The following is a 144,179-nucleotide window of genomic DNA, read 5'->3' on the forward strand; positions in this document are numbered from 1 at the left end:
AAATGTTTGTATTTATACAAACCAGTTCAACCACAGTCTTAAATATGCAACAATATTTCAAATGCCTGACAAAAGATTTGTTTTGAGACATTTAAATCTGTTTTAACGTTTTACCAACCGTGCCCTTACATTGTTTCACTCCCACATACATGTTGATATATCGCTGAATAAGATCATAAAAAAGCTAGTCTTGATATTATCTTGATTTACGATAAGGGTTATACAGGTTTACGCAATAACTCTTTAGTTGTGAGGTATGTTTTATATAGTTCGATAGCTTTCGTTATCGGGGATATGACTTAAACAAGTTGAAGACGACAATAATAATTGATAATATTTTTTTTTTCTCCAAAAGAACAACACACTCAATGGTGGGACAATTACAAAAATAGTATAATCTTGTAGATTATAATTATTGTTAATTCAATCACAGATTTATAAAATTACCATTTAACAATTCAAAGAATAGAATGTTTTTCTTTATTCTCTAGACAAAACGTTTTATACAATTGAATTAAACAACATGAAGTTAGACGATAAACAAGTGAGATTTTGCTTTCAAACTTTTTCGTTTTTATTTTTTTCCAGATTGTTATTTAGTAAGTTACTTCAACGTATGCATTTTTCTGCAATTTTGAAATAAAATTATCATCTATATATATTACTTTAGAGCAGACCCATTATGTTTTTGTCAGTCCTCAAAAACGTTTTATTTTTACTTTTATAGTATACTTAGTTCTAGTTATTTGTATGTAAGTCAACAAACATACTATGTTTACTTTGTTTTACATTTCGCTACCTTTACGACGCGTTTTTTGAGTTACCTTCTTTAATTATTTGACACCTAACATGCTCTAAACCCATTATCAAAATACTTGTTTGACATTTTTATAGATAATGTAAAAACGATATAGATATACTGGGCTAAATGTGCCTTAAAATAAGAAAGAATATTATTTGTATGCACAAAAACTGATAATCTATTGCGCTCGTGGATAGCACATTTTGAAAAATGCATGTTGCTACTCCACATTGTAAATATATACAGTGTGTTATCAATCTTTATTGAACGACCGTATTAGAGAAATATTATGCTTTAAACGATAGTTTGAAGTGTGTTGTTCCTAATTTCAGCTTAATATAAGTTGATGACTAATTAAGCATTTTCTTCATTTATTCATGCATACGTACATTTGGCAAGGCTCGTTACCGCTCCAGGGGCGGTTACCTTCGGATAACGGATATTCCGGTCCGAACCGCAGCATCTTTATTTTCTTGCATAACATACTTTTATTTTCGTTAGTTTTACCCGTGCTGGAGACAGTGTCTGGCACGAGGGTATCAGATGAGGCTCGAGATCTAAGGTGACTTCGTTTTGGAGTAATTCAGAATGAAACTGCGTTCTTTAATCACGGCATTTCGCTGATATGAAGATAGTTGATAATTTATAAGCTATTGTAAGAAAATTCTTATGGAAGAAATGGCATAAATAACATACCATTGAAAATTTAGTTACTAAAATTTAGTAATTCATTTAGACTATTCAAGGGAAATATCCTTCATTTATGTGTTTTGGATAGGAATATCCGTCCCGAGGGTACTCACCGATCGGAATACCAGCAGGTGAGGTGGTTTTGGACCCTAATGTTGGTTTACGATTTTAACACCTGAGGTCAGCCTATATAATCTTAACTGTTGGTGTGCCGTAAAACCAAACAAGAAACAAAAAAAAAATAAAGAAATAAAAAATATGTAATAAACCAAACAAGAAACCAAACATAAATAAAGAAATACAAAAATATAAAATAAAAAAGATAAAAACAACAACCAAAAACAATTACATTTAAAGGAGTTGGGTGTGAAACTATGATAATTATTTAAGTACTTTTTCATCTGTCGTTTATTTAGTACGTTAGGTATCAAGCGATACGAATTTTATACTGTAAATGTTCATGGAGTCATTTGCATCATAATAATTATAAGCATCGAAACATTTCGCTTTATGCATAAAAAATTACCTCTTCATAAAACTCTTGAAATTACTTACTCAAATTGACGTTAATTTGAAAATGAATTGATAAGATTTTTTAATATGTGCCATACGCATTGATTTATAAACATAAAGTGCATGCGTTGATTTAGGGTGTACACTTCAGTTTTATTACGATCAAGAGTATGCATTGTGCGACATTGCGCCTCTAACTTACATATATCATCATATTTTAAACAAATAAACTTATCTGTTTTTCATTCCGATCTCTTATATTCGCTTGCTGGTATGGAGTAAGCGGCATGATAAGTCTCTATGGAAGAAATACAAATACGTTCCTGACAACAAACTCCAACCTGAAGAAAGGGGAGAATGGCCTCAGAGAAAGCAGAAGTAAGAATAATAACTATTTTATATTTTATTATTAGAACTTACATTATAATTTTGCTTTAAACAACAGCTTTATTGTAGCATTTATGTTTAAATTTGTAATAATATAATACTTAGCTTGATAGCAGTAAAAAAATATACCAATGCAATATGTGGAGATAAAAAACTGCCGACACTTTTACAGTCAATACTTCGCTTTTCAGTAACCTTCATATTTGCAATTTACTCTCAGAAAATAATGTACATATTGTGATGGTAAAAGTTCATTAAGGAAATTTAGAAGTCTAATTGCAAAAACAAATGATTTATTTAAAAATTAAAAAAAAATATGGGAGCTTTCATTTAAAAATTATAGACATGTTTTAACTTAGGATTTTAGAAAAACGAACTATGTAACTATTTAAAGTAGCATGTCTCTTTATTCTAATGTTCATGCAAATTTTAAAATGTATATGAACGTTAGATATTGTGAAGCAGCAAAACAAAATAATTTATGCATTGCAAACAGCACTAAAAATCCACATAAATCACCAAGAGGGGTCAAAATGTGCAAAATAGCTTGTACTGTCTTTGTAGAAATATAGTGATAAATACTACAAAATAAGTCGAAAATAGCACATAACATATATATTGATGTTTGAATATTGAATCAATTTCTTAAACTGAAGTAAATCGTTCTCAAGTTTTTTTTTCTTGTAATAGTTTGGCTTATCTGGACACAATGCAGCGTTAAATGTTTATAAGTTACAATAAAAAGTGATTTCGATAGCTTGTAAATTATACGTATTGAGAACAGATCGATTGGGGTCTTGAAAATCTGATAAAATCAATTGACATTTTGAATTGTTAGAGGCCATGTTTGTTTAGAATAACAGCATTTAAAGAATAAATTTAAAACGGGATATATCCCGTACTTATAACATGTATAATAAACAGTACTCAGGTTGAAAGTACCGTATTACTCGTTATCTCGAGTGAGCCGTTTTGATCCGTTTTAATATAATTACATGTGATAATACCCGTTTTAAAGAATTAGCAAATTTAAAATGCATTCAACAGGTGTACTATATATATTTTACAAGATTACAGATTACTTAATGTTATCAGGCAATAAGGTTGATCGACCATTCCACATACATGTGTCGAACAGGTTAGTCCTCTTAAAGAAACAAGAAAATATGTTGGAAAATGGACAGTGCAGACAGCCTAAAATATAAAATGGATCCCAATTAAAACGACCAAATCCGGAAAAATTAAAAATGTTCATATAAGCTCACGTCTATATCTCAAGCAGAAATTAGCATTTATCATTTAATGATAAAATTATGAATTTAGAAACATCCGCAAATGTGTTCATACGGAGGTTTCTTCAATGTGACACATAACTGTCATTCCACGAAAAGCGGCGTACGGTTCCCGAGTAAACAACTGCGTGTGACAAGAGCAATAATCTAAATATATGTAATTTTATTTAAAATATTATAATAGTTTACCTGTAAGGATTGCTGGAACCACCCAATAGATAAAAGAGGAATCGAAAGTAACTCAATTACAACGACAATGACCTGCTATGGAATGAAAGGATCGAACATCTTTGAAATAGCAAATGAAATTTTTTTTTAGCAAGAACATGTATTGTTTGGTTGAACCGTACTTAAGCTGTTTGCAAATGCGCCATATGGACAGTTATATTGTCCAACTGAAACCATTAAGATCAAACAAAGAACGATAAAAGAATTATGTTGAATTAACAAGATTTTAAACAGCACTTCGATCCTGCTTCCACCCTTAATTTTACTTCCTAGAATAGATAGAAACTGAAATATGCATAGTCTTTGTGGTATTTTTTTTTGTAACGTCATATATTACAAATATTTTAAATCAACGGTGTAATCAATTACTGAACATGTCTTCAACAGATAAGAAATCAAATAAAATACAAGCGTTTTACTGAGAGGTTGTCAAAAACATCTCAAGATAAAAATGCCCTACAGGCGGCATTAAGATTTTAAACAGTTTCTTAATTTACATGCTGGGATAAAACGAAATAAGTATGTCATCTAGATATATAACGGCACAACCAAACATTTTACCCATTTGTTCTTTCTTGTCAGAAAAAAATAATAAAATTGTTTTGCACACAAAACAAAATATATTTTTTAAAGGCGTTCTAAAGTTTAGGAAACTATTGTTCTAATATAATGCAATTGTACACAAAACGCCAAAAAGTTTTGCTTGTTAAATTAAGAACAGTTAAGGATAAAGGACCCTAATGGTAAGTTTTTCATAACCTTTCTGACCTAGATAGTATTAGATATTTATTTTTCAAATAATTATAAGAAAATTTCACCATTATACGAATTTTTATTATTATTATTTAGGGTCACACCCTCTCTTTGAATTTTTGCTAAAATTTCAATTACCCTTGCATATTAAGAAGAATTATTTTTGCATATTAAGCATGTTTTTATGTAGAAATTATCTGTGTCTTTGTTTTCATTTGGGACCTATTCATTGTAAAAAAGTGACTGTAAGTAACAAATATTCATTGCTTTTTACATTTTTGTTTCATCTTAAATACATTCGTGCGCGTAAAATAAATTCCCCTTTCACAGGCTCAAACTTGACAGATATTTTCTAAAAACTAAAACCAGTGTCCGTATGTAAAAAATCTAATTTATCTTAAATCAAAAATATAGGAATTAATAGCTAGTCACCCAAGTAAAGCCAGTAAGGTGGACCAATCGCAAAATGCCTTCAAACCAAACACAAAAAACAAAAACATAAAAAAACATAATCATACAATATTGGACGCAATTGTTTATTTGATATAATTACAGTTATATTTTTTTATTTTACAGAAGAGGACAAAGGTGGAAGATAAGCCTGCTGATGTGTAAGATAAGATTTGAGAAAAAAAATAATATCATAAATTATTTATGAGTCTAAAATTTAGAGTATCCTGAAAAAATACATACTTATGTACGTGTCTTTTAATAAAATTTGCATTTGGCAAATTCGTTGGAACGAAAAAAAAATTATCACGCAGAAAATTTGTATTTGTTATATATCATTTGAATTACAAATGGTCTAGCTGTCTGTAATTCATAACGTCAATTCCGTCAATCATTATGTAATCCTTCGATATAAAAAAGTAAACGAGTCAGTTGTATGACATGATATTCCTAGCTATCTATCGAATTATGATAACAAATTTTTTCTTCATTAATATATTATGGATAAGAGAAATATTTACCCTGGCCCTGTTTTTACTCTGAGGATATTTCAATACATGATTACCAAGACAAAAGCCGTTCACAGAATGTAGCTATTTTAAGTTTCAATTAACTGATATTTTATACCTCTGTAAAGTAAAATGGAGTATGGCATGTTTGATTTTGTTCACATAATAACTTTAGGAGAAAGACAGTGTGGGACAGATTTAAAGAAACAGAGGGAGACAAATTACCACCCGATGACCATGTCTTCTGGAATAAAGTTTACCTTGTAACCAAACTTTTTTTCTCTGGCTTTCTCTTCATGGTAATGCTGTGTTCTGCAGTTGTGTCAAAAGGAGTTTTACTTATTTTGACATGGAATATATTCATACCTGCAGGAGAAACATCATCTGCTTTGAAGACGTTTGATAAACTTTTCCTCTACAACATTACAGGTAAATTGCGTATTTTGTTACATTCTAATTTACCCTTAAACGAAACATACAGAAGACAATTTCTAAATTGTTATCAAATTTGAAATCCACTAAGCAATTTTAATGAAATGTAAATACATCTTGTGTAGATATGTATAGACTATTAAAGTGTAAACATATACTAATGTGTTCAAAGCATACTTATATGCATACAAGTCAGATTGAATGTATTACTAAGTGAAGAGTACTATAAAATAACTTAAACGGGCACAAATTGTTATCTTTCTTGCATTCTAAAATGTAATTTGATTTAACGAACATGTGATTTTTGTTTTAGTCAACCAAACCACTACTGGCAATGACACTGTGACCAATATATATTACATTTGGGCGTTGTTTGTTATGGTTGTTACACCAAATGTTTTCACAGTACTATTCTGCGTATGGAGAATAATATTTAGAAAATCAGGAACTCTTCGTTTTAAGACACTTATTTTGGTAGGAAAACCCTTTTGTGTATTTCTTACATATTCCGGTCAACATATGTCTACTAATTGTTCATTGAATCGTATTTTTGTTAAAAGCAGCCAATGATAAACATGTTTTTAATATAATGTTTTGACAGAAAACAAATGACCGTGAGTATTCAATAAAACCATGACAACTCATAAACGTTCCCCTGTTTAGTTGCAAAACGCGTGCATTATTATAACAGTTACATGATAGAAATGAATGTTAAACTTCATAAAATACAAAGGAAAACATTATTTCAAGAACTTTTTGTCTACAAATACGATTAGCTATAATTGCAAAAAAGCTTAACATACTGATGGTCTTCACAAACTTGGAAACTATACTTAAAGAGAGCTTTCTGTCATATTATGTTTGCTTTCTTTACGAATATAAAAGAATATACAGTCAAATTATAAAATAAATCCTATCAACTGTTCATACTTTATGATTTCTTTGAAATTGTAGGCAGCATGTATTGTCATTTATTGCATATACTTATTCAAGGCTCTTATACCAGCCACACTCCACTCATTTGGGCTCAGCTTCCTCGTGTTTTACGTGCTTCCCTCTCTTGACCCAATTTCTGGATTATGGTACAGTTGTAGCGTGTCGGTTGTACCATCAATTGTAAATTTTGCCTTCGGAGACAAGAATGTGCGCATGCAAAAAGGTGTGATTAATTGGATTAATGTATTAAATAACCATATAAAATAAACACCCTTAAATTTATAAATAGCACACAATGACTTGTATTCACAGATAGGCATGTCCTGCGTTTATAAACATCAATCAAATATTTCGCATCAAACTGCGTCAACACAGACAGTTAACTTTTTCTTAGTTAAAGATATTAATTGCTAATGCAATCACATTTTCGTCTTAAAGTCTAACATACGCTTGAATTCATTACCTTTTCAATTTATTATTACATGACTGAAAACAATTAAAGTGGAACTGAATTTTGAGGGTTTTTTGCAGATTCGAACAAAAAAGTGTCAAGTTGTGCCTGGTCTTTTATTGTTAGAATAATGGCGCTTGTGTTAAGCGTTGTGTCTTTGGCATTTTGGGGAGTTTATATATCATCAGCATCAACTCCAGTAGTCCAAGTGGCTCAAATTGTGCTATCTGTCTTATCGCCAATTTTGGTGTCAGTAAGTTGGATGGAAAACTTTCTACCAAGCGTAAGTATAAATCATTTAGTGTCCAAACTGGGAAAGTTTATAACATACTAGATCAGCTTGTTAAGAAGGGTACTACACACACACATACACAAAATCAAGAAAACAAAACAACGGCCAACTACTTTCTGAAGACATTTATTTCATTACCTGGTTTTACAATCAAATAAAACTTTCTGTAGCTTTGTTCGTCTCTAAGGAATTATGTCGATTTATTTATCATTTATCCAAGCCTTAATAAAAAAATCGTAATTAAAACTCCGAAGGAATAGCTAGATGCTAAACAACTTGTTAATGAAAATATTTTTTATATAATCAATTTAGTGAATGAAAAAGAAAATAAAGCAAGAATGAAAGTAAGAGATCTCTCTTTTTGTATAAAATTCTGTTGAACATACATCATATATAATATCCACTAAAATGAGTTAAATAATAGCAGATTTAAGTAAAGCAGGTCTATACTAACGTTGCACATTTAAGTCTAAACCTTAAAATCAAATACTTGATCCCATTTTTCAAATTTAATAAGTTCCTCTAAAATTTCTTAAACAATTAGATTACGTAACTTTCTGGGATTTCTGTTTCAGTTGCAGAAAGAACAAGGAATAGGAAACGGTCATATAAAAATTCACGTGAAACAGGTTAAGAATGCAAACAACAACAATGAAGTTAAGGAAAATAACCAAAACAACGAAGAAAATGATGACAGTGAAAAACAGATCTTATACCCGAACTGGATTTATGAGTACAAGCACTCACTATTTCGCAGTAGCTTAAAAATGCATGCAGTCGTCAATACATGGAAAATATGTATTACCTTTGTGATGGTTATTGCAATACACGGGACGCCATGTGACAACTGCTTGGACGCCTTATTTGGTAATTTAAACCAATCTGCAAAACAAATGTCTGCAATTATAGACGATAACTGGTTGCTGAACAGGGACCTCTGCAAAACTGCTACACCATTTATTGTCGCAGTTGTTGGAATATCAGCTAGCCTCTTTTGTCAAAGGTACTTGTTATAATTTATGTATATCGAATAGGTACATTTTTACGACAGTTGTAGAAAAAGTACGTATTGATTGAATTGATTACTAATCTTAACTTATTTCAAGTTTTATTTAATATTAAATTATCAGTTTGTTTGTTGTCATTGTTGTTTTGTACTAGATGATATACTAAATGCGTATGGAATATATACTGAAGAAATTGATTGTTATTTTCAAAAACATATTTATCTTGTTGATATTTTTCAGACTAAGTGTCGCAGCAATAAAAGTTCTTGTTCATATACAAGGGTTCTCAGTTCCTATTTGTCTAGTGACACCTGTTACATTTGGGTTGATATTGGCAGTATCTTCTCAGGTTTGCCAAATGTTTATGTCTCCGCTTATCAAGGTTTTTGCTATAGATTTGACCTTGTCCGTCTTTCCGTCCGTCAAATGTCTAACTGCTACGCTGCAACGCTGGCTTGCGGACATGTACAAAAAATAAACAGTGGAATACCGGGCATCTTTGTCCTTTGGACACGTTTCTACTTTTACATATCATTCAAGTTAGAAAACATTTTGATTTGACACTTTATATATATGTGTCATGGCGGTTAATCTGTTATTCTCTGAACGTGTGTGATAAAGGTGAAAACCGTTATCTAAATTTATGTAATTATTTTTTAGAAAAAATGTTAAAGTTGAGTAGTCTAGAATATTTGATTTCCTGCAAAGCAAGATTTTTTTTTAGAATGACAAATATTTAACTTTAAGATGACCAACAGTAAACTATCCGTTTAAACTAGTTTTTCATATTTCATATTAACATTTATCTTTATTATCTAGCTGCATTATTTTTCCTTTCCTTTTTGACATGTTTTATATTTATTGTCACGCATTTATTTTACTATTCGTTTCAATATAGTTGAATGATGGAGACCACATATGTCAACTTCCATTTCCCTGGTTTGAAGGGAGCAAGTCAATCAGCAATCTCGCATATATGATAATTGCTTCACTAACAGGATACGTGGGTCTCATACTTACAGCGGGACATATATGGACAATGGAAACGGAAAGGATGAGTAAAGAAAACATGTATGTATCTTATGTTTCTTGTCTGTGTGATGGTGAATGAGAGGTAGTATTGACTAAAATCGGTCCATTGATAAAATATTTGCATTTATCAGTACTATTATTATAGACACTACCGAAATATAGGTAATTTTCAAACAAGTGAGTGTTTACAGAATCATTATTATTCATATTCCTCTGAAATATATCTCATTAAATCTTTCTTCCAATATTGACATCATCAAATCTAAAATGTTTCAAACAAATATATGAAGTGTTTAATAAATGCTGCTTGTCATTAATTGTTCACACAGTTCAAATCGAAGTGCTTTGATATGTTTTGTGATTTCAGGATATTTTATGCACCTTCCTATTGCGGAGCACTTTTGGAGCAGTCGTTAATGCTAAACAAATGCAAGGAGAACAACGTTAGTCTGTTCATAATGTTGTGTTTGTCTTTATTATCATTATAATTATCATTTTATCTTTTTATTAATAGTGTCCTTATTTACGGTGTCTGTATGTATATCAAGGTTTACAAAATATCAAAACGCCATATAAATAAAAATGTATTATTTCCCATTTTTACAGAGATAACGGTTTTTTTTAAGAATATCGTTCTAATAATAACATAATGTTACTTTGAGTTAAGCTCTACATATACTTTCACATACAAGAGTTTAATGAAACAAAATCATAATCATCATAATAATATGATAAGTTTAAACAGAAACATTTAGGTTCTTCTAGCATGGTAAAACCTTGCAAATAATAAAGTTTCAGACAACACCTGTTTCCAAGTCAAACGATACGACTGAAAATATCTCCCAATCACTCCCTGGAGAAAAGACCGACCTAGGTGATAATGGGACAGACGACAATAAAAAAGGTAGCAAGGATAATACAAATAAACTACTAGAAGGTTTTCCAATGATATATTTTTGTGCTACTATGTGGCATGAGACGGAAGTTGAGATGATACAGTTATTCAAGTCCCTGTACAGGTAAAATTTTATTACACTTAATAAATCATATTTTTTAATATTGTTGCACTAGCAAAATAACTATTGTCTTGTCTCATTGATGGCAAATTCAGTCATGTACTTTTACTTTACTACTTTTTAAGATTGTCGTTTTAGAAAAATACCTATTGTTTTGTTTCATAAATGACAAATTCAGTCATGTACTGATATCATTATTTAATTCAGTCGTTTATTTGTATCAATATTATTATAACACAAGAAGCTGTTAATTACAGCATGAAAGAACATCAGAAAATCAGAAAACATAATTAATATATAAAAGAAAATGCCTCGGCATTTCTTTTTGCCGAGAGTTCCTTAAGTCAATTTGTTAGTTCAATCATTTTCTTAAAAGCTATAGTTCAAAGCATAGTTAGATTGAAGATAACGATCCTCAGATATTAAAATAGCCAATGGCATTTCTCTTGAAAATATATTTGTATTCACGATTGAAAAGTTAACTTTTCAAAAATAGAATTAATTACATTCAACCAAGGAGCTATAGAAATAAACACAATCATTTTAAGATGTATTTAGTTTTTATCTGTTCATTGATCTTTAACACTAGGATAGTCATAATGTTACTTTTAATGTGTAAGTGTTTAACTGAGAATTAATTAATGTTGTTTTTTTTAACCAAAGGATGGACATTCATCAATGTGCTCAGAGAATTCGCAAGGAGGAAAGACAGAGTAATCCGGATTACTACAATTTTGAAGGTAGATATTAATATAAAATGACACACAGCAAAGCAATACATTCGCATAATGTGGAACAAGTGTCATGATATCGGCTCACTCATCTACTAGTTCTGTTTATATCAAGAATCTGTATTGTTTCCTTATTTGAATTGCCATTTAAAGTCCTAGTATATGATGAACAATGCAAAATATGCAAAATTAGTGTCCTCCATCCATTTTCTCTATAGTGGAAACGCATAATATATAGATATAACAATAATGACACATTTATATTTTGTTTACCCTTGCATGACAGCCGTATTTTAATATTACAGTACATATTTTCTTCGATGACGCATTTGTTGAAGGGAAGCATATGATGGCAAACCGATACGTGCATACGTTTATTAAAGCTTTGTACAATACTGCAAAGTAAGTTCTTTACAAATTATTTAAAATATCCGCTTTGCAGGGTTATGCCTTTTCCAGTCGAAAGCCGTATAAAATCTGTTTGAGTTCCTGTAAAATTCACAGGGAAAAACTTAATATAAGAATAATTTGCATCGTCATTTTGAATTACAAACTGAAATCTGGGAATCTCATTGGCCATTCTAAAATAAGATAAGATGATAAAATTATAAGGGTAGTTTACAAATGTTAAAGGTAGTTCTTGCCATCATCAAATGAAATGTAAAGGAAAATTATAGAATAAACTTTTCGCAAAAAAATAATCAGGCGGATGATTTATAACATAGGCAAGTTAACTTGTTTAACTTCGCTGAGTATCTTTTTCAAGATACTTCTTGTTACATATTTGGTAAACACTATCCGCTAATTATCTAGTACTTCCTATCAAAGATCGCTCATTCAATATAATGTGAGCTGGAGGAAATTTATTATAATTATTGTAGTTTTTCACAATCTCAGAAAAATGTATAATTTCATAAAAATATGATGCGTGTAAGATTTGAGTACCTTAACTTGGTTGCTCTGTTTAAAGTGACATTATACCCATCCAAGGTTCTATTATAGTGAATGAACAGACTCTATTCAGTTTACATTTTGCCTGATTCCGTACAAATGTATTATGTGTATGCATGAACGATAAATAATTCACATGGTCCAATGAAATTTCTTCAAACATTAATGTTAACCACAGTTACTCACCGTTATATCTGTCAACCTTTTGGAATATTTAGTCAATCCAGACAACTTCGGCAACTTATGAGCATGATGTCACTTTAGACCAGCCTAATTTCACGAAAACAATTTAGCTGTCTTGCGATTTATATTTACAAAATATTCATTATTCAGTGATACGTATCCAGATCTGATCTTACCTATCAATCATCCTCGACGGAGAATTACACCGTACGGTGGTCGTCTCATATGGACCTTACCTGGTGAAAACCGTCTAATTGCTCATCTGAAGGATAAGTACAAAATAAGAAGAAAGAAGCGATGGAGCCAGGTTTTTTTTTTAATTTTTTGTCAGCAAAATATCGTACTCACGGTGCATATCCATATCGGTACCCTCTTTGCCCTCAGCACATAAATAAAACATTCTAGTGTTCCGTGGTATACATGTTTTCTAAGTGTCATCCCTCCTTTCCTTATTACAATGAAATTTTAGTGGATTGTTATCCATCGCTGGTTTGTTTTTAGCAGAGAATGACCTGTGCATGTGCAAATAGGGTACCGTTTCAGCAGATTTCGCAAAGAGGGTACCGATATGGATATGCACCGTGGTACTCACATTGATTCTTTTAACATGAAGAACTTGATTACATTCTATTTCTAAGTATTTAGAAATAAAACATTATTGATTTTTTATGTAAAAAACGTGGACGGCTTGTCAGGTTGTTAAAATTACAATTTAATAATAAGATATAAAATGTATAATGATATATGATTATAGACTTATGCAAGAGGGTTCCATAGATTTTTATTTTCTGTCATAAACAAATTTATCCAAACCGTACAAGTTCCGTTTTTAAACATTATTTTTACTGTTCTCTGTCCCCCAATCTGATTAAAATCAGCTCATACAGCTCGTAAAAGGCATTACACATTAGGATATTATAATCACCAATAGGTTGTCATCTTCTGGTGATTTTTCAAAAATGCCAATCATCGGCGAGCTTTCACAATTTTAAAAGCAATGTGTTTTCTAAGTTTAACCGCTGGAAAGTCAATACCGAGTTTGTAATTTAACGATTTAAAGATAACAAACACGGCTTTTTTCCCTTATACCCTGCAGCTAAACTGTCAAAACAATATTGTGCATTGAAAAAAATCATTTGAAGTTTACTTCTTTCAAATAACTTGTTTTTCTAAATAAAACACCAATTTGTTATACTTCCACCTTCAACTATATTTTGATACTTCTTCTTAGCCTGTCTGTAAAAACCGGTTTGATTGCATGGCTGAAAATAGCTTTCTAAGGAAATCGGAATCATAATAAAGGCGAAAACATATACGTTAATATGATCTTCATATAAGAAATAAGTAGATCTGAAATTTAGTTCACACCTTTTTAACTTCTTATTTTCTTCGTTCAGATAGAAGAGTTTTCTGCTATTTCAGGTGATGTATATGTACTATTTCCTTTCACATAAACTTAGTACTGTTGAAGAAGACAAGAATAAACAATTGGAGATAGCGAAGAACATTTACATACTCGCTCTGGACGGTGACGTAGACTTCAGACCGGATGCTGTCAAACTGTTGATTGATAGAATGAGGAGGAATGAACAAACAGGCGCTGCTTGTGGAAGGATACATCCAATAGGAGAAGGTATGTTAAATTGTTAAAAGTAAATGAACCGCGTCACGACAAAACCAACATTGTGCGTTTGCGACCAGCATGGATTCAGATCAGCCTGCGCATCCGCGCAGTCTGATCAGAATCCATGCTGTTCGCTATCAGTTTCGCTACTTGTAATGGGGCTTGTAAGTGAACAACATGGATCCTGATCAGACTGCGCGGATGTGCAGGCTGGTCTGGATCAATGCTGGTCGCAAACGCATTACGTTGCTTTTGTCGTGATGCAGCTCAAATGTTTGATAATATTTTTTCTTATATTAAAAAACATTGCTATCACTAACTATCGCTTTTTATTTATGTGAAATAAGTTTAAAAAGTAAATGCAACTGTATTATTAGAAATTCTCAAATGTGTATTTTAGCATTACATCTTATGATTTTTATATTTCGTTTATTTCGTTTATTTTTTATTTGCTTTGGTATTTGCATTTATTTGTCTTGCAAAATCGCGAAAAATGGCGTATAAATTGCTCTAGAACGTCATCTTTTAAATCGTATTTTTTTCTGCAATTACCAAATTTAGTTTAGTTTTTAAAGCTATATGCCTCAAGATGGCGAACTTCAATGATTTTGTTTAAAGAAAAATATGATATGATTTTTCGAAACGTAAAATCGTAAAATAATTAAAGGTTCAAGTAACATGTGATCTGTGATCAATGAATGATTTGCATTATTTATCATCATATTTCCACTGTGTTAGTCACGCAGTAAGACCTATATTTTGCATTTTGTGACATGTTTTGGTCATGTCCGTGGATTGTTAGTATAAGTACACTTAATAATAGTTTACGTTCAAGTACGATTTCAATAGTGTCATACGAAAAATCATGAAACTGCAGGCTGCTGTTTTAACTTGACTCGGAACTAACTTTGTAGGGCCAATGGTATGGTATCAGAAGTTTGAGTATGCAATTAGTCACTGGCTGGTGAAAGCTACAGAACACGTGACTGGTTGCGTGCTTTGCAGCCCGGGTTGCTTTAGCTTATTCAGAGGGTCAGCATTGATGGAGGACAACGTAATGAAAAGATATACCACCATGCCAACCGAAGCTCGCCATCATATACAATATGATCAAGGTAAACGTTGATGTAAACATAATCACCATAACATATATTTACTACCTCAGCAGTAAATTTTATGACTGTATTCTTTCAAATCGCTTGATGTTAAATATAGTTTTAAGCATGGATTGTTTGACATCATTTACAAGACTCGAATAAATTTGAAACCATTTTTCGTTGTGTCAATATTTTCAAATTTACACAAATCCTTTCACCATTGATATCATTTAAAGTAATAAATAAACTATCTAATTGTTTAACATTCAACAAATATATAGTATAACAAATAAAGTATCAATCGGGTGATGCAATTTTCCATGTTATGCATCTAATTCAAAAATCAAAATGACAACGTTGTATTGGTCTTTTTGCATAGGCGAAGACAGATGGTTATGTACACTTCTGCTGAAGCAAGGCAAAAAGGTCGACTATTGTGCTGGGTCAGATGCTTTCACGTTTGCACCTGAGGGTATTTTGTTTATTTATTCTAAATGTCTACATTGATGATATTTTAGATTATGTGAGATCCGTTTTTTGCGTCTTATAATTTAATCTACACATCGTCCACTTAACCTAACCCGTTCTCAAATTAATAAACATAAAGCCATCCGTAAGTTTATATATTTATGTTTACGCTATAAAAATGTCTAATGTGCATTGCACAAATATTTTATATTATAAAATGAGCATTGATTAAACTTGAAGCTTGTTCAAACAAAAGCAACTAAAATATGATCAAACAGTTGAAGTAAATACATTTATTTCATCTATAGGTTTCAAAGAATTTTACAACCAGCGGCGACGTTGGACACCTTCTACGATGGCAAACATTTTAGATTTGCTGTCGGACTGGAGAGTAATAACGAGAAACAACGACAACGTCTCTATACCGTACATTTGTCTGCAGTTGTCCTGGTTTGTGTCGTCCATATTGACCCCTGGCGTTCTCCTGTTGATGATAATCGGGGCGACGAATCTTGCCTATCCTCAGTTATCATTACATGCGGCCTTGCTGATAAACTTACTACCCGTTGTTCTGTTTGTAATTGTTTGCTTCTTTGCCAAAACTGAACACCAGGTACCGTCCTAGTTTACGCTACTTAATTCTCAAATCAATTCATATTATATATGTATATGATTACCTGAGCTAATAATGTGACTTCTCCAATAACCTATACACGGAAAAATATTCGATTGAAACTTGGTAACTGATATATTATAATTGTTTATGATTTAAATATTAATCCAGTATACGATTGAAAAGGAAATCTACCATATCGTATGAGAAGTAAAACACGTCATAGTTTAAGGATATACATTTTATTTCTATCATTTAAGGATTTTTTCTTGTGGGAAAAACTTAGTTTGTTTAATTCGAATTAACAATTATTTAGCTTTTTAAGATTTTTTTTAAATTAGGACATAAATAGAAAAATTCATGTTTACTTCAGCCATCATACTACGTCACTTATATGGCAAATAATCAGAAATATATTGTATTACACAATGTGATATTTATGTCTACTTTATTCTCAAGCTTTGAACATTGACATACACTTTTTCAGCTCAATGTAGCAGCCGCACTGTCCATTATTTACTCACTTGTTATGATGATAGTTCTCGTTGGTTTGATAAGAGAGGCTGTAGAAAGTGGATTTTGTTCAGTCATAACCTGGTTTCTTCTGATTGTGGCCGGTATATTTGTACTGTCAGGATTAACACACCCAAAGGTTGTTATTCCATTTTCTTTCTGTCTTGCAACTAGTTCATTTTAATGTTATATGTTGAAAACATTTCGTTTGAGTTTTTGTCTTTCCCGTTTGGAATAACAGTATTTTTTTAAAGATACTTTTTGTATTCATGAATAATTTGTTAACTTATAGAATACATTTATATTTCAAAAACAAAACTGGAATAAAACAAAGTATTAATCATAAAGAATTTTCACCATGCATTTAACCTTTTTATACCCCCGGAACGAAGTTTGGGGGTATAAAGGAGTCACTCGGTGGTTGGTCGGTCCAGCGGTCCGTTGCATTTTTCTTGTCCGGAGCATAATTTGAAGACTAATGGTTGGCATTCAATACAACTTCATACAATGGTTAAGCACATTAAAACTGCATGCCTCCAGATGAGTCAAAATATTTCAATAAAATTAAACTTGAGAAAAATGTACTAAGATGTTATGAAAAGTAAAAAGTTTCAAGATTCAAGTAAAATTTTACATGTTATGTGCGATTAATGACTGATTTTTCAGTATTTACAACCACATTTCTTCTGCGTTACTAACGCAGTAAGGGCAATTTATGCATATTTTGACCACTTTTTTAAATTTACATGGTTTGAAAGTGCCATTGATAATGTGTAAATTGCTGTCTTTTGTTTACTTCACAAAACTACACATTCAAATACATTTTCAAAATTTTCATGAAAATTAGCATAAATCTGGTGGCGTGCTGCTTCAAGAGGAAGTGAAGTGCACAATAACCTTAACTCAATCTTCACTAATTACAGAGTTATTGTCCCTTCCCTTGTCTGGAGCATAACTTAAACACTACTGGTTGAAATTAAAAACATCTTCATACAATGGTCAAGCACAAAAAGTGGAAGTGTAGTGCACAAGAACCATAACTCTATCTAAAGTAATTACATAGTTATTGCCTTTTATTACTTTTCCATGGATTGCTTTTGTTCGGACCATAACTTGAAGACTAATGGCTCGAATTCAATACAACTTCATACAATGATCAAGCACATTAAGAGAAAATGCAGTTCACAAGAATCATAACTCCAACTTGACTAATTACTGAGTAATTTCCCTTTGATAGTTTTCCTTTTTTCGGAGCATAACTTAAAAAGTACTAGTTGGAAACCAAAACAACTTCATACACTGGTCAAAAACAATAAGGGGAAGTGCAGTGCATTAGAAAAATAACCCTGTTCAGAGAAGTTATAGAGTTATTGCCTTTTTTTACTTTTCCAATGCTTTTTCCTTGTCCAGAGCATAACTTGAAAACTACTAGTTTGAATTCAATACAATTACATACAATGGTCAAGTATATTGAGAGAAAGCGCAGAGCACAGAATGCATAACTCTTTGTTTAATCTTGGCAAGAGTTTTTGCCCTTTGTCACGCTTTTTTGTCCAGTGAAAAACTTGAGATGAAGTGCAGTGCACAAGAACCATAACTCTATTAGGACTAATTACAGTTATTCCCCTTTGTTACTTTTGCCCATTGCATAACTTGAAAAATAGAAGTTGGAATTCAATACAACTTCATACAATGGTCAAGCGCAATGAGAGAAAGTGCAGTGTACAATCAATAACCATAACTCTATCTTCAGTATTTGTAGAGTTATTCCCCTTTGTTCATTTTCCTTGTTCGGTGCATAACTTAAAATAGAAACAGAGAAAAACAGAATCCCTAAAGAAAGCGCAACATGGCAAAATTGTTAAATGTTGCAGACTTGCTTTGATTGAGCCTGTTCGTTGACGGTACTGTAAAGTGCAAACTACCGTCCACGCCACTAGCACCGGCTTAAGCAGAATTTAACATTTAAACACAAAATTGGTTACAAAATGCGCAGATAAAACTTATATTTAGAATTCAATGCAACTTCATACAATGGTCAAGCGCAATGAGACGAAGTGCAGTGCCCAAGAAGCGTAACTCTTTCTTGACTTATTACAGAGTAATTCAATAAAACTTCACCAATGGTCAACCACATTGAAAGGAAATGCAACATACTCGAACAAGAACCACAACTGTCTTTAATTGTCCACAACCTTAATTCTGTTTCAATCCTTTTGCAAGATTTTCTGTTTCTAGTAACTTCATCATTTCCGAAGCAGTCTTGCGGGGGTTTGAATCACATTTAGTGATAGTTTTAGTAATCATTGAAAAATTAACGTGCTATTTCAGGAAACAAAGTGTCTCATCCATGGATTTTTATTTTTTATTGCCATTCCTTCCATGTCAATGCTTTTAATGTTGTATTCGGTAATAAATCTGAACAACGTTTCCTGGGGAACTCGAGAGGCTCCTAAAGCAAAGCAAGGTAATGAAATTGAAACTATAAATAAATAGATATATGCAAATACAGGTTCACCGAAATGTATCCCTTGACAGAAATTAAAGGTACTTTAACGAGTGTATATTTATTTGTTTGCTTGTTTGGTTTGGTTTTATGGCGCAGAAACAGGAGAAATGATTTTGGGTGTAACACACGTAAAGCTACACAAAGCGTCAAAAGCCACGTAAGAAGCTAAGAGATGCATAAACGACAGTCATTAGAACCTACTAAGTCGCATCTTACAATCGCGCTGGGATAAACGGTGGCTATAATCCTGATACATAAACCTTAAAGCAACCCCTCAGCCACAATGGGATATGTGTATGTTGTCGAGCAATAGCTTAATTTTACTGCTACGGTAGTAGCATTAACTGTTTAATTGTTTACTGAAATACATTTAAAGTTTATGAAGTGTTATTTGAAACATAATCAATACTATATTTTATGTTTACTTTTAGTCATATTCCATAATACTAAAACTTTAATTTGTTTTTAAAAGGTGATGGGAAAGAAGATAGCAATAGTGTGAGGGACGTTCAAAGTTTGGTGGATAGAATGTAATCTCATAATATTTCACTTATTTCGCTGGTCACAGCTTTAAACCATTGTTTTGACACAAGATCCTTTTTGATATTTTGGCCCCAACAAACGAAGTTTTAGGGGGTATACTGGAGTCAGCTGGTGGTCGGTTGGGCGGTCGATCGGTCCGTTACAGATTTCTTGTCCGGGACATTACTCTATAGCTATAAGAGAACTTTGCAAGTAGATAAATCACATTAGGTAAAAGTGCAATGGAAAAAACCCACACTCTGTTTGCCTAAGTTTGAAGTTATTGCCTTTTGTTTTATTACACTTTGAACTTTGACCGGGACATAACTCTAACACGACAAGGTGTATTAACAAGAAACTCTGTAGGTGGATAGAACTCTTTTAATAGAAGTGCAGTGCAAAAGATCAATACCTCTGCCTTGCCTTTCTTGAAGTGATTACCTTTAGTTAATTTTTCACTTTGAACTTTGTCCGGGACATAACTTCTGAAACAGAATGGGAAATTAACAAGCCACTTTGTAGGTATATAGATCTCATTAAGTAGACGTGCAGTACAGAAAAAACATAACTCCGCCTTACTTGATTTTGGAGTTATTGCCATTTGTTTATTTTTAAACTTGGAACTTTGTCCGAGGCATACCTTGAAAGCTGTAAAAGGTATCAACTTAAACTGTGTATGTATATTATCTCACTAAATAGAAGTGCAGTGAATAAGAATAGAAGTATGGAGATTTTGCCCTTTGCTCATATTTAGACTTTGAACATTGTTCTGATCATATCTTGAGAACTATAAAAGGTATCAACTTGAAACTTTGTAGGTATATATATCTCACTGAGTAGAAGTGCAGTGCAGGAGAACCATTATAAAGTCATTGCCCTTTGTTTATTTTTATACTTTGAACTTTGTACGAGACATAACTTGAAAACTATAAAAGGTATCATGTTAAACTTTGTAGGTATATAATCTCACTGAGTAGAAGTGCAGTGAATATGATCCGTAACCTTTCTTATCACTTATTTTTGAGTTATTTCCCTTTGTTTTGTTTTTTTATACTTTGAACTTTGTCCAGGACATAACTTGAGAACTATGAAAGGTATCAACGTAAAACTTTGTAGGTAGATAGATCTCACTAAGAAGAAGTGCTGAAATCTCAGGGAGAAATGACGTTTTGCCCTTTCAAGAAGTCATGAAAACTTCAAATCCAAACTATAGTTAATCTTATTGATGTAGGACAAGTAGTTCAAAAACATTTGAAAGAATTCTATAAACTACTGCATTTTCCCTGTGAGCAAAATTATCAAATAAAAAGCACATTTTCCGCCAAGCGGGTGTCGGGCTATTCGGCACTTGTGACCATTTCCAGTTTAAGTATCACATATATGTTATAGTCAGAGTCGCCAGAGTCATATAACATTAAATGGTTTAATATCAGCCACAAAAGGGAAATTGATATGAACAAAATAGGGAACTGGTAAATTTAGAAGCATATATATTATTGACAAAGAAATTTTACCATCATAAGTGTACACTATTTTCACGTTGCTAACACACTTTGAAAATCTGTATTGTCTAAATTCTCAAAATGAAAATTATACGTGATTGTTGTACGAGCTAATTGTCATTTATATCGTAGTTTAAGCTGCAGTTGCTGTCAACCGCAAAAGTTGCAAAGGAATAATAAAGTAGCTGTCGAGTTAAAGAGCGAACTGAACAAGTTAGAGGCTGGAACACTACATACAGATGACAGCCAATCCAAAGATATTGGAGAAAGACATTCTGGTACAGCCAAAAGTTAACATTATATTTCACTGTAAAGTATTTTATGTTTAAACATATTTTGAAAGGGGCTATTTAAGAAAATTAAGATGCTTCCTGCGAGGCTGATTATAAATAATATCTTCCCCCCTCAAATGTTTTGCTTAGATTTTTCCTGACAGAAATTTTCAGATCTGAAGTCATTAAGTGATAACGTGTTTCATGTTTTTAATTATAAGTTTGTATATTATTAATTATTATACATGCATAGAATTCCGATAATAAAGTACTTGAAAAAAATCGAAAGTTACATCAAGAAATGTTTCGCTGCATACAATCAGTTCAATAATCTTTTATTAATATCATCTGAAAATAATGTTTATTCAGATACAGTTCCGTCTGCTACGGTACCAGCTAAACCATATTCTAAATATCTGAATTTTGTTCCTGAATCGTCAAAGAAAATCAAGTATCTTGCATTAGACGAGGAGGACTTTTGGAAGTGGCTTATTGAAAAATATCTGTATTCTGGTGAAAAACCTGATGGCAGTGCTGAAGAAGAGGAAACACGTTTGAAAGAACAGGAAAAGGTTAAAGAAGAATTAAAGGAATTAAGGTTAAAAGATCTACATTCAAACATTTGGTCAGCATAGCAATATATTTCATAAGCTCTCACAACTTTCGTAATGTTTAACTATAAGGCATCTTTTCATTTTACAACTATTTCTATGTTAAATCAACAAATACACATTTGTCACTGTTTATTTCATTGCAACAGCTTGGCAAAATGACAAACTACAAACTACTGTGTTCCAATCTAATTTATGAATCATTTTCATTACAGTGTCAAATAAAACGATTTTTATTCTTAGGAACAAAGCAAGTTTAGCCTACCTCCTTATCAATGCACTGTTCATCACCGTTATATATTTTCTTCAACAATCAAACGTGGACACAGGGGGCGGGTTATCGGTGCATATTGAATGTGGGAACGGGGATGAGTTGGTGCTTGAACCGATAAGTTTGGCATTCACTGCTGTCGCTGGGATTCTCTTAGTAAACCTTTTATCATTTATTTACTGAAACATACGTATATCGCGTCCTTCGTGATAAATTTTACTTTAATATTAAAATTGGATAATACCAACCACAGAAGATACACAATCAACCCAGCACGTTTGCTATTTAAGCGTTATGTTACATGAAAGGTTTAATATAATACTTAAACGACATATTTCATCTTCCTATAAATAATGAAACAAGTTGAAACTTTTAAATAAACCCATAAACAGCAGAGCAACAAAAGCTTTCATTTTAATAGCTATGTTTAAAAGTTCAGCCATTGGCTACTATATATAAATGTTTGTTTCAGGCAATTCAGTTTGTGTGTATGTTGATACATAGGTCAAAAACGTTTTTGCAAATCAATTCGATACAGAATAAAGAGATGTGGATGTTTGCCCAATTTTTTTAAAAAATACAAAAAGACGTAATTTAAATGTAAGTTTTCGGGGAGTTTATTTTTTATATTTGCCTTACGTAAGGAACAAAATAGAAATAAAAGTGATAATGTTTTAAATTTTTACAATTAAAAAATAATATGGATATTGTAAGCAAAGTGCCTATGTGAAATTTTTTTAATTTTTTAATAGTGACACAATCTAAATGTTTTATTCGTTAATGTGTGTTCATTCCTTTGATCATTTAATAATTTTTAAAATTTGCTAAAATCAACAATTGTTCTGTCTTTCTATAATCGTAAACAGCCTCATTGTTTCCACAATCACGCTCAGTACGAGACATGTTGTTTTTCTCTTGTTTTCTTTTTTGTTCTTTTACGCAATCATCTTCGTTTTTTATCTTTCTTTTACAAGGAAAATTTAAAGAAAGAAGACAAAAGAACAAAACAAAAGAAAAAACCAAAAGTTTTTTCTAAAACATTATAGCGGAAGTAAGAAAATTAATTAACGTACGTCACTTAGTGCCAAAAAAACCCCTCGGACGGTGGTTAGAAGTAAAAAAACCAATTAAAATTAATCTTTCCCTCAAACAAATTTTAATTGTGAAGGCTTTTATTTTGTGAAAGATATGATATTTTGTTTTTTAATTCTTGCTATAAAGACCTCCCACGATAACAGGTAACAGATATCCCAAGTACCCCCTGATATTGTGTCTATTTTAATGATTGAAATTCCAGAACAATTAGGGCTAAAATGTAAAACAATAGTAAGATGAAGAAAGCCCAACGTATCGGCTTGTTTGAGTCTCTTTAATACGTTATTATCATGTTTATTAGTAAATGTTTTAATTCACTATTTCAGAAAGAAAATAGAGGATGATGATAATATGAGCCAGGCACAAAAACAAAAGTTGTTACAAAATAATAGGTAAAAAAGCATCTGTGATATGCGCAAAATTTTACCTTTAGATTAAAACATAAACCCCATTATTAACAAAGAATGATTACATTGATAAAAAATAAATAGAAAAAAATTTGGGAAGAAAAACACCGGCATTAAATAAATGTAAATTTTGTTGCTGACAAGGTTTCTTATTTTTATTTTTTCCCTTCAAAGTTTTCCCCGGGTAATTTAAATTTAAAAAACTTTTTTTTCTTTTTTTAAAACCAAAAAAAAATTCCCGGGATTTTTTTTGAAAAAAATTGAAATGTTTTTTTTAAAAAAGAAAAGCAAAAAGGGGAAAAATTTTTTAAAATTTTAAATTTTGGTTTCCCCTTTCCATTTTTTGGTAATTACTTTTTTAAGGGTTTTTTAAACAAAAAAAAATTTTAAAAAACCAATTTTGTTTTTTTTTTCTTTTTCAATTTTTTTTGGGGAAAAAAAAAGAAAAATTTTTAGTTTTTTTGGGAATTTTTTTTTTTTTTGCTGTCTATTTAATCTTTTTTTACATTTTTATAAATTTAAGTTTAAAACCTTCCTTTTTTCTATCCTCCCATATTTTTAAACGATTAAAAAGGTCTTTTGGGCGGCAAAAATGGAGTGTGAAAACACGGATGGTGGACCCATTTAATGGCCAGCACTTACATTATTGGAGGGCAAAAAAGAAACAAAGAAAAATAAAAATAACTAAGAAATGTGCTCAAAGTTGGCACCCCAAGTTTCTAAAAGACCCACGATGAACAAGTATAACAATACAAGTTATAGATTGTAAGAAATTTAAAAATTTAGATTTTTTGGGATTTTTTTTATTAATCAAATTGTCTAAGTGGTATATTCCAAAAAAGCAATCAGGATATATTTTAAGATAATTTAGTAGGGTTTTAATTGACAAAACAATGATGAATGAAAAATTTAATCCTTTTAATTTCGTTCATGTTTCTTTTAAAAATTTTTGTTTTTTTTGCTGTCTTTTGCAAATTTTTAAAAACAACAAAAATCAGAAAATTGGTTTAAGTTTAAAAAATTCGTCCCAGAAGTTTGATTTAAAATCAATGTAGCATTTATATGCAAACTGTAAATTGTGTATGGGCCTTTTAATTAATACTTAGATCTATATTTAAAAATGAGTCGCGGGTTTACAAAAAAGGCCCCTGAAAAAACACTTAAACGTTCTTATTCATTTTATGTATATTTCCATCATGCCTTTTGTTTTAATTTGTTATTGTTGTGTAATAAAAATTTAAATACCTTTATTAATTTTGGATACAAAAATACTGCCTTTTAAGATTAATTCAGTATATAGTGATTTGCTTTGTATTTACATCATTTTCGAACTCTGTATGCGAATCATATTTGAATGTTGAACATTTTTTATTTGACAATGTGTGTCCTTTAAATTTTAAGTACATATATATGTAATGTGTGATGAATACAGTGCAAATGAAAGACGGAATCAATACTTTGTGAATGTATGAATTGTGCGTGCTTATTTTACTAGTATTTACATTAATTTTGTAGTTCTTTACAAATTTAAATAATTTCTTGTTTGTTATGTTAAAAGTTTTTCTTAAAATGTCGTTCAAACCCTTTTTCCGTTTAAAAGGTTTAAAACGAAACAGGTAGCATCTAAGTTTGTACAAAAAAAGTTTTGCTCCAGAACAATGTGTGCTTAAAAAGGGAAAAGTATCATTTATAAAAGCCTTTTTATTAAAAGAAAACTTTTTAAAAAAATATTTTTTCTTTTAATTTATGCAAGAACAAATTATTGGCAGAAAATATCTAACAGACGACATATTTCATTTAAAAAGGGTTTATTATTATTTCGTTTTATTTTCGTATGCCTAACATATGCATTGACGTAAGATATGACAAGTGTCAACGACGAAAGCATTAATGAATTGACAAAATACAACACAATTGTGGTACATCTATATTCTGTGAGCTTTTTATCCCTCATGTACAGACTCATTCAAGCCAATTCTGAAAGTTTCATGTAATTTTGTGGTGATTATTTCTTCCGAAGAGTCACCCTTTCCTCAGATTTTGATATTTCACAACAGCAAGTGTCAAGTGAGTTGTAAAATGTTGCCTCTTATTTCACTTCATTGTTTATTTTTCTGTTTTTCGGTATCTTTGATTCCGGCTCTTTAAAGTGTTGTAAATTGAGTACCGCATAAGCCGGTGTTAGGGGTGTTAGGGTTTTCGCACCTTTTATTATCCCTCATGTACTCAATGAAATGAGTTTGCAATGTTTGTGTATTTTGTATGATAAATACTTCCGAGGGATCACAAATTTCGCCAAATTTTTATCATTGCGTTGTTTATCGTTCACATTATCATTATAATCATACAGATTTATTATCTCCTACTCTACATCTAGACCACTACCCTTCAAAATATTGAAACAAGCACACAGATAATATAACTTATCTATGGCACAGATCTTCTCTTGGTGTATTGGAAATACTTTTACTAACGCTTTTCCTGTATTAAAATTATAAAATCTTTTGCACATGTTATGTCTAATTCTTTAACTATTATAGATTGGTCAACAGCTCGCCTTACTGCTGCCCCAATACCATCTGCATGTCCCTTGCCATGTACAGCTTCTAAAAAGTTCTAAAAATGTTGACATTTTAAAGCCATATTTTTGAATTTTTCTTGTTCAAAGATAAAATTTCTGTTTGTTCCTATATTGGTTTGTAGGCCCGTTACTAAAAAAATTGATGTGTTTGTACTTTTTGCCGATAGTTACATATTTCAACACTGATTCAAGGTGTGCCTATATTGCTTAAGGATCATGTCTAAGGCTATCAGCTTCCGTGCAAAATGGTATTATGTCATCGTTAGTGTAAAAAACACCTGTGTGGTGTGAAATAAAGTTTCGGGACCCACTGAAATGCATTGCTTGTATTTCGTGGGCATAATTACCCGCGTAGTTTTCAGAAAAATCAATATGTGCTATTAACTCGTCATGTGTAAGGTTTCTTCGTCAAAATTTATAGTGCTTTGTACTGGTTTCTGATATTAAGAATGTGCCTACAGGCCCTTTGCATTTCGTCGTTTATTTCCTTTGCAAGAATTAGTCTGGTACCTTGTTCTTGTTGTTTTACAATTTTTGTTACAATGTTTGAGTTTTCATTTTCATTTATTAGTTCTTACTTTGTCTTCCCTTTATGCCTGGTGGTTTGCTTATATAGATCTGTTTCCTTGGTCCAGGCTAAAGGTATTTTACTATATTTACATTAACTGCAATCTCTGTACATGTAATTTATGCTTGTATTATCACATACAATCGTTTTTATTAAAACATTTACGTATTTTGTCTGCACTAAACTATCATTGCATGCAGCGTGTAACTTTAAGTTTGAATTATCTTGGATTTTACACATACAAGTTTTACTATTCTTTTCTCGGGGTTTGATTACCCAGAATGGCCTGCGCTTGCAGATCAAACTGTATGACATTGAATTATTTTCAAATAGACACGTGCTATGTTTTCAGGTCGTCAGCTTAAAATCGGATCAGTTTCTTTGTAATTCGTGAAACATCATCTCTTTCAAAATACTCGTGTAAAAATTTCTTTTCATTTTAAGATTATTTATGTTAGGCTTACGAAGTGGCTTTTTTTTCAAGATGTCTACGAGATATTGTTAATGTTGTATTTGCAAATGTAGTCAGACCATATTGCTTTAATATCATTTTCCTTGTAACATACTCTGCTATCAATCATTTTTCTTTAGTTGTCTTAGCCATTTTGTATCGTTGTCTTATATTGATTATCATTGTATTGTACAGCAGGAAGACCTTCACAGAAAATTTATTGTTTTATTTATCAGTTCTTTGTACCGGGTCATACTTATTAATGCCATGTACCTAATGTTTAAGACGGTTTTTAAATTATCGTTTCTTGTATTTTTCTGTAAGCCGTTCCTGAAACTTGAGCTTTATTTGTAGCATTTTGTTTTTACGTTAACATTTAGCTTTGTCGTTTTTTTCTCTTTCGTGCATTTCGTTTTTACGTGCTGTTTGACCTGTTATTGTCCAGATATACAGCTCCTTGGTCATTTTCATGTAATCCGTCTCTGTCTGTAATGTTTAGAGTTTTACATCCAGCGCTTCCGTGTGAGCCTTTTTCTCACGAGATGACATATCCTCTATCGTCTTTAACTTTCTCTCTTCTCGACGTCTTTTGTTACGCTCTCACTCTGTCTCTCTCTCTCTCTCTCCCTCTCCCTCTCTCTCTCTCTCTCTCTCTCTCTCTCTCTCCCTCTCTCTCCCCGCTCTCTCTCTCTCTCTCTCTCTCTCTCTCTCTTTGTTTGTATCTGGCATGGGCATCTGGGTCCGCTCGCTGGCTTTCGCGCGAACGCGCCATGCGCAGTTTTGCTGTGAGTCCCATTGATGCAGTTGTTTTTATTTGTAATTGTATTAAGTCTTTAGTGTCTGTAATACAATCAGCTAAGTCGTAAACACGTTTCCACAGTAAATATTAAAGTATTTAATGCCTATTTATATATATTACTTAATACGATGCAACTTACACATTTATATCTGATTATCATAACCGTTACGACAAATATCACTACCGTTACATTCTACTATCACAATATCTGCAACGGTAGTGATTGTAACGATAGAGAGTTTAAACAAAATATTCCCCGTTGGAGAGCCTCTCTTTATCAGAATGTTAACTGTTATATTAGCTTCGACTTTAATTCGGTATATTAAAACAACAGTAACAAAAACATTGTTATCTAACTAAAGCAACAATCTTAAACATACATAACGGTAATGATTTAAGTAAAAAGCATGTTTTATAGGCATATATTTACCTTTATTTTTTTCATGTAAGTCGTCCGCCATGCTTGTGGCATCTTCTCTGCACTTGAAATACTCGCGCCAATAAACGTGTTTACGTCATCAAATGAACAGTAGTCAAAAGGGAAGTTACTTTGAGGTAGTTCTTTTGATTATTGTTACGGTAAGACAAGTATATTTTCTTGAAAGGGACATATTTCTTGAACACTTTTTGCAATGTTAGTGTACACAGTATATATCATGTTAATCTCATAATATTCATAAAATATTTTATATAACATCAGCAATTTAACTATATTTCACGTTGACATTGTATATACATAATAATACAATCATTTTGTTATTTATGCACTTCTATATCAGGACATTTTTTTCCTTATAAAATAGTATGAAAGTTTACAATATTGTCAAATTCTTGAAATGAAAATATTTAAATACATGTATAATATTATCCTTCACTAGAATTAGGATTACAAATATACCTTTAAGAATTTATATATTATATATTTTTCAAATTAAATATTTGACATCAAGTGTACGTTTATTGTGTTGTTGTTTATTTTGTTTGCTTGTAATTTTTAGGGGAAGGGTATGGGACATGAGTAGAGGCATTGCCAAATGTCCATTTGTTGTTATTGTATTTTTTCTTCTAATTCTTATTTTCTAAAAATGGTAAAACCAAATTAAACCATAACATTTTTTAGAGTTTATCTATCTAATACAATTCTGTTGTGAACCTCTGTCAGTTGTCAAACAACATATCGTACATAGTATATAATAATAATAATAATAATAATGATAATAAAAAAATAATAATAATAGAATCTAATTATAATATAAATAATAATAATAATGATAATAATAATAATAAAATGATGATATAATGCTGTTTATAACGATTGACTGTAAAGTAATGTTTTTCTTTATGTTTTGTTAAATTAGCTTTACAGGTTGAACTCTTGACATCATCTGTATGTCCTCTTTTGAAATGAATGACAAAAAGCATTATGACAAAGCTCTGGTATTCCCGTATACCCCGAGAAATACAATGGGTACCCTCGAGTAATTTCGTATTCCCTCAAAAACATAACTCCGTCTGTACCGTTAAGCATAATTGTCAGCCTCAGGTATTTCGGTATGTCCCTATGAGCAATATGGTAAACCTCTTGTTTATGCCTGCCTTCAATTGCATGATATAAAGAAGATTTTATTAACCGGTTTTCCCTACCAGAATCGGTACGGTGCCAAGTTCCGGCGTTCTCGCAGACACAATAGTAACAATCGTATAGAAGCAGGCAGTAAGATGTTAGTAGATAAATTCAGTATGGGTCAACTTCAATATGTATGATGATTTGTAAAATATAAGACACATGAGAGAAACATGAGATAAATGTTGAAGTAATCAGAGCAAAATTTCTGCGGACGGAGCATCAAAATATCTGCGAATGGAGCAAGATATCTGCGGAATGAGTAAAATATCTTCTGTGTAAACGTTTCTTTTTTCATCTAGAATAATTAATAATGTGTATTGCATTATTTATATACAGTTAAGTCCTTTATCTATCACGTAAATGGCTTTTTTGATTCCTTTTGTTTGGTGTGAAAAAGGTTTTCAGAGACCTCTTCATGTAAAAAAAAAACTCTCAAATATTCTTATTAGTTATAGCCACAAAACATTATCTTTGTTTATGTATGCAACTTCTTATCAACATTGAATTAAGATTGTCTATCCATTGCAAAATTCAACGGGTCTGTCTGAAGCTTTCCTGATACAGTTGATTTTTTTATTATAAGAAAGCATAAGTTTTGTTTTGGCAACAGTGATCACTTGTTTTCATCCTTCTTGGACATCATTTCCTCAAACACTTCGTCGACTCTGTTACTTCCCATTCCGTGTTCCCATGCGATCTTCCTCAGTCAAAATTTAAATGTTACCATCGTTGGAGTTATCTGTAGATACAAGAATATGCTTTTGTTAATATTCATGAGTTTTTACTCTGAATAAATAAAACTATTTGTTTTGTGAAATTTAGTGGTATTTTCTGTTGATAAAAGGTTTTGTTCTGTGAAATAGAGAAAAAGCTGAATACCCAAAGAACGCATAAAACGACATAATAAAAAATATTGCAGTAAGCTTATCGGGATGGCGTTAACTATTAAATAAACGCCTTATTTCAATGCCTGTATTTTCCAACTCTAATTTCAAATGTACAAAAACATGACAAAAGTTAAGTCAACGTCACGTCGCGGTAAAATGCTTTGTACTGTAATTGTGCCAAAAGTCTATTAGACGTCTTACAGTAACATGCCTAATATCTAACAAGACTGTTCATGGACGGAAATTGAAAGTGAAAGTTACCGTCAATGCCATCTCGCACCGGCGTATGCAGAACTCTACATTCGGACACGAAAATAGTGACATTTTGTGTTTACAAATATATATATTAAGATAAAATGTTCTTGAAATTTATTAGTCATTTGTTCATGTTCATTATGCATATTTTCGTTATAATTTCGGTGAAATCTCATAATCAGATGACATTCTAAGGCTGTCATTGTGAAGCATGGATTTTTTTATAAATGTGTTACAAATGTGTAACAAAACAAACGATTAAAAATTTCGAAAGGTGTGGCGAAATACATCGAATGTTTTCCGCATTAAGTTTATTCCACTCTGTTTAATTAACCTTGAATGCAGCTAAGTTTTGTATATGCATTTCAAAATATGATCCTTTGAGTTCTCCTCGTTCTTCATTTCCTTATCTTTAAAATGCCTTTTCGAGTTTTGAATTGTTTACTTAAACTTGAAGGCTTTAGTTCTTTGATTAAATTAAAAGTTATTGACTTTTCTCACGTTGTGAATTAAGGAAATATACTCATGTATCAAAATAAGGAAGTGATTTTATTGGCCTTGGAAGATACCCAATAATTGACTGCAACAAGACTTGAGATAATTACAAAATTAGAAAAAAATATATTAATTGAAAAAAAACTGTTTACATTACGGTTTTTCCATAGTAACGAATGTTGCATTTCGCACATGCGCATTCTGCGTAGGGCAAAAGCGCAGTAATTATGTATACAATTTATCATATCTTAAAGCTTTAATAGACGCGATCTCAAGTTATGCACCCAGAAAACAGTAATTTTGAGATGACTTTAAGAATAAAGTACTTAAAACGTGAATTGTATCTTTAACAGATATACGAAACTATAAGCGACTAATATTTCAATGAAACAGCGCATGTACAAAAGTAATATTTTTAAGATATTATAAGACGACTTTTCCATCAGAAATTTAAATTGAAACAGCATGGTGTTTAAGATAACATTTTATTACCCTTGTATTACATAATATTACACAATTTGTATTTTACACTTCCATCGGCAAGGCGGTAAGTGTCAAACAGATAAAGTAGTTATTTCCAGCTAGTTTACAAATCATTCAACCGGTACGTTTTAGTACCATGACATAGTTAATCATGTAAAATAATGAAAATCGTAATTAAAATAACTTTTACATGTACCAAACTCATCAATGTTTATTGATTTTTTGAAGTGACAAATAGTGTGACGTGCATTTACACGTGTTAGGAGAAATCGGATGATAAAAAGTGTTATATTTCACTACCCATCTTAATTTTTCAATACATTTTTTTTTGAAAAAAAAGATGTAAATATATTTATGTGACTTCAATTTTGAGTCACAAAGCTATAATGGCATCTTTTATATTTTTGTAAAAAGCTATTTCATATAGTTTTTATACTTTTTACTTTAAACTAATTCGGAATTGTCTATGAACTTCTATTATATTTCTATGTAGGGCAATTCTATTTGCGCCCTTCGCAGATTGAGCATGCGCGAGAAAAAACTACTTCCGATCGATTTTTTATAGCAACGGACCGCGTTGTAAAAGGTCAATAAGACGCAACAATCATAAAATCATTTCCAAGAACCTAGACTGACTTTAGAAACCAATTGTAACTAATTGTATGTATATTTTGTTTGTGTATTTCATTGGTTGGTTCTAACGCTAATTATATTATGATCCATCTTACCGGACAACTTACCAATAGCTACCAATTTCTCAGCCAAGGGACCGACTATTGAACCGGCTTTCCTGATTGAATAACTTTTAATAGCTTATCTGGCTACTACTTATGACACATGCTTTCAGAGTCAGCGGTTATTTAGGTCAATGTCTGAGATCGATCCTCACTTTTTAGCAGAAAACATCCATTTATGCCTTACTTCGCGGTTGCTCTATTCAAAGTAAAGGCAAAAATAGGAAACAAAACAAACTTATAAAGCAATTTCTCGCTTGCTTAATGGCCAGGACAAAACTGAAATGAAAACGCTCGAGAACCAGTAAAAAAGAAAAAGAAACAACTTTCTTATGGATATCCATGGCTGTCTTATAGTGTTCTTTTTCAATTAATTTAACCATGTTGATAATATAATTATAAGTTCACCTCGACAATATGTGAATTGAAAACACCTTCTTATTAAACCGGAAACCATTATATAAATCCAAAGTACAATATATGAAACCATGCCGCCATTGTATGAAACCAAGGTAGCTATATATAAGTTGATTTTATCAATATAATAATTATTATGATATAAATTCTTCAATATATGGTACCAAAGTAGCCGATTATAGAACCAAATATCCTTATTTGAATCCGAATTATGAACGCATCAATCATCACGTCAATCATCACGTCAATCATCACATCATTCATTACATCAATCATCACATCATTCATCACACCAATCATCACATCAATCCTCACACCATGCATCACATCAATCATCACATCATTCATCACATCAATCGTCACATCATTCATTAAATCATTCATCACATCAATCACCACATCAATCATTACATCATTCATCACATCATTCATCACATCAATCATCACATCATCTATCACATCAAATCATTCATTACATCAACCATTAATCACATCAATAATCGCATCATTCATTACATAAATCATCACATTAACCATCACATCAATCATCACATCAATCATCACATCATTCATCACACCATTCATCACATCAATCATAACATCAATCATCACATCATTCATTACATCAATCATCACATCAATCATTACATCATTCATCACATCATTTATTTCATCGTTCATTACATTCATCATTATATCAATCATCACAACATTCATTACACCATTTATTACATCGTTCATTACTTTAATCATCACATCATTCATATTATCGTAGATCACATCATTCATCACATTATTCGTCACTTCATCTATCTCATCAGTCATCACATCAATCATCACATCAATCATCACATCAATCATCACATCATGCAGTGCATCATTTATCACACCATTCAACACATGATCCATCACATCATTTCTCATATCATTCATCACATCAATCATCACATCATTCATCACATCAATCATCACATCAATCATCACATCATTTATCACATCAATCATCACATCAATCATCACATCATTCATCACATCATGCATTGCATAATTCATCACACCATTCAACACATGATCCATCACATCATTTCTCACATCAATCATCACATCTTTCATCACATCATCCATTACATCATTCATCTATAATGTTTTAACAATGTGCCTACTCTTGTTTAACAATATTAAACTGTCCCTTATACCACTATAAGATAAGTTTAAACTTTGTAGTTTCCTTATTAGGATCTATCTTGTTGCATCTATTATTATAAATAACTAATTACAGATAAAGGTAATGAACGACAAAAGTATACTGTGTTGCCTGTTGGGAAATCATAATTACGAAATACGCAGTGAGCGAACCGGAAAATTCGTCCTCATGTTTATTCGATCCATAAAATCGATACATGTTTAACTGTAAAAATTGGAGACTAGATTTCTTTTGTGTGTGAAAAATGGACGAAGCAGACGAAAGACAACCGCTTATATCAAAAGATGCGAGTCTTGCGATTAATAAGGCGTCATACACTCAATCAGGCAGTGAAAAGGGGTAAGTAGGCAATATTTTTTTATTCTCATTCCTGTGTTATTCATTTTTTGGAAAAATTATTATCGTTTTGGTTTTCTATGTGTTTTATTTGCTTAATGATTTTTTGTTTCTTATTTTTAAATACATGACGGAAAATTGAATAGTCGATAAAGAAATTTGTTTTTTTTTCTTTTTTAATAATGCAGTAGAGCAAATTAAACTATGGGCGTACTATAAGTGTGTAACAAAATCTAATTAGCAAGTACAGTAATAGATAAACGTTTATATTGTTGTTAGTAAAGCATCTTAAAGTGTATCAAGTAACTAATGATGTAAATCTTAAATAAAGAAGACCGCTACATATAAACAAAAAATGTATAAATGAATGAATGAACTGATACGGCCTCAATCTAGACCACAACGATATTCGAAATCCGGGTTTTAGTATTGTCATTAAAACTAAGGGACAAGCTGTTAAACTTAACCTGCAATTTCGTGAAAATAATATCACAATGCACATGCTTTTTACATAAAGTTATTAAATACAAATATAACAACACATTTGTTTACGTGATTTTTACGAATCAAAATAAAACTAATTAACACAACATGAAATTAACTGCTAATAATAACAGCTCCTTCCATAGGCAAAAATAAAAAGCATTCCATAATAGACGACGCCGCTCACCGGCGTCGCCAACAATAGCATAGGCATTAACATATATAGGGACAATTATTAAATTTCTTATCTTTAAATGCATGTTTATACAGCTCTTAAAACTACATATTGACTTATAGATTGTAAATACGTATAATGAACGTACTGTGTATATCCTTAGGAGGGTATTTAAACATCGGTATTAGTCATATAGCAAACTTATTCGATACGTGATGACGATGACCTAGAGAGCGTAACTTTACGCTACTTTTTAACCTTTGTGTATTGACAATGAAATCATTCCGTGATGTACCTGTAATTTCTATTTATAGCATTGACAAGTATGTACGCATATGATTCATACATGATATAGTACTGTACATAGTTATATATAGGTTAATTAATGATATACTAACATAATCTGTTATACTACTAAGTGCATTATATAGTTTAAGTCGATTATAAAGGCAGATTTATATTTGAGATATTTTTTTATAAATGCATAGTTTGAATGAAATAGTGCGTGTCGTACTTGAACGGTTTGCCGATCTGCAGTATACAGTTTGGTAAATTCATTAAAAATTATATTCATTGCATGTAACTAACTTTTATATCTTATCAATATGTACGAAAACGCTACGCATTTTATAATGATATGCATTCCACATTAGAAAGACGAAAAGTAAACATGTTACTTATAAAAAAAAACATGTTAAACATAAAACAAGCTCTGATAATGTGCAATTGATTTTTAATTCATGTCGTTTGGATCGAATATAGTTTTAATCGAAGTTAAAAACTGCATATCATGTATATTTATTTGTGTATTACGAGCGAAGCTAGTCTATTGCATAAAAGTGCATGTGAAGCATGTTTTTTTTGTGTTATTTTTTTAACAGAAAAAAAATAGCAGCTCATTTATTGAGAAATTTTCTGCCCCCTCGCCCCTCCCCCTGCCCCTCCTAGTTTGATAAAGTGTTCTCTTCTAAATAATGGAGACAGTGTATGCATAGAATGGAAAATACAGTTTTATATCAGTTAAAAGTTTATATTTGAATGACAATTTATAATTAAAAAAACAACAATAACAACAACAACATTGCATTATATAATACCTAATGTATAGCTTGAATAAATAAATGAATGAATGAATGAATGAATGAATGAAAAAAATGAACGAATGAATGAATGAAGAAAGAAAGGAAGAAAAACAAACGAACGAAAGGAAGGAAAGAATGAACGAAAAAAGGCAGACGCAAGCCACACTTATCATAAAATTCACATTTTAAGATGTTTTACAGCAAGTTGATAATTTGGTTATTATATGCATGCATTATATATTTAGAAGTTTTTGACACGCTCCATTTACTCACCATCAAGTTTATCTTGTTTCAAAAGTATCAAAGTTTAACTTAGTCGATACATTATCATTTGTTATATATATGATATAATAATTGTGATGAAATATCAATTTACATTTCGCCAGTCATGAGTTTACTTCACAAGGATTTGAAAATTGACTAAACAATAAACAATAAGCTTTCAATAGTATTCATTCAGCTTTCATGGTTCATTTCTTTTAAGTAAACAGTGAGAGATATTTACTTAAAAGACATATTTTCTTTCACAGATACTAGCATTTTATGTAAACATTCAAAACGTTGTTGAGGATAACACTTAGACAAAAAGCAAATTTTATTATATTGAAGTTTTATTTTGATGATAGACGTATAATATATTGACTATCTGTTATAACAACTATAAATTGCGTGAAGGGAATTCAAATTTTAACCATGGAAGAGGTGGACGAAAAGCAACCACTTTTATCTAACGATTCTAGTTTAACTATAAACAAGCTTTCCTATACAGAGGATGGAGGTCTAAAAACGTAAGTTATCTTTTAACAAACATTTTGATTCGTTTAATCGTATCTCTTCGGGCCTTTCCGTCAACGTTCGTATAAAAACCGTAGACACAATACATGGACCGTAAATGTTATTTCGATTTAAACCTACGCTAGAAACAAAAAACTTATGACTTCTCTTTGTGGTTTATAATTTTTTGGATGTCATTACTAAAATCATTATGTTCTAACTTATTTTGTGTCTGAATTATGTTGATGTTTACTAGATTATCTCCCTTGTTTAACTGTTTCCAACTATATGCCCAACCACTACAATATCCGCGCATACGCGTCAAAATAATGCTCAGTGCTGTGTAATTAAATCAGAAAAAAGACTTTCAACATGTTCAATAATACAAATATAATGAATAAAATTGTATGTAAAAGTGTATGAAGTTTCAACCGGTAGTTTTGGAGATACAAACTTGCACGCAAGTAAACAAAAGTATGACGCCGACCTTTGGGTGAGCACAATTATAGCGCTCTAATCTTCTGGAAACAAAAAACAAAAACAAAAACACATTGTCAGAGATTTTGAACATAAATATACATGTTGTATAATATTTGGTAGTACTAAGAGTCATATATACAGTTTACATAAATACAAATGTAATAAACAAAGATCAGCTCGAAAAGTATAAACAAGCAAAGAAAAAAATATATTAAAATATGTACAAAAATTCATATATATATATTTATCCTCAACGAAAGAAATCAAAACAAATGCAAATAAACCGAGGTCTTTTCTTTTATCAGAAAAGAAGGTTTAAAGCTACATAAATGTATGACATAAGTATCACGTTTACAGTTAACTCTGTATCGATCTTTACGAGACATATTAACGGCACCAAATTTGAACTTGGTTTATTTTAATAGTGTATGCGGAAGAAATATATGCAATTCATTTAAGTAGTTTAACGTAATAAAGAATTTCAATATTTAGGAAAGAAAATGAAACATTAGATAAGGTCTTAATCTGGAATTTGTATTTGACTCTAATCAGGATCTTATGAGGAGACGAAGTCTGATCAAATCAAGTAGAATCCAAGATAGTCAAACACAATTATAGTAGAAATACAAGTAAAGTAGAAATACAAGTATAATAGAATCTATGAGAGTCAAATATAAGTATAATAGAATCAATGATATTCAATATACAAGTAAAGTAGAAATACAAGTATAGTAGAATCTATGAGAGTCAAATACAAGTATAGTAGAATCTATGAGAGTCAAATACAAGTATAGTAGAATCTATGAGAGTCAAATACAAGTATAGTAGAATCTATGAGAGTCAAATATAAGTATATTAACCTATAGCTCTTCAGCGCTTCTTATGTAAAATTCTTCCAAGTATAATTCCCAATAACCGTAAATTATACCATACCCAGACTATGGTATAATTTTCAGTTTTGAAGATCGAAGGAGTAAGTGTTTCTGGGCGGAGCTATAGGTTAAAACAGATACACCATTGGTGCGTTGACGATTTCTGGGTTTGCGTAAATTATACCATAATCACGTGACCTTTCTTATGCAACCTCACTCGACTTCGTCTCGTGAGGTTAAGGCATAAGAAAGGTCACGTGATTATGGTATAATTTACGCAAACCCAGAAATCGTCAACGCAGCAATGGTATATCTATTACATAGAATCTATGAGAGTCAAATATAAGTATAATAGAATCAATGATATTCAATATACAAGTATAGTAGAAATACAAGTAAGTAGAACCAATGAGAATCAAAAAATAAGTACAGTGGAATCCATGAGAGTCAAGCACAAGTATAGTAGAAATACAAGTAAAGTAGAATCAATGAGAGTCAAAAGCAAGTATAGTACGGTATTAGATGTAGATTCTCTTGTTATAACTTCTTTCTAATAAATTGTTATTATCTTGTCGGATTTTATTCCATATTTACATATTTACATATTCCGCACTATGGTGATTGATATAACCCCTGCATCGATTGCACTAAGTGTAATACAGTTGTTTTCTGCCGGGTCATATTTATTCAGGCGAAACATGCATTAAATATAGACATATATTAATGTACATTTGTATATATAAACAGTTCTATAAATCAACATGAAAGAATGTATTTTACGAGTAGTCGTCGTTATGCAGTGAATGATAATTATTTGTTTAATGATCACATTAGAAAATGTATTAATTTGTAACCTTTATAGAGTATGCGAATAAGACTTTGTACATGTACATTTCAAAATCGACCGTGTACGGCTTTTCGTGTCATGTATATATGATATTAAAGGTACTCCACTGAGGTCCAAAAGCCTTATAACATAAAATTTGAACGTAGAACATAAATCACTTGGAGTACTTTAAACAAGATAATTAAGAAATATACTCGGTAATGAATTGAAAGTCTTATCTGTGTGCTATTCTTTCCCCGATTATCTAAAAGCGTTGCAACGCTTTTCAATATTTAGTCAGATGAAACAATTAGAATAATTTTTCTCGTAAAAACGGAAATGAACGAATGATCTGAAATTTTGCATACAACCTATTTGTCTACACTTACATCAAGTCGAACATAAATCTCGAAAATATATTTCCAGTTTTGTCAAATCAAAAAACCTCAATAGGGTCCCTTTAATCTGTTATCAGCCATGATAATTTTATCATACCGTTAGTTGTTAGTTGTTTTTATACTGACAGTTGAATGAAAATTGACCATAAATTACTGACAGATAAAGATAATGAGGTTAACGTGATACAAGTATACATGTACAGATACATTAACAGTCTACGCGAGTACTACGAAAGGGATTCATTAAAGAACAAAAAAAAATAAAAAAAAAAAAAAAAAAATAAAAAGAAAAAAAAGAAATAAAATATATAAGTAAATAAATAAAAAAAGGTAATTATAGAAAAAAACAAAAAATCAAAACAACTACAAAAATAAATAAATAGATAAATAAATAAATAAATAAATAATCTAAAAAACAACAATTGTCTTGTCCAAATAAACATTTTATAGTTTCCGTTACATTTCTTCGAACAAATGAATAAGTGAGTGGTCATTTAACAATGTTTAACGGATTTTTTTTATATATAATTTATGTATTAACATTAAGAATAATACACATTTGTTACATTAGTTTGATTCGATGAATAGACAAATCATTAGGTAAATGATCTGTGTGCAAGAATTCATCTGAAAGTCGACCAAAAAAACAAAACAAAAAAAACCACAAAGAATGTACATGTACACTCTTTGTTTACTTGTTGAGAAGTAATTGGCTTGGTTATTATATGTTCAATTTACGTACATGACTGAGGTTTAGCTTTTTTAGCAATCGTACGAATAAAATATATTTTTAAAGGTGGCCTACATCAATGATTTGTTAATAAATTGAGCGCTTTTTTGTCCGAAAATTGTAATTCTTGAAATATAAGTCAATATTTACAAGTTTTACTGTAAAAGACTCCTTATTATGTAAAGCTTTCTTTGAAGTTTTACTGTATTTAGGACTTACTCCGATAGTATTATGTCTATACATTTGTATCTTTTTATCTATTCACGTAATCAATACAAGTACACTTGTATGTGCTCATTATTGAACCTGTACGCTGATATCACATGTCTGTTAAACTTTTAAACACCAAATAAGGTTGTATCATAGTTTGGGTACCTTTTTGTTGAAAAAGTGTCAGAGTTAAATCGTATACATATACATGCACAGTGCGGTAACTGGAGTGCGGGTATCAGTTACCCGCACTCCAGATAATGCCCGTGGATTGGTTCATTTTTGCCGGGGTTTACATATTGTGACGGCAGAGAAAGGGAAAGGGGCAGAGCTATCATATTCAAATGCTCGTTCATTGGTTCATTTTTTCTGGGGTTTCATATTATGACAACAGGGAACGTGCTGTCATGTTTGACTATGATACAAAAGAGAAAGAACACCAAAACACTCGGCAATCTGATTTATACTCGGGGGCTACGCCCCCTCGTACAAATCAGATAGCCTCGTGTTTCGGTGCTCTTTCTATTACTAATAAATTATGTTTGGTTGTACATTTAATTAAAGCGTACGCTAGTACGATATTTCGTTAAAAATATCCAGCAAATCTTCTTCTTATCACGTATTGTATTCTTGAGGCATATCAAAACAAAGAAGAAAATATTAAAAACAATATGAATGAATGAATGAATGAATTAATGAATTAATGAAATAATTTAATGGTTGATTAATTAATTAAGTTAATTAAAAGAATAAATAAATAAATAAATTTAATAAATAAATAAATAAAAAAATAAATTATAGTTATAAAAAAGTAAAAGAAAAGAATAAAAAATTAAGAAAAATAGATAAATAAAGATTAATATAATAGAAATAAATAAATAAATAAATAAATAAATAAATAAATAAATAAATAAATAAATAAATAAAACAAACAGTATGAATAAAATAGATAAATAAATACATTATTATATATAATTAATTCATTAATTCATAATTTATTAATTAATTAATCAATTAATTCATTCATTAAGAAAATAGGAAGAAAAGGCACATGTTTCAGTTATTGATCATATCCTGTATATAAAAATTAAACTATTTAAATTAAAAAAGTGGACAATAGTACAACTAATGAATAGACGACGACGATGATGATGATTCTGATTATATCATAATAAGCATTGTTTATCCATATTGTTAATATCATTATCAACATCATATTTATATGTTTCATCATCATCATCATTTTCATCATCATCATCACCATCATCATCATCATCATCATCATCATCATCATCATCATCATCATCATCATCATCATCATTATTATTATTATTATTATTTTTATTATTATTATTATTATTTTTAGTATTATTATTATTATTATTATTATTATTATTATTATTGTAACTGTCGCCAGACAAATACAAAACACATTTACAATACAAGGATATTTGTAAAAATTAAGTTCCGTGTTATGATAAGATAAAAAAATTAATAATCACCCCATTAAGTTTACTCGTATATTCAATATAGAAAATCTTGCGTTTAAAGAGAACCTCCCTTTTTTCTCTTTTTTATGTGATTATTATTATTATTTGTTTTTAATTGGAGAAGCAATTCTGTATTGTTTCAAACTAAGTATTTCATTAATTTTGTCTTGGAAAACATTATCATATCACAGTTAATCATTCTTCAAAACCACGTCCCGAGAGCAGTGACGTCAGTTTCTAAACATAGAAGCCTGGAATGGAGTCGTCCGTTTTACTAATTTGCATTAAAAGAGCGAACCGGTAGATAAGATGTATCGAGGTGGGGGTATCAGGGACGGCGCAAGTCACTTTCGTTGTGATTGATTATGAAATCCTTGCGAAAGTGAAGGCAACTAGTACTGGTAAACTGTTTGGCATCCTGCCCAGGAACGATGCGGTGGTTGAACTGTGCTCTAGTGAATTCAATGTGGCTTACAGCCGTGATCCGGAGTGTCAAACTAAAAACACAAAAACAAGTTATTATATATAAAGAGTTACATTTTAGTTATTAGAAATCCATTACAGCGTTCCGTTTTAGATTTCATTTCAGAAATTATGCGAATTTATCGTTTAGTAAATTGAGTAATTTATAATTTGTATAATAATATCTAACACGACTGTTCTGAATATGAAGAAAAGAAGATAATTACGCGACCAGGTCATAAAAGTTGGCCATGTATCGTGTCTGTCAAAATTACAGGAGCATATAAAATGATATAGGTCACCCTTTAAGATGAAAACATGAACACTAGTTGAACCATGAACAATTTAAGATAAATCGTACACAATGATTGCAGTTTTTTTTTAAATCACACTAGAGTTGTCGTTTTTGAACTATCCTGAACAACAGTGATATGAAGAAATAGGGTCATGACCCTATTAGATCTTCAACATAGGATCCCTGGCTTAAAATGCAGACGTGTTAACCACACCACTCTCAGTCACAGCTAAATTTGTTTCATAACCCCAAACCAACCCCAAACCAACCCTACACACTTCTCCACTTTGTCTTCTTACTTTTAAAAGGCACTCATTCTCTTGCACAAGGTTAAAATTGGTGACAAAATTCGTCCAACCTTAATTCTGATAATGGCTCTAACCGGCTTCTTATCAGCACCCTTTAAGGTTTGTTTACATTTATCAGTATGCTTGTATCAAATGTGAACTGTGTCTTAACATTCCTTAAAGTGGTTGTAAATTGTAGGCCAATTGTGCATTGAAATAGAAATCAGTTGAAACAGTAGGAACTTATTACACGAGAATTTTGAAAACAAAGTTGTAAAGTTAAATAAGACAACTGGTTGCTTATTACGAGTATAATCGTGTGTCAATTTTGGGCACAGTTTTTTTTTCATTTGTCAAAGAAGGAAATCATGTGATAATTTATAACTTTTAAGTGATATGGTGCTATATATTGGCTATCATTCTTGACTAGTTTTCATTATAAACGCTGGTTGTTAGAAAGACTAAATTTGTTGCTGGACTTGAACGTTATTGCTGTACTCCGAGACGCAATTCATCTTAGTTCACACTTAAAAACAATAAATATTTACTATTAATATTAAGAATTAATATTAAATTTGAAAAAAATCACATATCCAGAATTAGCTGACGTCATTTTATTGTGAAAGCATGTCGTCGGAAAAGGAAACCAAAGATAAAAGTAACGGAAAGGCTAATATGGAAACAAAAGAAAATGGGTTTGCTTTACTTTATCACTTAATTTATCTTACAAATGCATCGCATTATTTTTCAGCTCCTTTAAAGGTTATCGTGTGACATAGATGCTATATGTATTTATGAAGTATTTGAGACTACGCATGCTCATAGACATGCGCATGCTTTAAATTGTTTACATACTCTACAGCTTATAGCGTCCGTGCCTTCCAACAAAGTCAAAGGAAATTCATAATGCGTTTAAACGTAACTATGACATTAACTGTTTATTTATTTAGTTATTTATCAATTCGGAGACTACAGCTGCTGGTTTTAAAGCGACACGCCTTCAAATGATTTTTTTGTAGTAAAAAAAAATAATAAATATTCCCAATTAAGGTGAAACTGTTAAAATTTTATGCAAATTCTGACAAATGTATACTGCATCTGTATTTTCACCGTCACACTATTGTCTTGTTACTAACGGTGTCAGGGAAGTATTTAATTTTTTTTATACGCATGCGATTTGTTGTTGAAAGTGTCATACGCTAGATTATATAACATTCCTCTTTACACCTGATAACATTGTTACTCATTCTGAACATATAAATTTAAAATTTAACAACTTGTCGGGAGACATGCTGTTTTAAAATTCATTAAATACTGCAGGTGCACCGTCGATATGGTCACGCATTTGTTTTTTTTAATTTTTTTTTATTGATATCTCTTATAAGCTAAGTTGACTGACTGTCAATGTAGCAGTTTGAACAGACAACTAGTTATCATTCATTTTGATATAATTTTCCCTGTGCATGTTTTTTTGGTCTAGATACAAAGAATACATATTTGTTACATAAAAAAATATCATAAATTTGTTCTAAATGTGTTCCAAAACGTTTGCTTGCATAATAGTTGGTTAATGCACAATGTCCCATGCGTTAACATCTACAGAAACGCGGGGACGCATTTAAAGTCCGAGTGCTCAAAGCTAAGGATTTCTACAAATGTTAATATTAAAGTGACATTATGCCCATCCATGGGTAGATATAGAGTGAACAGGTGAAAGTCAAAATAAATTAACATTTTCTCATAATTTCTTTCAATTTTATAATTTACTTCACATAAACGATGAATATCTTACTAGGCTTTCACTCATTATGTGTGTAATATATCTCCGTCGAAATATATTATGATTAAGCTTTCATTTTATGAAAAAGAGTGGCAGATTTTATAACTTAAGGTAGATTATTTTAACCCCTAAACTTTCAAATATCATCTGTTGGCAATCACCATATAACGAACCCAGAGATTATTGAGAGAGAGATAAATAATACAATAAAGTCAAATTTTGGAAATAATGAAAATAAGACATGAGCCATAATGTACTTTTAAAAATTGCGGCGAAGCAATAGAAGCTTTAGGCATAAATTATGTCTGTGTCTCAAGTACACTTTAAATTAAAGAAAAAATTATGATATCAGTGATAATTCTTAATTCTGACTCACTTTTTAAGGTCATACAAGTTGCCTCAATTCTCACCTAAAATTGGAAAAAATAACAACCTTAATTTTGAGCACATAGCTCATCCTTAAATAAATGTCAAACTGGCTCCAATTTAGTTAGTTTTAGACTGTGTATTAACTCTCAAGTGTTTCATAACTTCAACAACTAAGTTTCACTATAGAACTTATGTTTAAGGAGTAAATACTGCGGGTTCATTTTTAGAATGACCGAATTGACAGTTTATTACTGTGTGATTCGAATCTAGGAGCCGATAAAACTAGGTCCACATAGTAACTTCGCCTCGGTATGCTGCATGATTCTCTAGCGATACGCTATGTACAAGTATGCTCTCTGAGGGCATTGATTTATTAATTAATATAAAGATAGGCAGTGTTTAAGGTTCTAAATAGTAACAAAATTGCTTAGATGAAGCTTCTTTTATAATCAAATATGAAAACGTTGTTATACCGATCTATACATAGTAGCGAGATCGTGTCGTGTACTCGCATGAACTCGAGTTACAATTAAATAGCAGTCCAGCCGTGAGTAGTTCATTTTAAAATCAATATAGGTTTTACTGGATCTATTAAATCGAATAATAAACTCATGAGAGCCACTTTTCCTCATACTACGCTCACACATTGTTATTGGTATTGGCCCAGTAAATTGACGGCTCTCGCAGAAAAATTTGGATATTAATAAGTCGAATGACAAAGTGTCAAGGTCAACACATATACAATTGTATATAAAACGTTTATTCCACATAACGCATATAAATGCCATCGCAGAACCCATGAGGCCACCTATAATTCGCCATTCAACTTTCCAAGGTGTCATGTGAGTTTTAAGTAAGTAGGCTGATAATGCTGGTGTCTTGCTTTGAATTTAGAGAGAAGGGACCAGAAAGACAAGGTCGCGATTTATTCCAATTGGTTTAGAGATACTTTTCAATATACACGACACAGTAATGACTATACAATTCTATAGAAGCTGTGCAACTATTTAGGGGAAAAAAGATAAAGATTTATCTTGCCTTGGTTTCATCATCATAAAAACACCAGACTATTACATAATCCCTTTTCTTTTGTATTATAACATGGTGATGACTATAGGTGATTATATATTATGACGATGATGTCATGTGGATATTGAGTATAATAATGAATGATTGATATGATTATATGAAATAATAATAAGATAATAAAATAACAATAATGAATTAATAGTAATTATAATAATAAGCGTCTGAAATAATATATAATTATTGAAAAATGTATGAAAAAGATTTACTCCAAAATGAATAGGAGTGGTACGGATTGTAATATATTTTTAGAGACACAGAGCTAATCCAAGCACTTTTCAGAAGATTTGAGTGGGAGAAAGAAGGGGCCGAAAGAATTGACTATTAAGAATATATTAATAATGATAACCAAATAATAATAATATTAATAAATAAGATGGGATAACAGATAATAACTAGAAATATGAATAACCATAATAATAATAATTTATTATTATTATATATTTTTATTAATAATAAATAATATATAATAAGGTAAAGTTAATGATTAGATGAATAAATAAGATAATAGTATTAATCATATATAGTATCAAATAATAATAATAATAAAAATCAAGTAATAAAATATATTATACAGATGGTTTTTATAATAATTGAAATATTTGACTAATTGAATGCGTATAATGCGAGATATCTGGTAAATTGGTAAGTATAATACATAACCAGCCATTTCATTTCCATTTATGACTAATTTGACGCGCAATAGAGTTCTTTAAGGAATAGAAAATGTTATGAAAACAAATTATCCAAATGAATAAGCATTTGAATCGATTGGGTATATTTTTCAGAAAACAAACAAAGATGAGGAGAAAGAAAGATCGATAAGACAAGAACAGGGTCTCTGCTCGGATTTCATTATTATATAAAAGCCGTCGTCTGCATGTAACCAGAGTGGCGAACGCCGTCTGAGATGTATAAATTTGGGAAAGTTATGCGAGAGAGTTAAGATTCAGAAGTAGTTGTTTAGCTTAACAGCCTTAACGTGTCTATAATAAAGTCCAGCGTCTTTAGTATTTAATTGTACTGTCTATAGGATCAGATAGTTTGCTCACACTACTATTACGTGTATATGAGTGTGTTGATGACCTTATTTATACGTGACAATAATTCGTAGAATGTACGGCCAATTGGAATGATCCGAGAGTTCAATGTTCAAGGCGCAGCACACCGCGTATATTGATCAACTACAACAGCAGTGGTTACGTAACACGTATCTCAAAGACCAAAGTGACAGTAATGATCAACTTTATGCGATAAATAACTACTTTTTTTTTTTAGAGAGAGAACTAGAATTATTTATTAGTTAAAATCTAAAAGGATGTATAGCAAGGTTTACGTTAAAGTATGGACCGCTTCGTATTAGGGGCGGCATTTAATCGCATCGCTTGACTTGAACATGTGGAACTTAGATAAATATGTAAAATAATGCCCTCTGAGGTCAGTGACGAGGTATCTACGTGAATTAATAGATAAGAAGATTAATAAATTTTATTAACAAATGTGTTGCATTTCATACGCGTCAAACAACCTGTTATACAGTATTGGCAATCGCGCGTGGAAAATAATTTTATTTTAAATGTGATTATGTTAAACAATAGCTAAAACATTAACATATCTTGTATCAATAATAATAATTTCATGATTATATTACTAGTAATGCAATAACAGTATAGAAACATCACTGTTTGCGAGTTCGGATGCGGGGAATTATATAAATTATTTTAATGCACAATTTTACTTATTATTTTTAGTTTAGAAACAGGGACGATTGTTTTGGAATAATTTCTTTACTGTTCATCAGGGAAAGGTATGGCCCGAGGTATTGGTCCCACTACCCGATACGAGCAATGCCCACGAGTGATGGCAAAGTATTGTGGATGCTTCTTCCGGTGATTGACCAGAAATTTCATGCATCAATGGTAATTTCCCTTCAATTAATTAGAGAGCCGGGTCCTGACAAAACCAAACCAACATGGGCAATTGGAACTAGCATGGGAATACCGCAGACCAGCTGCGGCATATAAGAGAAGCGCGCAGTACTGATCAGGTATTGCAGTAGCTACTTTTACGCTTAAAAGTACTCGTATAACAAGTAAAGAAACTGATAGGAATCCTAGACATGGGATACAGAGGACTGGCGAGACAGGTGCAAGGAACATGGGTAATGGATCTCATGCTTGTCGAAACAATTTATGTGTTGGTTGTTATGTCATGACACGGCTCATTTAATTAATTTATCCTAAATAACCCGATAGTCTCAAACCCATCTCTTCGCTAGAACACCGTTGGCCATAACCGCACCGCTTATTCGATACGAGCGATAAACTAATATTTGAATTTTGTTAAATATATAGCGAGCTTAGTACAATTTAGTCTGAGAGCAATTTGTGATGTTACTAAAAGTAAAATGTTCGAAGTACACTCAATATATACAAAAAAAGTAAACCAAAGTCAAATAAACAAAGAGACAAAACGATTAAAAAACTATTATTTCATGTCACAGGGTAGTTAAACTAAATATTTGACCATCTTAACTATCATTTGATTCTCTGTTTCTTGGCAATTAAGTAAGTGGGCGTGCCCGGGAGATGGATTGGAAGAACTTGACGTCGATCGATTATCTAAGGTAAGAGTGACCGTATACGGATGTTAAACCCTGTTCCAGGCGGCAAGATCGTTGTTTCTGAGCAGAAACTTTAGCATTCATTGCATAGTAATGATGTGAGTTGGTTACCAGGAGCGGATTCGAGATGTAGAGTCATTGCTATATAAGCTATAGCTTCCAACACAATACGAAATATAAATATAATTTGTATAAACCAGTACAACTTACTGAAGGATCTAGTATTGTTGTAATGGATGCAAATATTACTTGTATTTACGTTTATTGCTGCTTATCTGGACATTATTAAGTTTAAATACCAAAAAGGGTCAGCAGTCATTTTTTTTCTTGTATTTTTTATTCAAGTCCGAGAGTAACTTACTACATTCTAAATCTTCATTAACCGGAATTAATTACAAAGAAAACCAATTGACCATTTTTATGATTAAAAGTACGCGTCATTTTCTGAAGATTTAATGTGCCATAGATTAGGTTTCGATAAATTATATATTAGAAGTAACAACCAATTGCCGATAAAAACGTGGCTGAGAATTTGTATGGATAAAATCGAGACATTGGAATATCAACTGTAGGGATCCAAGGTATTGCTACAGTATGTAATATTTTTTTATCATTTTTTTTACAAGCAAACGGGAGTTGCTGCAATAAATAATTTGATATAAAGGTATCTTGAGACAGGTAATTTGATAGTAATAAACGGTTTCTTTGAATAATAACATGTCGCGCAACGGCTTAGGGTATGCACAATCGCTGTAATAGGAGGTAGTCTTATATAATAAATCTTAACATATAACATGTCAAAATTATTCCTTATATTAAAAACTTTACATCTATTTCTAGAAGGAAATTAATAAAATGAACACAGGTATTCAGCCTTAACTTTTTAAGGAATATAAGGTTAATAACAATCGAAATGAACTTTGATGAGTGATGAATGTATCTTCACGGGCCGAACTTCTTAAATGTAATGGACATTGATTTTTTTATCTGTATTGACGGTAAGATATCATTTGAGCCGCGTCCCGACAAAACCACATAAAAAATAGGGGGTTTTTTTTGGGAGGCGCAGCAGCAACCCGAAAAACCCAAGCCCAATGGGATCGCGGCAGAAAATGTACCCACCACGGAAATTAGACGCTGATCATCCAATGGCAGTAGAATGCAGGTCCATCATGTTTACACGCTATCAAAGTATTCTTTAACTTATGTGTAAAGGGTTCTGTTCAATGTGGCAACAATCGGAAGGAAAAGATGCAGACTGTCGCGACGGATGGTTCAGAGAGCTGGTCTGGATTCCATGCTGGTTGACGTAAAATCACACTAATATATGGTTTGAGAGTGATCGTTAACGCGGCTCAATTTTATTTACATTGTAACTATTTCATGACTTTTTCATAGTTATTAGGATAGAGAACATGTCAGCACTTAGCTTACCACACAGAAATAAATTACGAGGGAAGTTTTATAGCAACAAAAGGGGATGGCAGAATGCGAAAATACTCGTCGCTGTATTGACGGTATAATATCGGAGCAGCAAGTCTTCGTAGCATCTTACATACAAGATATAGGGACGACTGTATACACACAAACCATGTTTACTCCCACCCACCCGGTCACATTTGCATCAAATTATTTTTTAGTGGTGAACTCAGATAATAAAAAAGTACACAAGCACGAGGTCGAATACGCTTGGATATTTGCGTATAAATATATGTGACTGGAAACATAGAAGTCCGTCTCAGAACGTGATTCTCAAGCTGGATAACTTCGGGTCACATGAAATAACAGGCTCGAAGTCCTGATACAATTCGAACCTACAACTAGGGGAAGAGTGATAATCTCTAATAATAAAAATACTAATCTATATGATTATAGAACTTGAAAATTGATATATACTTACCCTATAGTCCATAATGGAGAGACGGTACATGTCAGATAGCAGATTATGAACTGTCTTATTTTTTACATGTTTAAAATGACAAGTGATTATTTTTCTTATTCTTAAAATGAATAATAATACAAATAAGAAAGGACTTAACAGTGTTTTCAGCGTAAGTCTTAAAACAAAATATCCATACTAATGCAGGTAAAGCACTACATTAAAGGTGAGGCTATTATGAAAGTGCAGGTTCACCCGGAATACGTAAGCAGTTTTTTTCGCGCCATCTTGCGGGCAGAAATTGCTTGGTTGATTGTAATCAAAGTGGGGAAGTAACATATAAAGAATATGCTAGATTAGAAAGATCGGAAGATTTTTTGATGTATTAAGAAAATTTTTTTTTTGTTGTGGAAATTGTAAAAGAGATAATAAGGCATTTAACTGAAAGAATTGTGGGAAATCTGGAATAGAAAAGAATAGGACTTCATAATAGGAGGTAAATAGATCTGGTTATTTTAAAAATCGTCTAATTGTTAATATGAAGAACCCCTGAGACCTTTAGCGGACACACGTCAAACGATACGTAGCGGAGATAAATAGTTCATAACTCAAATGAATATTAATATTTAACGCTATTAGATATAGTATGTGAGAGGTTATGTATAATAATCGTACACAACAGACACCATAATTATATATTATAAATTAACTTCTCTTTTTCAATCATTGTAACTGAGAGGCATAATATATAATATCGTCTGTTTTTAAACCTCGCGATTGAAATAGAGGGATTATTAAAATATCGGCGGTCAAGATACATATGCACTATCATAGTTAAACATTTTGAAATGTATAATGTTATCATTAAAACGGAAGCGAAAATTTGACTGCAATGCAACATTTGTTATTTTTCCAGTGACCTTGAGAGAGTCCGGGAAGGTCTTGCCGACAAGTTTAGCTATGCTATTTCATAGTATATAATATACAGAGCACAGTATTTCTTCAGGTTTTTGCATGGATTTGTATTAGGTTAGAAAAGCTGAATACGTAAAGATTAAGGTCGATATAATCTATAATTGCTTGCAATAGGGAGCTGCATATAAGTCAAAAGGTAAATTTCAATAACTTCTTCATACAGAGAACTTCCCGTCGAAATATTTGGATAATAATAAGAAATGAATGAAAGAAGGCGTTATACAATTTCCGAGATGTGGTAAATATAGACCATGTTCTTCCCTGATTAAGTAGGAGCAGAAGTAGACCAAAGAAGGACACAAGCTAAAGAGAGTGAATTTTATAGAATCTGGTTCCTAATCGGCTAAAATGAATTTATAATGAACTTATTGTAAATCACAATGAGGGTTTTTTCATGCTGACCTTTATACCACACTTTTTCGTATTCGGTGAGAGTTCCAGATAAATATATATATTCCATTCAAAATCAATATCCTAGCTAAAGCCAAAGAACATACGTATCAGTTATTTGCTAAAATGCGTTCTTTGGTTTAATGGACTAACCGCGTGGTACGGTTTCATTGCGCATGCTAAACCATAAATGATGACGTCATTGTTTTTCGCTGATAGCCACTATTTATTAGGAAGAACAAGAGAAATACGCTCAAGGGGGAGAGCGGTGAGCAGATAGTGAGTTGTAGTATCAGGATATAAAGAACGCTTGAGTAGGAGTTCATTCGCAAGCAAGTGGTGTATAATCAAGATTTAAACGGTAATATTACGTCATCAAAGATTGACAAAGTACGTAGTGAAGTTAGAAGTATTTATATTAAAGTGACTTCAACATGAATTTTTTAAATACAGCAATATTTGATGAAGAGGTCTGTACATAACATATATCACGTGTGCGAGTTTCTAGGTCATTCACATAATCCGTTTTTTTTCAGAATTATCAATTTTATTTAACAAAAAAAAAATACTTCAAATAAAAAGCGTTTAAATGCTTTTAATATCTCAAATTAGGCTAAGAATCGCATTGTGTTTAATTCTAAGTATATTTTATATTACATTCATGAAATTTTCCTTTCTAATTTATAATTCATTCTTAAGAATAAATATGCGAGACATAGCTTAAATAAATAAGTACGAATCTTAAATATATCTGATTGTTTTTGCGAATTATTTCCCCTTGTAATTGCGTTGAGGATACTCTTCCCTTGTAAGTGCCGTAGTTGGTCTTGTAAGATTTTATGATTTCAGGTTTCTGGATCTTATCGGTGTTTCTTTAACTGTATACTAATAAATGATTTCAAAAATAATGATCTTCAAAAAAGATGCTTAAACGTATTACCTACGAACTATTATACAAATGGTATGTACAAATATTTCATGTTTATGTTGTTTATTATTGTTCGTACATTTTCAGATATGAGGAGAAACTTGAATATTGTAAAAATCTGGGTATCAAGAAATCTTACATTACAGGAACTGGGCTGGGATTTACAATGCTCGTCATGTTCTCAGCATACGCCCTAGCTTTCTGGTAAGTACAATATCGGGACCAAAAACCCAGGTTTGTAACGATTCGCCACGAATACGAATAGTATTTCGGCGTTGAGAGAGAGAGCACAGAATGTTTAGAGCTCGTGCAGCTTTTATTTTCTGTCGAAAAATCAATTATACTGGTTTTTCAATCTATGTATTCAGTCACACATTTTATTTGAAATGGCCAACAGGTCTTCTTTAATAACAGCGTCCCGAGACTATTTATAATACGTTAGTTTGGTTCGTATCTAAATACATGTATACAAGCTTTACTAGTTTAGATATGGAGAGTGGACCGATATATTAGAGGTATCGATATATTAGAGGTATCGATATATTTTCCTATTGTTTTATGTATTTTGTGGTGGGCAAAAGTCATTTGAGTGAGCGAGGATTATATAAATGGACCCCGTCATGAAAGACGAAGTAATGTTTTTGCGACCGAGCTGGATCCAGACCAGCCTGCGCATGCCCGCAGTCGATCAGATCCATGCTGTTCGCTATCGTTTCTCTACTTGTAATAGCTTTGTAAGCGAACAGCATGATCCTATCAGACTGCGCGATGCGCAGCGTCTGGATCCCACGCTGGCCAACACATTAGAGAGAGTAATTGTCTGGCCATCGGTCACAAACCATGTGTAATAATATAGAAAAGCTGAGGCCCTTGAATAAATGATGACTTATCACCAGTGAATAATATATTCATCACAAATGTGATTCTCATGTGATTCTCATGCGTGTCATATTAAGACTATGGTTTACAAACTCTCTAATGCGTACTGTAATATATTTCATACATGTAGCCTTGTTCCAATTTTTAATATTTTGAATGTTATTTAAAATCAGTTAGGACCCAAGAGATTTCATGAAATAACTATTTAACACGACGATCGCGTACATGTAAGAGGGGCGTTTTGGAATAAAATTATACAATTGAAATGAGTCAAAATTAATAAATGGAAACACAAAATATTATCTTGGGTAACAGATAACAATGATTGCTGTTATTTTTAGGTATAGGGCATCGAGAACATATAGATTAATACCGAGGTGGAAATATGGACAAGAGGGACAGTTTTTAACGGTAAAAATAAATATAAGATAAAAATGAATTAAACTAATAAATAATGAGGAATGAATAAAATTGTAAATAAATGACAACACATTAGGATCGACTTTCTGTTATTGTATGAACAGGATGACATACACCTTTAAAGACAATTAAATTAAAGGTTTTTCATAATGCGTAGAAAGGAGTCAACAGAATGATTCAGCTACAGGACTTAAGGAAAAATATTATTAGTCTTTCATATAATTACATCTCAGGTAAACTATTGAATAAGAATATTGTTAATAATAGTAAGAAACTTATATTTGCGATAAAAATGTAAGTCTGAGAGTAATATGTGCATCGAAACTTACGTATATATATTGAATAGTATATTGTTATAGGTATAAATGTGGGACTATAACTTGTATTACTTAAATCTTTAAAAAATTCCTCCAGAATGTGAAGGTAATTGCGCATAAAGCAATGATAACTATCGTATTAGGAGATATGATTAGCTATTTGATTGTTATAGGTTCATCTATAACAAAGAGAGTAGAGTAGGAGGCAATCTCCCAAGTCACTATACTACAAGGATTTCCAATGTGTATTGGGGGCAAACGTAACATGATTTATATCCCATATACAATAACGATAATTAAAGAGGAAACACGCATTGGTTTAATCATAAATAAATGGAGATGGCACTGTGAATTTTATTATGCTAATATCAGATGTTCTGTAAACTGTCAATCACGTTCACTAATAAAACGAAGGGTCAGGTAGCATTGGAACAGAAGGGTCTGATGTAGGAATATGATTAAGAATCAGAGAATCTAAAATAAAACTAGCACAGATATAGGTGGGAGCACTAAGGACAACATCACACTGGACCTGACGCGTTACAGATAACGCCGCATCATGCGGCTGAGATCTTATGCATAGATTATTGAAAAGCGGACTATTTACTTTTATAGTACCAAGATTATTGAGCCACTTTGAGATCAACCCCTTTTTAATTTCTGATGGCTAGTTAGCTCGCTAAACAATAAGATATGATCAAATATTCTTTGCATATTGTTAAGCGGTTTTATTCTTATGTGGGTTATAAGTTCATTAATCACAACATACCTACAATAATTGTGTATTGTAATTATAACATTCAACAACTATTTTTCAGGTGTTTTTCTGTGTGCTGATAGGCACGTTTTCCATTGGAAATATAACTCCCCATTTAACAGCAATTGCAGGGGCGAAAGGAGCCGCCGCCGTACTTATAGATATAATTGATAACGTAAATACATCTTTTCTTGAATACTCTTTTTTTTAGTGTTCATCATTACATATGATAAGTAAACCATATGTATTATTCCTCTCACCGAATCTGAATAATTCTTTTCTGGATTTGGGGATGGAGTCAGGTAGGTGAGGGTAGACGGGGGCGGGGTTGGTGGCGGTAATTGGGAAATACTCCTTCTTATACAATGCAGTTAGTTTTTATGACCTTTAATGGCCATATTATCATCAAGAACTGGTACGTGATAAATTTAAGAACTGTCATGGAATTCATTAGCAGGGAATGTACATAGTTAACTGTAAATTATTGTTCTCTATTGTGGTAGCCAGATACCTTTGCTTGTTTGTTAGCGCTAAGTGGCTGTGACTCTTCGTATCTAGTATAAACTAATGAACTCATTGTGTTTCATACATTGTCGATTAACTTTGATTCTCTGAAATATTGAAATTATAATAAAATTTGAAAAAAGTTCTTAAATTACGGACTGTCATATGTGATCAGTAATTGAGTAGTATTTCATCTTTTAAATCTTTATTCTCTTGATATGATAAACACGATTCTTACTCTATTTTATCCTTTTTTACGATTTTTTGACAGTGTTCATTTAAAACAAGTGTTTTCAAAAAAGCGAAAAACTCATAGAAAATTAAAAAAGTTCTCTTTTTTTAAAATATCTTTAAAGACTTTATTTTTAAATTTTAAAGGGTCCGGAAAAAAAAATTTCCCAAACTCACGGACGGGAGGTTGCAGGAAATCAGGAAAAATAGAATTTAAAGAGTGATTTTACCCCACCGACCCGAAAAAATGTCCCCGGGGGGGAAAGTATTTTAATTAAAATACAGTAACAAAAGTTCTAAAGTCCCCTTGCAATGTTCCTGTTCTGTTTTGGGGATAGGGATAAAAAGTGTGGCTCTAACATTTACAAAGCAATTTGTTTTTTTTAGATATCAATAACTTTGAAACTGGTAGTTTCACCAATTTGAAATATCTTCTTTAAAGTATTATTGTCTGTATAAAACATTGACATTTAGTTACTAAACATAATATTAATTATTATGGTTGGCTGAGACAGAATAAGAATGGTATATGTTCTTGTATGTTTTGTTGCGCCATCATGGTTTGATAGTTATATACATTTTTGATAGGTTATATGGCCCAATATAAACGGTTGTTTGAACGTATTACACGAGCCGTTAGGCGATGTTTATATTTTGCTAATAATTGTTTATATATGGCCCATATCTTGTCAGGAATATTAACAACGAATTTATTATACTGCAAACTTTGATTTTTAAAGAAAGAAAGGTGAGATTTCTTTACGGTAATTCAATGAAAAGCGACGTTACAAACGTTCGATATTATAAAGATTATATATAAACGTCACAATAATCCAGTTAAAAGCGACGTAACGAACGCTTAATATTATAACGATTATTTATAATATCGAACGTTTGTAAGTCTCTTTTGATTGGATAATAGTGACGTTTATATAGTTTTATATACACGATAATCCAATGAAAAACGACGTTACAAACATTCAGTGTATAAACGTCACAATTATCCAATGAAAAACGACGTTACAAACGTACAATTTTATAAAGATTATAATAATTTATATAAACGTCGCGATTATCCAATTAAAGCGACGTTACAAACATTCAGTATGGTAAATATCGATGAATGTATTTCAGGTTCTGAAAAGTTTTAACATGAATGTAAGATCTGGTGAGACGGTTGCTTTAGTTGGTCCAAGCGGTTGTGGCAAGTCAACAGCTGTGAATCTTGTACAACGATTTTATGATCCTGACAGAGGGAGTGTAAGTTGATATATATTTGTATCAGCACAATTTATATCGTATTTAAGTGCTTCCGTCAGTCAACTGTATTCCTATCCCTATCTAGAACTATAGGAAATAGCTAAGTCAAATAACTGGTCAAAATCCTTGTAAAGGCAATGCCCATTAGGGAGTTTTAGACCTGCCATTTACCGCTGTGGGTTCAAATCCCGACAGGGATATTTAATTCTTTCCTGTGAGGAAGCTATCGCAGCTAGCTAAATAGAACGTCGGATGGTTACTACTTTCAGCTGAATTTGAACATGCACGTATGTGGAACCTGAAAGTCATCCTCAAACAGTAAACCCTGGAAAGTCGCCATATGACCTAATATCTGTGGTTATATGCGACATATCAACGCCAAAGAAAATCAATGGCAGTAAAATCTCTTGTGAAAATCAGAATTCAGTATTCATTTTTTTTTTTTTTTTTTTTTTTTTTTTTTTTTTGTTAGTCTACCATTGAACAGTGTCGTAAGAATGTATATCTGTGAAAGAAAATTATTTCAAAATGACTAACATGACATGACAATCCTGTTCAAAATGAAACAGTTATTATCTGAATTATAAGTCTAAAATATATATGAATCAAAATCGCAGTTTATTATTGATACCGTGATTTTTTAAGGTTTCAATTGATGGTCGGGACATTCGCGGATTGAACTTGAAAAGTCTACGTAACAAAATCGGCGTTGTCTCTCAGGAGCCTATCCTGTTTGGCATATCAATTAAAGAGAACATACTGCTAGGACAACCCAATGCCAGATACGAGGAAGTTGTACGGGCGGCGAAAGAGTCCAACTGTCATGATTTCATAATGGCATTACCTCAGGTATGTATTTACAATTTATATTTATATAACTTGTATCAATATTGTTTTGTTAATGACTATTTCTTCAAGCGGTCTTTAGCTAATGTAAATTGGGCAAAGCATGCTAATTAGCAGGGGCGCGGGGCGAATAGCCGAGATTTAGTTACTAAAACGGCGGGGGCGCTGAGCGAAAACACGCTAATAAGCGGGGGCGCGGAGTGAAAAGGCGAGCTTTTGTAGAACAATTTGGCGGGGGCGCGAACAACAACACACTAATTAGCGACCTATAACAATAAATAGTTTGCTTCCCGACCCGCCCTACTACAACTCAATCTCGACTTGTCGTCCTGATTATTTGCTATTTTTCGACTTTTTGCTCGGTGGGGTCACGGGGTGAAAATACAAAATGGCACAAATCGAAACAAACGTCACTTTCATGTTAAAAAAACTCCCGGGACGCTGTATAACAGTGATAAAATATGATTATTGAAATACTCAGATTTAAAATACAGGAAAAACGACAACAACAAGTGAAGGCCACTTAAAGATTACAAAAGTTTCGTTATGCTTTTTTTAGATTTAATTGCGCAAAAATCAAATGTGATATTTAATTTAGCAGTTTTGTTCTTCTGAATTCCATTTCCATTTCAAATTAGATTTCAAGTTATGTAATAGAACAACAAATGCTTTACCATTATACATGTACAATGTATCTACACATTATTGATGGTTCATCTCTTAGATTACGAAAAAAACAACAACATTTTCTGCCTTCGTTTTTAAAGGGCTATGACACTTTGGTCGGAGAAAGAGGTGCCCAACTATCAGGCGGCCAGAAACAGAGAGTTGCAATTGCTAGAGCGCTCATCAGAGACCCGAAGATATTACTTCTGGATGAGGCGACATCAGCACTATGAACACAAGGTAATCGACCAAAGCGAAATGAGTCGTGCAGATGATTAGAATAAGGTATAGTCTCTATACATTACAAATATGATTCCTTGGCCCGCAACGGATGGGACTTTTTCAGTCCTTTACCAGTGTAAAATAGAATATAGGCGCCGCCTTTTATCTCTCAAATTTTAGGTTAATTTCAAGCAATAAAAAATGCCGTGTGTTGCTTTGCGTAAACCAGGTCAACTTTATAGTGACTATGTTATATTGTATCATAGTTTGTGAACCGTTCCGTTGAAAATGTGTCGATTGGCTCATTTTCTTTCTTGGGTTTACTTACTGTGACGGCAGAGAAAGGGATAACAATACAAATATCATATTCAGATGCTCGTTCATTTAATTTTTTTCTGTGGTCAACAGGGAACGTGTTTTTACTTTTGCTACATAAGAGAAAAAATATCAAAAGACTCGGAAATCTGATTTATTCTCGCGGCTACACCCCTCTAGTACAAATCAGATTGCCTTGTGCTTCAATGCTCTTTATATTATTGATAATGTATCAATTCGTGATAAAAATCATAGATCATGTTCAAGTCAAGTTCATTTGAAAATACATGTATTATTACTTGTTGTTGAAAAAATCAAAAACCCATCTCCAACAACAACAACAACAACAACAACAACAACAACAACAACAAAACGAACACACACACACACACACAAACAAAACCAACAGAAACATCCATGCTTGAGATATACACATATATATTATATTCTTAAAAATGTATTTGAGATAGCCTGTGATGAAAAATAAATAATTCATTTTGAACCATAATGTAATATTCACAACATTTATCTAACATCACAAGGCGAGACAAGGACGCACAACAATTGTGATCGCACATCGTTTATCAACAATACAAAATGCTGACGTCATTAACGTTGTACAAGATGGCGTCATTGTTGAGTCAGGAAAACACTCGGATCTCATGCAAAAACATGGTGTTTATCATCAGTTGGTAACAGTTCAGATGCTGATTGAAGAAGATGAAGATGTGAATGAAGATGATATCGCCGGTAAGTTTTTTTTTTTAATGTAACGGTAAATTTTACGTCACGTTTCTTGACACCAAGAAAGCGTTCTATACTTGTTTACAGTTTTACAATAAAGATTACATTTATAATGTATTCGTATTCATTTTAATTTGATTGTGTTGGAAACTATATATTACTATACTGCTTATTGTTACACTCTCAAATATGTTCCTGGAACCATTCAGTACCAAGCAATGAGTGTATAATGTGTTGCTCACGGAAACATTGGCTTGCCTATCACTTTGTTTAAACTCACGAGCCCGGCAATCTTTAGATTTCTAGTTGTTTGTTATACAAGGTTTCAGTGTCTATTCTAGGATTCGAAAAACGGGGGGGGGGGGGGATTTTTATCCAAAAGTGAGAATTTATTACATTTGTTGATCTTTTTCCTTCTTTGTCTATGTAACATTTCCCCCCTGCCTCTGAAAAAATAGGGGGGAATTCTTAAAAATATGGGTGAATCCCCCCATCCCCCCTCCTAGAATAGACACTGTAGTTTTCTATTTACTACTTTAAATTTTAGTGATATGCGATGTATGATTTTAATTGTACAATGTTTTTAAAAATAATTTTAGAAGGTGAAGACATGGTACCAAATGGTAGCCCAAGAAAAAGGACCATTTCAGAGAATAAGCAGCTTAAAAAGTCCACATCAAGACAGATTTCTAAGCAGATCTCAAAACCCGGTGCTATCGATGAGGAAAAGGACAAAGAAGAAGAGGTAGATGCCTCAAACTCTTTAGTTTGATTTGGCCAGTGTAGTGTGTAGAGGGTTCAAGATTGTAGTTGAATTTACCATCGTAAACAATCAAGAAGTTTAATAAAAAATATCTTTCGTAATGCTAAGATTTAACGTGTTGGTGTGTCTTTGAAGTTGCTTTTTTTAGATTAAATTATAACTTTAAGTAGTACGAGAGATATTCTTCTAATCATGGTTTGTTTTTGTTACCTTTAGTTACAAAAAAAATTACCCCAACCCATTTACTTTCTATTATGTTTATGCAATTAATTATGAATAATTAATGATGAAGTATTTTGACTTTCTTACAATACATGTACGTCCGTATCTTTACATTTTGCTATGATCTTTATCACAAACTGGTTTAAATTCAGCGCATTCATCGTCATATGATAAACAAATAACATGTTCTACAATACTATAAAAATGGCTGTTATTTCTAAACAGAGGAAAACATAATACTCATAATACTCATTCATAAGGCTTGATGAGCCTTTAGATTATTGTATCATTTTATACACAGGTTGAGACTGCACCAGGAGCTAAATTCTGCCCAATGTTACAAGAAAACAAGCCGGAATTGCCGTTTATACTGATCGGATGTATGGCAGCCGCTGTAAATGGTTGTACTATGCCGGCTTTTGCTATATTCTTTAGTGAAATGATCAAAGTATGTATTCTTCCAATTTCATTTCATTATAAAATAATGATTATTTGATACATTTGCTTTATTTGTTATAAAATTATTCATGTGATTGTTGTTAGAAATTGATCGTGCTATGTTAAGGTTTTAAAGGCTGAACAATTAGAGATGCATATAGGTACCTGCATTTAATAACCACGGCTACTTTTTAAACAAACATTTTACATTTTACTATCGGCAATCCTATAAAGATGAATCCTACCATGGAATCAGTGCACATCCGACCTAAGAATAAGTGCATATCCGACTTTAGAATCAGTGCATATGCGACCTTAGAATCAGTACACATCCGATCTCAGAATCAGTGCATCCGCCCTTAGAATCAGTGCACGTACGACCTCAGAATCAGTGCACATCTGACCTTAGAATCAGTGCACATCCGACATCAGAATCAGTGCATACGCGACCTAAGGATAAGTGCACATCCGACCTTAATATCAGTGCATACGCGACTATAGAATCAGTGCATATATGCGACTTTTGAATCAGTGCATACGCGACTTAAGAATAAGTGCATATCGATCCAAAAATCAGTATATATCACATAAGAATTGCCCATGTGACCTCAGAATCAGTGTACATCCAACCTTAGAATCAGTACATACGCGACTTTAGAATCAGTGCATATGCGACTTTTGAATCAGTGCATACGCGACCTAAGAATAAGTGCACATCCAACGGCAGAATCAATGCCAATATGACCTCAGAATCAGTGCACACCCCACCTAAGAATCAATGTATACGCGACCTAAGAATAAGTGCACATCCGATCAAAAAATCAGTATAATTATATGACATAAAAATTGTACCGTATACGACCTCCTAATTGGTGTATAATCTTTAACAAAATTGGGTGTAAACGGCCTGAAATATAGATGTATATAACTTCACATAAGTGTTTATGATCTCAGAATATGTGTGATGACCTAAAACAATATTTTTGTAGGCGTACACATTGAATTGTATAGGTTTGAAAGACATGTTGCAGTGACGTCGTTTATGCACTGTGATGTTGAACATTATTTAAAGTTTAAGCGATTCAGAAATACTTTATCTATTTCAGGTATTTATGAACAACTACTCGGACAGTTTGTTGTGGAGCATGATGTTTCTTGCTCTTGGTGGTGTTCAGTTTATAACTAATTTCCTACAGGTATTCATTGTATTATACGTCATAACAACCATTTGACAAAACACACGGTTATAAATCTTTTCCTTGGATAATACAAAATTTATTCTTGTTTGATTGTGTAGGAAGTTATAAGCTTATAGACACACTTTCGGATACGTTCCTGGAACCAACCAGTACTTAGTTATGAGTGTAAAGTTTCGATCTCATGGGAACGAGGACTTGCCCTTGACGGATTTTATCCCATTTGGCTAGCGATCGTAAAATTAATCTGAACATGTATTAAACCCATCGTCACATCGCTGTGTTTCAAGAAGCCATCCAGTTAGCTCAATAGGAACATTGTTGGTCCTTAAACTGTGTGCCCCAGGTTCAATTCCCGGACGATGCAGTTCACCTTCATTTTGATTGATCATGTAATCTTTCTAGCATCACTCGCACTGTAACTCTGCTCTGGCATGTAAATAAATTGTAATATCCTTGCGAAAAAGAAGGCAGCTAGCACTGGCAAACTGCTTGACAGCAGTTCAGGAACAACACGTTGTTCTAACGAATTCAAAGTAGTTTACTGCCGTGATCCTGAGGGTAAATAAGCAACAACGACATTCTTTCAAAGTAGATATGTGTGTGTTCACCACGTACTTTTACTATTGTCTTTTTTTCTATCCCAATTGCAAATAATCTTTGTATGAAATAAATATAAATATATGGATGATTTACGAGTAATTTATAAACTTAATCTTATGTTTCAGTCGGTTTGTTTTGGTCATTCCGGAGAAAGATTAACATTTCGTTTACGTTTGAAGACTTTCCGTGCATTTATGAGACAGGATATGTCGTATTTTGATGACCCTAAACATTCCACAGGAGCCCTGACCACAAGATTGGCTACAGATGCGTCACAAGTTAAAAATGTAAGTGCGAGAATCATACTAAGGGAGACAAATAAGTATTGTATTAATTGAACTGTAAGAGCAGTAGTTTCCCTTTTTGTCAAATTAAAGCCATATTTACTCGAATGCAGCAACCAAGAATTAAGCAATTAACTTTGCGATGTGTCTTTTGCGTATTTTCCTTAATATAGTAAGATTCTCAAGCGAGAAGATAACTTGCAAGAATTTAAACGTAAAATATCGTTATAGTTCCCTTGCGAGACTTTACTTTGATAAGAACAAACTTCAAAATGTAAAGTTAATTACGGTGTCCTGTTCAGGTGTAATTAAATGTCGCCTGTTGGCATGCATCACGTAGACCTTTTCACCTTATCTATTTAATTATAACGGCTACATAAAAAAGTTTTAAAAAAACTCGCTGGTAAACAGGCGACATTTTAATTTGCTCTAAAAGGACGTGTAAATAAACTTTTATTTAAATTCTTTCCTCTCGCAACAATTGTTTTATCATTTGCTTTCTTTTTTCCTCGTTTTTTGAACTATTTATTTTGTAATGCTAGGCAACAGGTATCCGTATAGCAACAATGATACAGTCTCTGTTTGGTCTTGTCGCTGCATTGGTTATAGCTTTTATCTATGGATGGAAACTTGCATTCGTGGTCCTTGCTGGCGTTCCTTTAATGGCTTTGGCAGGTAAGAAATACACTGCAATGCTATTTTATTATAAAATCATTTCTAAGTGACTATTACTAAATTTGAGGCCAAAATTGTGAAACAAAAAGCAAGCATAAATACATTTATTTTTGTATAATAAATCGGATGACGACTGTCGTATCAAAGATATATGTGATTTCTCAAATCAAATTTGTTTCTGTTACCATATATTATTGATCTTGGGATTGATGCGATACAATTGTAACTCTTTACTTTTTAAAAAAGGAGATGCAACCCTATTGCATCAAACTCACTTGGTGATGCTTTTATTACAGGTGCTTTACAGTTAAGATTTGTAATGGGAAACCACAAAAAAGATAACGTTGATCTTGAAGCAGCAGGGAAGGTAGGGTTTTGTGTTGCAATATTATCGTGTTTTTTTTTCATTTATGATATCATTGAAACATTAATCAATATATTTGATATGTATTTCTCTTGAAAAAAAACGGTTTTAATTATCTATGTAATGTATGTACTGATTTTATGTAATTAATTAATTATGTAATTAATTGATAAATAATACACCTTAGTTTTATCACTTGTATTCCATATGTCCTATAGGACATAAGAATTGCCTTTAAACTACTAGTATTATTTTTAAAAGTGTTACACAAGTGTTGTCAATTATCAACGAAAAACAAATTAAATTAATGAAAAATGATTGTACATATTTTTTCTAAGTAACAAACTTAAGGCAGATAAAAATGACAAGGTTAATCAAGCGTCAGGGGATAAAAAAATTAAGGACCTGGTGTTAAAACTGACAATTTAATTATAATTGTAGACAGCAAGTGAGGCCATAGAAAATATAAGGACTGTGCAGTCTTTGACAAGAGAACCGGATTTCTTCCATAAATATGCTACTTCTTTGAATAAGCCATACAGGTAAGGAAAAATACTAAATTTATTTTCTGTAACATGTACTATTGTAATTGTTTTTTTTTATAAACATGTTCATTCTTATCAAGAGTAAAAGTCATTTTATATTTATTTGTTATACAAATTGTTTTATTTCATAAGATTAATACTCTTTTTATCAGAAATGCATAATTGCTCAAGAAAGTTTATTGAAGACTTTTATCAATCGGTAATAAAAATATTAGGTTTAAAACCCCCCAAAAATCTAATCCAGTTATGTTTGTAAGCAAGAGCAAGGTGTTATATACGGTACGAGCGTTTTTCATTATTTTGTAACAGTACATGTATTGAAGCAAGTGTTTTTTTTTCAGGACCAATATCAAAGCGGCGCAGCTTACTGGATTAACTCTTGGTTTTTCACAAGGCATTGTGTTCATGATATATGCCGGAGCATTCCGATTTGGTGCTTACATGGTGACAACAGGGGACATGACTCCTGACAATGTGTTTAAGTAAGACTGGTAGTTTTATGTTTGCTTGAAAGTTTTTTGAATGTTGATAGTGACTGGCAGGGATCAAAGCTTCCCCTAATTACATTAATGATTACATTAATAATTTCATTAATAATTACACTAATACACATAGGTGTTAGACTATGCTATTTGTTTATAAACATGCTGAAAAACATCCTATAAGGTTAAATGAAACTTTCTTTTGGGAATTTGAATTCAAAAATATGTATGACAGTTGGCTTAAATACCTTTTTTAAAAAAAACAAAGAAATAAATGTACATAAATGCATACATACATACATACATACATACATACATACATATGTACGTTCCAAACAATCATAGACAGAAAAACAAACATATAAAGAAACATGTATAAACATACAGACAAGCTAAACAAACTCACACACAAACCATTATGCTGATTCATTGCAGTGTTTGCCAAGATGCAAATGATAAATGAATATGTCTTACAGAAAATTCAACAACTGATAAAATACCAAGATATTCCAATATTTTCTAAATTAAAATGTAACAAATGGTTCATGTTAAACAACTTTTTTCAGAGTGTTCTTTGCCATTTCTATGACTGGTATTGTGATTGGACAAAGTAGCTCTTTTCTGCCAGATTACAGTAAAGCGGCCACTGCAGGTGGTCTCATATTTAAAACTTTAGATACTATTCCACTCATCGATGTTTTCTCAAAACGAGGGCAATACTTAGTGAGTATACTTTCTTTTTATGCATTTACACAATTTTTTTAGATTATTTGATTTAAGCATTACACCGAATGAGTAAGTTGTAACATTTTCCCATTCTATAGCAATTGCGGTCACTTCATTGCCAATATTATGAAGGTATCAACATGAAACGTGAAGCATTTATGATGACAAAGAACATTTGTTAGAGAAGGGCCATTCACTTAAAAGCAATATTTTCAGGAATTATTACCTTTTTGAAATAAGAATGTTTGTCAAATAATCCTCAAAAGTAGACAGATTTCAATAATCCAAATTTGGATGAATGTTTCATCATAACAAGGTGCATTTGTAAGACAATAGCATATTTTATTTTTTGACTTGTTATTTTTGTTAAAGTTGCATATTATGAAAAAATGTCATCAACATGAAACTCGGAAACTTGATTATCATGATAAAAACATCTTATGATAAGAGCCATTATCCCTGACGCATTACTTTTAGCTTGTGGATATTTATAAAAATTTGCTTTTCACAATTGAGCGTAAATATTGGTGCACTTGTTATTACATGTATAAATGTCAGTCTAATACACTTGTTATTATAAAGATAAAAGTTCATTTTATTTTCAGTTCAGTACACTTGTTGTTATTCATTTCAGTCTAACATATCTGGACGTGTACAAATAAGAAACGTAACCTTTAATTATCCAATGCGACCAGACGTGCCAGTGTTAAAAGGTATTAATATAGACGTAGAACCAGGGCAAACTGTGCACTAGTAGGTCCGAGTGGATGTGGCAAATCCACGGTTGTGTCTCTTCTACAACGATTTTATGATCCGCAAGATGGGAGCATAGTGAGTAATTTACATTGACGTTTTCTGACAAATAAAAAATATCTCCCTCATGTGAACGTTTTCTTAAGTTTACAAGTTGTTGTAGGCGTAGAATTTGCTGGGTCTTTATCGAAATTATTATTCCTCAATATATCATTCAATTCTAATACCCATACATCTGTAAAACGTTCCCATCGAATCTCACATTCATAGATTCATAGAGATTATTTGCTCGTGTGATATAACTCACATCTTTACATGCCTACAATAATTTATTAAGTTTAATTCCATGGGCTTGCTTATTATATCTTCAGTTAGTATTTAAATAGACAAACAACAGCTCTTTTTGTGTATAATGGTTTTAATAAATTCGTTTGCAGGTATTTCTTGTTGTTCTATTGCTTTGATTCGTGTTAAAGTAACACTTGAAAAAGCTTTTGGGGGATGCATAGTGGATACTGCAATCACTTGAACTGGCACTCATATTTACCAGAGAAAGGCTCGTTGTGCCTCGTAGGCATTTGTCATAACAGTTGTCTTGATTTAAAAAGTATTTACCAATCATGATTGTCTCATAACAATTGAACTATGAAGTTGTTGTTGTTTTGTTCCAGAGTGTTGATGGCATAGATATAAAAGATATCAATCTCATTAGATTGAGACATCTTATCAGCGTTGTAAGTCGGGAAAGCCAGTTTTAAATTTTGATTGTAGTTTTAAACGAAAATTATTACTTTAAGGGTTTTGACATTTAAAAAAAAGGGGAGGTTTGGGCCCCCAATCCCCACAGCACTTTTCAGAAAACATAAAATGACTTTTATTTTTAATTTACCTTTTCGGTACGATATTATTTTTTTTTAAAATTTTAAAACAGCTTAAAATTGTTCAGTTAAAATACTTCACCCGAAATTGAAAAAAATGTAAAATTGACAAAAAAATACACAATTTTTATAAATTTTAAATTTAAAAAGTTGAAAAATGAATAAAAATCCCAAAATTTAAAAAAAAAAAAAAAAAAAAAAAAAACCCCCCTTTCCCTAAGAAAATTTTTCAATGTTAAACAAAAAGGAAAAAAAAATTTTTTAATAAGTTTGTTTTAAAATTTTTTTAAAAAATTTTTTTAAAAAATAGTTTTAACAAACCCCGAGAAAGAAAAATTGATAAAATTTTTAATTTAAAATTTTTGAAAAATTTGTTTTAAAACCACAAAAATTCTTTTTAAATTAAAAAACATTTTGGACTTCTGTTCTGGTTATTTTTTAACAATTTGAAAAATTTTATAGAAAAAAAATTTTAAATAAATTTTAATTTTTTAAACCATAAAAAAAAAGGAAAGTTGTAAAACAAAAACAGGATGGGTTAAGACTTAAGAAAAATTTTTGAAAAAACTTCTTTAAAATGAGAACCATTTTTAAATTGAAAATTTTTGAAATTTAAAAAACCAAAAATTTGAAAATTTTTTGGCAACATGCTATTGAAATAAATTTGCCATTTGCATAAAAAAAATTGGGTTGCTTTTTACTTCTTTTTTAAAAATTTTAAAGGAAACCCAACATTTTCCCAAAAAACAAATTTTCTTAAAAACCAAAAATTTTATTTCTTTTCCCCTTTTTTGGGACTGTCATAGAGATATAGAGATAAAGTAGAGATTGTGTTTGCCTTTTTTAAGAAATTTCTGTTTTTCATTTCTGAAACATAATGTGCCTTTTATAATTTGTTTAGACTGAAAGATTGTTGCATATGAATGAATTATTGTACTTCATGAATGAAAATTTAAGGACTGATGTATATAATGTAAATGTCTATGATGACGTTATGTATTGTGAAATAAAAATGATAACTTGTATAAAAGGTACGTTATTTATTTATTTTAGGTTGTACAAGCGGCGTTGGACAATGCCACAAGAAGGGGGTGAGAACGTGTTTTAGTAGTAATTGCCCATTAGGACTATCAAACTATACAAAAATGCGGATGTTTATATATGTTATAGACGCTGGTAAAAGTTGTCGAGTCCGGCAACCATCAACATTTATTGAACAAAAAAGGATGTGTTACGCCCACATTGGTGTCAGGGCAACAGTTGTCAAAATAATGTTAACTGCAAGACTTTTATTTTTAGGATAGATTTTACTAAGTAAATATAAAATGATAATGATTTATACGTATTGTTTGCATAACATACTATCAGAGGTTTGTAACGAACACAAAAACAATGTACCATTATAATTTCTCTGGATTTGTGAGAGACATTTATTGTTTGATATCTATAGTCAAAGCATTATATGTGTTTCAGGAAAAAAAATATATTCATATTTGTAAATGCTTTCATTTTTTTTAAAGTGTTTTTTTCTTTTGAAAATTTTGATTATTGTAAAAATTGTTTATATGCTGTTGTTTTAAAAAAAATTTAAAAAATAAATGAAATTTGGACAAAAAGTTTCGTTTTGAAATGTGTTTGTTTGAGTTTACATTATTTAATTTCCCAAATATTTGGGCCCCCCCTTACGGGGGATAAAAAGGGAACTTAAAATTTTACCAAAAAAAGGTGAGATATTAACTTTAAAACCCCCTGTTTGCAAAATTTTAAAAAACTTTACATAACGGTAATCAAGTTATGGCCACTTTTTGTGTAGTGGCAACATATAGGGATCAGTTCTCCGTCGTCTGTATGTCTTACTGTCCGTCCGGCTGTCAGTCCGTCACAAAACTTGTCCGAACTACTCCTCAGAAACTACTGTTGCAATTGTTTCCAAACTTTACAGGAATTATCAAGTTTTGTACATATCGTCGGCATTTTCCGATTCTGATCAATAATTTTTGTCTGAGTTATGGCCCTTTAATCATTTTTATTTTCAAAGTTTGTCCGGACTACTTTTCTTATACCACTGTAGCAATTTCAAACGAGATTTAACAGGATTATTAGCTCAAGAACTTGGCATAAATTTCAAGGCTTTTTCCCGCTTCAATGACTTTTGGCAGAGTTATGGCCTTTGAATAAAAAGGTGTTTTTGGGTGTTGTCAGCTGCCACAGAAATCTTGGTGCCAACTACTTCTTTGTAAACTACTTGGTGCCATTTCATCCAAACTTCATAGAATTATAAGAAAAAATAAAATTATAAGTACAAAGTCCAGTTTTGTACATATTCATCGACTTTTCTTGTTCAATAATTTTCGTTATAAAGTAATCGTTCTTTCAATTGGTTTAATTTATCAAAGTTTGTCTCTAAACGATACCCTCTTAAATACTAATGCAATTTCATTGGAACTTTATAGGATTGATTGGTTAGGTTACGTACATGCGCATAGTACCACGGTTTAGTCTACTAGAATGAATTTTGGGGGCCCTTCAATAAAAAGATGTTTTTTTTATTGAATCTCCTGCAAACAGAAAGCTGGCCACATGGGGATTTGGGTTTTCATGGGGGCGGGTTAAAAAAAAACACCGAAGGTCCTGTCTGAAAAATTTTGAAACCCAAAAAATTTTTTTTATTGAAAAAAGGCCGGGAAACAAAAGGGTTTTAGCCCCTAAGCTGCCCGGAAATTAGGGGGGTTTTTAATTGAAAAGGCCAAAAAGAAAATTTTAAATCATTTGTAGGTTGCCCCCAAAAATTTAAAAATTTTCCCGGGGGCCCTTTTTTTTCCGGCCTTTTTTTAGGGAATTTTCTTGTAACCCCAGGAAAAAAAAGCCCTTTCCCCGTTTGGGTAGAAAAAAATTGGGAAGCAAAATTTGATCCATGGAAGCATTGTCAAAAAAAAAATTTTAAATTTTAAATTTGCAAGGAAAAATTGGTTTGATAAAAATAAAGTTTTTAAACCAAGGGATTTTTTAATTTTTAAAAAAAATTGTTTTTTTTAAAAACCCTTTGCCTTTTTAAATTTTCATAAATTTCCTTTATTTTATTTTATTTAAAAAATCAAGCGTGGGTTTTGTTTTTCCATTAATTTGGGAAAGGGGGGTTTAATTGGGTTTCGGGCCCAAAACCCCGTACCCCTTTTAAAATCCCCGGAAAAGTAGAAAAAAAAAAATTTGGGAAACCACAGAAAAATTTTTCCCTTTTGGGAAATAAGGTTTAAACCCCCTTTTTCAGGGCCCTTTTTTTTTATTTTACTTTTTTAAAACATTCTAAATTACCCCAATTAAGGGGTTGGGGACAAACTTTTCCTTTGGGTTAATTTCAAAATTATAAATTTTTGCGTTTTGGGTTTTGATTTTTTCCCCTTTTCCATCAATGGTTTTTCCCGCCCGTGCCCGGTTTAAAGGGTTTTTTAAAATTTATTTGTATGCTTTATTTTAAAGTGAACGTGTCTTTTAAAATTTTTTAATGGGGTTGTAAATTTTCTAAATTTTTGCATGAAATTACCCAAAACCGAATTTTTTTTTAAAAAGGGTTTTAAAAAAAGTGGAAGATCTAAATAAGACGACTGGTTGTTTTCATAATAAAGATGTTGTTGTCAATTTTTTTTCACATTTTTGCCCAAAAAAAAATTTTTTTGATTCATTTATAATTTTAAATGATGTGAGGAAAAAAATTGGGGGGGGTAAATATTTACAAAATGGTTTTAAAAAAAAATTTTCAAAATTTATAATTTAAATAGTTTTATTAAAAGCGCGTTGTTTGAAGGGGAAACTTAATTTTTGGATTGAACGTTATTTTGTGTTCCCCTGAAAAAAAAATTTTAAAAAATTTTTTACACCCAAAAGCCAAAACAACATTAAAATTAAAAGGGGAAAAATTAAACCAAAAATTAAACGACTCTTCTTTTTGGAAAAAACATGTGTGGGGGAAAAAAAACCAAAAGGGTTTAAAAAAAACGGAACGTTTGAAATGGAAACAAAAGAAAATGGGTTTGTTTTTACTTTATTATTTGATTTATCTTGCAGTTACATCACAGTGTTATATGTATGATTTGATATAACACATGCGTATAGACAAACGCGTGTATTTAGTCGTTATTGCACTTTACAGCTTAAAGCGTCGGGGTTTTTCAACAAAGTCTAAAGAAAAAGATAGTCAGTAACTGTTACCGTTGATATATATTTATTTCTTTAAAAACTTAAAAGGTTTCCATAATGGGTCAAACAAGGTAACAGTGTTGTTTCATAGCGACACTCCTTCAAATGAATCTTTTGTAGTTTAAAGGGAAAAAAATCCCAATTTATTAAAGCTAAAATTTTGCTTAATTACGACTTCTGAACATCTACTTTTAATTTTAAAATACTTGTAATTTGTTGCTGCCTAGGTTAAAAAACTAATTTTGTACTTTTGACAACATTTTTACTCTTCTGAACATCTTTTTAATTTAAAAAAAACAATAACTACGTATCTGGAGGCATGCTGCTTTAAAATACATGCAATGCTGCAGAAGCAGCGTCGGTTAGGTCATTCATTTTTTTTATTGATATCCTTTATAAGGTAAGGTGATTGACTGTGTAATAAGCAGCTTTAATAGAAAACTAGTTATCATTTTATCTGCTTTTATTTTCTTTATGCAGTTTATTCTGATCTAGACAGAAAATTATAAATATATGTTTCATAACAAATATGTTGTAAATGTGTTTGCTTGCATAATAATTGGTTGATGCATATTTTCCATGCATTAACATCTGCATACACACCGAGAATTGTAAGCGTTGAAAGTGAACACGTCGTACAATTGCTCTGTAACTCAAGTTACACCTAAATACTGTCAGTCTATACTTTTTATATTAAAACCGGTTTCCAACCAATAACTCGACATACCATGATCTTGGCCAGATCATCAGTATTTATTAACAAGTCAATGGGTCAAATATCAAAGTCACATTCACCTTGTATGTAAAAACGGTTGCTAACAACAAGGGCTTTTGTAAAAAAAAAGACGTTTAAAAAAATAAAAAAACAAATTCTGGGGAAAAAATATCCAGTCTTATTTATGTTTACAAACCCCCAGGGGGTCCCTTTAATTTTGTATTCCCATTACTTTATTAAAGGGACAGTAGGTACATATTTTGTCAAATTTAAAATTTCTTTACAATTTAAGTTAATTTTTTCTGTTTCTCCATTCAAAAAAGTTTGTAAAAAATTTTCCCCCTTCGATCGTTTTTGATAGATCTTCAATGAAACGCGTCAGTTTTATGACATAAGTAACAAGTATTACCCGGATTATATTTTTTGCCTGAATCTACATGTATATTTTTATTTTTAATTTTTTAATATTTTTTATCCTTTTTTAGAGGAACACATTTTTTTTGGAAAAATTTTACAAACATATAAATCATTTATCCGGAAAAATTTAATTTAAAAATTTAAAAATTTTAAAAATAAAAATTTAAAATTTTTTAAAAAAAAAATAAAACAGCCAAAAAAAAACAAACCAAAACCGTTTTTTTTAAAAATTTTTCACGCCCCCCCAAGGTCATAAAATTTTAAATTAAAAGAACCCCAAAAAAAAACAATTTTTCCCCCATTATGTTAACAAAGGACCTCCTTAATTTGTTCTTTTTTGAATTTCAAATTATAATTTTCCCCCCGAGGTTTTTCCCCTAAGAAAAAAGGAAAAACACATGCTAAACTGTTTTGGAAGATACTTTAAAAGGGCCTTCCCAATTATCGAAAATAATGAAAAATTAAAATGAAAGGTTGTGAGTTTTATATACAAATGTTAATTATGTAGTAAACCGTGGAGCAAATTATCATTTAGCTCATTTGTTAATAGCAAAAAAAAAAATCCCAAAAAAAACCCCCAAAAAAACAAACAAAAAAAACAAAAAAACAAAAAAAAAACAAAAAAAAAAAAAAAACTAACAAACCACACAAACAAGCAAAAAAACAAAAACTTTTCATTGAACTTACATTCAAAATAAAATTAATACTTTGGCATACATGTAAGTACAAATATTCGTGTTTTTTCACGACAGATAGAACATTTTATGAAAATCTACCAAATATATAATTTTAACTTTCGACTATCTTTCCAGCAGTAACATTAAAATATGTTTTCAGAGATACAAACACAGCAGAGGAGAAGAAGGATGATAGAAAGACAGCGTCTCTTAGAAAACTGGTAATTTATATTAAAAAGCGTTTCTCTGAACTAGAGTAGCGTCGTCTAAAATTTAAAAAATGAAAAGTAGCATAGTATATTAGCATTTACCTTGAACAGCCTTTTCTTTCTTTAAAGTAAACCATCTTAGTCTTTATCGAGTAAGTTACCAAGTCATCAAACAAAAGTTTCTTTTATGCTATATAATCATACATTATTATTTGTTAGTTTATAATATTATTATTAATTTATTTTTCATTATACAGATCCTTCGATAGTGGAGGTTTTGGGGACATTTAACTCCTTGAATTTGGCTACTGACTTCAAAATGTAATGTCATGCCATTATCTTTGGCCGTACATAGCAGAAAATATGAATACAGATGCTATAAATATGTGATTGTCTGGCATTCATTACGTCAGTACAATACAGTATGCACTCCACTCAATATCTACATTTTTAGAAATAATAGTCTTAACAAAAATCACATATTTCAGATCAACAATGATTATTACAATTACATTATACATATTTCATACGTAATATACTTATTTAGTTCAGAACAGCCGATCGTTTGGACATTTTCCTCATGTTTATGGGAGGTTTGGCAGCTGTTGTCCACGGTGCAGGCTGGTCAATATTGATTCTATTCTTCGGTGATATAACCGATCTATTTATAACAGGTACGGTACATTTTCTCATTTTTTTTCTGTTTTATTACAATTTTCCTGAATACAAAGTTCACGGCGTGTATCACGTCTAACATTTTATGATTTGCGTGGGCAAATGACAGTATTGTTTTTTTTTATTCATAACTATGAAATTAGTCCATTATTTTGTTTGGACAAAGAGTTGAACCCTCTTATTAGTTAGTAACACGACAATTGGAAAAAACAGATACAAAAAATATTACAAACCTTAATGGCAGAATATAAAACCCGTTCTCTTCTTTTGTATTGTATTTCTGGCCTTCGCATTTAGATAACGTTAAGTTGCCCTGTAAATGAACGGTATTGTGTGTTGTAACTATAAACAAATAATAAAGTTGCATGTTTCAAAACAGTTTTCTCTCACCGCTTAGGGTTTGAATCCTGCAGAGGGCATTCGATTATTTTACGGAACGTCTGTATATCTACTCAGGTGCCTGAAAACCAAGCTATAAACTTCTTGAATAACTGTCATTCGCTTATCCCATAACTTTACAAGTTTGATTTTGTAAACAGCACGTCTTTAAGAATGTAAGCCATTTACAAGATATAACGGATATTGATTTTTGCCGAAGAAAAATAAACGTATAGACTCATGTTTTTTAGATATTTTCTTTTAGGCGTTATATTTATGCTCAGAGGGGCTTGCAATTGGTATTAGTCTCGTAAAATCATACATATCGGTTTTCATTTAACATAAATGGTCTCTGTTAAGATTAATTATTTTTGTTTCATTGAAACATAAGTTTTTCGAATAACCCATGTTTTACTATTTAAATTTGTTTTGGGCTCACAGTTAAATTGATTCAAACGCACTTCATGCCTATCCTTTGAAGATCAGTCGGAACATAACTTTAAAAACACTACGTTAAATGTTGTATATGCGTTATATTAGTGTGTTGTTATTTCAAACGCATCACAAACTAAAGCGTTTTCAGGATTTTTACTGGAGAAATTGCGGATAGGTACGCTCTTGATATGAGGGAAACTTTTGATTAAAATGTTAATAACGTTCATGTAAAATTGCAATTGAGAATTACCATTTCTGTTCACCTCCCATTCACCATTTATTGTGCATAGTATGCAACTTTACATTCATAAATATCGGGTAAACATTTTGCAATTCCTGCATCTTTGTTTCATAATAAATAATATGTTTATACAAGGACGGTATTTCAATATAGAATATAAAAAAATGGTCAAAGACAGAAAAGGCCGGGTTGCATTTGTATACCAAATATCATGTTGCTGTGATGTTACGAAAAAATATACCACTGACCATTAATGTCGAAAATTTAACTAAGTCGTTAAACAGGATGTGGATGAGCAACATACCTGAAATCGAATCCCACGGTATGGGATTACGTGTCAATGCTATATTCCAAATATCAAGAGATTGCAATAAGAAGTTTCTGAGAAAACTGTTACGAAAATTTCCTACCATTGACCATTAATGTCGAAAAATTAACTAAGTTAACAGGTAGTGGGTGAGCAACAGCCCTGAAATCGAATCTCACCGTTATGGGATTACGTGTCAATGCTTTATGCAAACTATCAAAATGCTGTGATAAGTAGTTGCTGCGAAAATTTCCTTACATTGGACCATTTTGAACAATTAACTAAATGGATAAACAGGAAGTTGAAGAGCGACAGACCTGAAATCAAATCCCAATGTATGGGACTACGTGTCAATGCTTTATGCCAAATATCAAGAGGCTGTGAGAAGTAGTTACTTAGAAAACTTACAAAAATTTCCTATCATTGGCCATTTATGTCGAAAATTTAACTTAGTCGATAAGCAGGAAATTGATGAGCGACGGACCTGTAATCAAATCCCACTATATGGGACCATGTGTCAATGCGGTATGCCAAATATCAAGAGGCTGTTAGAAGTAATCACTTAGAAAACTGTTACGAAATTTTTCCACCATTGGCCATTAATGTCGAAAATTTAACTATGTCGATAAACAGGAAGTGGATGAGCGACAGAGTCTGACCTAAAAGTGAATCCCACAGAATGGGACCACGTGTCAATACTGTATGCCAAATATAAAGAGGTATTGATAAGTAGTTGCTGAGAAAACTGTTACGAAAAGACTTTCACCGCCCGCCCGCCGCTCACTATGCACCATACTATAACTCGGGTCTGCATTAGTGCAACCGAACCAAAAATGACATTTAATAATAAAACTACTTAATGGACCGAGAACTAATACATTAACACCGTATATAAACTGGAAACCATAAGGGTATTTTAAGTTTAAACATTGTTACTTTTTCAAAAATAAATAAATGAATAAATAAAGATAAATAAATATATAAACAACCTAAACATAGACATAAAAAGCAACAACAGCCATCTGCGACAACCGCCTCCTCCATCTCCAAGCCCTCATAAAGGGGGGAAAGGAACAGAAAAATGAGCAACAAACAAATAAAAAAGCAAAAAAATATGTAATGTCATTTCACGGTTGTCTTTCCTATTTTTCTGCTGTTCTTTTCTCTTGTATTTTTTTTCTAATTTTTTTTTTTACAATAATTATTTTGTTCCCTTGTTTGGTTTTTAGTGTTATGTATGCAACATATCACATGTATATAATTTATCTCTGAAAAGTTGGTATTTCCAATATTATAATTGTTCTATTTTTAGAACATGTATGTACAAGAAGTTTCCTAACTGTTGTAGAAAATTGTAGATTATGATTCATGCATTATATTTAGATAGAAATTTCCAGATTATTCTTTATTATTGAAGATGCTAGATTATGATTACTGTAGAATATAACAGACGTATCAAGAATGATCTTAGCTAGTATATATTAGGGGATATTTTTCATTTTCTTTTCCTTTTAAGTCATCAGTTACCTTTTAAGCCATCAGTTACCTTTTAAGTCATTAATACACTTGTAGTATTATTCAACTTGGATATTAATTAATTTAGTGGCAGATTTATTGGAGCTTGGATTTTTAAAATAGATTAAATTATTCTTATGGATTTTATTGTGGGAATTTATTCTGTGTTCTTGGATTTAACTTGGATTTAACTGTGCTGTTCAAAAAGGGATCATTCCAGGATCAGACTAGACATTTGAGATTTATATTTTTATTTGGACTTTAGGTATTTGTTAACATAAATTTTTCTTTAATTTTTCTTTAATAGTTTTTCTGTAATAAATTTGTTATTGTTACTGTTTGTTGCTGGCTTTTCTTTCTCGTTACGCCTGGTCGTCACATTAGTGAACACTTCAGTTGCGGCCTTGAACTCAACTGAGGGACGTTATGATGAGTTTAATACACAGATGACCAAATACTCGTTGTATTACGTATATATCGGAGTAGCAGTCTTCGTAGCGTCTTACATACAGGTAAGGGCATTTCGCAAACGTTCCCCATCACCATTCCAAAAATATAATAATAATAATAATAATAAAAAAATCTTGCAAAACTTATATTAAAAACGCAATATATCGTGTCCTTCTTAGCACATGCCCTCCATTATTGTTTGAAATAGCCTAATGAATTACAATTAAAATGAAAACAACATTCAAATTCTAAAATTTAAAACCTTTTTATTGTGTGTCTATCTGTGGTTATACAAGAAATAGATAAAAGGTATCTATTTCTCTGGCACTACGTTTTTTACACACAGCATGGAGGCCATGTTTTTATTAAGGTCCGATAAACTGCTTTTCTTAGATTTAAGTTTTTGCAAGTTTTTTGTATAATATTTTTATGCTGCAAAAAAAGCAAAAAAAAAAAAAAAAAACCAAAAACATTTGTCTGCACTAAAACAGACATTTAACTAAATTTTTCCATTCATGAAATGTGCAAAAAGTGTGTAAAACTGCAAAATATTTTACTTGGTCTTTAGTAAATTAGCACACTCAAGGAAATATACTTATTGTTAACTTTTTTTTTCTTTTTTTATAATAATCCCAAAAACATAGACATAGTCGTGTTCTTCACTTTACATTGTGAACTTTGTTGCTAAATGAATTTTGGCCTACTGTCACTAACGACCAACTTTGTGACAACAAACATGGCTGTCAAAGCACCTTAATCTTAAAATTCTATGCCAGGTATGCTCATGGACAGTGACTTGTGAAAGGCAAGTTCATCGGATACAAAAGCAGTTTTTTCGCGCCATTTTGCGACAAGAAATTGCTTGGTTTGATGCACATCAAAGCGGGGAACTTACAACAAGATTGGCTTGGTAGGGACATTTCATTGTTGAGAATAAATTCATCTTAAGTTTGTTCTTGGGTGTAATATTAGAACGGCATCACTAATACATACCTTTATCATAACAATTTGTTCATCTTTACTGACATATTTTACACTAATATGTCTTTATTCATCTGACAATAGGATCCATTTATAAATTACATAAACACTTTCATACTTCCCGAAGGGTAAGCATAAAGTCGTCGCTTAGTCCGTCTGTCCGTCTGTCCGCCCGTTTGTCCGGGCATAACTCGGAAACAACAAGAGGTATCAACATGAAACTTTGCAATTGAGTAGATGAGCAGTGCATAAAAGGCATAACTCTGCCTAGCCTAATTATAGGGTTATTGCCCTTTGTTCATTTTTACACTTTGAACTTTGTACTCGACATTGCATTAAAACTAGGAGAGCTATCAACAAGACACTTTAAGGTTAATACAGCTCATTAAAATAGAAGTACAGTGCAAAAGAATCATAACTCTGCCCCGTGTGATTTTGAAGTTATTGTTCTTTGTTCATTTTTACACTTTGAACATTGTCCGCAACAGATCATCTACCTTGCCTTATTTTGGAGTAAAAGTCCTTTGTTTATTCTTTCACTTTAAAGGTTGTCTAAGAAATAGCTCTGAATCCATAAGTAGTATAAAAAAATAACTTTGTATGCAGATAGATCTCATAAAATAAAAATGCTGTGCAATTGAACATAACTCTGCCTTGCCTAATTTTAGTGTTACTGCTCTTTGTGCATTATGCAATTTGAACATTGTCCAGGACTCTGAAAGTATATAATATATTAAAAAAGACACATTGTACGTAGATAGTTCTCATCGGGTAGACGTGTAGTGCAAAAGAACCATAACTATGCCTTGTTTATCTTTGGAGTTATTGCCCTTTGTTCATTTTTACACTTTGAACTTTGTCTGGAACATAGCTCTGACACTATAATAGATATGAACAAGAAACTTTATAGGTGAATCTCATTGGGTAGATTAGCAGTAAAAAACTGTACCTTTGCCTTGCCTTACTTTGGAGTTATTGCCCTTTGATCATTTTTTGCACTTTTGTCTGGGACATTACTATGAAATTACAAGAGTATCAACGAGAAAATATAATGGTAGATAATCTCATTAAGTAAAAATGCAGTGGAAAGAACAGTAACTATTCTAGGTTTGGAATTATTGCACTTTGAACTTTGTCAGGGACATAACTCTAAAACCAATATAATTATATATTTATGTATACTTTTCTGTGTCCAAACATTATTTGGGGAGCATTAACGGTTCAACCGGCTCTTGAATATTAATGTGATAACTAAATGAAGTGAAAGTGCGACTGCATTTTTATACATATTTACTCAATTTCTTCCAGTGACCTTGACAGGGTTCGGGAAGGTCTTGCCGACAAGTTTAGCTATGCAATTCAGTTTACAGCCCAGTTTTCCTTTTGCTTTGCTATTGGGTTTTGGAAAGGCTGGAAACTGTCGTTTGTAATAATGTCATTATCACCCTTACTTGCAATAGGGGCAGCATTCAAGTCAAAGGTAAATTCAATCACATCTTCTCGACCCTTTCCATCAAACTTCGGATAATAATTGATAATAGCCGAGATTTTTCAATTGGGGTAAACTAAATCTACTGTTATGTCCCCTTACAATCGTAAAGTAGGCAGGGAACCATCGTAGGACACCAACTTTAAATTATGCCAGAATCAGGCTTGAATGAATCTCTAATAAACACAATGTAAATCAAGTAAATATAATGCTAATTCATAAAAAAACTAGTTCGTAACCATTAGGGAGTTACTGATAAGGTAACTTAAATAATATACCCTGCCTTCAGCCCAAATATGCAGTACATTTATTTGGTAAAATTCGGACTTGTTTAATGGAATCCGCGATAGGTTTCATTGCGCTTGCCTAAACCATAATATTGATAATGCCATTGTTTCTTCAGCTGATAGCTAACTTCTCTAAGCGAGAACAAGAGACTTATGCTCAAGGGGGCGGTGTAGCAGAAGAAGTTTTGTCTTGTATAAAGACTGTAGCGTCCTTCAATGGCCAGAACCAAGATTTAAAACGGTAATTAATGCACTATTATAACACAACGTAGTTCGATATTTTTCGTTAAAAGGACACCACAGAAGGTATAATATTTATATCATTTGATGGTGGTCTTTACTAATTACAATGAATGATTTTTTTTTCCAGAATAATCATTTTTATTTGGCAAAATATCCTAGAAATGATAAGCGTTTAAATGCTTTTAACTCAAATAAGATTAAGAATCGCATTTGCATGTTTAACTGGACTTCAGTCAAGTTTCTTAACCGTTATACATTGAAAACAGATGTTAAAATGTTATGCCTACTCATTATTATACAAATAGTATTATAAAAATAACACATGTCTTTTAGGGTAATACTGCATAAAGTGAGCGACACGTGCTATTTGTTTTAAATTATTAAAGCGAACCAACATTTTAATATAGTGAAAGATTGTAAATATAGCAGACCAGCCAAGGGAGAGAAATAGAGCTTCTTAAGTCTATATACATTACTCGCCCATGGGATTTGTTGAATTCAAGAATGATTGATCGAAATTACACACATCACGTCACATAAGGCTATATAATAAAATGTTAACGCGAGTCATAATAAATACAAATATTTCATGCTTAAATTGTTTATAATGTATGGTTGCTGATATTTGTCATTCGTGTTTTTGCCCTGTGACCTCGTCTAGCGAAAAGTCGAGCATTAACAAGTTTAAAAGGCGGAGGCGCGGAGCGAAAACACGCTTTTAACAAGGCCGGGGGCGAAGTTTAATAAGTTAAACTTCGATCCGCGGAGACGCGGAGCGAGATTTAAGAAATAAAACGGTGGGGCGCAGCGCGAAAACACGCTAATTAGCGGGGGGCGCTGCGCTAAGTTTCATAAAACTTAGCCCCGCGACCCCGCTAATAAGCGTGTTTTCGTCCCGTCTCCAAATGAAAAGGAGAATTTACAATTTGAAATTGCGGGGCGGAGCGAAAATGCTAATAAGCGAGGGAGCGGGTTGAAGATTATTAAACAAAACGTCGCCCCGATGGGGCTCGGAGCGAGATTTTAGAAATAAAACGCTAATAAGCGGCGGGGGCGAACTTTTATTCATTAAACTCCGCACCGCACCCTCATTAATAAGCGTTTTTTTCGCCCAGCGACCCAACAAAGCGAAATGTCAAGAATAAACCAATTAAAATGGCGGGGGCACGGAGCAAAAACACGCTTATAAGCGGTGGGATTTATTTGCGTGTTTTCGCTCCGCGTCCCCGCCGTTTATTTCAGAAATGAGATTTATTTATCAAACTACGCCCCGCACCCCAGCTTATAAGCTTGTTTTCAGTCAGGGTCCCCGCCATTTTATCTTGGTAATTCTCGACTTCTGGCGTTGCGGGAGTCGCGGGCAAAAACTCGAATGGCATTAATCAGCATCTATAATTATGATTCGTACGTTTTCAGATATGAGGAGAAACTTGAGTATTGTAAAAATCTGGGTATCAAGAAATCTTATATCACAGGAACTGGTCAGGGATTCCCAATGCTCGTCATGTTCTCAGCATACGCCCTTGCTTTCTGGTATGTACACTATCGGGGCCAAAAACCTAGGTCTGTAGCGATTCGCCGCGATAACGATTTGCCACAAAGTATTACACGTTGTCGTATATTTTAAGCAGCCTCCATGTTTTATATTCTGTCGGAAATCAACTATGTGTTGTTTCAATCTAAGTATTTCAGTAATTTTATTTTGGAAATGTGCCTCATATCACCGTTAAGTTTTCTTCAATACAGCGTCCAGAGAACTATTTACAATACGTCAGTGACTTTCATACCTAAATGTACAAGATCGGGCTTTACCAGTAAAAATATAGGGAGCGAACTTACATATAAGATGTATCGAGAGACTTCCGTTTTATGTACTTTATCATCGGTAAATTTTATTTTCAACCTTAAGTCTCTTGATTTGACAATTATATGAAACGACTTATCTAGAAACGAAAAGCTGAAGGTCGCTTTAATAAATAATGACTTATCAGAAGTGAATATTTTTCATCACAAATGAGACTCTCATGAGTGCCTCAATACAAATTTACACTATGGTTAACAACTCTGTAATGCGTTTTGTAAAATATTGCATATCTGGAGCATGGTTCCAAATTTTAAATATGTTGAATATTAAAATCAGTTAGGACTCAAGAACTTTAATAAATATTAAAAAGTTCAAGTACATTAATTTTGATAATTTGAAAAAAATATGAGCTATAATTATAACTATGATTGCTGTTAATTTTTCAGGTATGGCACCGAGCAAGTGAAGTCCGGCGATATGACAGGCGGGACGGTTATAACGGTAAGAAATGAATGAATGAATGAATAAATAAATAAATAAATAAATAAATAAATAAATAAATAAATAGCAAATGATAAACCTCTAAATAGGAGTTTAATTATTATATGTATGGGAGGTATTGAACAAGAAGGGTTTGATTCAATTTGATTACAATCCGCTCCAAATTTACGCTACGCGTAAGGATCTGACGAACTCCTTCTTGTAACCTTCAAAGCAGCCAATCATTGACGACCTTTTTATTTTTGAAAGCGAGCGATTGGAATTGAGCCCTCGTAACTCTGGAGTTGTGTACAATAGTAATAATAATATTCTTTTAAAATATTGTTACAGCAGTTTAATTATATTGTTGGTTATAAATTCATTATGACATAATAACAGCACACTTATATGTATCGTTATATCAGTCAACATCTTTTTTTCAGGTGTTTTTCTGTGTGCTGATAGGCACGTTTTCCATTGGCAATATAACTCCTCATCTAACAGCAATCGTTGGGGCGAAAGGTGCCGCCGCCGTGCTTATAGATATAATTGACAACGTAAATATACCTTTTTCTAAATTAGCTCCCTTGTTATAAGTTTTCTATATGGTTATAAAGTTATATATATCAAGCCTAGTCCTCTCATGTAATCTGAATGTTCTTTTCGGGGTGGGAAAGAAGAAGTCAAGTGTTTGTGGTTGATATTCTAACACAATGCAGTTATGTGGTATAGGTATAATATAAATATGTTTGAAAATTGTTTAAGAGGCATAATTTTATACAGAGATAAAAAATCAACTGTGGTAAAAGCTTTAAATTTAAAAACAATTTTAATTTTTTTTTCCTGAAAATAACATGATTTATTTTATTTTTCCCTTTTATAAGTTTTCACCCAAACAACAAACTGGGTTTCCTATTTAAGCGAAATATCATAGGAAATTAAACAATGTTTCTCTTTATATAAGTTAAATGTGTTGTAAAAAAAACTTTCTCTTCTTTGTAATATTTTGAACATAAGGATCCGGAAATTGACGCAAGCTCACGTGACGGGGAAGACCTGCAGGACATACACGGAAATATAGAATTTAAAGATGTCGACTTTACCTACCCGACCAGAAAAGATGTTTCGGTAAAATTTATTTTAACTATAAATACAGTAAAAAGTAGTTCTAAAATACAATGTTCAAGCTGCCTAATCGATTACAATTTATGTGCTCCATAACATTTTAAGAACAGTTTTTTTTTTAAATGAAGGACTAATAATTTTGAAAGCAGTAATTTCAATAGAGTCCATGACACTAACATTAAATACAAAAGTACTAAATTAAATAATTATAAAGCAAGCCAAACATAGATAAAACGAAATCAAAAATTTTCAATATGTATTTAAAACATCGTGTTATGAATAAACTGCCAAGAACGGCATTCATGCAATTTACAGCTTATTGTGACATAACATTATTTCTTTCTATAAGTTAACCCATTTGTGTTAAATATATTCTTTACTGTGTTATTGCATGTATAAGAAATTGACAATAAATTACTGAACATAAGAATTCTTAAAACTGAGACAAAATAAGAATATTTTTATTTTAGAGGTTTTTTTTGTTGCACAATCGCAGTTTATCATATGTAGATATAGATATTTTTGACAAGCTATATAGCCCAATATAAACGGCTGTTCGAGGATACGTGGATTGATCAAAAAGTTATTGGCCTGGTGTAGTTCCGGTAGTCAGAGAACCCAAATTATGGTCTTACTTTTCAATATTATCGCCTTCTACATCAATGAACTTTGCTCACCTCTGCTCCAACTTGTTTAACCCTTCAAAAGAGAATTTTCTATTTTGGTCTCAAAGAACTCATGGACAGCTTCCATGACACCTTCATTGGTTCCAAAACGTCTACCATGAAGCTTGGTTTTCAGTGTCGGAAACAGGTAGTAGTCAAACGGGGGCAAGTCTGGTGAACTGGAGAATAAGGGGGGGGGGTGTAGTGGTGCGGAAGCCGCAGCAAGTTGAAGCAGCCATCGCAACTAGGGATTGGTGAGCTTGCGCATTGTCATGCAGGAGCACAACGCCTTGAAGCAGTTTGCCCCTCCTTTTACGCGCAGACGTCTCAATTCGCCTGCAAAGTACGTACCGTGTATGGTACGGCCTAGCTCAAGATAGTCAATCATGTTTATCCACTGACATTTCCCAAAACAATTAAGCCATCATTTTCCTTGCTGATGGTACCTTCTTGAATTTCTTTGGAGGGGTGAACCAGGGTGCTTCCACTGCATGCTCTGTTGTTGTTTTAATTATTGATCGAATAGATAAACCCATGTTTCATCCTCAGTTACGATTCGGTAGATTTAATCGGATTATCCTCGTAGCTAGACAAACTGTATCTTGAAATGTCAAGCTTGGTCCGTTTCTGGTCGTCAGTCAACTGTCTTGGGACCCATCTATCGGCAACATTTGACATGCCATAGACATCAGTAAGAATTGCCTGAACTGAACAAAGCTTATACCAACTTCCAAAGCAATCTCGCCCTCTGCCTCACATGACCAGATCGTGCACATCTTCGGCAGTTTCATCGATTGTGGCCTCTTTTAGCGCCCAGGCCGCTCATTATCTCCAATGCTCTCCCTGCCCCTCTTAAATTCAGCAGCCCATTCTGTCAAAGTGTTATAGGAAGGGGACTCCATTCCTAGTGTATCCATGAAGTCTTCATTGCTTTCCTTGGGGACATCCCTTTCTTACAGAGGTACTTAATGACGGCTCTGATTTTAACTTTTGCCATATGGTCTAAATGACACACACCTCTACTGATCAAATTGTGTTTTATGTAACTTTATCGGTATAAAACGCGTGTAACTCGGTCAGTTATCTTTAATATTATATCGGTATCGACATATCGTATGTAAAGGTCAGTGTAGTGGCTAGAAGTATATCGGCCGAGAACTTTTTGATCATACGAAAACCTAATCCTTAAGGCAAACTTCTTTTATTAGAAGAAACATATGAAATCCCCTCATAGTCAACTGCAGCCGTGTATATTATTTGTTATAACGATTTTGACAGGTGATATGGCCCTATTTTAACGGCAACCTTGTTTATGTAACCAGCCTTTAGGCAAGGCTTATATTTTACAAATAACCGTTTATATACGGTTATAAAAAGAGTGAAGAATCTATCTTTAAAACTAATTTATAATACTTTAAACTTTGTTTTTAAAGAAAAAGTGAGATTTCGTAATAAATTTTACAGCAGCCGTGAATATTAAACGTTTAAATACTGCACATTTGTAACGCTTTGTTTGGATAGATTATCGCGACTTTTATATATTTTTATATAAACGTCACAATTATCCAATGAAAAACAACGATACAAGCATGCGGTATTATAAATACCGAGGTAATATATTTCAGGTCCTGAAAAGTTTTAACATGAATGTAAGATCTGGTGAGACAGTTGCTTTAGTTGGACCAAGCGGTTGTGGCAAGTCAACAGCTGTTAATCTTGTACAACGATTCTATGATCCTGACAAAGGGAGTGTAAGTTTAAACATTTTTGTATAATCACATGTTATATCGTATTTTAGTATTTGCCTCACTCAAATGTATCCAAACCCTAACCCAAATCTACGTTAAATAACTAGGAATTGCACTTTAACTGATAAATTACCTGGCAAAGGCAATGCCCATTAGGAAGTATTAGGCTTCCCTTCATGCTTCGGGTTCGAATCCCGACACTGACATTGGATAGAAGATACCCAGCTACTTAAGGGAACGTCGGTGGCTCTACTCAGGAGCTAATTAGTGCCTAAAATAATGTACGGAAATGCTTCAATCAGAAAACCTGGAAAATTGCCAAATGACCTAATCTGTATTGTTGCGACGTAAAACTAAAAAAGGCAGTAAAACCTACGGTAAATAATTAGAGTTTACATTAAGGTTACTTGCACTCTGTGAAAGAAATTTGTTTGAACAGTGATTAACATATCATAACAATCATGTTCAAAATGAAACAATCATGATTTGATTTGCATATATAGCTTAGACATGAATCAAAATGGCAGTTTATTATTTATACCGTTTAAGGTTTCAATTGATGGTCGGGACATCCGAGGATTGAACTTAAAAAGTCTACGTAACAAAATTGGCGTTGTCTCCCAGGAGCCTATCCTGTTTGGCATATCAATTAAAGAGAACATACTGCTAGGGCAACCCAATGCCAGATACGAGGAAGTTGAGCGGGCGGCGAAAGAGTCCAACTGTCATGATTTCATAATGGCGTTACCTCAAGTATGTTTTTACAATCTATATTTATATAACTTGTATCAAAGTTGTATTGTCAATAAATGTTTTTACTGATTTTTAATGCGTTTTCATTATAAATTCTAATTTTGATAGCTTTTGAACATTCATTTTGATTCGTACAGGCAAGTACCCGAAGGGTTTCTTTTATCAAAACAGAAGTTTTGCCATCATGTATTTTTCTTCGTTTTAAGGGCTATGACACTTTGGTCGGAGAAAGAGGTGCCCAGCTTTCAGGAGGCCAGAAGCAGAGAGTTGCAATTGCTAGAGCGCTCATCAGAGACCCGAGAATTTTACTTCTAGACGAAGCGACATCAGCACTTGACACACAAAGCGAAAGAGTCGTGCAAGATGCATTAGATAAGGTATCGCCGTGTATTTTTGTGCCATTATGACCTAAATTGAATTGATGCACCCTTAAACCAAAAATAGCAAACAGTCGTGTACAATTCAAAATAAAATTCATCAGCTCCAATGGACCTTTCCTTGTTAATGTATGACCCGACTTTCCTATTAAATTTTATATAAATGAACCTTTCAAGTTTTAAGCGCGAATATATAAGCCTCGCCTTTCCATCTAAGGTCAATGGACGTTTCCGGTTTAAAAGCCGTAAACATTAAGCCCCGCCTTTTCTATTCATCTTTAAATTAGGTAAATAATCCTTTTTAGTTTTTAACAGCAAATAATTAATCCCCGACTTTTTCATTCAATGTAAGGTCAAGACCGTTTTCGGTTTGAAGCAGTAAGAAGTAAGCCCCGCCTTTTCTATTTAATGTTAGGTCAATAGACTTTTCCAGTTTCAAGCAGCGAAAAATGTGCCCCCTAGTTTCTTGCTGCAATGTTAAGTATATTGCTCAGAAAATTTTCACAAATAAAATCTCGTGTTCTATTGCGTAAAGCAGATCAAATAGAGGATATGTAGCAATTAGATAGCCATTGGGTTAATCCTGAGCATTGATCGAATGTTTCACTACCGTTCACTTTCTTACGTTTAAAGTAACGGTAGTGACTAAGGGAGCATAGCAGCTTGGGACATCTAAATTCTTATAAATCTATTAGTGAAATAATATATAATAATTAGTTAATGAATTATGTAAGGTCCTTTGTGAATATTTATAACATTTATTTACCACCGCAAGGCGAGACAAGGACGCACAACCATTGTGATTGCACATCGATTATCAACAATACAAAATGCTGACGTCATTAACGTTGTACAAGATGGCGTCATTGTTGAGTCAGGAAAACATTCGGATCTCATGCAAAAACATGGTGTTTATCATCAGTTGGTGACGGTACAGATGCTGATTGAAGAAGATGAAGATATGAACGAAGATGATAACGCCTGTAAGTTTTTCATCGATACGTTAAATATGACGTCTTACGACATATGGAAACCTTTTAATAGTTTTACAATTGTACAAAAGAGATAACATTTTGTTAGTATATACAAATCTATTTTAGTTTGATGGTGTTGGAAGGTATAAATTTATGGTTACACTCTTGAACACATTCATGGAACCAAATGGCATTTATCAATTAATGTAAAGTTTCTTGCTCCCGGGAACAACGGCTTGCCCCTGAGGGGGTAGCCCCTGACGGGGTTGGAACCCTAGAGGCCACGCGTTAACAACTGCTATTTTTAATTACTTTCTATTTATCATTTGTATTATATATATTTTTTTCTATTTGCTACTTCCAACAAAAAAAAACATTGTTAGTGGTATGTAATCTATTATTTTACTGAACAGTGTTTTAAACATGGGTTTTAGATGGTGTAGACTTGGTACTAAATGGTATCCCAAGAAAGATGACCATATCAGAGAATAAGCAGCTTAAAAAGTCTACATCAAGACAGATTTCTAAGCTGATTTCAAAGCCCAGTGCAACCGATGATGAAAAGGACATAGAAGAAGAGGTAGGTGCCTTAATCAATTACAACTTTATTGTCTGCTTTGGTCAGTGATACATGTAGAAGGATGTAGTTGATAGTTTGATTAACAATTGCCGTCCTTATATAGATTGAAATGAAACGGATCTTTCAAAACGTTAAGTTTTAACATGTCGGTATGCCTTTGAAGTTGATATTTTGATTACAGTTTACCTTTAAGTATTACAATAGACATTCATCTTAATATAAAAAGTTTAAGTTTACTTTAGTTCCAAGAACCTATCATGTTATAAATTTATTTAGGGTAACTAATATTAAGCTTTGCAGCGTTGGTCTGGCTTTGGTAGACAGTGGAGTAATAAAAATTCTTAATGCTATGTGACCTCAATGATTTATTTTTCATTTTCTTCCAAGATACAATTATAGTGTTGTTCAACATTAACCTTTCCGAACCAAATTTTCATTCAATTGACTCCTCAAAGTTATTGTACACTTATTACTTATGTTTTTCATTTTTGTTTTTGTAAATATATAAAGATATATTTAGCCCCACAACTGTTTTTATTTTTCAAGATTGTCCTGTTGGCTTTTAAGCTTTTAATGACTTTTTGTGTTTATTTTATGTTGGCATTTAGTAATTTTAGTATTTTGTATGAAAGACTAAATACTATATTGTTAATATTTCACTGTCAGTACTAATTTGGCCAAGACTTGAGCTAAGCATCTTTCATGTTCTGTATCGATTTTTATTCCGTTAATGCCAAACTATAAACAAATGGTTGTCATTTCTAAAGAGAGAAAATAATATTCATTTCTTAGTATTGATGAGCCTTTATATCATTGAATCATTTAATTCACAGGTTGAGACTGCCCCAGGAGCTAAATTCTGTCCTATGCTACAAGAAAATAAACCAGAATTACCGTTTATTTTGATTGGATGTATGGCAGCCGCTGTCAATGGATGTACTATGCCGGCATTTGCTATATTCTTTAGTGAAATTATCAAAGTAAGTGTTCCTCCTTCCATCACAATATACATAATGATTCTTTGATACATTTGCTTATTATATATATTATTATTTATTTTGATTCAATTCAATAATTGATGTGCTATTTTAAGATTTAAAGGCTGAACAATTAGAAGCGCATATAAGATCTTGAATTTGATAACGACCTGTGCTTGCTTTTTATTCAAAGTGGCTACTTTTTAAACAAACATTTTACATTTTGATGTAGGCCATTCTATAATGACGCATCCGACCTGGGAATCAGTGCAAACGCGACCTGATAATCAGTGCATATGCGACATCATAATCAGTTCAAATGTGACCTAAGAGTCAGTGCATATGCGCCATGAGAATCAGTACATATACGACCTTAGAGTTTGTTGTGATTATTGCTTCCGAAGGATCACTTTGTTTTCAGATTTTTATTCTTCACAACAGCAGTGTAAAGCGCCATTTGGCAGCCGTAAAGAGTTGCCCCGTACTTCACTTCAGTGTTGTTATGTTTTTCTGGTCCTTCAGGATCATTGATTCCAGCACTATTAAGTGTTAAGAATTAAGTATCGCTCAAGCCGGTGCTTTGGGGCGTGAGGGAAGTTGCATATACGGCCTCAGAAACAGAGCATAGGCGACGTTAAAATCAGTGCATACTCGACCTTAGAATCAGGGCATACCCGAATAAGAATCAATGCATACGCAACCTTAGAATCAGTCCATACGCGACCTAGAATCAGTGCATACCCAACCTTAGAATCAGTGCGTACGCGACCTTAGAATCAGTGTATATGCAACCTTTGAATCAGTGCGTACATGGCCTAAGAATCAGTGCATACACAACCTTAGAATCAGTGCATACTCAACCTTAGAATCAGTGCCTACGCGACCTTAGAATCAGTGCATACCCGACCTTGGAATCAGTGCATACGGGAGCTTAGAATCAGTGCATACATGGCCGTAGAATCAGTGCTTACCCGACCTTGGAATAAGAACATAGGTCACTTTAAAATTAGTGCATACCCGACCTTAGACTCAGTGCATACGGGACCTTAGAATCAGTGCATTCGGGACCATAGAATAAGTGCAAACCCGACCATATAATCAGTGCATACCCGACCTCATAATCAGTGCATACCCGACTATTGAATCAGTGCATAACGGGACTTTATAATCATTGCATATCCGACCTTCAAATCAGTGCATACGCGACATAAGAATCAGTGTATACGCGATCACAGAATCAGAGCATATCCGACCTTATAATCAGTGCATATTTGATCCAAGAATAAGTACATATTCGATATCAGAATCAGTGCATATGTTTTCAAAATCAGTATATATATGACATAAGAATTATTCCGTATAAGACCTCTTAATTCGTGTATAATCTTTAAAACAATGAGTGTAAACGGCCTTAAATATAGATGTATATAACTTCGCATAAGTGTTTATGATCTCAGAATGTGTGTATTTGACATAAAAATAGATTTTTTTGTCGCAAGGAATAAAATAATGACATAATCATTTTATCATAATTGACACATGTGATGCTTTACATTTCCAAGTCTTGTTCCTGTTTTCACAAGAACTGTACACATATAAATGTATTGTCTCCAGATGAAAGGTACAATGCTCAGAGTAGCGCGTGCTTGAAACCGCAAACAGGGTGCACATTGAATTGTATATACTTGAAAGACAATGTGCAGTTACTTCGTGTATCTACTGTGACACTAAACATTATTCAAGGTTTAAGTTATTCAGAAAGACTTCATCTATTTCCTATTTCAGGTATTTATGAACAACTACTCGGACAGTTTTTTGTGGAGCATGATGTTCCTAGCACTTGGTGGAGTTCAGTTTATAGTTAATTTCCTACAGGTTTGTACTGTATTATATGTCATATCAACCTTTTAAACGTTTAAAACTCTTCGCCTTGGGTAATACATAATTTATTTAAGTTCGATTGTGTAGGACGCAATATATGGTATTTGTGGTTTCTCACCGCCGCCCTGTCTAGCGAAAAGTCGATAATGAACACGTTAAAATGGTGGTGGTGCAGAGCAAAAACACGCTAATAAGCGGGTGCGTGACGAATTTTGATAAATAGAACATCGCCCCGCACCCCCGCTACTAAGCGTGTTTTCGTTCCGCGACCCCGCCAAGCTAAAAGTTAAGAACTAACAAGTTAAAATGGCGGGGACGTGGATATAAAATATACTATGAGGGCATTGAGCGAGACGTAATACATAAAACTTCAGCCCCGCTTATTAGCGTTTTTTTTCTCCACGCCCCTGCTATTTTATTTCCGGCCCCAGCGGGCGAATTTTTTTAATTATTTTTGCCCAGCGCCTTCGCTTATAAGCGTACATCGTTCTGCGTCCCCGCCATTTTAATTTGTTAATTCTCGACTTTTGGCTTGGCGGGGTCGCAGGGCGAAAACACGAATCACACAAATCAGCCACCATAGCTATAGACTTATAGAAACGCTTTCAAATCAGTCCTCGATAAAACAAGTATTAAGCAATGAGTGTAAAGTTTCGTGGTAACGGAAACAACAAAATGACCCTGATGTGGTTTGAACCCATGCAGCTAGCGATTATTAGAATACTGTCATTGTATCCAAATAGCTAAAATCAGACATTCTATAAATACGTGGAAAGGTATAAAATCAATCATCAAACTGTTTTTAAGTAGCCGTCAATTAACTCAATGGGCGTTTGACTTAAAATTTTATGGCCCGGGTTCCATCACCGGATGATGCAGGCCTCTTTCGTTGGGATATATCAAGTAATCTTTTGCATCGTCATTCGCTGTGTACCTCTGCTCTGGCATGAACAGACGTTATCGGTTTCTTGCTGAATAACAGGTTACTGGTACTGGTAAACTGCTTGACAACCTGCCCAGGAACAACGCTTTGTCTGAAATGTGCTCTGGTAAAGTCAATGTGGCTTACTGTTGTGAGTCGGAGGGTAAACTACCAACACCACTATTTAAAAGTAGACGGATATGTGTTTGTTTGCAACGTACAGAACTTGTACCTTTCTTTCATTTCTCTACCAATTTAAAATAAACTAAGTATGTAATAGAATATTACATCGATTCTTTTGATGATTTACGAGCGAATTATTAAATTCATTTATGTTTCAGTCGGTTTGTTTCGGTCACTCCGGAGAAAGATTAACATTTCGTCTACGTTTGAAGACTTTCCGTGCATTTATGAGACAGGATATGTCGTATTTTGATGACCCTAAACATTCCACAGGAGCTTTGACTACAAGATTGGCAACAGATGCATCACAAGTTAAAAATGTAAGTGCCAGAATCATACTAAGGAAGACAACTGGGTATTGTATAAATTGAACTGTAAGAGCGGTAGTTTCCCTTTTTGTCAAATTAAAGCCATATTTCCTCGAATGAGGCAACCCAAAATTAAGTTATTAACTTTGCGATGTGTCTTATGAGTATTTGCCTTAATATAGTAAGATTCTCAAGCGAGGAAATAACTTAAATGTCGTTATAGTTCCCTTGCGAGACTTTGCTTTGATTAAAACTTCAAAATGTAAATTGAATTACGTTGTCCTGTTCAGGTGAAATTAAATGTCGCCTGTTAGCATGGATCATGTCGACATTGTTACCTTATCTATTCAATAAAAACGGCTACACAAAAAAAGTTTGTAAAAAACTCGCTTGTAAACAGGAGACATTCTTATTTGCTCTAAAAGGACATGGAAGTTAACTTTTTTTTAATATTCTTTTCTCTCAATTGTTTTATTATTTGTTTTCCTTTTTTCCTCGATTTTGAACTATTTACTTTCTGTTGCTAGGCAACAGGTATCCGTATAGCAACAATGATACAGTCTCTGTTTGGTCTTGTCGCTGCATTGGTTATAGCTTTTATCTATGGATGGAAACTTGCATTTGTGGTCCTTGCTGGCGTTCCGTTAATGGCTTTGGCAGGTAAGAAATACATTGCAATGTTATTTCATTATAAAATCATTTCTAAGTGACTATTACTAACTTTCAGGCCTAAATTGTGAAACAAAAAGCAAGCATAAATACATTCTTTTTTGAATAATACATTCGATATCGACTGTTGTATCAAAGATCTATGTGATTCCTCAAATCATATTTTTTTCTTTTACCATATATTATAGATCTTGGGATTGGTGCGATACAATTGTAACTCTTGACTTTTTAAGAAGGAGATGCAACCGTATCGCATCAAACTCACTTGGTGATGCTTTTATTACAGGTGCTTTACAGTATAGATTTGTAATGGGAAACCACAAGAAAGATAACGTTGATCTTGAAGCAGCAGGGGAGGTAGGGTTTTGTGTTAAGATATTAACGTTTTTTTGTTATTATTTATGATATCATTGAAAGATTAATCAATATATCTTATATGTATTTCTTTTGAAAAAAAAAACGTTTTAATTATCTATGTAATACATGTACTGATTTTATGCAATTAATTAATTATATAATTAATTAATAAATAATACACTTTACTTTTATCAAATGCATTCCATATGTCCTATAGGACATTGACGTAAGAATGGCCTTGAAACAATTATTTTCAAAAGTTTAAAATTATCAACGAAAAAACATTAAATTCATGAAAATGATGGTACATATTTTTTCTTAGTAAGGAACTTAAGGCAGACAAAAATGACAAGGTTAATCAAGCTTCAGCGGATAAAATAATGAAGGACCTGGTGTTAAAACTGACAATTTAATTATAATTGTAGACAGCAAGTGAGGCCATAGAAAATATAAGGACTGTGCAGTCATTGACAAGAGAACCGGATTTCTTCCAGAAATATGCTACTTCTTTGAATAAGCCATACAGGTAAGGACAAAATACTAAATTTATTTTCTTTAGCATAGAAAATTGTACTTGTTTTTTATAAACATGTTCATTCTTATCAATAATAAAAGTCATTTTATATTTATATGGAATATACATTTTGTTATACAAATTGTTTTATTTTATACGATTAATACTCTTTCAATGATCAGAAATACAAAATTGCTCAACAAAGTTTATTGAAGACTTTTATCAATCGGCTATAACAATATTGTTTTTAAAACCCCCAAAAAATCTAATTCATTTATGTTTGTAAGCAAGAGCAATGTGTTATATACGGTACAAGCTTTTTTCATTATTTTGTAACAGTACATGTATATTGAAGCAAGTGTTTTTTTTCAGGACCAATATCAAAGCGGCGCAGCTTACTGGATTAACTCTTGGTTTTTCACAAGGCATTGTGTTCATGATATATGCCGGAGCATTCCGATTTGGTGCTTACATGGTGACAACAGGGGACATGACTCCTGACAATGTGTTTAAGTAAGACTGATAGTTTTATGATTGCTTGAAAGTTTTTTAATGTTGATAGTGACTGGCAGGGATCAAAGCTTCCCCTAATTACATTAATAATTACATTAATAAATACACTAATACACATAGGTGTTAGACTATACTAATTGTTTATAAACATGCTGAAAACCACCCTATAAGGTTAAATGAAACTTCCTTTGGGGAATTTGAATTCAAAAATATGTATGACAGTTGGCTTAAATACTTTTTTTAAAATAAAACAAAGAAATAAATGTACATAAATACATACATACATACGTACGTACGTACGTACATACATACATTCCAAACAATCATAGACAGAAAAACAAACATATAAAGAAACATGTATAAACATACAGACAAGCTAAACAAATTCACACACAAACCATTATGCTGATTTGATGCAGTGTTTGCCAAGATGCAAATGATAACTGAATATGTCTTACAGAAAATTCAACAACTGATAAAATACCAAGATATTCCAATATTTTCTAAATTAAAATGTAACAAATGGTTCATGTTAAACAACTTTTTTCAGAGTGTTCTTTGCCATTTCTATGACTGGTATTGTGATTGGACAAAGTAGCTCTTTTCTGCCAGATTACAGTAAAGCGGCCACTGCAGGTGGTCTCATATTTAAAACTTTAGATACTATTCCACTCATCGATGTTTTCTCAAAACGAGGCCAATACTTAGTGAGTATACTTTCTTTTTATGCATTTACACAATTTTTTTAGATTATTTGATTTAAGCATTACACCGAATGAGTAAGTTGTAACATTTTCCCATTCTATAGCAATTGCGGTCACTTCATTGCCAATATTATGAAGGTATCAACATGAAACGTGAAGCATTTATGATGACAAAGAACATTTGTTAGACAAGGGCCATTCACTTAAAAGCAATATTTTCAGGAATTATGCCCCTTTTGAAATAAGAATGTTTGTCAAATAATCCTCCAAAGTAGACTGATTTCAATAATCTAAATTTGGATGAATTTTTCATCATGACAATGTGCATTTGTAAGACAATGGACAACAATTTGACAGAAAACCGTTATATAGCGTATTTTATTTTTTGACTTGTTATTTTGGTTAAAGTTGTTTATTATGAGAAAAATATCATCAACCTGAAACTCGGAACTTTGATTATCATGATAAAAACATCTTAAGATAAGAGCCATTATCCTTGAAGCATTACTTTAAGCTTGTGGATATTTAAACATTTGCTTTTCACAATTGAGCGTAAATATTGGTGCACTTGTTATTACATGTATAAAGATTATATTTTCAGTCTAATACACTTTTTTGTTATAAAGATAAAAGTTCATTTCATTTTCAGTCCAATACACTTGCTGTTATAAAGATAGAAAATCAATTCATTTTCAGTCTAACATATCTGGACGTGTACAAATAAGAAACGTAACCTTTAATTACCCAATGCGACCAGACGTGCCAGTGTTAAAAGGTATTAATATAGACGTAGAACCAGGGCAAACTGTGGCACTAGTAGGTCCGAGTGGATGTGGCAAATCCACGGTTGTGTCTCTTCTACAACGATTTTATGATCCGCAAGATGGGAGCATAGTGAGTAATTAACATTGACGTTTTCTGACAAATAAAAAGTATCTCCCTCATGTGAACGTTTTCTTAAGTTTACAAGTTGTTGTAGGCGTAGAATTTGCTGGGTCTTTATCGAAATTATTATTCCTCAATATATCATTCAATTCTAATACCCATACATCTGTAAAACGTTCCCATCGAATCTCACATTCATAGATATTATTTCCTCGTGTGATATAACTCACATCTTTACATGCCTTTGTCATAGGGTACCAAGTACTACATTAGAATTGTTTTATTCCAGGTATGAAATACATATAATGTGTTAAGTTAATTTCCATGGGCTTGCTTATTCTATCTTCAGTTAATATTTAAATAGACAAACAACAGCTGTTTTTGTGTATAATGGTCTAAATAATGTCGTTTACAGGTATTTCTTGTGACTGATAAAATGTTTTATATTGCTTTGATCTTTATATATTGATATAAAGCTTTGTGGAATGATAGTGGATACTGCAATCTCTTGAACTGGCATATATCCGATCGGCTGCGCCTCGTAGTAATATAACAATAGCTGGGTTGAAAATGTCATAATTATATTATACATATAATATCACTGTGAAAGTCGTTCTTGGCTTTTCCTTTTGCGGACGTTTTCAAGAACTCCTTTGAGCACTCATGCAGGATCGAGAAGGCATCCGTGGAAGGCCGACGCATTTTGCAAGCTAACTGTAAGAATACAATTCTACAGACGGAATTCGAACCAACCATGTTATGGGTTACTTGATGTCAATTCAGTGACATGGACCTTTAAAATTAGGTGTTTTCAATGTTGTTATTCAATATGAAATTGAAAACGAATTTCACCAAACATGTGTGTCATCATAAAACAATCGAACTATGAAGTTGTTGTTGTTTTGTTCCAGAGTATTGATGGTATAAACATAAAAGATATCAATCTCATTAGATTGAGACATCTTATCAGCGTGGTAAGTCAGGAGCCAGTCTTATTTGATTGTAGTATTAAAGACAATATTACATACGGTCTTGACAGTTCAATAGGTATGGATGAAGTCATCGCATCAGCACGTGCAGCAAACATACATGACTTTATATCTAATTTACCATCGGTACGTATATTATCTTTTTTAAAATTTGACAGCTTATAATTGTTCAGTTAAAATACTTCACTCGGAATATGCCGAAATGTATAATTGTACAAATGAAATATACAAGTTTTATAGAGTTTTAGATATTTAGTTGATTATGCAATGATAATTCCAAATTTAAAAAACGAAACACACGAAAAAACTTCACCTTGGGAAAAATCACATGTTGACAAAACGGCCAAAAATAATTAAAGTAATTAACGTTTGTCATTATTTGATCGTTTACATATACATCTAGTAATGTTTGCTATAGTTTTTATACAAAACAGGTTTAAATCATAGTGTTTACATTAAAGTTTGTTAAAATATTACAAAAAGGCGCTTTGTTCAACCTTACTATGACTTAAAAAAACGACAAGCGGTCGCAATAATAGAGCAAGGCCAGTTTCTCGTTTGTGCAGTTTTTCAAAGCTCTATCCTGTTGACAGACTAACGTAAATTTATACGATGATATTTCTTACAATTGATAATGACCATTTTCAAATTTGGTAGCTAGACAATTCTATTTAGAGTTTTAACATCATGGTATCCCTTGACTTATTAATTAACAGTTTCAAAATTGGAAGTTTGACAAATCCGTTAAGAGTTAAGATTAAGTTCAGGGCTGAAGATATTATAAGGAGATGTTTGACTGAGAAAGGTAGTCTAGTACTGGTGTAAATCTCCAGGAACGTTGGTTAGGAAATTACCCGCCTATAGGACTGAAATACTGTTGGAAAAAGGCGTAAAATGAAACAAACAAACATACAAAGAAACAAACAAAGTTTGACTGAGTTGAAACATTTTCTAATGATCTGAACACAAAATGAACAAAATAATTTATCAGCTGATTCAAATTAAATATTTCTTTATAGTTCTAACTTCAACCCCGAGAAGCAAATTAATAGGATGATAATATATATTTAAACATTTTATGGAAGAAACTGTGTTTCCTTGATGCCATCTGTATAATTCTTGACCTTAAATGGGTTATCATATAACAGTTTTGTGTACGGTCTTCTCGAAATATATTTTATCAAATTTAATAAAAAAGTTTTTCAGAAACATTAAACATTGATATATTTACTAGTTTGAGGCAAACAAAATGATTTGGAATTTATTGTTGGTAAATAATCGTTATCAAAATGATACGTTAGATCTTACGCTAACGATTTTGAATAGGACACAAATTACCAAAATGTAACATTTAAGTTACCATTCTGATGAATATTTTATTATTTTATTGTAAAAACTCAAAAACTCTTTTTGAAAACACTTTAAAGCATTTGCCACATTACATGTTCTGCTTGTATACTATTAGACACATTTGACTATATGTGAAAATATGTTGAATATACAATTCAGGGGTATGACACAGTAGTAGGAGAGAAAGGCACACAGTTGTCAGGAGGACAAAAACAACGAGTAGCAATTGCAAGAGCTTTAGTGAGAAATCCGAAAATACTTCTTCTGGATGAGGCCACCAGTGCATTAGATACTGAAAGTGAACAGGTTTGTTAAGTAAAAAGATTCGTTTTTATAAAATAAAAAGATGTCCAAATTATAGACATATGCATAGAAATGTATGATTGTTCTACATCAATATAAATATCAAGTTAATTTGGTTACTTTTGTAAATAATGTAAATAAAAAAAAGAAAATGTGGATACTGACGTTATGTACTGTGAGATAAATGATGAGCTGTATCAAAATTGCGTCATTTCTTTATTTTAGGTTGTACAAGCGGCGTTGGACAATGCACAAGAAGGGAGAACGTGTATAGTAATTGCCCATAGACTATCGACTATACAAAATGCGGATGTTATATATGTTATAGACGCTGGTAAAGTTGTCGAGTCCGGCAACCATCAACATTTATTGAACAAAAAAGGAGTGTACGCCACATTGGTGTCAGGGCAACAGTTGTCAAAATAATGTGAACTATAAGGTTTTTATTTTTAGGATTTATTTAGTAAATACCATGATCTCTACGTATTTTTTTGCATTACAAACTATCAGAGGTTCGTTACGAACACAAAAAACAATGTATCATGGTAATTTCTCCGGATTTGTGAGAGAAATTTATTGTTTCATATTAATAGTTATATCATTATATGTGTTTCAGGAAAACAACATTCTTTTATATTTATAATTGCTTTCATTTTTTTTCTCCTTCAGAAATTATTATCTTTTTGTTTTAGACACTATTTAATTGCTGGATTAAGTTTTTTTAATTTAAAGTGTTTTTTTGTTGATATTTTGAAATATTGTGAAAATGGTTTATATGTCTGTGTGTCTTATAGGATTAAAACATTATGAAAATTTGTCATTGAAGAGTTATATATTTATCATATCATTACACATATAGAGCTTTGTTTATTAGAGTGACATTTTCTATATTAAAAAGCCTTGTGAAATAACCATTAATTCCAACTACAAGTCCTAAATTATCCGGATTAAATAAATCCATGTAACCACCGCAATTGAATTAACTGTTTATTAAACACAATAATTTAGTATTTTGTTGTTTGAAAGTGCAAGTGAGACACAGGCAAAATTTTCATTTCTTAGTTTTGACTTTTTCATCCCTAATTCTGTTAATGCCCTCAAAATGAATATATTAGACAGTCAAAGAACTCTGGAAACGTTTAAGAACATGTCAAATGAATGACTTTGACTTGTTTCAATTATACAATATCCACAGTATCTGTTAATGTAACTTCAAGGATTTGTTCAAGTCACCTGGCTTGTTAAAACTATGCGGTGATTCTATTGGCGTCTAAATTTTGTTCAACATATATAGATATATTTATGCTTCAAATCCAAAATACAACAATGTATATAGAATTTAAACAGAAATTCATGCTGAAACATTTAGAAATGTCATTTTAGCCCGAGTTGAGTACAAAAGACCATTTTAATATTTTTGTCATTATTTTGCCTGAATATCCCTTTAAACAGAACAAAAGAAAATTGCTTGAAATGTTCAGAATAAGTGCCTAAAAGGTTGTCGAGTATATTTGTATTTATTGAAGACATATGAAAAGTCCGACCAGCCTGCGCAAACTATGTCTGACATTACTGTATAATATTGTGAAAAACTTACGTTAATTTAATGTTTGACATCCCTGTCATTTTATAATGAACACTTCCAGATGTGGATATTTGACAAGTCCATGTAATGAATTGAAAAAAAAAAACACCCTAAATGCATGTTTTTTATGCTCCCGGAAGGGTGAGCACATAGCCGCCGCTTTGTCCGTCTATCTGTCCGTCAGTCCGCTTTTCTCGTCCGGGACATAACTTTGAGACAACAAGAGGTATCAACATGAAACTTTGTAGGTAGATAGATCTCATTGAGATGCTGTGCAGTGCACAATAACCATAACTCTGCCTTGTTGAATTTTTGAATTATTGCCCTTTGTTTATTCTTACACTTTGCACATTGTCCGGGACATAACTCTTTAACTATAAGAGGTATCAACATGAAACTTTATAGGTAGATAGAGATTATTAGGTAGGTGTACAGTGCAAAAGAACTGTAACTCTGCCTTGCTTAACTTTTGAATTATTGTCCTTTGTTTATTTTACACTTTGAACATTGTCCGTGACATAACTCTTAAACTATAAGAGTTATCAACATGAAACTTTGCAGATAGATAGATCTCATTGAGTAGGTTTGCAGTGCATAAGAACCGTAACTCTGGCCTGCCTTTTTTTGAATTATTGCCAATTACTCATTTTTACACTTTGAACTTTGTTTGGGACATAACTCTCAAAGTATAAGACGTATCAACATGAAACTTTGTAGGTAGATAGAGATTATTAGGTAGGTGTACAGTGCAAGAGAACTGTAACTCTGCCTTGCTTAACTTTTGAATTATTGTCTTTTGTTTATTTTACACTATGAACATTGTCCGGGTTATAACTCTTAAACTATAAGAGTTATCAACATAAAACTTTGCAGATAGATAGATCTCATTGAGTAGGTTTGCAGTGCATGAGAATCGTAACTCTGGCCTGCCTAATTTTTAATTATTGCCCATTACTTATGTTTACACTTTGAAATTTGTTTGGGACATAACTCTTAAAGTATAAGCGATATCAACATGAAACGTTGTAGGTAGATAAATCCCATTGAGTAGAAGTGCATTGTTAAAGAACCATAACTTTGTCTTGCCTTATTTAAGAGTTATTGTCCTTTGCTCATTTTGACACTTTGAATTTTGTTCGGGACATAATTCTAAAATTATATGAGATATCAACATAAAATTTTGTAGGTAGATAGGTCTCAGTAAGTAAAAGTGCAATGTTAAAGAATCATAACTCTGTCTTGCTTTATTTTGAAGTTATTGCCCTTTGTTTTTTTTTTACTTTTTGACTTTTGTCCGTGACATAACTCTAAAACTATTAGAGATATCAACATGAAATTTTGTAGGTAGATAGATCGCATTGGATAAAACTGCAATGCTTAAGAACCTTAACTCAGCTTTATCTTATTTTGGAGTTATTGCCTTTTGTTCATTTTTACACTTTGAATAAGAGATATCAACACGAAACTTTGTAGATAGATATATCTCATTGAATAAAAGTGCAGTGCAAAAATCCATAACTCTGCCTTGCCTGATTTTGAAGTGTTTTCCCTTTGTTCATTGCTTTATACTTTTTTGTGTCCAAAACCTTTTCGAGCAGCATCACTTTGTTCAACAGGTTCTTGTTTCAAATGAATGTGAATTGAAACCTCTGAGAAACTGATAGTGTATAAGAGAAAACAACTGACTTTTATGTTAATTACACGGGAATTTGAGATCTTCCTTCACCAGTAATGTTTTCCTATTATTGTTACAGTGCCTAACCCCAAACACAAATAAACAATATTGGAATACATCTCACTTTGGTTATTTATATATAAGAGTTATTCTATTCATACGTTTGAATGCAACATGCTGAGTTGAATCTTTTAGAAGAAAATGTCATTCACCATATGTAAACCTGACACTTTAAAATGTATTAAGACGGCGTCCGTACTATCAGTGCCTGCAAAGTCGGAGACACACACAAATGTATCAAAAGTTTGTTTAATCTTTACCCCAAGAAATATCCTAATCCTGCATGGAAATGCCCGACTTTGTATCTCGACAACAATGTGCAGCATTTTAGGGAGATATTGATAATAGGTAATGTTTGAGTATCGAACAGTGCAGACCATGATCAGGAGGCAAATGTTTGTAAGCTAATACTGTTAATCTTGGTCTACACTGGTCTACAATGTAACATAAAGAATAAAGACAGAAAAGAATGCGTTTGATTTTCCTAAATTTGGAATCAATTAGTTGTTCTTTACAATTGAGTATGCATTACATTTCATTTCTTTTCACACTCATTAACGTCTCGAGACATATATCAAACTACAATCAAACATGTATTTTTTTCTCTCAGAATCTTTCCCTCTTAATAGAATATAGCAGGACACATGGTAAAGTTAACTTAGTTTACTTTTATATTGTTATTGATCTAAAATCTATATGATACTATTTCTTAATTTAAAATTTCAATATTTTATGGTACATTGTAATCAACCAAAAAGTAATTTAACCAGCTATATACATGTTAAGTACATCTATTTGAATTTAAGTGGAATGGTCTACAATGGGCACAATTTCTGTAACAATTTCAAATGTTGACAAACCATAGAAAGTATTTCATTTGGATATTCTAATAAAATGTTACTTGAAACAAAAATGTTGATAATGTTATAAGTGGTTTAGTATAAATTTTGTTTATGCCGAAAACTATATTTTGTTCTAGAACAATTTGTTATCTGCTATATACGTAAATGTATGTTATATATCGGATCATGTATCTCACTCTTGCCGAAAACATCCATATATAATTTGTCCGTGGTTTGTTTATAGTTCTGATACTTTATACTATCAACGTATTTTCACTGTATCACAAACCTTCAATTCTAGACCAATCAACTTAAATAATTAATATTCATACAATATACAAAATAAAGTATAAGGTTTCATGGCATACAGTCTAATGTTTGTTTCTTTGACAAACTCTGGATATCAGGCAGCAAGCTGTTCCAGAACACGACCTGTTCAGCTCTTAGACGTTGCTGTATATAAGACTGGTCGGATTTTATTTCAAGATACATCTCACCAGAATTGTCATAAGCTGGCCATGAACTCCCATTAAGCGGTACAGGGCTATTAGGATTTCTGAAAACGAAAAGAAATAATATCATTTTGTTTGCCGAATAAAAAAAACATAAATAAACGTGTATTATTTCGTTGCATCATTGTGCATTATGTCCAGAAAATTTATTTTAAAAAAATCGTTTGATTGAATTTTGAAAAAATATAATTTTAATTTAATTTGTTTTATGGATTAATATTTCATTATTTCAGCATTTTGCAATAATAATTTCAGTTATTTAACCTGCCTCAACCATGTTTTGAAAACATTGCATTTTAAATACTCGAATGTGAAAATACCGTTTTCTACCTACTTTAATTAGTTAGACACAGAATTCCTTTCACGAAAGATATATATTCAAAAGAGCGTCCTTCTATAATATAAAATGTAGTAGTAACTAACATATTTTGAGCGTAATTACAATGATTTTGACACTATTCTAATCGAAGGAATGCAATATTATATCATTTATTCTAAAGTCTCTTACCCCGACTTCGCAAAGTTTGTCCACATTGTTATCATTTCTCTTGATAACTTGTAATCATTGGGTTCAATCATACTTTCAGGCATGTTCCAGTAGCTGCGGAGATTTTCTGTGAAACCGAAAACGTATGGAAGTTCATCCGCATGGCTAGCTACATTTTTGCCATCCATAAAAGGCAAGACTGGTAAAAGACGTTTCGGAGGGGATGCTGAAAATTGATACACGTACGTTGAGGAATTATCGTTTATGTGAGACCTTGCTGTTGAAATTGTAGGGGCATTCAGGGCATAGTCGGTGACAATGTCAACTACATTCTTAATGCGACGTTTTACATTCAAAAGATCATCCCAAGTTGTGTACTCGTATATGGTTAAATCTAATGCATCTTGCGTGGGCATTTCACCGAGCCATGCCTCAACCGCTCTGGGGACAACTATATCGTTAAATTGTTGTTGAGAGAGTTTTAAAGGATCTGATGTAACGTTAAGATAAAATGACAACAAAGTCTGGTAAACTACCCCATCATAATTGTTTACACCTATCATAAGATCTATATCTCGGAAGATCGAGTACTTGGATTGAGTCTTGGGATTACTTAGTTCAGATAATATAGCCGGCGTCTTTGCAAGAACAAACTCATCATCAAAGACTGGAACCCAACTTCTGTTCACTTCATTAAATATACGGCTTTCCATCTCCAGTGTTGCATTTATCACATCAGTCTGTGACTTGCTTTGTAAGCACAACAGTATGTTCGCTAAATCGTTGCACCCAAGGGATTGAGCAAATTCTACAGAAGAGTCATGATTTGTGTTACCATGAGAAACCGCCCATGCGGCAACAGATCCACTTTCCGCAATTGCTCTTTTGAATAGGTGTTTATTGCCAGGGTATAAGGTTTGGTATATAACGCTACTCGAGCCAGCAGATTCACCGAAAATAGTAATATTATTTATATCACCCCCAAAATCAGCAATATTATCGTTCACCCAGCGAATTGCTAAATGTTGGTCCCATAAACCATAGTTTCCTTTTATTGTAGAATCATGAGTACTCAAAAAACCCAAAACGCCAAGCCTATAATTCATCGTCACAATTATAACGTCCCCAACAGCGCTGATGACGTCACCGGCCTGAACATTACTATATCCTCCAACGAATCCTCCACCATGAATGAAAACCATGACAGGTTTTGGGCCGCTGTTTATGCTTGGAGTTTCAGGTACAAACACGTTCAGGTAAAGGCAATCCTCGGACATAGTCTCAATCTTTAATCGCGTCTGAGGGCAAACGAGGGCATACTTTTGAGCTTGAAATGGGACGCTTAGTTTCTTCTTCATTACCGGCTTTTCAAAGCGAAGGTTTCCTAATGGAGGTTCGGCGTATGGAATTCCAAGATATTTCCTAATTTGATGAGTTCTTCCATCAAATCTTATTTGATCAATAAACCCAATAATATCTCCGTATTTAGTAGTTGTTACCTTATGTAATCTATCGGGTATCAAAAACCCGCTATTGACATTCATCAACGAAAAAAATAACCACACAGAAACTGGTAACTCCATGACTTATGCTCAAAACAACCATTTATGAGATGTTTAAAGTTCACGTTGATCTATATTTAAATTAATAAAGATTAAAGGGCATTTCAAAGATGCTAAGTTAAAACGGTATGTAAGGAAAAACTTGTACATCAATAAGGTTACTGTTCGTTGATGTTTCGTTTCTCAGACCCATCGACCCTAGTTTGAAGGGAAAAAAACGAATTGAAGTGAGAACAAAAATTTTTATACCGTAAATTTCATCAACTTTTAGTGATGTTCAGTGCAGAGCTTTCGCAGTTTGGACATCTTGAACTTTCTTAAATTCGGCGAGTTTGATCATAAAGCGAAAAGATCGCAGTACCTTTTTACTTACCGCATACATGTGCAGATATTTGATTTTATCCCATTTAAAGATCTTGTAACTCAATTTTTTTTATGGGTTTATATCATACATATGATGCTCAAATGAAGATTTATCAATTTTGTAAGTTCCACAAAGTATTGTTTTTAAAGATATTGCCAAATGTTTAGTTAACGTAAATAAAGGGAGGTAATAGGAAATTATTTCCGATTAACTCTTAGCTAATGTTTTCAATAAGAAATAAATGGATTTTTTTAAAGATTACGTATAATGCGCATAAATATTTGCAGTACATATTTAACATATTATTGGATGTTTGGAATTTCTTTAAAAAGAATGATTACATGTATGCATTCAATTTCACTGATGTGTTGTTACATCCTAAATTGGGAGGGATCACTACAGATACAAAACAAGATCATAATTTTATCACTGCAATTTGGCAGTAATTTACATGCCGATCACGACATGATATGCAGTTCCATTGAACGGGTGTGAATTTATATCGCAACTTACACGACACCTGCACTTTAATCATAAGCGAGATGTAGGCGGTTTTACCCCGATTGGTTTTGTCATATTTGGCAGTAGGTAGTACCGACTGTGTTACTGAATATATCGGTCAATAATAAATGACATAAGTTGTATGTGCATGTAATTTAGGTCGGTGACGTTTTTATGTTCTTTGAGTAACAGTAGCACAGATACATCATTAAATGTGGGCCAATTCATTTAAACTGGATCACTTATACACCTGCTTGAAAATCAGACACTCAGAGTTCGTTAATTTCATTGCATATTAAGGAACCTAACAAACTATATTTACGACATTTAAACATAAGTTCTGCACATACACTCTAAAATAAGGGATTAACATATTAATAGAAAATAAGTTGAAATTATTGGAAACAAATGATTTCTGGTTTATTTTTTATTGAATATAATTTCTAGACTACAGCACATTTACTGCGAGTAGCTTTATTCACGCAATATAATTCTAATTAAAAAAAGAAAAAGACAAAAAGAAAAGAAAATACTGAAACCACCCACAACAACAACAAAATACAAAACAATAAAAAAAACCTACCCCTGCATTTTGTTTTTTGAAATAACTTTCCCACCAGCGCACACTCTCAATGCTATGAAGGTCATATTTAGTTAAAATTACAATATTCATTGTTGCATTTTCATTGAAGCTTAAGACTGTATTTGTTATACATTTAGCAAATTTCCAAACTGGGGGATACATTTGCACTGGAGCAGGGGGCGGCAAACGTCTAAGTATGTATTTTGTGATAAGAGAGGGTAAAATTTCAGGATTCGCCATAATCATAACGACTAGTTTATCTATTTATTTTTTTTCTCATGTACTTTTATTATCTTTATATATATATATACAGTCAACTATCGTTATCTCGACATCGCTTTTCTCGATATTTCGTTATCTCGATGAAATTTTGAAAGTACCGATTTTCTTCCTTCTTTATCTATATTGGAAATATTTGTTTATCTCGATATTTCTATTTCGATATTTTCAGTATCTCGATGTAAAATTTCAGCCCCAACAGTTATTTTCACACTATTATCCTTTGTTTATCTCGACTTCGTCTGTTCCCTACAGACGTGTGAAAGACACAATCTAGACGATAATTGCTCAATTAATAGCGCGTGTCATAATGACGATTATGTTTGTAACAAGTTTAGCTGTTTTTATAAAAGTTAATCTATTTAGCATGTTGATTGACTTATGTCCACAATGAGTGAATTTTACATTTTTTTTAAATATTCAAACACTGTATCAATTCATTATGACTTTAAATGTAAATGAAAAAGTGAAAGTATAGAAACGCTATCGTTGCAATATTGTTTCACAACATCACCACCAAATCAATCAGCGGTGGAACAATCTCGAGAAAGACCCGATAAATAACCCGGGAGGATATCCGGATCAACCATATCCGATATCCGATTCACTATATTGGTGTATTACTGAGTAAACCTCACGATGTGTTTTTATCACAGACACTCGTATTTCCGCTGGTAAACATCCGCTTATGTTACTTTGTTAAATATTGACTAGGCCTATGAAAACAAGACATGGGGACATTATAGTTTATTTGACATAAGGTATGCACATGTCTTTTGTAAAAATCAGTTTCGCCTTGTACTAACCCTAATATGTTTATCTCGACATTTCGTTATCTCGATATTTTTTGGACGGTCCCAATGACTTCGAGATAACGAGAGTCGACTGTATTTTTTTGGCTTAGGTTCATTTTAATTTTTACTATACCCTCTTCCTTCTACCTGAAAAAATCTGAGAAAGCAAAACTTAAAAAAACAGTGGCCTAAAAAAACTTAAGGACGTGTACTTAAACATACTGATAGTTAAACTGTTTAGTTCAACTTGCCTAGTTTTTCAGCTATTTACAAACTTGGTAGTAGCCATTATTTTGAGTTGATAAAGTATTTGTTTACATTAAACTGATTGCAGTAAATAGTAGTTGCTTTTACTTATATCTAAAATAACTTCATATATCTAAAATAGATACGCTCCATGTATTCTGGATATAACTGACTTGTTAAGATGGTATCCCTCTGCCGGATTATATATATATATTATTTCCTTTAAATTTCGTTTTGCATTATTAATAAGTGTTTCTGGGTGAAATATTGGAAGTACTAAGCTAAGTATGATTAATGCCGTATCAATTTATTATTATAAATAGATCCGAATTTCTAGAGTCTATGCATCTCCTAGCTTCAGCAGATTATATGCTTTTGACCCACGTTGTTGCTTAAGTTTATAACAGGTAATATAAAGTAATATTTCCTGTTCCGGCGCCATATGACCAAAATTGTGTTTGTTCGCTATAAAACCAAACGAAATATACATAGTGAAGTATACTGACAGTTACTTGTCATTGATATTAGACAGGGGACTTAACCTGTTAAGATTTGTGTTCGTACTATACAGTTATCGATATCATTTGAGCCACGTCACGACAAAACCAACATAATGGGTTGCGACCATGAGAGCAATGCTTTAATGTATTCATATGAAAACTAGCAAAAATGCAATAAAGTCAGAATTTATAGCATGAGTGAGTTAAAAAATAAATAATTTCATGTTAAATTTCAATTGATTTACAAAACTGAGAAAAGAAATTAGCCAACATAAATATAATAGAATATTTAGGGATTTGGCGGCCATCTTTGACGCCATCTTGGATATCTCAGCTTCGCATCAGGGTTGGGTCAAATGAATATCCATCCCAGAAACAACAGATCCAGACGAACAGTTTGGTGTATGAAACTTGCTGTTGGCTGACATAGACCACTTACCCCTCTAAAAGGGCTAGTAAAATACGCTGATTTGCAGCAGTATACAGCCATTACAATACACCCTTCAAACTATAATATCTAAAAATATATCATAATTTTGACGATGTTCTTTGTTGTAAATCATTCATATTAGGTACAGAAACTAAAGATTTTAAATATGACATATTGTTTCTAGAATTGAAAAGATATATTTATTTGTCTAAGAGAAAAACTTTTTACCTACATGTATTGGTTTTAAAAATAGTTTGAAATTAGCATGGAATATCTATAGAAATACAAATTTGACAGATGATGAAAATAATAGATGGTCAATTATAAGATCCTTAATTGCTTAAACTACACTTAATATGTGAAACAAAACTTTACCTCGTAACAGATTGTTTAATTGTTTAATAATAAGTAGTAGTTTTTTATTGGTAAAATATTTTTGGAAAATAGATGGGTTTATTGTATGTATGTTGTTTATATTTATATACAAAGTATATACTGTAGATGTATTTGACAATATTTACATTAATATAATATTAAATTGAATGTTAACAATGTAAGGTATGATGGAGGATGACCCCGACCCCCTCATACCTATTGCGGGGTAAATAAACGGGGTTACCCAGATGGGGCCTCAAAAAAAAAAAAAAAAAATAATAATAATATCTAAAAAAAATATTTACCAAAAAAAACTAAGCTTCACTACAGTATGGTTTATAAATAAAAACAATCCCAATACTGTTAACCACTACAAAAAGCCTTTAACGATACATGGTAATGTAATTATAACAATACCGGTAGTTGAAATATTCCTATATTAACATATGCGAAGGCTTAATTTTCTGCAGTTTTTAAATATGCAGTGTCGTTAGGAACCGCATAGATAGCAGAAATAGATTTCCACAGAAAAGGTAATTATACGGTATATATCATTGTTATGTACACAGAGTGTCTACAAACAAGGTTGTTTATAAAATATGAAATGGAAATGCTCGAAATGTATTGAAAATCAACATAGTAGAAAATTAAAATTCAAAAGTACATTAAAAATCCTTAGTTTAGAGCAATATTGAACATTTTCAAAATTGCTGATGTCTATTTTACTTATTAAATTTGATCTTGATACTCAATTATGATAGTAGGTTTGTCTTAATTGGGAAAAACAAAGACAAGAAAAAACACACACTTTTATTAAAATTGTCATACTCAATTACTCAATAGAAGTATATGGAATTATATGTATTAGTATTAGACCTCAGTGGAGCTCCTTGAACGGGGCGCACACCTTTTCTAAATCGGGCATTATACACCGCTTATCATGGAACTGCACTAAAGTTTTACTACATTGATGGTTCCATGATGACCGCTGTATGAACACATCTGCGGAAGATTTTAAAATTCAAAATTTCACTATTACCATGTTTAAATGTGGGGTTCTGCTTAAGCCGTTATAGGGGGACATGGACAGTAACTTGCACTTTTCATTACAACAACATTTATTTACATACTGAATCAATCCGATCATGCAACATTTTGTCGTTTTGGGCTTTCTTTAGGGATTCCGTTTTTCTTAATGTTATTAGGCTGCACACATAGCACATGACAAGAACACAAATCAGTAAGTTGTTATTGTTGTATTAAATGTAAAAACTAACACATTGTCATAACATTGAAACATAAATGACACAACTTGCCAACTATTTCTTTTGAAGTTCCGGAAGCTCTAAGTTAAGGAAATCTACCTGACTTGCCCTTAGACGCTGATTAAATTTCCATTGTGAGGGAGTGATTTCAACATACTTCTCATCAAACAGGTCATACTTGGGCCATATTATATCCTGATTAATTTTACCCTTTGTAATCGATGGGCTTCTGAAAACAGAAAGTAAAAATCAATATTAAAGAACTTGAGCAGAACTATACTGTACGTCAACACAGCGATAGGCATGATTTATGCAGAAATAAATATTTCGCAATAAGCAGATAAACAAGAATTTTGATATTATCCATCTACAATTAAAGGTCGCTTCAATAATACGAGGGGTTATCTAAAAATGCGTGGACTTTTTAAATATCTGATATATCTATATTTGAACGTCTACGTGTATTGTAATGAAATTTTATCAGCATGCCTTGTAGATTATTATCAACTACTTTTGAAAGGAACAGTAAGCTGCGTCAATAAATAAAAAGATACAAATGAATGAAAAAGAATACGGCCTCAATGTAGACCACAGCGATATTCGAAATCCGTTTTTTAGTATTGCCAATAAAGCTAAGGGACAAACTGTTACACTGAGCCTGCAATTTCGTGAAAATAATATCACTATGCACATGCTTTTTACATAAAGTTATTAAATACAAATATAACAACATATTTGTTTACTTGATTTTTACGAATCAAAATAAAACTAATTAACACAACATGACATTAACTGCTAATAACAACAGCTCCTCCCATAAACCAAAACAAAAAGCATTTCATAAGAGATGACGCCGCTCATCGGCGTCGCCAATGATTTTTATATCGCTTTAAGATAAGCACATGCACGACACCTTACGCACGGTAGAAAAGCGCAGTAAGTCATCGTATATTGTTTCTAAAAAAATAATAATAATTTCAGTAGAAAACCCGCTAAGCATCGCATTTTTCTTCTTTGACGTCATTTAAGTAATTCTTTAAAATTATTGACGTCATTTCCGTTATTTTTTGTTGATATCGCTAGAAACGCTAGACGATGATATTGTTTTCAACTGGAAAATGACGGACACGCAAAAATTAGAAAATCGCTGGATCATAAATTAATGTTTGTGTAATTAGGGAATGACACCTACAAAAAACATTTAATAACATTTCACGATCATAAGACTTATTTAAAGTGTTTTAGTGGCATACAAAATTTAGTGATTGACATTACTTTGAGAAGCAGTAATGGTCATTGACTGCGTTACGATGAACCCGCTGGAGTGCGCCGTTATCGCCGACATGTGTTTATGTAACAGTCAAATGTGTTGTAATTATAGAAGCTACTTACATGAAATTTTTTCTGTGTTAATTTGTTATTACCCTTCTAGCCAGTGTAAGAATTTCAAATCTATATATAAAATATATTTTACTCAACACAGAAAGTCCACGAATCGGATAACCCCTCGTGTATGTCAATAAAATTGAATTGAATCTTACCCAGATTTGGCAAAACTAGTCCACATTTTTATCATTTCTCTTGATAATTGGTAATCCGAAGGTTTGATAATATTGACAGTAAAATTCCAATACTTTAAAATGTTGTCTGCAAACCCAAAGACAAAGGGAATTTCATCAGAGTGACAGGCAACATGTGGACCCTCAAGTGGGGGAGCTATAGGTACAATACTTTTCGGTGGTTTTGCCGAAAACTGATACACATAAGTCGAGGTTTTGGCATTCACATGTGATTTCGCGGTAGATATAGAATGTGCATTAAGGAGGGAATCCGTTAAAATATCCAATGTATTTTGCAAACGCTTAGTCATATTGTATGGGTCTTCCCAATCAGTATATTGGAAAATGGTCATATCCGATGACAGCTTTGTTGGTATTTCGCCAAGAAATCCTTCAATTACTCTCGGAACAATGATATCATTAAACTGATGCTTTGAAATGTTATAGCTAATAAACGTTGGTGTTGTATTGTTTATATATAACATAAACAAGTCCTGGTACACAGCACCGTCAAAATTATTTGCCCCGATCATTAAATCTATCTCCCAAAAGTTTGCATATTTTAATCTGTATTGAGGATCAGAAAGTTCCGATAAAATATCATAGGTTTCAGAAACCACAAAATCATTATCATAAACAGGAGCCCAGGTCATATTTACTTCATTAAATGAGCGCATTTGTAGAGCAGCTGAAATAACTTCTGCCTCTGGCTTACTTTTCAAACATAACGAAACATTAGAAAGGTCGCTGCACCCGAGCGATTCTGCAAACTTAATTGAGTGTTCGTAATTTGCATTGCCATGTGTAACGGCCCAAGCAGCAATTGTACCACTTTCAGCTATGGTCCTTTGGAATAAACATTTATTCCCAAGATATATCATCTGGTAGATCACACTGCTGGAACCCGCTGATTCTCCAAATATCGTTATATTATCTCTATCACCTCCAAAGTTTGCAATGTTCTCATTCACCCACCGTATAGCTAAATGTTGGTCCCACAATCCATAGTTCCCTTTCGCCATAGTGTTGTGAGTGCTGAAAAATCCTAAAACACCAAGTCTGTAATTAAGTGTTACAACAATAACGTCACTGAGAGCGCTGATGACGCCGCCTCCATAAATGTCGCTATATCCCTCAAAAAATCCGCCACCATGGATCCAAATCATGACTGCCTTTGGTTTGGTTGTAGCACCGGAAGAACTTGGTGTAAAAATGTTTAGATAAAGGCAGTCCTCAGACATGGTATCAAGTTCGAGTTTATTTTGAGGACATCGTAACGAATATTTGAAAGCCTTAAACGGTGAAGGAAGTGTGGCCTTCATGACAGGCTTTTCAAAACGTAAATGTCCTGTCGGTGGTTCAGCATATGGTATTCCAAGATATGTCTGCACTTGAAAACTCTGATTTTCAAATTTTATGTGATCAGTAAAGCCAATTATCTCACCATATTTCGTTGTAGCTACTACATGCCTTGCATTTTGTTCAGACGCGACATCCTTATTTCCAAACAGGAATACTAAAATGATATCTACAATCCATTTTAAATACATATTAGAATTATGTATATCTGTAGTATATTTACTATCTCAATCAAACTAAATTAACATATGAACATGAATGTCATATCTATATACTTGACCTACTTATAAGATCGTGACCTTTTCAGATATCTCATTCAATATCCCTTAAATTTTGCTTACTATCTTGTTATAGGTCAGGCGGAGTTTACCTTTTATCTACGCTTATTTATGTGCAATATTGTTAACAATTATGTTTTCGTTTTCTGTTACAATATTTGACTTCCTACCTTCAACTATATGTTTTACAAATATGTTGCTGTGTTTAAGGATCTATACATACATAAATAAACAATTTTCTGTGATTTGACAGCCATAACAATCATTTATACACATAAGAGCTGGCGACAAGCTTCTCAGAAATAATAATCGCTTACAAAAGAAATCTACTGAAATCACTTTTTATAGCTTAGTGATACGTATGTCAAAAACAGGACTGTAACCGATTAAGTCTGAACGATTTGATAATTGAATGATAGTCTGTAACTATATTCTATTAGTAACCGACCACTGTAAATGAAGTTGTAAAATATATTCATCATTTTATTTAAAAATTTGATGAACACGATTTTGATTTAAAATTGTCGCTTACCAAATAATATGCTTTTTATGAAAACTCGATATACATGGATGTCAATGCTTTATTAGGGTACAAATTATAATAAAAGATATAGCGATTTTACGGATGATAATTTGAAATGAAATTAAGTGAATGGATGAATGAAATGATGAATGAATGGGAAACGAACGGATAAACCATAATACAAACCGACGTCGGTTGATGCAAAATTTGCAGGAATAGGTGTTTTTATATTTGATACTTATATTTGAAGTGGCGGCATGGCCGAGTGGTTAACGCATCGGACTAGTAATCTTATGATCGCTAGCCGCATGGGTTCAAACCCCGTCAGGGGCAATCGTTGTTTCCATGAGCAAAAAACTTTACACTTATTGCTCAGTACTGGTTGATTCCAGGAACGGATTCGAAAGTGTGTCTATAAGCTTATAGCTTCCTACAGAGTCGATTCAAAATAAATTATGTATAAACCAAATATATAGATATGTCGGCATCAGTTTCAGCCAAAAATTTATAAAGTATTTAGTAAAAAATAACATAAATTGTTCTGAAATCATACAAATGTTAAATTAATGTAGATCTTCAACAGATCTATTATTATCGTATTGACTTTATATCTTCTGTTGAAAATGAAGTTGAAAATGTAAGCATATTGATTAAATTAGTACATTCTATTATATTAATAAATATTTTTTCTTCATTGGGTTTAGAAACAAGAACAACAAATAGATTGATATTGATAACAAATATTCTCTTTGTTTCCTTCCGTCTGCTCGTACAATAGCGTATATGCAATAAAGTAACTTCTGCAGATGTTCTGAAATTCATAATTTTACCATTGTTATGTATAAATGTTGAATTCTGCTTAAGCAGGTGCTAGGGGGCATGGACAGTATCATCCACGAACTGACTTAATCAAACCTAGCCTCCAACATTTTCAATTTTGTTGTTTTGGACAAGTTTTAGGAAATTTTATTTTCTCAATTCTAACAACTAATTATATACATTGATATTCTGTATGGTTTTGTGGTATTATTATTAACTCTCAGATCGATATTTCAGTGTCAAGTCTTTAAAACCCTATGATGGATGTCATAGAGCTGACTGCTAAAAAGACGAATTATTTAGTTTTACTTGAGACAACATCAAGAAATGCTTAATTAAAAAGGAAATAAGTTAATAAAATATTATTTTACATATAAACAAATCTAAGTGGCATTTTGAGTGTTTATTACAATAATTATTATTCTTTTATTTGTGTTGTAGACTAGGTAACATCACTATGTTTTTATTTGCATACGGGCTGACATTTTTACTTATTGGAGTTATTCAAAGTTTTTGTTTCATAATAACTAACACAATCACTTGACCTCTCAAAGTGACCTTAGGCTTACTTGTTCGCAGCCGAGTTAAGCTAACTCACTTGTTCGCTGCCGAGTTGAGCTAACTTGGCTTTATAACTTTTAAACATTCACTTTTATAGTGGTCATTGACCAAAAACTTTTGATAATAAAAACCGTTGACAAAGAATAAAATACAATTGCCTGACGTGTTGGTAAAGGCTTAAGTTATTTTGACGTTGAACCTTACATCTATATCGTTCACTATTTACAATTAAATGGGCATATTTTAACGTTACATTTACGATTCGCAAAAGCAGTTGTTATCGAATTTTTAATTCATGCTTAGTATGACGTAATTTTAACGTTGTGACTGAAGTTGTTGTAAGGAAAAAGTTACGGGTGAAATGAAATTAAATACCATTGAAAATTGTTTATTTTTTGGATAAAGAGTTTAAGATATAATGGAATATTTTGGAATATGCAAGAAAAAAATATCTTACATATATTTGCGGCTCAGCTCAAAAAAATTATCCCCTGTGAACATTGGCCGTAACCGGAAAGTCTCCTTAACGCCCAATGGGCGGGTCCACTCGAACGACTATTCCGATCTGAACCGCACCATATGACATACACTATTATGATTGCTATTCTTGTCTTCTGTTTAAAATTATTTTTTTATTGACATGAGTGCAGTTACAAAATTGAAACAAATTTATGAGCACAGTTCATGATGAAGAATTGTGCCACAAATTAAACTCATCTTATATTTGTTTCTTAATGCATTTTTTCAAATAAAACGATGTTATATATCACGCAATGTAAAGATTTATTGCACTGATATAACGAAAAAAGAAAATGCATCTCTCTATTTTCTTAAATTTATTCTAAAGCAATCCGTCACTATGCTTTAGGATGATTTGGGGCAATTTAATAATAAAAATACTAAACTTTATCTTAATATTATAATAATAACAATGTGACACACACTGAGTAAAGGTGAGATTAAATAAGCGCTAAAATATTAGCGTTATTTAACAGAATGCCAGGTTTTTATACGTTAGTCGTATATGTGATAAATTAAAGTTTCATCTCTAAAATCGATTGAATGTGTTTGTTAAAAGGATCGCATAATATAATTCTAAATTCAGTATTTAACCATCTCTCATTTGATATCCTCTATGACATGTACATATATCGTCATTGATTTGTTCCACTCAAATTTTATTATTACAACCAGCATTTTTAATGTGATCATGTATTTTAAAGTCAATCACAATCCTAGCTGTATCATGCAAATAATATCTTATTTAAGATATATTCAATATCTTAAGATGAAGTTGTTTGTGATTGATGTCCTGTGTATCCATAACTATGCGTGGTCGTTGAAGTTATCGTATTTCGTTATTAGTTTTGTTTATCTATGCTTCTTAAGTTGACACTATCTGACAATACATGGTTTGATAAGATAAATTATTATAGTTGTTTCAAACCTTAACTTACAATATATTACCTAGAGGGCTCGAATGAGACATTCACATAAATAAAAACATTGATACATTCGAGCAAGGCAACAATTAACATTGAATAGTTTTATTATTATCTTACCATTCATCGACATGTTACTGTTTTGAACGTTTCTACCTAATACATAAGAATGAATAAATAAATGGATGCATTTTCCTGTATTCTATTTGTTGCTTTTATTAGGAATATTATTTAATTAGTATATTCTCCTGTGATAAATAACCTAGCTATGAGTTGGGAAATAGAAAACGTGTTGTGTGACTTTGGTTCTCTTTTATACAGACCAACGTAAAAATATAAAGTAAATATATGTTAGAATATCGTTGAAACAAAACTAAAAAATAGAGGAGATTATCGAAAACTTATCTTTATTATAGTAAACATGATGTCAATATGCTACAAATACTTTGAAATTCTTGTTTACGCCCAATTTATGTTTCTGTTAGTTGTAACTAATTTAACATCATATCCACCGTTTCCTTTAATCGCATTTTCGTAATGGAGGATCATTTACATATTTTGGATTTACCAAATTGAATATGCAATATATTTGACAATGATTTATTCAAAAACAAATATTGTAACTATGATGTGTTCTTTAATATGCAGGTATTTTGTTTTTAAAGATAATATCAATATTTAAGCTTGTAGGAAATAAGTGGTTAGTGATTTTAATTCGGGTTCAGATTAATAAGATCCTTACAAGAATGATCCTAGTAAAAAGAAATCATTATTTTATGATTTCAGTTAACACATAGAAAGAGCATTTCAATTTTGTAACTGCAATGAAACAGGAAACCTTTAAACCCGATACATATACTAATTTCTTCTCTAGCAAAAACGCTCGTTTAGGTTTCAGAAAGCATATCATAAGCATGAGTCAAAGCATACTTACTTCATAAATGAGTGCATTTCTAGACAACGTGGAATAAGTCCAGCCACTGGCTTACTTTTTAAACAAAATGAGATATTAAAATGATGAACATTCAACTTCAAATCAATTGAGTATTCATAATTTGCATTGCCATGAGTCAAGGCCTAATCAGCAGTTATACCACTTTCAGCTATGTGTTTATGGAATAGAATCTATTACATGGATATATCATCAACTTAGTTACATTGCATGAATCCGCTGATTCCAGAAACATCGTTATATTATCTATACCATCTACTTAAAGTTTGGTTATACGTTTGTCAAAAACAGGACTGTAGTCAATTTAGACTGAACGATTTGATAATTGAATGTCAGTCTGTAAACGTGTTTCAATTAGTAACCCTCAATATTCGTTACGTATTAAGATGTTATAGAGTACTGCCATTTTAACGAAAGTGTATTATCAATAGTTCTTTGCAGTTGACCTTCCAATATATAAATACTTGGGTCCAAGATGAAACCACCATACTTGAATACATAACCATATATGAATATTTTAATACATAACCATATATGAACAGCACATAGACGGATTGCCCCCGTGAGATAATAACGCAAACGGTTATTTCCTCTTCTCTCGGCAGACAAATTATTCTAATACAATTTGGTAAATTCTATTGCTAAAAATGTCTCTCCCAGAACTCAACCTAGTCACTAAAAGTGGCTTTGTTGCTGTTAAATCAATTATTACAATCGATGTAACATATCTTACATAATAGAAACAAGAAATAAGAGACCATAAAAAGGTATTCTAATATGTACCAGATAACTGTCTAATATTATTAAAGTAAAGATATTTACATATGTTACAAAATGTCATTACAATATTTCAAACGCAGTGCCATTCTTAACAATGCTAAGGTTTTCCGTTGCCTGATGATTGCCCTTGGTTGTAACCATATTTCCTCATCGTGTAGTTTTTAATGTTGGAGAAGAATAAAAAAACGGCATTGATTGACATGAAGTCTGAACTGGAGGAAAATATAATTCAATTAAGCTAAATATACTTTTAATCGATATTTTTAATCCGTGTAGTTTTTTATTAAATGATATACTTAGTATGCCTTAGAGAAGCTAGTACAGTGAAGTGTTTACCTCTTTTCTTCTATCCAGCTAGCTTACGGAACGTCGGTGGTTCTACTCAGGTACCCGTTCGTGTCTGAAATAATGCACGGAAGGGCACTTGAGGTCTTCCCCCACCAGTAAAGCTGGAACGTCGCGATATGACCTATACCTATACCCAAAACAAACAAACAAACAAACATCTTTCCTAATCAATTATGAAAAAAAATAATCTTTAAGATTTATAATTTTTTTATTTATGATTTAGCTTGAATATACGACTAAGAATTCTGATAAAAACGAACTTATATCAAAGCTTGAAAAAAAAACTATATACATAATTATACTTGTAGAGGCTTTAAGCGACGAACATTGACATATTATATGTGCTCTAAAACACGCTAAGAAAATCCATTTAGAAAATAACAACACAGCAAAGTGAAGCAAATAAAATGCTAACGACGCTTTTTGATGAACGTAATCTATAATTTTAACCAAATTAATTTGATATGATATCTTAGAAGTACAGTTGTCCTACAAATATTTATATGTCAATTAAAAGCACGTTTCCTATTTTGACATTAATTGTACGAGCGACTGAATTTATGTATTGCATGGCCGAGTGCTTAACGCGTCGGTTTAGTAAGCTATTGATCACTAGCCTCATGTAATTAAAACCCTCCTAGCGGCAAATCCTTGTTTGGTTTCTTAAGTATGTAAAAAAAAACTGAATACTCATTGCTTCGTCCTGGTTAAAGATTTTTTTGTTATGTTATTTGTAAATGTCAGATACGCATCGTTCAGGTACAAAAAGAGCAATATAAATAAAATAATGACATGGAAAATATCACATTTTGCGTATTTGAAAGCAATGTCTGACGACTTATGCTATGCTTGGTCTTGTATAAACATTTCCTGGGACAGTGTTTTTTCTTTAGGGGGGCGGGGTTGTTGAAGGAGTTCATGCATAAGGCATTATGCAGGTGTCACACTGTCCCGAATTTGCCATCAGATGGACACACGAATATGGAAATTAAATTCGGATCTGATCGTAATAACATCGTGCCATTCGTGAGGGCATCTTTTGCCATCGTATGATCCCCGGCTGAATATTACAAGCTCCGGCAGCTACTTCGTGAGCGGTTCCAAAATCTTTGGCATGCCAAAAAATTGCCCGAAGGCATTGCAAAGATTCATTTTCGTGTTGAATTCGTATGTCAGTTTTGCCTTTCGTAAGGCCGTCGTGAAACCATCTTGTGAAATCGCATAGTCTTCGTCTTTTCTTCTTGTTATCATCGGTGCAATCTGACATTTTTAGCCTCAAGAAGACAATACGAAGTAAGCACGAAGATTCCCGATTGTCTTAAGAAAGGAACACGACTACGTGAAGCCCCCACAATACTGTCGTGTCACCATCGTATTTTGGTGCGATGTCATCGAGATGGGACCACGATGAGGACGAAGAAAGCAATTTTAGTGACTCAAGCGTTGCATGATTATCATGGTAGACATATAAACGGCTAGACCATCTTCCTCATTTGTCACTCTTGCACAACTCTACAGAGACATCAAAAGCTTCCATTATTTGCAATTAATTTACAATTATTTTCAGTTTATTTCCTGTAGAATTACATGTTTTGATGATGAGTCAACCGAGAAAAAGAAGGCAGCAGCATTGCTACCTTTGAGACACCTTAGAAAACATAATGAGACATACAGGCCCACTTTGGGTGGTATGAAAAAGTTGTATCAATTATGATAAACACGATCAACAAGGAAAGGCAACATTCAATGAACGCAACCCCCACACAACCAAGCAACAAGAACCAAGTAACACAAAAGTACCCCCCCCCCCCCAGAAAAACGGACAGGGCGCAAGGTAGAGCACGGATAGGCTTATCACATAAATGATACATAAGACGAAATAATGGTAAACGACAAGGAAATCAAACAAAACAAATCAATGATTGATATAATAAATAAATAAAACTAGGGGCAAAAGGGAAAATACTTACCGTAGACGAGAAAACAACAAGGAATGCCGACAAAAGTGTCACCAAAACAGTATGAAATAACAAAGACATGCATCTGAGGACAAAGAGGGGCGCCGCCTTGGACCGGTCAGCAGCATAAGCACTGCTAGGGAGTTTAAATCGGTTAATAGTGCACCAATCCTCACTCTTAGCCACCATGTTCCTATTAAGGAGACGGTGTAAATAAAATGAATCCTTGCCAAGTAAAATTTATAACATTTGTTATGGTTTCAAAAGGTAAAATAAGTAAAACGAAGCAAGGCAGAAGATGAACATTAAGGCAATTCAGTCCCAAAGGGAATAAGAACTGTCCATCATAGAGTATCCCACTTGGTCCGTCAGATGTAATCAAAAGAGGAAAGGACCAATTGTTAAAGTGTTGAACACTAAGCATGCGGTATATCTTAAAAGGTATAGTCAAAACCTCTTTTGGTTCAACGTTTAATAATTTTAGTGAAGGCAACAATGACCAAAGATCTTGCGGAGTTTGTAAATAATATCTCCATTAAAATCATTCTTGAATCACTACTGAATTTTGAGATTAAATCAAAGTTACGATTGTTAAATTTTGTAAAATATCTACGTTATTTATAGCAGTAGCCCTGTTTGAGTAGATTGCTAGTAATGAAAATATTTAGCTTGTTAAAATCCTTCACATTGCTAAAAGCTCTAGCGAATTTAATTTACTGAGATACATATACCCCGTCAGATGTTGCATGCGGTACGTCTCCATCTAAATGTAGATAGTTTACTATACCATAATCAAAGTCATCACTTTTATCATAGATTTTTGTGTGAATACAATTGTTTTTGATTATTATATGAAGAGCCAAGATAAAGTTTAAACGTAGATTAATAAGCTCCCAATACTATCTGCAACTGAAATTTGCCGCGGTTGGCCGTGGGTTGTATACCACCCGGAGGTGAAAGCCACTTGACGCCTTCGTAACCACATACGAAGGCATCGTACTCAAAATACGACGTCGGGTACCTATCCTTTGACCTTCGCTTGTCCTGCTGGTAAACTACTTGCTACAAAATTGCATCTTTGAGGTGACTTCGTGTGTGTGTCGGATGCCATCGCGTGACCTTCGGTTAGAATTGTGTGTGGCTCGGATGCGATCGCGTGACCTTCTGTAGGAATCGTACTTGTTTCGGCTGTTGAGAGACTATCGACTAATTTCGGGGCTATCTTCGCACGAAATTAAAAATTTCATATTCGTATGCCTATCTTGTGTCAATTTCGGGACAGTGTGACGCCTGCATGATTGATCGTATACCATTATTATTAGTATTCTTAAGACACTTTACGCAGTATAAAAGGAGCTCAAAACACTGAACGAATTACTTTTTAAACTTTGTTTAATTTCCCCTGACTTGCATTGAATGCCCCTTTGATTTGGTGGTCTGTTTAATATTTGAAAATTCATGTGAGACAATTTCTAAAGCTTGAAATGCTGTGACGCCAATTCAATATGTTGGTTTAAAAAATAGGTGTAAACTGATAGATTTCTTTTTCTATAACTATAGAATGATATTTAATAATATATAGCTAGAGAAGGCAGACGTGTTATTAGAGAAGAGGAAATTAAAATAACACAGTTCGTATTCAAACCTATGATAAATAAAAAATACAGTATAACGCAAAGAAAAGAAGGAAATAGTCTTAAACAGTATAAATACACATTGAATCAAATGTTATTTTTGAATTTATAACTCGAATGAAAATAAAGCAAACGAAATAAAAAAAAAGAACAGAAATGTTCAATAGATATTTATGGGATGGCCATACTGTGTCGCGTTCAAGTTTCCATGATAACCGCCATGTGAACACATCTGCGGATGTTTCTATATTCGAAATTTCACCATCCATTATCATCCCTAAATGATGATTTCTGCTTGAGCCGGTGCTAGGGAAATGGACAGTAGCTTGAAATTTCAATTACCGCCCACGGACAGGCTCGTTTTGTGCAATATTTAGGTAATCTTTATTTCACTCTATTTAAGTATGAGGATACAACTGTGAAATTTTACCTTTTCTTAAGTATAAAATGTGTTAAAAATGTTTCTGGCCAGGGAAGGAATAAAACATCAATTTATGGCCAAAATATCTGATTATATATCAATGAAATATTACACCTGTACTGGAATTCACGTAACTGTTTTATGTCAACTACAAAACAATTATTCACAAAAAATCAATATAAGCATTTGATATTACTATGTATTAACAGTTTCGTTTACAAGCAAAAGGACACTCGTATAATGTTGTAAAGGTCAATATGAGTTAAGCCACTTGTTATCTTTCTATCCTTCCGTCCGCCCGTTCGTCCATCCATCCATCCACCCACCCATCCATACATCCATCCATCCATCCATAAAAGATGAATTTTACAGTTTGTTGACAACTTCTGGTGTATTTTGTATTTATTTCATATATCGATATCAGTTTCTTTCAGAAGGAAATGCAATGAAGAATCCCAAATATTAGAAAGAAAGAACATGGGAATTTAAGATAACCTCTCAAAAGAGCAATGTTATTCGTATTGATATTTTATACTTTTTGATGAGAAAGATTTCACATGTTAAGACAAATATTTAATTAAACTGTCATTATGTAGCTAGCTTAGGATATATAAACAACAAAAATAAATTCCAGAGCTTAATTAGAAATGTTCGCTTTGTTTCCTTTTGACTTTTGCATACATGTCTTTCCTAACAATAAAATTTGCAATCGAACAATTATATATATTTTAATCAGACATGATGACAAGAACTGTAATGTGAATCTTCCTTATGCTTTATGCAATATATTCAATAAAACTCAGTTACTTAAATTTTTGACACTAATTGAACAAAGGTCACGTGAATTAATATACGATAAATATGAATTTTATTCAAAGAATGAATGATAAAAAGGGGTAATTGAAAAAAGTTATATTTGACATTTCATTGTTTTAAAACATTTATCCATTTAATTTCGTTTGCAATATCTTAACATATTTAAAATGCTTACCGCTTAAATAGCAAACGATATGTTTTAAAATCATCATGGAAACATTTCCATTTGTTGAAGGTTTATTTAATAGTTAAAAGGGTCAAGAAAGGGTATACAGGTATACACACCGATCTCACCGTTAAAACTATACAAGGTTTTGCTATTAATTAATTTATGATGTGTTGCCCTCTGTTTTATCTATTTTGTTGACAATGGTAAGTAAAGAGAATTTTAGTCCTTGGGAAAATTCAATGTTTGTTACGAAAATCGTACTCAGTAGTTTACTAACCAAAATTTACGGGAACATGTTCTAAAACAAAAATGGAACAACACACAATAAACAGCATGTAAGGTAAAACATTTACTCTAAGCATTACCGTAAAATTATTATTTCGAAATACATAATGATTTTGTGTGTTTGTTTGATTGAGTTTTACGCCACACCGACAGTAAAGGTCATATGGCGACGTTCCAGCTTTACTGGTGGAGGAACACCTGAGTAGAACCAATGACGTTCCGTAAGTTAGCTGGTCAAGCTTCCTCACATGAAAGAATACGCAGTCCCTGTCCGGTTGAGGGACAAGTGGTTTGAAGTCAACGACCTTAACCACTCGGCCATGGATGCTCAAATTTCATAATGAAAAATTCGTAAAAGGTATATATAACATAATTTTTTGAATGATTTTAAGGAATCAAGACGTTCATATAACAGTTAATTAAACTTTGCCAATGCATGATGATCAAAACGGAGGGTATCTTGAGATCAGTCTGGACTTATATAGGGTAAAGCAGCGTCTTAGAGCCAAAGCCGTTTCTCAACAAACTACTAACAGACATCCAAAAGTTCTCCAAAAACAGGAGACGTAATCTATTGCCTTTGAAGAACGAATAAATGGATTTTTCAGTGATAGAGTTACATAAAAGATATATACTTTATACATTTCCGATGTACAACAAAGCTTAACATGCAAACATTTGTGTTTATACGTATATATCAGCTTAAAATACAATGTATGATTAACGTGTAGTGATGCAGTGTGGTTATTGTATCAGTTCTTAAAAATGGAAAACATGTAATCTGAAAAGCGGTTGATACAGATATTGAGGGTACAAAAAAATAATAAGTTTACCAAGAATTGAAAGAAACATTTAATAATAAAACTTCTATTGTAAAGAAAGGCTGAGACATGCAATCATTGATAACCAAGCACAAAGAATTAGATTTTTATTTAACTGTAAAATTGTATCATCATTTGAATGAGGTCTGTAATCAGCATGTATCTAGACTGGTCAAATTATTTTAACAAGTGTTGTGTAATGATGCATCCGCTAGTATTTTCTGACTGCAATGTGAAACTACAAGGACAGCAAATGATAGCTTTTAATAGCCTTGAAGTGGTCAGGGCTAGAAAATTTATATTGTTGTTGCTTTATTTGTTTTTTTAAGAAGATAAAGAGAGAAAAGGCAGGTTGTAAAGTGTTGTCTAGTCCAAAATATTACATATTTCTGGAAAACATTTATATCATCAGATGCAAAAGAAGCAATTTAATTACAAGCATTTTGGTGCAAATATTACAGGACCTAAAGAACGAGTTAGAATGAATTTCCAATATTAGTCCAAAATATTACATATTTCTGGAAAACATTTATATCATCAGATGCAAAAGAAGCAATTTAATTACAAGTATTTTGGTGCAAATATTACAGGACCTAAAGAACGAGTTAGAATGAATTTCCAATATCTAATTGCAATCAAACTAATGCTGCGACTGGTATTAAGTAAGATAGGTTTTGCAAAATGAAAGCCTCTGTCACACTCTTATAGGTACTATAACTACTGTAACATCAATGTCTTTTTATTTCCTATTTATTGCAGGTAACCGAATTGAATATGTTTGCGGAATATGATCTGAAAATTATATTTTTGATATTTGAACATTCCGTTTATACAAATATAAATCAAGTCTTATATTTGCATTTGACTCGTTAAACAACTAAATTAATGCATTTTAAAGGAGAAAGTATAACGTAAATAAATATCTAAACATTGTATTGTATAAGATTATACAATATTACTATAAATTATTTCAAACAAAGGTTATATTGTGGTGATTTTCAGTAATTGTAAAAGTGGAAAGTTGAAAACCGATGATATACAACAAAACCCCTGGGCATACAAATCGAATGGTTTCAAATCGTGCTTTGTGTAAAACATGACAGTTTTCACCATATGAGAGACAGTAACAAAATAAATAAATCGAAGGCATATTTGTCTACCCATTATTTCCACGACACGTACATATTTAGTATCCCCACATGAGATTATTTTGAAAATTGTTTTAAAACAGAAGTTATGTTCTATGTTGAGTAACCGTATCAAAAGCATCATAAAAAGTCAAGTAAAATGCAGTTACAATGAAAAGGAAAGTGTGAACATAGCTTTAATTTTTTCATTATATCACATACACAATGACCATTTCTATATTCCTGTATTATTAAATACTAATTGGTTATAGGAAAATTTAAGTTTACAGCTAGTTTATTATTACAGACTGTTTTAATTTAATTATAGTATGGACTCATTCTCTCAGCATGTATATGATGTATCTATTTATAGACTTTTCCTGAAATATTACAAACATTTTTTATTTCATTTCATTCAAGTAAATTTAAAAATGATTTAGTTTATACAAATTTATTTAAGTTCGAATGTGTTGGAAATTGTAAGCTTATTGAAACAATCTAGAATTCGTTCCATGAACCAAACAATACTAAGCAATGAATATAAGATTTCTTGCTAAAGGAAACATGATTTATGCACCCTCATCGAGAATACGTTATTATATAAACATAATTGTTCATCAAAACATGAGCGATTTCAATTGATATTGAACACAAATATTTTCAAGATAAAACGTGAATAACAACACACATTTAACATTGCATGTCATTAATGTCTAAGCCGTGATCACTTGTCTGTAAAAATCTATTTTGAGAAAACAGAAACTCAGTTCAAGAATATCTTAATGATGTGACAATATTTGGTTATGATATCGTCTTGAATTTGATGGGATACAATCATCAGAGAATTAGAATCTCATTTGTTTGTTGATTTTATTACACCAGTATTTCGTCCTGAAAACCAAAATAAATCGAGTTTACGATATGAAATCTGAAGGGAGACTGACAGCTTATAAATTGAGTTCTTATCCAACAGACATAACTCGATGTTCGTAGTATTACTTGCAATGATTTATCATATATTTTAGTGATCTCTTACAAAGATAAAATTGCATAGCTGTGCGCACTTATACCGCTAAATATGCCTCTCTATATAATTAACTGGCAATCTAGACAACGTCATGTCATTATTAAAAAACAAATATGAAAGGATTAAGAAAAGCTTTTAAGAAGCGTTCTTTTTGAAACGTTCAGTAAACATATGTGTATCTGGTTGGGATATCCGGAATACCAACAATCAAAATGTAATATATCGATTTAAAGCGCTATTATTATTATTATTATTTTTATAATTATAAATATGCAAAATAGATGATAATGGACATAGAGATAAAAATAACATAGAACTGTTCGTAACCATTTCTTCACCAAATACGGATTTCAGTTGCATATTTTTTTCTCTATTTATTGCCATACTGAGTTTTGTTTAAAATTGATAAAAATCAGAAATAATAAATAGACTCCTAAAAAGATTGTTATTCTTTGAGGCTATTTATTAACTGGTGTCATTTTCCAGAAGGTTTTACAGGATGTCTAAATTCATTTTATTGTTTCGGGAAAGAAAATGAAGAATTTATTACAGTTATATACCGTCCAATCATATGAAAATAGTAATCTAGTATTATTTCATTAGCCCACTAACGACACTTGCAGAAGTTGCTCAAAGCCTTTTTTATAATAACTAAGTTAAACACAAAATCCTTTTTAAAGTGACATTATGCTCAGTTATTCTCTGCCAAATTGTTGAGCTAAATTGGCTGTAATATATTTTTTTAAATGACATTGATCAATAAAGGTTGCAATTAAAGATATGGATAAGATATAAAATGTTAACAAGTGCCTTAAATGCCCCCGCTACCCCCCCCCAAAAAAAAAAAAAAAAAAAAATAAAGAAAAAAAAAAAATAAAATAAGACATTGTCCAACTGTATGTTAAAGATACATTCCGGGGTATTTTAAAATTTTTAAGATTGTTCCGTCAGTCACGCGGGTTATAGAATTATACGTAATGTACAAAACTATAGAATTGAACACAAATTTGGTAATAGCTGATGTAATTTAGACTTTGACGATTACATCCATTATTAGCCCTTACATGGGCATAATGTCGTTTTACGTTACATAAGCAAGTCGTAAAGAACCGTTTTTAACGAATAATGTTTTACAGCTTCGTTTTCTTTTGACTTTATCACCAACAGATATGTTAAGATTGCTTTTCCTGTCGTTTTCTTTAAATTTTTTCAGTGACATTATTGTAGTGACAAAATGGAAACAAATCAAATACAAATTATATCTTTTTAATGCATTCATTCAAGAAAAAACAATATTATACGTTACACAATGTTAGAATTAATTTTACTTATAAGTGAAAAGAAGAAGGTGTGGAATTATTATATCTTAAAAAAAATCTTTGGAAGATTTCTATTTTGCTTTATGCTGATTCGAAGCTTTTTATATTGTGTATGTTATCAATAAAATAATTTTATATCTAAATTGATTTAATTGTGTTTGATAAAAGAATCGAATAATATAACATACAATTCAGAATTAAACCATCGCTCTTTCGATATCAACTATGACATGTCCATAAAGCATACTTGATTTATGTTTTTCAGTAAATTTATAATTATATGCCTCGTTCAATGACATGTTGAACTATACTTAATACCTGAGTTATTTGCTCCAATGCCATAACTATGTTGTGTTACAAAACAAATAACAATAATATAATATGTGTTAAGCATTAGTTAACAAATCATGTTTATTGGATGCTAAACAGTTCCTTACGTTTAAAGTTGAGTGGATATGTGTTATCAAACCATGCATCTTAAAAATTACATTTGTTATATTCAATTACAATAGTAAAAAGCATTATTCACAACAAATATTCAAAATGGCAAAAGTTTGGTTTGAAAAGTGTATCTGTTAACGGTAGTAGTGTGTGCAAACAACTGCCCAACCCTCCCTTTTTATTATGACGACCAACATATTTCAACGTGAAATAAGGACATGCTTCAATCAGAATGCCCACAGATCTCTGTATAAGAATGGTGATCATGGAAGTTTTAATTTGAACATCATGCCATTCCAAGGAAGTGGTATGCGATGACAAATTACATAATAAGTGTACCCTTACTGATAAAATAATTTGCGTTATATGGATTCGAAAAATATTTGTTTATCATTAAATAAGTTTTGGTTTTAGACACATAACATGGTTAATGCTTAACTTGTTACAACTAGTAAATATAAACTATATACCATTAAGTTATTGTAGTAAATAGCCTTCTTAAAAGCTTCGCTTAAAATCCTTTAACGCAAATGAAAAACATATAAGAAATGTCACTGGTAAAAAAAAATGTCAACCTTCCTACTAAAGACATTGTTTGCTTGGAAGAGAAGAAATACCTCTATCAGATTGATTCATGAATAATTAAAGGACATGAAGTCGCCTAAGCTTTGGCATTTTCCATTACAATTTTACTATGATGTTAGAATATATTAGTTTGTGATCATTTATAATTTTCTTATTTATTTGTTTGAGTTTGAATAACGTTTCAAGCTGTCAGATGAATACTGTCCGATCTGATTTTATGTTGTTTAAAATATGTTAAACTAGTACGTGTAAAACGTTGTGTCAGAATGTTTACAGTTGAATTATTAGTTTGATCATATTTTATTATTATATTTTGATCATATCTTATCGTTTATGCATAATGATTCTACAATTATTAGAGTTAACTTATTTATCAGACTAGCTCTAAACTCTTGTTAGTAAAAGGATAATATAAATAGTATCCATATTAGATAAATGACAGCCATTTGTTTGTCAGATGAAGTTACATTACTACTTTTTTATTTTAACACGTGCCAATATTTTTACTTCGGAAATTGCTCAAAGCTTCTTTTCATAATAATTAACCCATTCGATAGGCTTAAAGTGACATTATGCTTAGTTGTGAGCTGCTTGGTTGAGCTTACTGTGCTATATTTTAAAAAAATGACTTTAAAAATGTACATTGGCAAATAACTAACTGATGACAAAACAAAACTATTGTGTACGGTGTTCCTAGAGGGTCAGCGTGTTTTCTCTGAGAACAAAAAAAAGCGAAACATGACAGTATGATAGTGACAATACGATGGTGACAGTACGACAGTACGATGGTGACAGTACGACAGTACGATGGTGACAATATGACAGTACGATGTCGTACTTTCACCATCGTACTGGCGTACTGTCACCATCGTACATTCATGTTTCGCGCTTTCCGTTCTCAGAAAAAACGCGCTGGCCCTAACAGAACAGCATAGATGAGAATAAAATAAAACAACTGCCAATTATTAGAAAAAATAAATAGGCATCTGTCTTTATATTGTGTGTGTTAGAGATACATTCGGAAGGATATTTTAAGATTTTTTTCCAGTTAGTGTCGTTGGTCATATACTTATTATTTCATTAAAACTTAAAAAAAAATGAAATCAATTTTGTTAAAGATTAAATCAGTTTTACCTTCACTCTTACATGCACTATTTTACTTATTATAAATAGTCATAGTATCGCTTTATGTTATTATAAATAAACATTATCGTCCGTTTGTTATCGAAAAATATAGTTTTACAGCGTCATTGTGTTTGTATCTTATCATCAAGGAATGCATGTAGATTGTTGTTGCTCGTCTTCTACTTTAAGCAATCTCAGTGACATGAATGCAGTAACAAATTGGATACTCAAATAATAAACATTAAACATTCTTTATCCCCAGATATATTCCAGGTAAGTACAAACAGTTACTACTAGTATTTACAATAATCATGTCAGAAAAAAGAGAAATTAGCAATGCAGCAATATCTTCTTGATTTACCACATGTCCATGTGATACCAGCAGAGTAAAAGAATAAGGGTCATTTTCCTGTATTAAATAGATTATTCTCATTAGTTTTTTTAAACAAGTTCTTTCTAAATAAATGATACTAATGAAATCAGTAATTGGATGGGAAATATGACACATGTTTGTTATAAATTGGGCTCATTCCCATAAATAAGGTAATTTTAATTGAAAATAATTCGATGCGTCAACATATTAAATAACTTACTATGTTATGGTATATGTTTTTAAAGAAAACGTACACGTAAACGTAAAGGCCCATTTTGCATACTCACATACCTCACTTACACCGTCTGAATAAAGATACCAACAGCACATTTGATTATATTTAAATATTAGTTAAATGTGTTTAAAAGATGCTCGTTAAGACCTTGTTTTATTAAAATAAAGTCTAACATAATAATACATGCTTACCATTCTACTAACTCAGGTATTTAAAGCAAATTTATCTTATTAGGATTGCCAGAAACAATCATTTTTAAAAAAACGCAACAAGGTATTTTGACACGCGGAGATTGGAAATAGTTTTTCCGAGATTTGTTTACCATTTGATGGTGTTCTAAACTAGTAACTTGTGACTGTTCAACTTTTCAGATATTTCTTTTCTCCGTTCTTGTTCAGATTCATTATTTGTTTTTGTTTGTGAAAAAATGACCAAGAATGCAACTCTTTTTGTTTGGGTGGGCTAAGAAGTGCATAAAATCGATATTTAATTTAATTAGATGTAAATATTCATGATACTTTGCAGATTGTAAATTCACCTGATCTATTAACAATTTCAAATTACTTCTTTAAGGCTTCACTACCTCAGAAGTGCTCGATTCATACCCTTTACGTATTTTACTACAACAGTACATATATGCTCCTTTCGTTCCCAGTTTTTGAGGTGTAGTATTTATTTGACGAAATGACTATTATGAAAATAACAAACAAAAAATGGATAACAATAGGTTTTACTTAAAAATTCCTGTAGTTTCATTTCTTCTCAATACAGTATACTTTATTCAAACTTCAATTCTTGTCTAAAACTGTTTAGATGATGGGAACAATTGCACGCTTATTTTGTATCCCCCCTTTGGCTGTCTTGAGGTACTATTTTTGTTCAAAAACTTATATTTTTGTTTGAAAGCTGTGTTGTATTTTACATACATATAAGACAAAAGGGTAACACATAAATTAAACAACAGTTTCTAAAACCTTGCTTTGAATATAAAAAAATAACTTATAATTATACTGTTTCTGATAAAAAGAAATCAGGTGCAGGTTGTTTTGTTTGCTCAATATTTAAAACCAGTATATTGTCCTGACAACCGAAACAAGACGTTTAAATGATGGAAAAAGATTCACAAGATTGGAAGTTAAGAAACTGGCTGTTTTTAGGGACACAAACATGTCGAGTCCACCTAATACATTTTTAAATCATACATCTTTTCCGAAAGGGTATTATACAGACGATATTAAACTGGCATGGATGAAAATAATATATAAAACTACGTCTAGTATAACTTAACTGAGAAGAATTAAATACCCTAGAACCTATGTGATATAGTATCATATTGGTAATTCTTTAAAGTACCAAAGCAATTCATTGAATGTTTTTTAAGTCACCCTTTTATGTCTCAAGATAAGGAGAGACATTTGAACATATTTATAACAATAACCATTATAGTTATGTTTTTATCATCAGTGTTAACGTTATATCTCGTGGATATATTAAAACCACACATTCTTGTTTCTGTATATATTCCGACAATTAGTTTTCAAATGTACTCTTCTTATCAAGTGATAACATAGATAATTGTACTTTTATACTAGACAAAAAGTCATGTTGATGGCTCAGATATATTATTGATTATTGTCTATTATAATGAACGGTTTTGTGTTGAAAGTTAAAGCCTAAAAGCTGAATAATTATGCAAATTTGGTCCAAAATAGAGAATAAATATCAAAAGTCAAGGACAAAGCTTAACTATTCGGATTTATTATAAGGGATCGGCTATTGTGATAAGTTTTAGGTGACATGTCGTAATGACACCAAGTGTATGGCGTTTTTCATAGGTCAGTTGTCTTTCTGTCTTTCTTTAGATTTTTCTGAGGGCAGGGGCTTTAGTGCAAATAGGTAATGTTAAAAGGTTTTAAAACATCGTTTAAAGTACATACAACATTGACTTCCATCGTCATCATCATAATCATAGTTTATTTAATCAGCATGATCATAGATATTATCACAATCATCATTAACGTTATTGGCGTCGTCGTTGTACTCCTTATCATCATTATCATCATGCTTAAGATGATGATAATGATGATAAGGAGTACAACGACGACGCCAATAACGGTAATGATGATTGTGATAATATCTATGAATAAATTCCCTGTCACATGTCAAGCTCTACGTAGGGGGGGGGGGGGGGGAGTATGCAGGTGTTTTTGCACTGACCTCTACCGTTAATGAACACCATTTTCGAACCGAAACGGAAATATTCTCAATTGTGCCATTGTGGGCTTTTTATGAATAACGTTTTTTTTTCCTATTCTAGAGAAATATTTTAAAATGCATTATTGGATAAAACATAAGTGAATTTTAATCATAAGAAGTTGTTGAACATGTAAAAAATGTGATAAATTTGATAACATATGCATAACATTCTGCATTGAAATAAAGCCACTTAAGCAAATAACTCACTTATTAAGTATAGTTCAACGTCATTAAATGACATGTATATTTATAACTTTGATCGAATAGCGTAAATCAATAAATAATGCTCCAAGCCAAAGAAGATTTCAAATGAGTAAGAATTAATTGCTAAAATTCTATACGCGTTTCTTGCTTTTGCTTAATCAGGGAAATAGATTTAAATAAAATAGATACCAGTACTTCTCTTCAAAAATGAAGTGGCGAATAAAATGCCACTGTATTGTTAGGGAAATATTAATATTAGGAATACAAAACTTCCTTCTTCGTTTTCTCAAATGAATCAGCTTTTTTATGTGTTCATTATATATCATTGAAACTGAAACTGAAATTAATTGTTTCCTTTCTTTCCCGAAACAAAATGAATAATAAAAACAAGGAATTAGAATGTTTTGTCAAAAGTTCTAGAAAATGTCAGGTTAGATTCAATTCCATGATAACTTTCAAATTTCAATAAAGGATCATTATTCTAAAGATAATTGTCAGCAAGAATAATAAACCGTAATATTAAAACATAATGCAGTTTCTTTTTATAAAACAAAGCCACATATAGTACATATACTGTCTTACAAAAGATGCGATAGATTACATTTTACATGTAACAAGTGTGAAATATTAATGCAATTTCAATGAGTATGCTGTCTAAAAGAAGATTAATTTTAAAATCTAAATTCCGTATTGTATGTTTGGATTCGCCAACTTATGTTACATAAAAGATCTGATTTAGTTTATTCGGATTTAATTCAAACAAACTTGTAGTTTTCTTTCTTTAAGATCAGTAAAGTAAACCAGTAATTGTCCACATTTTCAGCTGTAGGGTTTATTTAAATGAATTTTTAATAAATTGAATTGAATTCATTAACACTGAATTTTTACTGTGATAAAACAAAGTTCTGTTTCCAAGGTTGTGTATAGTACAATTAGTTAAAATTTGGTTTTTGACTGAAATCATATTATCAGGAATTAAGACACATATTTAATATAATATTGACTGCTATGTTATTTTTAAAATATATTTTATAAATTACATTGTTTTACTTAATATTTTAACTGAATTACGTTTATACATCTTCGAAATTAATATCACAAGACAAGAAATTCATATTCTTTACACTTTTACTTGGCCCATTTACATGTAAGTCAGACAGTCTTCTGAATGGGAATCTAAGCGTGCAAAAATTCGAGTTCAGTTTATAGACTACGTTATCTATAACAAAAAATGTTCTGTCATTCAATCGTAATGTACTCTAACCTGTGGCTGATTTAGTTCGTGTATCAGGACAGACTGATGTTTCTTATAAATGTTAATCAGCAAACAAGTCATTCGTTTAAATAGTTCGTGATGACAAGTAAATATATGAAAACGGATTCGATTATCCCGTAGGCGTTATATAGACTCAAATAAGTACCTCGTTTTCTGATAACATAATCATAAAGACAAGTAATTACGATTGTTTGACCATACTTTCCGTATATTCTGGGGGGGGGGGGGGAAGAGAAAATGACAAATTTAAAGACTGTCGAGCATGAAAATATGTATGATGTATAACCTTTTTGTTGAAGTCTTCTGTTGGTAGCCAACATTCTTTCATCAATGCTTAGTCGACTGAATGCTTTTAGTGTATTGCGATAGAATATGAGCGTTATTCAACTACTTTTTATGTAAGTGGGGATAAGAGCAAATATACATTTACAAATAGATTGGAAAGTTCAAATTAATTAGGATATATAGTAAGAGATAAGAACTATGGAGAATTATTTATTGTATATGCATTAGGGTACTTAATTAAGAGCGCATTTCCAGCTTTTCATTTTGGAAAGAACGCGTTAAATTATTCGGTTAAATCTGTTTTCCTTGTAACAACACTTATGATTAAAGTCAAACTAATAAAAGGAGAATGACATAATAGTTATACATTTCTTAACTTCATTCTTAACGTTCATTTTGTAACGTTAACTAATTGTTTCAATATTTACATTTTCCGTCTTTAATTTTACTGTTTTTATCCATATATTTAGGGATTTTAGCACATTCTCTACGCACTATCTCCACTACAATGTTCTTTGTCATAAACTACAAAGATTAAGACCTTATGCAAAATCCAGTTTTATACAATTGATATTCTTTTGACAAAACTGCTTAAAGCAACATGTCTACATATTAATCTCATTTTTTTTTTTTATTTTATCAAAAGGGAATATATTGTGAAGGGAACAAAGATAGTAATTGTAAAATTAAAATGGCACATAAAATCTAAGCCCAAACAAAGGAATGAAAAAAAGACAGGTCAGAATATTCCAATATGTAGACCTTTCTGCATTAGTTACGCTATAGAAATAAGGTGTTAAGTACCATAAAAACACAAACCCTCAAACAGTCAATAATAAAAAACAATATTGCATGTAAAATTGAATTTGCAAATGCTTTATTTTCTTGACATTTTTATACATTTTTTAAGGTTGTTTACTTGAAGTTTATTTTGGCTCATCTGGCAGCATTCAGCTTTAATTAAGATTCACACTCAGTAAAGCATACATTTATCTTTTGTATCTACAAAATGGTTAAACAAATCAGATTCATGAGTACTTCCGTTTATTAAAATGCGAAAGTAAAATTAATATATTTACTGAATAAAGAGGTACATGCTCAGCCCTTTGATAGAAAAAAATTGTATTGGAAAGTAATACGGGAGAATAAGCCAACTCGACATCACAATATATTCGATATTAGCCGAAGGTCTGACAGAACGCAAGCAATCAATAGGAAGGTAAAACACTTTGACTATTGTTTTAATATGTTCAAGTGTGTCAGTGTTCATATCATTGTTTGATTTAAACAGATACTCTATAAAATTTAATGAGCAAAATTTCCATACGTATGGACGACCAGAGTTGCTTTAGCAGAAATGTAAATACCAACTTTTCAATAAACTGATTTTCAAGTGATATTACTTGGCTGTATGATATTAAAAAAATAAAGCCGGCGAACGATCTGATACATGATATGATATGTTGACTTCGATGTTTAAATGACAAGCTTTTCTCTGGATTATCATATATGTGTTAAATCATAAAATGTGGGGAAACAATTCAGCAATAATGTAGGAAAAGCAATAATAACGATTGCACATTCGAGAGACTACTAAAGAGAACAAAACAGCAATTCAGGAGTGTTTTCATCATTTCTATAATCGTCCAATATTAAACACACCCAGACAGATATTTATTAGAAAATTGTAATAAATTACCAAAAATTGATATACTTATTGATAAAAAATCTTTCTCTTAATAATTTTGAACATCATCTTTAGATTGTATTTTCATAACACTTAAATGTCGGCAAAAGACCTTTTGTACTTTTAACCGCAACCAGATATTCAGTTATACATATCAGATAAGTGTACAGATTGATTAAAATTGGAAGTAGAACGCTTCTTGTATGCTATTTCTTAATCCTTTATATATTTGCTTATTATAATGACACGACTTTGTCTAGCTTTCAGTTTATAATTTATAATTACACACTTATGGGTATGAGAGCGCAAGCCATGCAGTTTTATCTTTGTCAGTGTTATGTAAAATACTTGATACAGCATTGAAAATAATTATTACAACAATCAAGTTATGTCTGTTTGAGAACTCAGGTTATGGGCTGCCTTTCAGAAATAAACATAATATGATAAGTCATCTCAGAAATAATTATTAGTCATGTTTCAACCAACAGCAAACATACAAATAGTCAATATATTATCAATGTGCAAAGCGCTTGTGGTGCTATTCTAGTCGTGGGGGATGTGGCACTTATTCATTATCCTTCATGTACAGACTCAATCAAACCGAGGAAGCAAATTTCCTGTAATTTTGTTGTGATTAATACTTCCGAGGGATCACTTTGGTTCAAGACTTTTATACTTCACAACAGCAGGTGTCAAGTGTCATGTGGCAGCTGTAAAAAAATTCCCCGTATTTCACTTCAGTGTTGTTGTATTTTTTCTGGTCCATCGGGATCATTGATGCTAGCACTATTAAGTGTTGAGAATTGAGTACGCTCAAGCCTGTGATCAATGCATCCGAGGGATCACTTTGTTTCCAGATTTTAAGTCTTTAATCTCCATCCTTACATGGCTGTTCTTACAGTAAGTAATGTAAAAGTAACAAATAAATGAACGTATTACTATTAAACATGAACTTCAATGCTTAAATGTCACATTTATTCGGTATTAAACTGTGTCGTTTTTATAATAACGTTTAATCAATTCAGGTTTTTTTAATTATTTAATTTACTTGAAAACAGTGTTTGTAAGGTAAAAGCGAAAATTCAAAACATCAGAAACATGCTGGGGAAATGTGTCCACAATATAAATGAAAGCTAGCAGTCTGTCACAATGTACTCGGTGTAAACTAAACCATTTTAAATTTAAATTTAGGATGGAAGATATACATTGTTATGGTATATGGGCTTATATGAAAACTTAATAGCTATTACCATTTTCAGCTCATTTTATATTAATATGACTTTGCATTTTGTTGTAAATAATGTTTATCCCGCATCGAAGAAAAAAAAGAGAATATTTTACAATCGATTTATAAATCATCTCCTTTGAGAATATTTAATGCGTACGTGTCGTGCATTAATGGGTACACAAGTTTGATTTTGATTTACTTATTTTGTTATTTCCCATATGGTAAAATTTGTCGTTTTTTTGTGTGTTATCGACATTCGGAACCAACCCATATGTATTCACAAGACGTTGCTATTGTATAATAATCGATATTTGAAATGCTTCTTTTACACTTGCTATATAAACGAGCAATAAATATTTAGAGTATTATCTGCAACAAATTATGTCCAACGCAATTTAACCATTGTTAAAAATAAAGAATCGCATGCAAACATTTAACTTGTTTTTATATATTTATAAAATGGAAAGTTCTAATATATAACTGCTTACTTTCAGTTCAAATGTCGAATACTTTAGTTACCTGCAATAAATAGGAAACAAAACAAGTTAAAAGTAATTCTATTATATGTTACATATATTTGACAAAAACTATCTTAGTTAATACCAATCAAAATCTTTAAAGAATGGTACAGGTCATTAAGGGACTAAAGGTTCGTTCGTATTTCGTAATGTCAAGAAACACTTCTTGAAATGCCTGTAGCTTTTGCAAGCATTGCATCACAAATGCATGTAATCAAATCGCTTATTTGCATCTGTTGCTGATCTTTTACTGAATTATATAACATTATTTGACTAGACATCAATTTACAACCTGCTTTCCATTTCTTTATCTTGTTTAAAAAAGTAAAATGCTAGCTCTGATCTATTCAATGCTTTTACGAGCAATTCGATTTTTCTTCTGGTAATGTAACATTGAAGCTAAGAAAAAAAAAACTAGTGGATGCATCATTACACGCAGTTGTTAAGATAATTTGATAAGTCTAGAGGTCCACTGATTACAGACCACATTCAAATCAATTTTACAATTGAAGTTAAATGTAATTTTATTTGGTCGGTTATCAATTATTGTATTTGCCAGTCTTTTTTTTTAAATACACATATTGTAATAAAAGTTTCATTTTCAAAGCTTCTATCAAATGACTTTACTATATTGTCTTACTTTCGAAATTTATAGAATTATGAAACTTTTTTTTATTTGTATAACCAACATGGATTTCCAGTCAAACGAAATATTTTTTTTATATCGTTCATGTCGTTAATCACAAGAGCATTAGAAATTTAAGAACTGTTCAATCCGGAAAATAATTTGTAATAAGTAACATAAGGCATATATACAGTATATCATTACTACAAACGTTGACAATTGCTGTATTCCCTTGTAATTTAACATTGGAATTTTCTTTATTAACACTTACTGGGTTCTTCTTCGCTTTTGTTCCGAACTGATATTGCTATACATGTATAAAGAAACAAAGGTGTAAGGCTAATTATGCATCCTTTAAGTCTGCTTTTTGCATAGCACTACTAATTGTTAATAGAGTAAAGCTTTCTTACACGCCTAAGTTGGCCGCTTGTGCCTGATATAATGTAAAAAAGGGCAGTCAGCTATTTCTCAATCAGTGTAATAAGGAAGTCGTTGTATGATCTTTAAAGTACAAGTACAAATGTTGCTGCAATGCAGCAATTGAGAAGCTCCGCGCAAAAATGCGCTCATTACAGATACCTTACCAAATTATTCCTACGCACAGGTCATGTTATATTCAGATTAAGTACTATTGTATGTTTTGTAAACCATTTTTTTGCACAATTATACTTATCGTTTGCACTGTCCATAATTAAAAAGAGGGGAAAGATATTTAATATAAAAAGTGCTTTCACTGATGCCTACCTGGTAAGGAAAGTAATTCTATTGAATACAAACAAGACTTACAAGACTTGTAAATGTTATGTGACATGACTGTACTGTGTTCTGTTTGTGTAACTACTGTAGTCAGTAACATATTTATAAGATGATAAAAAAATCAAAGTCTGTTTTTTTATTTTTATAATTGTAACAAATATACAAATAGTTACAAAAGGGACTAATATTATAATATAGTAATATTACATGCATTTTTTCATATCAAATTTAAAAAAAATGTTTTTTTTCAATACTGAAAGTAGAACACACTCTGGAATGAAAAAATGGGATACATTTCAAAAAGACCAAATTCAGGATTTGTTTTGTTTGTTATACATGTTATACACGCGTTACATGGTGATACAGTATTCATCAATATAATAAAAGACTGTTACCTGAATTTTAGGCAGGTATGAGGAAATTCACTAACATCATGTTCGTGCGAGTCAAAGATATAAAAGCCTTTTGACATTGGTGATATATAGAAAAAACTATTGTTAATTGATTTATTGGGAGATCAATATACATTTTTGTTGAATTGCTTTAAACCATTCATAAGAAACATTACACTTCATGTTCAAACTGCAGATCAAAGTTTCTGTTATCAGTCATGCTATCTATCTATAGCCTATGCTTAATGAAGGTCCATCCGCACCTCTGGACATACCCTTAAAGAGTAAATTTTGAAGCATAATCAATGACGCCAATGAAATGTAACCTTATATACTAAAGTTTAATTTTTTCAAAACAACCAATATATCAACACATTATTATTTAACATTTAATTTCATAAATATGAATTAAGAATAATTATCAAAAGCAAAATTATTAAAGTTTTATGCCTGAAATTTTCATTATATTGACACATTCATTCACTAATAGTATACTTGATATGCTGTGTGTAAATGTAATTCAAAATGTAACAAATTATAATTTCATGTACTACTAAAAAGGGGAAATAACAAATTTATAACCTAAGTGTCAAAAATCAGAACATTTATAGCTATTTATAGTACAGCAGAACTACTTTCCGGTTTTCATTCATTAATATGACATACTGCGAATCACCGCGAACCACTGCAATCGAAAGGAGTTCTTCAATGCGGATTTATTTTTAGCTGTAAATCGAGGGGATTATTTGATCAAAGCCGGGCCCATGGTAAAAAAATAGTAAACACAAATAGCTCCGCGCCTGTGGAGCCAAAATGAACCACGGATTTCTACAAAATGTCCAAATATGTTCTTACAATTATCATGATAATGTAACAAAATAGTAATTTATCCTATTTGCATCAAACAATTATAATTATCAATTATTCAAAAACATTTGAACAACAACATCAATAAAACGGAAGAAGAATAAAAAACCTTAC

General features: G+C 32.0%; 7 protein-coding genes across 9 annotated transcripts; 5 read left to right on the forward strand and 2 right to left on the reverse strand.

The window, feature by feature from the left end:
* The first annotated feature begins 2,174 nt into the window (after positions 1-2,174).
* LOC132728850 (uncharacterized) lies at positions 2,175-7,259 on the forward strand. The gene is made up of 5 exons (XM_060714533.1): positions 2,175-2,383; positions 5,242-5,276; positions 5,800-6,053; positions 6,370-6,530; positions 7,050-7,259. The coding sequence occupies exons 1-5, from the start codon at positions 2,363-2,365 to the stop codon at positions 7,257-7,259; spliced, it is 681 nt and encodes a 226-aa protein (XP_060570516.1). The 5' UTR covers positions 2,175-2,362.
* Positions 7,260-7,527: 268 nt separating this feature from the next.
* On the forward strand, positions 7,528-24,148 carry LOC132728851 (chitin synthase chs-2-like). Its single transcript, XM_060714534.1, has 21 exons — positions 7,528-7,726; positions 8,311-8,738; positions 8,983-9,091; positions 9,641-9,813; positions 10,142-10,217; positions 10,567-10,793; positions 11,454-11,530; positions 11,827-11,923; positions 12,806-12,962; positions 14,078-14,288; positions 15,194-15,394; positions 15,756-15,848; positions 16,153-16,457; positions 16,945-17,109; positions 19,302-19,437; positions 19,952-20,009; positions 21,636-21,781; positions 22,145-22,373; positions 22,630-22,813; positions 23,130-23,212; positions 24,079-24,148. Exons 1-21 carry the CDS (start codon positions 7,574-7,576, stop codon positions 24,146-24,148), a joined length of 3,378 nt encoding a protein of 1,125 aa, XP_060570517.1. The 5' UTR covers positions 7,528-7,573.
* A 10,636-nt stretch (positions 24,149-34,784) lies between these two features.
* LOC132728854 (ATP-dependent translocase ABCB1-like) lies at positions 34,785-101,654 on the forward strand. Of its 3 annotated transcripts, none has more exons than XM_060714537.1 (28): positions 34,785-34,999; positions 74,844-74,904; positions 75,440-75,566; positions 78,828-78,955; positions 79,670-79,803; positions 81,183-81,354; positions 81,767-81,891; positions 83,310-83,426; positions 84,144-84,198; positions 84,621-84,734; positions 85,195-85,305; positions 87,593-87,718; positions 88,265-88,468; positions 88,675-88,845; positions 89,621-89,828; positions 90,254-90,399; positions 91,233-91,379; positions 93,162-93,251; positions 94,521-94,682; positions 95,198-95,330; positions 95,626-95,696; positions 96,122-96,222; positions 96,583-96,723; positions 97,274-97,430; positions 98,124-98,321; positions 99,224-99,427; positions 100,811-100,957; positions 101,180-101,654. In XM_060714537.1, exons 1-28 carry the CDS (start codon positions 34,905-34,907, stop codon positions 101,378-101,380), a joined length of 3,846 nt encoding a protein of 1,281 aa, XP_060570520.1. In that variant the 5' UTR covers positions 34,785-34,904; the 3' UTR covers positions 101,381-101,654. The 3 variants fall into 3 exon arrangements, with proteins under 3 accessions (XP_060570520.1, XP_060570521.1, XP_060570523.1); XM_060714538.1 differs by having other exon boundaries at positions 78,840-78,955; XM_060714540.1 differs by lacking the exon at positions 34,785-34,999 and adding an exon at positions 72,671-72,706.
* On the forward strand, positions 57,803-59,709 carry LOC132728856 (phosphatidylcholine translocator ABCB4-like). Its single transcript, XM_060714542.1, has 3 exons — positions 57,803-57,958; positions 58,604-58,807; positions 59,572-59,709. Exons 1-3 carry the CDS (start codon positions 57,818-57,820, stop codon positions 59,701-59,703), a joined length of 477 nt encoding a protein of 158 aa, XP_060570525.1. The 5' UTR covers positions 57,803-57,817; the 3' UTR covers positions 59,704-59,709.
* LOC132728855 (ATP-dependent translocase ABCB1-like) lies at positions 60,530-68,536 on the forward strand. The gene is made up of 12 exons (XM_060714541.1): positions 60,530-60,757; positions 61,351-61,496; positions 62,038-62,184; positions 63,281-63,370; positions 64,099-64,260; positions 64,800-64,932; positions 65,229-65,299; positions 65,738-65,838; positions 66,183-66,323; positions 66,890-67,046; positions 67,684-67,880; positions 68,474-68,536. Exons 1-11 carry the CDS (start codon positions 60,670-60,672, stop codon positions 67,801-67,803), a joined length of 1,356 nt encoding a protein of 451 aa, XP_060570524.1. The 5' UTR covers positions 60,530-60,669; the 3' UTR covers positions 67,804-67,880; positions 68,474-68,536.
* Positions 101,655-104,787: 3,133 nt separating the features above from the next.
* On the reverse strand, positions 104,788-107,711 carry LOC132728847 (neuroligin-4, Y-linked-like). Its single transcript, XM_060714530.1, has 2 exons — positions 106,137-107,711; positions 104,788-105,672 (listed from the first exon to the last, which is right to left on the reverse strand). The coding sequence occupies exons 1-2, from the start codon at positions 107,696-107,698 to the stop codon at positions 105,474-105,476; spliced, it is 1,761 nt and encodes a 586-aa protein (XP_060570513.1). The 5' UTR covers positions 107,699-107,711; the 3' UTR covers positions 104,788-105,473.
* A 5,279-nt stretch (positions 107,712-112,990) lies between these two features.
* On the reverse strand, positions 112,991-116,206 carry LOC132728849 (cholinesterase 1-like). Its single transcript, XM_060714532.1, has 2 exons — positions 114,556-116,206; positions 112,991-113,243 (listed from the first exon to the last, which is right to left on the reverse strand). The coding sequence occupies exons 1-2, from the start codon at positions 116,121-116,123 to the stop codon at positions 113,069-113,071; spliced, it is 1,743 nt and encodes a 580-aa protein (XP_060570515.1). The 5' UTR covers positions 116,124-116,206; the 3' UTR covers positions 112,991-113,068.
* Between the last annotated feature and the right edge of the window lie 27,973 nt (positions 116,207-144,179).

The sequence above is a fragment of the Ruditapes philippinarum genome, unplaced genomic scaffold (genome assembly GCF_026571515.1).
Source record: "Ruditapes philippinarum isolate M1 unplaced genomic scaffold, ASM2657151v2 ctg2855_1_1_1_1, whole genome shotgun sequence".
Classification (NCBI taxonomy): domain Eukaryota; kingdom Metazoa; phylum Mollusca; class Bivalvia; order Venerida; family Veneridae; genus Ruditapes; species Ruditapes philippinarum.

Coding starts and splice junctions, on each gene's coding strand:
- LOC132728850 (XM_060714533.1), top strand. CDS start 2,363: ATGGCCTCAGAGAAAGCAGAA. Junction 5,277..5,799: donor GAAGATAAGCCTGCTGATGT/GTAAGATAAGAT, acceptor TAATAACTTTAG/GAGAAAGACAGTGTGGGACA. Junction 6,054..6,369: donor TTTCCTCTACAACATTACAG/GTAAATTGCGTA, acceptor TTTTTGTTTTAG/TCAACCAAACCACTACTGGC.
- LOC132728851 (XM_060714534.1), top strand. CDS start 7,574: ATGGCGCTTGTGTTAAGCGTTGTGTCTTTGGCATTTTGGGGAGTTTAT. Junction 9,814..10,141: donor AGGATGAGTAAAGAAAACAT/GTATGTATCTTA, acceptor TTGTGATTTCAG/GATATTTTATGCACCTTCCT. Junction 16,458..16,944: donor TTGCCAAAACTGAACACCAG/GTACCGTCCTAG, acceptor ACACTTTTTCAG/CTCAATGTAGCAGCCGCACT.
- LOC132728854 (XM_060714537.1), top strand. CDS start 34,905: ATGGACGAAGCAGACGAAAGACAACCGCTTATATCAAAAGATGCGAGT. Junction 87,719..88,264: donor ATGATCCTGACAAAGGGAGT/GTAAGTTTAAAC, acceptor ATACCGTTTAAG/GTTTCAATTGATGGTCGGGA. Junction 95,697..96,121: donor ATCTTGAAGCAGCAGGGGAG/GTAGGGTTTTGT, acceptor TTATAATTGTAG/ACAGCAAGTGAGGCCATAGA.
- LOC132728856 (XM_060714542.1), top strand. CDS start 57,818: ATGAATGTATTTCAGGTTCTGAAAAGTTTTAACATGAATGTAAGATCT. Junction 57,959..58,603: donor ATGATCCTGACAGAGGGAGT/GTAAGTTGATAT, acceptor TGATTTTTTAAG/GTTTCAATTGATGGTCGGGA. Junction 58,808..59,571: donor TCATAATGGCATTACCTCAG/GTATGTATTTAC, acceptor TCGTTTTTAAAG/GGCTATGACACTTTGGTCGG.
- LOC132728855 (XM_060714541.1), top strand. CDS start 60,670: ATGCAAAAACATGGTGTTTATCATCAGTTGGTAACAGTTCAGATGCTG. Junction 62,185..63,280: donor TCTTTAGTGAAATGATCAAA/GTATGTATTCTT, acceptor TATCTATTTCAG/GTATTTATGAACAACTACTC. Junction 64,261..64,799: donor ATGCGTCACAAGTTAAAAAT/GTAAGTGCGAGA, acceptor TTGTAATGCTAG/GCAACAGGTATCCGTATAGC.
- LOC132728847 (XM_060714530.1), bottom strand. CDS start 107,698: ATGGAGTTACCAGTTTCTGTGTGGTTATTTTTTTCGTTGATGAATGTC. Junction 105,673..106,136: donor ACAAACTTTGCGAAGTCGGG/GTAAGAGACTTT, acceptor TTTCGTTTTCAG/AAATCCTAATAGCCCTGTAC.
- LOC132728849 (XM_060714532.1), bottom strand. CDS start 116,123: ATGTATTTAAAATGGATTGTAGATATCATTTTAGTATTCCTGTTTGGA. Junction 113,244..114,555: donor ACTAGTTTTGCCAAATCTGG/GTAAGATTCAAT, acceptor TTCTGTTTTCAG/AAGCCCATCGATTACAAAGG.